Below are 144,179 nucleotides of genomic sequence, written 5' to 3'. Positions count from 1 at the left end.
CCCGAAATACTCCCCCCGTTGGAAGATGGGCTTTCAACAGCATCATGAAGGGACAGCAGGTACAAGTTGCCCGTCTTGTAGCTCCGGACGCCGTCATCAACAGCGCCACCCGACACAATCCGTCATCTCCGACGACCATTTCCGTCACCATCGCCAGGGGCCACTTCATTGAAGTCAAGTTTTCGTCCTTCACCAGCACGATGTCATTTACTGCTATGTCTTGACCAGGGATACGCCTTTTTGATCGTTGCTGCAAACGGGTTTAAATACTCGTCCTTCCATCTGGACCAGAAACACTGCTGAAGAAAGACGACGCGTTGCCAAGCATCTAGCCGATTTATGTTGAGTTTCGTCAGGTCTGGCTCACTGAAACTAGAAGGAGGCCCTCCGTGCAGAAAATGATTAGGAGTCAGGACATCCAGATTAGCAGGATTTTCAGAGAGAGGGACTAATGGCCTCGAATTAATTACTGCAGCAATATTAGACACCGGCGTCTACAAATCGTCGGCCTTTAGTACAGCCGAGCCCACGACCATGTAAAAATTATACATGGCGGTCTTAACAGCGGTCAGGCGGTCTTTTTGGCTCCAACGAAATTGGTGGCGTTGTCGGACCAGATCTGTCGAGGCTTCTTCCTAATAGAAATAAACCTCCTCAGTGCATGCAGAAAGGCGGCGGTGGACAGATCCCTCACCAGTTCTAATTGGACGGCCTTTGTCGTGAAACAAATGAAGACGTTGATGTAACATTTTATGGGAGCCTTGTTGGGAACCTCTGACTTATAGAAGGAAGGACCGGTTACATCGAAGACTTGATAACCCTAACCTCTCTCCTTCTGAAGATCGCCCATTACATGCTCCAACAAACGAAGTTTCGTCCGAAAGCATCTCAAACATTTATTTGTCGCCTTGAGCTCAGTTTTTCTCCCCCCAATGGGCCAATGCTGAGAACGTATCATAGCCAATCGAGTCGAGCCGATCGAGCTCCATAGTGCAGGTTGTTCTCATGAAAGCTAAGGATATTGCTTCGCGTTACCGAATGGTTCCTGGGCATAATTACTGGGTGACGTAATCCAAGGATAAATTCTTGAGACGCCCGTCTACTCGAACCAATCCAAACTGATTAAAAAAGGGGGATAACGAAGCCAGCGAACTGGAGGAGCAACCATTCCCTTTGTCTGCAGCGCCCTTATTTTATCACTCAAATGAGCCCGCTGAACTGCCCACAAAAGCATGTGAGTCCCTGCCTTGAGATCATGAACGGTAATTCCTTTATGACGAACCCGTCTGCCAAACTTATAGACGTACGCAAACACTCGCTGAAGAGCTGGAAAGGAGTTAACGTATTTGCATGTCACCACGAGGTCTGTATTTGGCGACTTCACCAATAAAATTGAAGGGCGAAGCTCTAAAGCTGGATTCTCTACAACTATCATCGCAGGGCAGTGCTCCTGTGTCTTTAACAGATAGGGCAACCCCTGACACCATAACCTGGATCTGATCAACTCAGCCCCTAGCGACCTGGAAACTATGTAGACACATTCTCCGTAGGCTTCAATGCTGGCGTCACAAAATCCATGAATCTCCACGAGTGCTCCAGACGTAAGCTCCAGCCGAGGAAATTCTGCACGTTGGGTGTGACTGAAGCTCCGGCAGATCTCCTGCCACTCGGTGTAAAAACCCTGAGGTAAGCTTTCATCCCAAGAAAGATGCTCTCGGAACAGCTTCTGCAAAAATATTTTTGCTTTAGTAACAACTGGACCAACAAGGCCCAGAGGATCGTATAACCGCGCTATTGACGATAGAATTGAACGTCGCGACGGCTTCGAAGTAGACTGAAAAGAAATCGAAAGCAGCAGCTGATTAGTGGAAGGATCAAAAGCCAATCCTAACGTTTTCGTAAAGTTGCTGCCGTCATCAAAAGATAGATAAGACTCCCGATCCAATTTAGGCACGCCGTCCAACTGGGATATTGGAGCACCATTTCCGCAGCTAAAATTCGCCCTTAGATAAAAGCGCTGAAATCTGCCCTAAAATGTAAACCAGCTCCTCTTTGGAGCTGCCACCAGAAATAAGATCATCGACGTAAAAATCTCGAAGCAAGATTTCGGATTCCACTGGAGAGTCTTCAACCTCGTCCTTAGCCAATAGCCAGCGATTGGTACATCGCTCGCACAGATATAAAGGTCGCCGGCTTTGTTCCATATGTAACAGAGTCCAATTTATATGTTTGTAGCTCCTCCAGAGGGGAATCTCGCCACAGAATGCACTGCAAGTAGCATCTTACAAATGTCGCCAGTCAGTGCTACCAGATGCGAACGAAACCTCAGCAGGATGTGAATAAGCTTAGGTTGGATCACCAGCCCAGCCATTAATATGTCATTCAGAGAATAACCGGAGGTGGTAACAGCAGAAACGTCGTGGTGCTGTCCTTCTTTAGCACGCAGTGATGTGGCAGAAAATATTTGCAATCTCGATGCAACTCCGGCGGAACCAGGGCTATTTGACCTAGGTATTTCGGGCTGATGAGACAGTTTCCTCTCCAACGACTGGAAACGACGTAGAGCCTGTGAGTACGAATCACCCAATAAACCGGAGTTATGTTTAATTGGCAACCTGACTGTATAGGAACCACCATCTTATATGCACGAATGGAGAGTTAGCTGGATGAAAGGGTTTACGTCGTCCTACCGCAAAGTTTGGTGCATGTGATGTCGTCGGCAAATCCATGCTCTCCAAAGTCCGGCATCTTTGCTCAAAAAAACTGGCGATGGAATGAAATCCAAGGAATTCGAGTCAGCTTGCATTTCCCTCCACTTAGACTGCGTGGAATCATTAACCTTCTGCAACAGCACTTAGATTATGATGCAGTTAGCAATCTGCCCATGCTTGACAGGGCTTGCATATGCGAATTACAATATTGTTGTATTGTATATAGTAAATACGTATTGTAAATATTGTAATACTAGCTGTACCCTGCCACGCTTCTCTGTGGCGTATTATGGTTGGACGATCAAGAAATGAAGAACACGACAGACACGCTTTTTTGTGTGCCTTGGTACATTCATCCCAAACAATGAGTTTACATGCTCGCAGTTCTTTTCCCATACCTGATGTTGAAGTATATTTGAAGAAAATGTTCACTGTCTGGGAACGGAAGCCGGGCGCCAGCTTTGTGATATATTTGCCCTTTGATTTTGAAAGTTGCCATGAATTCGTCAGTTACAATTTACGAACCAAATGACGTCATTTGGAAGAAAGAATTATATTTCCTAATATTTAATAGGAAATGCTTCGATTCAGCAGTGGTTCCAGCAAGCAAATTTCGCAGTGGCTCTGGTGGTGTTTCAAGTTGACGTAATTTGATTTTCCCGCCAGAACAACACATTTCTTTCGTTTCATTATTGAACTTCAGAGCCTGGCAGCAAGTGCAGACATGGCTCATCTGGCCAATGACGACATGGCGTCTGGAGCTATAATCAACGGCTGGATCATATCGAAATGCAAGAAATTGCTGATTTCGATCTACTGTTATCTGTGCACGGAATTCAACAGACCTTGCCCTATCGTGTTCATGTCTTTGCGAGCGAATTAAATCTATTGCAGTTGATCTTCAAGCCTGACTCCACGCCTCTCTGCTGCTTCCATGATAACGTCAATTACATAGCTGTCATTTGCGTTTTGTTATTCCAAGTCTGATTCTTTTTTGTTATACCACGTTTTATAATGACTGACGTTTCATGTCAAGTCACACGGGAACGCTGTCGAACGGGATAAAAAGTATCCTATGTCCGTCTCCTGGCTCTAAGCTACCTCCCTACCAATTTTCAGCCAAATCTGTTCTGCCGTTCTTGAGTTATAAGTGGTGTAACTAACACGACTTTCTTTTATATATATGTATAGATTGTAAAAATAAACAATTTTCATTGTTTATCACACTATTGGAAAACGAATTCAGTAGTTTTTTTTGAAATTTTTTTTACCTGTCCAAAAAATGACCAAAACTATACACTTAAACATTTTAAAAACTAAAAGTTTTTTCAAAATTCTAACCGATGACCATTGGTGGTCAAACGCGTTTATTTCAAATTGAAAAAGAAAATTAAAAAGTCAAATTTTAAAACGCTTGAAAATTTTTTAAAAATTGTCATGTTTGAATATTTTCCAAACGGGAGGTGGTCATTTCAAAATATTGATGGTCATTCGTGGTTATTTGATGGACAATCGGATGGACAATATTATTTTACCCGACCCAACTTCTCGTAGCTACGAGGTAGTTGGGTCAACATAACTAAAACTGGTCAACATAACAAAAGGACCATACGAAAATATTGCTGTTGAGATACCAAAATCAAAAATAGTTGGATCAACACTCACACAAAGTTCAGAGTGAAGATACAATAAATGGAATAATCTACAAATTACAACAAACATTGACGCAATAAAAAGGTCAAATGGCAAGCACATCCCAGAAAGGAAAAAAAGACCGCAAAAAGATTTACTGCGGAAATCGACAATTTGCGATAGCTCCTAGAAACGGCATATATTGACGAAGGCTTACCATTCGAACATGCTGTTAAGTTTAGTACTAAGGAAGCTATAAACACAATGATTAACAAACAAGAAAGAAAAGCTAACTTCGGGCGGAGCCGAAGTTGATATCCCCTTGCAGTTAAGGTTGTCTCATTTCCGATCGTTCAGTCATATAGCGGCTATAGGATATAGTCGCCCGACCCTTATGAAATTTGGCAAAACAAATAAGATTGCCCAAAATGGAATCCGTAGACAGTCCCATCATTCTAGCTTAAAAGACACCAAAGTTATGCCAATTCCGATCGTTCTATGACAGCTACAGGATATAGTCGACCGATCCTTATGACATTTTGTAGATAAGATATCGCGCGGTTCCTACTGCATACATACAGCCCACCTCCCGTCGAACCGACCGAGGGACGCTGCCGCGTGACGTACGGCTCGAATCCGAGATAGTTAAGCGAAAAGTAGGAGAAAGATATCACGAGGAAGAGTGTTGCACAGATAAGGCGGTTAATATAAGCGATTTAAGATAAATAGAGCAAAGTGACAAGATGTGGTAGAGACCATTGTAGTCCGAACATAATACCCTCAACGGATCGTGTTGGGCATATGTCGAACTAAAATGGCTGAGGAGTAGAGGACGAAAGTTTCTAGTCCTTCTGCTAGGAACGTTAAAATTTAAGCGTGTTAGTAAATGCTGGCTGTCAATATTTCCATAAATAAGATTGTATAGAAACATGACACCCAGCATCGTTCTACGGTTTGTTAATGATGGTAAGTTGATTAGTAAAAGTCTACTACGATAAGAGGGGAGGTATGTTGGCCAAATTTAACTTGTATGGAAAGTCCCAACCATCTAACTAAAAAAAAACAAAGTTATAGCATTTCCGATCAATCAGTTATATGGCAGCTATAAGATATAGTCGACCGATCCCGGCCGTTCTGACTTATGTACTACCTGCAAGAAAAAAAAAGGATGTGTGCAAAGTTTGAACTCGATAGCTCTTAAACTGAGAGACTAGTTTGCGTAGAAACAGTCAGACGGACATGATTATATCGACTCAGGAGGTGATCCTGATTAAGAATATATATACTTTATAGGAACGGAGATGTCTCCTTCACTGCGTTGCACACTTTTGACCAAAATTATAATGCCCTCTGCAAGGGTATAAAAAAATCCAGATCAGTTCCAGATCAATGTCCAATACAATAATATAGTAAATAATATAATATTGCAGCACCGTTGTTTTCCGACATTGTAATAGCACAAAGAGTTTCGGTTTCGCACACACGACGACCTATATACAATTGCCTGCGTCGTCCCTTCTTCTTTCTATGCTTACCACCGAACCACACTCGGCGACAGCGACACTACGCCGGGAATTTCCATAATGCATAATTAAACATCTGGTGAATTTCCCACAACAGCATACCCATACACTCATACCAACTTCCACGCACTCTTAGTGTGCGCCGACACGGCCATCCTGACCATTAAACGACCTCGTGCAATTTTTCCAAAAATGCTTTGTTACCATTTAATCAACCTATAACAGTTTATTCAAACAAAACTTCTCATTTATCATCTAACGTTAGAATTTTCATTACAAATTACAGCTTCATATTTCTGTGTTTTTTTCTTAACTATAAAAATTCTTTTCTTTGATATAGCTCATTTTTACATTATCGTTAACCATTCAGTTTTTACATTATATTGTCTAATGCGACACACCTCATGATCGAACATTTTTTTGCACTTGTGGTTACATTATTATTACAAATTTCATTATTAACCCTTAAAGCACCTGTACTGTCTCTTGCAACAGTTTCTCTTTACATGATTTCATTACTGCTCCTTTCAACTTCTTTTTCATTACTGTCTCTTTCAACAGTGTCTTTTTCATTTCTGTCTCTTTCAACAGTTTCTGTTTTAATTTTTTCATTACTGTCTCTTTCAACAGTTTCTGTTTCAATTTTTTCTTACTTAAATCCTTATTACAACTTTCAAATTCAACTGGTATTTGTCCATCTGGCATTTTTTTATGTCATCATGAGCATATTTATATTTTCTATTATTTGTCAAAGACCTGAGCATATACCTATCCCCCTCTAACAATTCAGTTATTTGAAAAGGCCCCCTAAACTTTGGACTTAACTTTGTTTGATACCTCTCTTCATTTTTTAACAATACGAAATCTCCAACCTTGCATCCAACAACTTCAGCCTTGTTTTTATCAAATTGCTCCTTGTTATATGCTGCTGCACTTTATCGATAAACAATTCTAAAGGATCATTCGACTAACCGCAAAGTTCAAAGCTAATTAAACATCTCCTAAGGCATCTTTCCAAAATCGATTGCTAGTTTCAACTTCAGTTAAAAAGTCACTAAGTCTTGTGCTGGCAAAACATCTGACCTGATCCGCTATCATGCGGTTTGGTACTCCAAACAGAATAGCCAAATAGCCGACGTGACAGCATTTATGCAATTTTCAGCATCAATTTTAAGCTTGTGGGTTAAATAAACAAATTTAGTAAAGGCATCCACCGAGGAACAATTGATAAAGATCAAGCATAACATAATATTTCTGCTCTCAACTCGTAAGTTTTAGCAATGTCCTCAGCAAGAGAATTTTCTTTCAATTTATTTACAATATGAACAATTTCAGAATCTTGACGTTTTTTAGCCAAAAGCCAATTGTCCGATATTTCTGCCAAATTAACTCGTTTTTCTGGAATTTTGCAAGTCAACTCTGATGAAGGCAGATTTCTTGAATTCATGAATTCATCATTTCATGAGACATTCGTTTACCTTTTTTATATTGTATGTCAAATGTAAAAGACTGTAAATACACCCACCATCTTTGCACATAGATCCTGACATAGATCCTGTTTAGTTCTTGATACTTTAAGTGAGTTACAATCAGTGTAGACAACAAAATTTCTACCCCATAAATAATGGCAAAATAGTTTTATAGACTGTATAGAATGTAAAAGACTGTAAATACACCCACCATCTTTGCACATAGATCCTGACATAGATCCTGTTTAGTTCTTGATACTTTAAGTGAGTTACAATCAGTGTAGACAACAAAATTTCTACCCCATAAATAATGGCAAAATAGTTTTATAGACAAAACAACTGCAAGAGTTTCTTATTCATAGGAATGATACCGTGATTCAGCAGGAGAAGCAGCCTTACTAAAATATTCAATGACATGAGACTTGTTGTTGATTTTGTGCAACAAAATTTTGTGTAACAAGGCACCGTATCCCTTAGAGCTTGCATCGGTATTCAACTGAATAGGATGGTGCGGATCAAAAATTACAAAGACTGGCTTTTGTGTAAGAAAAGAAATAACTTTCTGTCTAATTTCTTCATGTTCCGATTTCCAAACAAAATCACTCTTCTCCGAAGTAAAAAGGTACAACGGTTTCATAAAACAGGAAAATCCTTGCATAAATTGCCTGAAATAAGAGGCAAGGTAATTAACCCTGTAACTTTAAACGAATTCGGACGGATTTCACCTGCACTCACTTTATATCCTACATATTGAAATGTTGACTTAAGGAGAGAACATTTTTTTATATTGAAAGAGAATCCAGAGTTTGTAAGACAGTCAAGAGTAATTTTAAACCTTTCCAAAGCCTCAGTTTTTGTTGCAGCAGCCACCATTACGTCATCCATATAAACGACAACAAACGTTTTTGCAAGCATGTAAACCAGAATTTCAGTAACTGGAAGTACGTCCAGTAACGTATGTGCTAAACATGTAAAATATTTCGCTCCATAAAGTATGGCTATCTGGTCCGATATGGGGGGCAAGGGATATCTATCTGCAACTATATTAAATTTAATTCACGGTAATGAACACACAAACGATGAGTGCCGTCTTTTTTGTTAACTAACATTATGGGACTTGCGTATAGTGAGCAACTTGGCTGTATAATATTACATTGTAATAATTCATCAATCTTGTCTCGTACCAATTCTCTCTCATTTGGGCTAAGCCGATATGGTCTTCTTTGGACAATTTTTCTTGGGTCTCCATTAATAAAAGATTCTGAATATTTTTCCAATAAATCTTGTAATTTATCTTTATCTTCCCCCACAAGATCAGTATTTAATTTACAAAATTTCTCATCATTTGAACAATTGTTTACAGTTTTTATTCTAACAATTTTGAATTTTCCTGGTGATATTATAACATTAAATCCAGGGGACAGTACTTCTCGACCAATAATAATGTCATTCTTCAAATACTCATTATCCAAAACATGAAACAAAACCTCAATAAAATGTTGGTTAATTTTTACGTTGCTAAGTATTTGCAATGTGCTACATATGCCGCCACTACCAATACCCTTTAACATCACTACATTGTTAATTCTTTTACCAGCTTTTTTGTATTTTTAATCTTTTGTTTTATTAATGAACATTCCGCTCCAGAGTCGAACGTTGTTATAAAAGCCCCTCCTCGATGAACCATCCACTCTTTTCATCTAGTGTGTATCCTTGACCTTATCCACTTTAGGCTTACTGCAATGCGTTGAAATATGACCAAGTTCTCCACACTTAAAGCAGGTTACATTCGCTTTTTGATGGTGGCCATATACACTCCTGCCATTACTGGTTGATGATTTTGCTGTATTTGGCCTAATTTTTCACAGAAATGACACTTTATTGTTGAAAGTTTCGAACGCTTTATGTCAGGTGACGATATTTCCGCTTGTAAATTTTTCTATCTCTTGTTGAACGTGAATGCTTTAAGCTCGGTTTTCAATTCACTCCTGGTGCGCATATTTGAAGTAAAGGTTAAACGTTATCAACATGAGCCATCTTCGCAAGCGTCACCGAAACTGCAATTTCCTCTACGTTCATGTCACGTTATTTCGTGATAAGTGACGTCACCATACGACTAGCATAATTGGAGATCCATTCGCCATCGGTCGGACAATTAGCTAAGATTGACAGAAACATGGCCGCTGGCAGTTCTACAATATTAAAACGGAATGGAATTTATGTCGCAAATACCATTGCAACCTCTAAAAACACCTTCGTCCGATTTTTAAATACTACTGACAGTTAGTCCAAATAAATAAACTCAAACATGAAGCACTTTCGAACTATAATGTTGTTCAAACAAATCTATAGCCCAGAATGAAAATAGTCTTATCTAAACTATCCAAAAACATTTCACCACAATGCCAAACTCAATCAAAAAGTCTATGTGTGAAAATATCTACAAATAATTTCTACAAACAAAAACTGAGATTAAATGATGAAACACCAGTCTATATAAACCCTCATATACAAGTAGAAGAAATTCAAGACCAAGTGCAAAAATTAATAAATTACGGAATAGTTGAGCCGTCCGTCTCAAAATATATAATAGCCCCTTCTTTTAGTACCAAAAAAAGAACTTCCAAACAGCGAAAAGAAAAAAGGACTAGATTAGTTATTGACTATCGCCAAATTAATTAAAAGTTATTATCCGACAAATTTCCACTTCCAAGAATTGATGACATATTGGATCAACTAGGCAGAGCTAAATATTTATAATATTTTACGTCCTTTTCAACAAACAATGGCGCCTACCGCTTCACGCGGTTACCATTTGGTCTAAAAATTGCTCTCAACTCTTGAGCAATTGAGATTATGGTAGTAGCAATCCACACGATTGGCGAGTGCACTTGTGGAGCCCTCGCCACCCTTAAAGTAGATTTGTAAAAATTTATGAGATTGGTTGGGCATTGGCAGCAATGAGCCCACTTTGTGATATACTTGGCCTTTGATTTTGAACGTGGAATTGAAATGTTGAAATGTTTCAGGAGCTTTATTTTTTGTGTTCTAAATATTGGCTTTAATAAAAACAAGCACAGTTCGATATATAGATATTAATACAATTTATTTAAATGCTTTGGGGTTTGTGCAAATGATATATGTACATATGTTACTGAGTAGGGTTGACGAAAGAATTAGAATAATGACGCGGGAGCGCGGCTCAACGCTTGATGCTGCGGAGCGACCGAGACATCCCACGAGAGAGCAAGGCAATTGCTAGCGCATGACGGCAGATGCAGGTGGCCGATCGAATGAACGAGAGCGGGCGACGCGAACATAAATATAAAGGAAAGTGACGTCACGAATTCAATAAATTATTGTTGGCCAAACGTCTTTCCGGCAGCTGCTTGACCCGAAATACTCCCCCCGTTGGAAGATGGGCTTTCAACAGCATCATGAAGGGACAGCAGGTACAAGTTGCCCGTCTTGTAGCTCCGGACGCCGTCATCAACAGCGCCACCCGACACAATCCGTCATCTCCGACGACCATTTCCGTCACCATCGCCAGGGGCAACTTCATTGAAGTCAAGTTTTCGTCCTTCACCAGCACGATGTCATTTACTGCTATGTCTTGACCAGGGATACGCCTTTTTGATCGTTGCTGCAAACGGGTTTAAATACTCGTCCTTCCATCTGGACCAGAAACACTGCTGAAGAAAGACGACGCGTTGCCAAGCATCTAGCCGATTTATGTTGAGTTTCGTCAGGTCTGGCTCACTGAAACTAGAAGGAGGCCCTCCGTGCAGAAAATGATTAGGAGTCAGGGCATCCAGATTAGCAGGATTTTCAGAGAGAGGGACTAATGGCCTCGAATTAATTACTGCAGCAATATTAGACACCGGCGTCTACAAATCGTCGGCCTTTAGTACAGCCGAGCCCACGACCATGTAAAAATTATACATGGCGGTCTTAACAGCGGTCAGGCGGTCTTTTTGGCTCCAACGAAATTGGTGGCGTTGTCGGACCAGATCTGTCGAGGCTTCTTCCTAATAGAAATAAACCTTCTCAGTGCATGCAGAAAGGCGGCGGTGGACAGATCCCTCACCAGTTCTAATTGGACGGCCTTTGTCGTGAAACAAATGAAGACGTTGATGTAACATTTTATGGGAGCCTTGTTGGGAACCTCTGACTTATAGAAGGAAGGACCGGTTACATCGAAGACTTGATAACCCTAACCTCTCTCCTTCTGAAGATCGCCCATTACATGCTCCAACAAACGAAGTTTCGTCCGAAAGCATCTCAAACATTTATTTGTCGCCTTGAGCTCAGTTTTTCTCCCCCCAATGGGCCAATGCTGAGAACGTATCATAGCCAATCGAGTCGAGCCGATCGAGCTCCATAGTGCAGGTTGTTCTCATGAAAGCTAAGGATATTGCTTCGCGTTACCGAATGGTTCCTGGGCATAATTACTGGGTGACGACCATCGTAATCCAAGGATAAATTCTTGAGACGCCCGTCTACTCGAACCAATCCAAACTGATTGAAAAAGGGGGAGAACGAAGCCAGCGAACTGGAGGAGCAACCATTCCCTTTGTCTGCAGCGCCCTTATTTTATCACTCAAATGAGCCCGCTGAACTGCCCACAAAAGCATGTGAGTCCCTGCCTTGAGATCATGAACGGTAATTCCTTTATGACGAACCCGTCTGCCAAACTTATAGACGTACGCAAACACTCGCTGAAGAGCTGGAAAGGAGTTAACGTATTTGCATGTCACCACGAGGTCTGTATTTGGCGACTTCACCAATAAAATTGAAGGGCGAAGCTCTAAAGCTGGATTCTCCACAACTATCGTCGCAGGGCAGTGCTCCTGTGTCTTTAACAGATAGGGCAACCCCTGACACCATAACCTGGATCTGATCAACTCAGCCCCTAGCGACCTGGAAACTATGTAGACACATTCCAGGTCGCTAGGGGCTTTGTTCCATATGTAACAGAGTCCAATTTATATGTTTGTAGCTCCTCCAGAGGGGAATCTCGCCACAGAATGCACTGCAAGTAGCATCTTACAAATGTCGCCAGTCAGTGCTACCAGATGCGAACGAAACCTCAGCAGGATGTGAATAAGCTTAGGTTGGATCACCAGCCCAGCCATTAATATGTCATTCAGAGAATAACCGGAGGTGGTAACAGCAGAAACGTAGTGGTGCTGTCCTTCTTTAGCACGCAGTGATGTGGCAGAAAATATTTGCAATCTCGATGCAACTCCGGCAGAAGACAGTTTCCTCTCCAACGACTGGAAACGACGTAGAGCCTGTGAGTACGAATCACCCAATAAACCGGAGTTATGGAGAGGGGTGTTCGCCTTGCGCTGGCGAATTGCCACCAATATGCAGCAAACTATGATGCCTGCGTCCACACGCACGGCAGCTTGACGAATTTGAATGCCGAGATAGGTGCCCAGATTCAAGGCACTTACGGCATAAATCCAATCGCCTAACTTAGCCTAAACGATCCTCAGGCGACAAGCTTAAAAACCTTGGGCAAGCCATCACAGATCATGCATGCGAAAGAGTTTGTAATCACAAATGGAGAGTTAGCTGGATGAAAGGGTTTACGTCGTCCTACCGCAAAATTTGGTGCATGTGATGTCGTCGGCAAATCCATGCTCTCCAAAGTCCGGCATCTTTGCTCAAAAAAACTGGCGATGGAATGAAATCCAAGGAATTCGAGTCAGCTTGCATTTCCCTCCACTTAGACTGCGTGGAATCATTAACCTTCTGCAACAGCACTTAGATTATGATGCAGTTAGCAATCTGCCCATGCTTGACAGGGCTTGCATATGCGAATTACAATATTGTTGTATTGTATATAGTAAATACGTATTGTAAATATTGTAATACTAGCTGTACCCTGCCACGCTTCTCTGTGGCATATTATGGTTGGACGATCAAGAAATGAAGAACACGACAGACACGCTTTTTTGTGTGCCTTGGTACATTCATCCCAAACAATGAGTTTACATGCTCGCAGTTCTTTTCCCATACCTGATGTTGAAGTATATTTGATGAAAATGTTCACTGTCTGAGAACGGAAGCCGTGCGCCAGCTTTGTGATATATTTGCCCTTTGATTTTGAAAGTTGCCATGAATTCGTCAGTTACAATTTACGAACCAAATGACGTCATTTGGAAGAAAGAATTATATTTCCTAATATTTAATAGGAAATGCTTCGATTCAGCAGTGGTTCCAGCAAGCAAATTTCGCAGTGGCTCTGGTGGTGTTTCAAGTTGACGTAATTTGATTTTCCCGCCAGAACAACACATTTCTTTCGTTTCATTATTGAACTTCAGAGCCTGGCAGCAAGTGCAGACATGGCTCATCTGGCCAATGACGACATGGCGACTGGAGCTATAATCAACAGCTGGATCATATCGAAATGCAAGAAATTGCTGATTTCGATCTACTGTTATCTGTGCACGGAATTCAACAGACCTTGTCCTATCGTGTTCATGTCTTTGCGAGCGAATTAAATCTATTGCAGTTGATCTTCAAGCCAGACTCCACGCCTCTCTGCTGCTTCCATGATAATGTCAATTACATAGCTGTCATTTGCGTTTTGTTATTCCAAGTCTGATTCTTTTTTGTTATACCACGTTTTATAGTGACTGACGTTTCATGCCAAGTCACACGGGAACGCTGTCGAACGGGATAAAAAGTATCCTATGTCCGTCTCCTGGCTCTAAGCTACCTCCCTACCAATTTTCAGCCAAATCTGTTCTGCCGTTCTTGAGTTATAAGTGGTGTAACTAACACGACTTTCTTTTATATATATGTATAGATTGTAAAAATAAACAATTTTCATTGTTTATCACACTATTGGAAAACGAATTCAGTAGTTTTTTTTGAAATTTTTTTTACCTGTCCAAAAAATGACCAAAACTATACACTTAAACATTTTAAAAACTAAAAGTTTTTTCAAAATTCTAACCGATGACCATTGGTGGTCAAACGCGTTTATTTCAAATTGAAAAAGAAAATTAAAAAGTCAAATTTTAAAACGCTTGAAAATTTTTTAAAAATTGTCATGTTTGAATATTTTCCAAACGGGAGGTGGTCATTTCAAAATCTTGATGGTCATTCGTGGTTATTTGATGGACAATCGGATGGACAATATTATTTTACCCGACCCAACTTCTCGTAGCTACGAGGTAGTTGGGTCAACATAACTAAAACTGGTCAACATAACAAAAGGACCATACGAAAATATTGCTGTTGAGATACCAAAATCAAAAATAGTTGGATCAACACTCACACAAAGTTCAGAGTGAAGATACAATAAATGGAATAATCTACAAATTACAACAAACATTGACGCAATAAAAAGGTCAAATGGCAAGCACATCCCAGAAAGGAAAAAAAGACCGCAAAAAGATTTACTGCGGAAATCGACAATTTGCGATAGCTCCTAGAAACGGCATATATTGACGAAGGCTTACCATTCGAACATGCTGTTAAGTTTAGTACTAAGGAAGCTATAAACACAATGATTAACAAACAAGAAAGAAAAGCTAACTTCGGGCGGAGCCGAAGTTGATATCCCCTTGCAGTTAAGGTTGTCTCATTTCCGATCGTTCAGTCATATAGCGGCTATAGGATATAGTCGCCCGACCCTTATGAAATTTCGCAAAACAAATAAGATTGCCCAAAATGGAATCCGTAGACAGTCCCATCATTCTAGCTTAAAAGACACCAAAGTTATGCCAATTCCGATCGTTCTATGACAGCTACAGGATATAGTCGACCGATCCTTATGACATTTTGTAGATAAGATATCGCGCGGTTCCTACTGCATACATACAGCCCACCTCCCGTCGATCCGACCGAGGGACGCTGCCGCGTGACGTACGGCTCGAATCCGAGATAGTTAAGCGAAAAGTAGGAGAAAGATATCACGAGGAAGAGTGTTGCACAGATAAGGCGGTTAATATAAGCGATTTAAGATAAATAGAGCAAAGTGACAAGATGTGGTAGAGACCATTGTAGTCCGAACATAATACCCTCAACGGATCGTGTTGGGCATATGTCGAACTAAAATGGCTGAGGAGTAGAGGACGAAAGTTTCTAGTCCTTCTACTAGGAACGTTAAAATTTAAGCGTGTTAGTAAATGCTGGCTGTCAATATTTCCATAAATAAGATTGTATAGAAACATGACACCCAGCATCGTTCTACGGTTTGTTAATGATGGTAAGTTGATTAGTAAAAGTCTACTACGATAAGAGGGGAGGTATGTTGGCCAAATTTAACTTGTATGGAAAGTCCCAACCATCTAACTAAAAAAAACAAAGTTATAGCATTTCCGATCAATCAGTTATATGGCAGCTATAAGATATAGTCGACCGATCCCGGCCGTTCTGACTTATGTACTACCTGCAAGAAAAAAAAAGGATGTGTGCAAAGTTTGAACTCGATAGCTCTTAAACTGAGAGACTAGTTTGCGTAGAAACAGTCAGACGGACATGATTATATCGACTCAGGAGGTGATCCTAATTAAGAATATATATACTTTATAGGAACGGAGATGTCTCCTTCACTGCGTTGCACACTTTTGACCAAAATTATAATGCCCTCTGCAAGGGTATAAAAAAATCCAGATCAGTTCCAGATCAATGTCCAATACAATAATATAGTAAATAATATAATATTGCAGCACCGTTGTTTTCCGACATTGTAATAGCACAAAGAGTTTCGGTTTCGCACACACGACGACCTATATACAATTGCCTGCGTCGTCCCTTCTTCTTTCTATGCTTACCACCGAACCACACTCGGCGACAGCGACACTACGCCGGGAATTTCCATAATGCATAATTAAACATCTGGTGAATTTCCCACAACAGCATACCCATACACTCATACCAACTTCCACGCACTCTTAGTGTGCGCCGACACGGCCATCCTGACCATTAAACGACCTCGTGCAATTTTTCCAAAAATGCTTTGTTACCATTTAATCAACCTATAACAGTTTATTCAAACAAAACTTCTCATTTATCATCTAACGTTAGAATTTTCATTACAAATTACAGCTTCATATTTCTGTGTTTTTTTCTTAACTATAAAAATTCTTTTCTTTGATATAGCTCATTTTTACATTATCGTTAACCATTCAGTTTTTACATTATATTGTCTAATGCGACACACCTCATGATCGAACATTTTTTTGCACTTGTGGTTACATTATTATTACAAATTTCATTATTAACCCTTAAAGCACCTGTACTGTCTCTTGCAACAGTTTCTCTTTACATGATTTCATTACTGCTCCTTTCAACTTCTTTTTCATTACTGTCTCTTTCAACAGTGTCTTTTTCATTTCTGTCTCTTTCAACAGTTTCTGTTTTAATTTTTTCATTACTGTCTCTTTCAACAGTTTCTGTTTCAATTTTTTCTTACTTAAATCCTTATTACAACTTTCAAATTCAACTGGTATTTGTCCATCTGGCATTTTTTTATGTCATCATGAGCATATTTATATTTTCTATTATTTGTCAAAGACCTGAGCATATACCTATCCCCCTCTAACAATTCAGTTATTTGAAAAGGCCCCCTAAACTTTGGACTTAACTTTGTTTGATACCTCTCTTCATTTTTTAACAATACGAAATCTCCAACCTTGCATCCAACAACTTCAGCCTTGTTTTTATCAAATTGCTCCTTGTTATATGCTGCTGCACTTTATCGATAAACAATTCTAAAGGATCATTCGACTAACCGCAAAGTTCAAAGCTAATTAAACATCTCCTAAGGCATCTTTCCAAAATCGATTGCTAGTTTCAACTTCAGTTAAAAAGTCACTAAGTCTTGTGCTGGCAAAACATCTGACCTGATCCGCTATCATGCGGTTTGGTACTCCAAACAGAATAGCCAAATAGCCGACGTGACAGCATTTATGCAATTTTCAGCATCAATTTTAAGCTTGTGGGTTAAATAAACAAATTTAGTAAAGGCATCCACCGAGGAACAATTGATAAAGATCAAGCATAACATAATATTTCTGCTCTCAACTCGTAAGTTTTAGCAATGTCCTCAGCAAGAGAATTTTCTTTCAATTTATTTACAATATGAACAATTTCAGAATCTTGACGTTTTTTAGCCAAAAGCCAATTGTCCGATATTTCTGCCAAATTAACTCGTTTTTCTGGAATTTTGCAAGTCAACTCTGATGAAGGCAGATTTCTTGAATTCATGAATTCATCATTTCATGAGACATTCGTTTACCTTTTTTATATTGTATGTCAAATGTAAAAGACTGTAAATACACCCACCATCTTTGCACATAGATCCTGACATAGATCCTGTTTAGTTCTTGATACTTTAAGTGAGTTACAATCAGTGTAGACAACAAAATTTCTACCCCATAAATAATGGCAAAATAGTTTTATAGACTGTATAGAATGTAAAAGACTGTAAATACACCCACCATCTTTGCACATAGATCCTGACATAGATCCTGTTTAGTTCTTGATACTTTAAGTGAGTTACAATCAGTGTAGACAACAAAATTTCTACCCCATAAATAATGGCAAAATAGTTTTATAGACAAAACAACTGCAAGAGTTTCTTATTCATAGGAATGATACCGTGATTCAGCAGGAGAAGCAGCCTTACTAAAATATTCAATGACATGAGACTTGTTGTTGATTTTGTGCAACAAAATTTTGTGTAACAAGGCACCGTATCCCTTAGAGCTTGCATCGGTATTCAACTGAATAGGATGGTGCGGATCAAAAATTACAAAGACTGGCTTTTGTGTAAGAAAAGAAATAACTTTCTGTCTAATTTCTTCATGTTCCGATTTCCAAACAAAATCACTCTTCTCCGAAGTAAAAAGGTACAACGGTTTCATAAAACAGGAAAATCCTTGCATAAATTGCCTGAAATAAGAGGCAAGGTAATTAACCCTGTAACTTTAAACGAATTCGGACGGATTTCACCTGCACTCACTTTATATCCTACATATTGAAATGTTGACTTAAGGAGAGAACATTTTTTTATATTGAAAGAGAATCCAGAGTTTGTAAGACAGTCAAGAGTAATTTGAAACCTTTCCAAAGCCTCAGTTTTTGTTGCAGCAGCCACCATTACGTCATCCATATAAACGACAACAAACGTTTTTGCAAGCATGTAAACCAGAATTTCAGTAACTGGAAGTACGTCCAGTAACGTATGTGCTAAACATGTAAAATATTTCGCTCCATAAAGTATGGCTATCTGGTCCGATATGGGGGGCAAGGGATATCTATCTGCAACTATATTAAATTTAATTCACGGTAATGAACACACAAACGATGAGTGCCGTCTTTTTTGTTAACTAACATTATGGGACTTGCGTATAGTGAGCAACTTGGCTGTATAATATTACATTGTAATAATTCATCAATCTTGTCTCGTACCAATTCTCTCTCATTTGGGCTAAGCCGATATGGTCTTCTTTGGACAATTTTTTTTGGGTCTCCATTAATAAAAGATTCTGAATATTTTTCCAATAAATCTTGTAATTTATCTTTATCTTCCCCACAAGATCAGTATTTAATTTACAAAATTTCTCATCATTTGAACAATTGTTTACAGTTTTTATTCTAACAATTTTGAATTTTCCTGGTGATATTATAACATTAAATCCAGGGGACAGTACTTCTCGACCAATAATAATGTCATTCTTCAAATACTCATTATCCAAAACATGAAACAAAACCTCAATAAAATGTTGGTTAATTTTTACGTTGCTAAGTATTTGCAATGGGCTACATATGCCGCCACTACCAATATCCTTTAACATCACTACATTGTTAATTCTTCTACCAGCTTTTTTGTATTTTTAATCTTTTGTTTTATTAATGAACATTCCGCTCCAGAGTCGAACGTTGTTATAAAAGCCCCTCCTCGATGAACCATCCACTCTTTTCATCTAGTGTGTATCCTTGACCTTATCCACTTTAGGCTTACTGCAATGCGTTGAAATATGGCCAAGTTCTCCACACTTAAAGCAGGTTACATTCGCTTTTTGATGGTGGCCATATACACTCCTGCCATTACTGGTTGATGATTTTGCTGTATTTGGCCTAATTTTTCACAGAAATGACACTTTATTGTTGAAAGTTTCGAACGCTTAATGTCAGGTGACGATATTTCCGCTTGTAAATTTTTCTATCTCTTGTTGAACGTGAATGCTTTAAGCTCGGTTTTCAATTCACTCCTGGTGCGCATATTTGAAGTAAAGGTTAAACGTTATCAACATGAGCCATCTTCGCAAGCGTCACCGAAACTGCAATTTCCTCTACGTTCATGTCACGTTATTTCGTGATAAGTGACGTCACCATACGACTAGCATAATTGGAGATCCATTCGCCATCGGTCGGACAATTAGCTAAGATTGACAGAAACATGGCCGTTGGCAGTTCTACAATATCAAAACGGAATGGAATTTATGTCGCAAATACCATTGCAACCTCTAAAAACACCTTCGTCCGATTTTTAAATACTACTGACAGTTAGTCCAAATAAATAAACTCAAACATGAAGCACTTTCGAACTATAATGTTGTTCAAACAAATCTATAGCCCAGAATGAAAATAGTCTTATCTAAACTATCCAAAAACATTTCACCACAATGCCAAACTCAATCAAAAAGTCTATGTGTGAAAATATCTACAAATAATTTCTACAAACAAAAACTGAGATTAAATGATGAAACACCAGTCTATATAAACCCTCATATACAAGTAGAAGAAATTCAAGACCAAGTGCAAAAATTAATAAATTACGGAATAGTTGAGCCGTCCGTCTCAAAATATATAATAGCCCCTTCTTTTAGTACCAAAAAAAGAACTTCCAAACAGCGAAAAGAAAAAAGGACTAGATTAGTTATTGACTATCGCCAAATTAATTAAAAGTTATTATCCGACAAATTTCCACTTCCAAGAATTGATGACATATTGGATCAACTAGGCAGAGCTAAATATTTATAATATTTTACGTCCTTTTCAACAAACAATGGCGCCTACCGCTTCACGCGGTTACCATTTGGTCTAAAAATTGCTCTCAACTCTTGAGCAATTGAGATTATGGTAGTAGCAATCCACACGATTGGCGAGTGCACTTGTGGAGCCCTCGCCACCCTTAAAGTAGATTTGTAAAAATTTATGAGATTGGTTGGGCATTGGCAGCAATGAGCCCACTATGTGATATACTTGGCCTTTGATTTTGAACGTGGAATTGAAATGTTGATCGTTTCCAGCAATGTTTCTGTTGCTCCAAACGACGTTACTGGAAGCATGAATTAAATGTACGAATTGACAGGGTAGAATCTGGATCTGTACCGAGAAGAAAACCGCGCAATGGTTCAGGTGGTGTTTCAATTTCGGGTAGTTCTACTTTTTCTGATGAGCAACACATCCCAATTGGCTCATATTTAAATTTAGGTGCATGACAATACAGGCATTCCTTATCCAAAGTACCAATAATCACTTTGAAATGAGCAGAATATTCAACATCAGGTTCATACTGGAATGCTAGTTGAAGAAATGCCCCTGATGTAAATACTCGATGAACTTGGCGTTGCTATATTAACTATAAATCTGCGTGCTTCTCTTCGATTCAGTTGTCTTTCTTGATTACGTTCATCTCGTGCCTCTTGCGATTCTGATTGACGCAACTGCCCCATGCTCACACGCGCATTTGTATTATCTTCTTCGTTTTGTTCGCCTGATCTTTGTGCTCTTATATCTCTCGCGGTTGTGGATTTGACCGTTCGACGACTCAAATTGGCCCCTTTGCCTTTTCTTGGCATTGTGACAGTAATACGTATAACCGTCACTGCTACGATTGTACACAATAAAAAAATGCTAAAAAATTAATAGTGAGTAAGATAGGGGACCGGAAAGACAACTGGAGCGGGGATAACTGATCGATTGATACTCATAGTTGATAAATTATCAACCGGCGAAGGCGGGAGATCAAACAATAGATAAAAAAAAAATTAAATAAAATAAAAATGAACAATAGATGTTGTCCGATCTTCAGCCCTAACGAATATGCCCACAAAATTTCACGAGAATCGGTGGAGCCATTTCGGAGGAGTAGAACTACTAACACCGTGACATGAAAATTTTATATATTAGATGAAGAATTTAAATCATATGAATCGGACGAATTGGTTGATTGAAAAAATGAAGCAAATAGATTAGCAATACCTTGTTCTGAAGAATCAGAAATATTTTTATAAGTTAGGGAAGAAAGAAAAAGACTGGATTTTCATTTCATAGTGACAATCGAATAGAAAGAGCTTGGATTATTTCGGAAATTTACCCTACAATTTGCGATGTAAAGCTTATACAGTTGATTATTAAGAATAATAAACTGGTTGCGAATTTAAAGAAAGACTGTCTGATGAAACAAAGACCCAGACTTAAGAAACATTTTGTAAGCTGTAGATTTCCTGCTTTGAGAAGGGAAAGGTGTTTATTAAACCAAGGCGGCTTCGTTGATGAAGACGATGAAACTACAGGAACAAATTTGTCCAACGCGTTGTGTATTACATCATAAAAATAATCAGTAACAGAAACGATAGAGTTAAAAGATGAAAGATATTCCCAGTCAATTTCATCTAAATGATTGCGAAGAGCATTGTAATCCGTTTCTCGGAAAACTTTTAGTACGATACTGAGCCTTATAGTTAGCATGAATATTAAGGACATCAATTAACACCGAAACCAGTACACCATAGTGTAGCATGGTGTACGTCCTCAGAAAGCGATAGTGGCGAAGACCGATTTACAGTCAGAGAGGATATCATATTAGAGGTCTAGAGATCTTCTAAGTGTGTTAAGGATGGGGTTAATTTGGAAAAGTGCAATTTCAGTTATTTCATCAATAAAATCGTTATGACAACTGGCATGCAAGGAATTGTCATCTTCACACGGGTTCCAGGAGATTTGAGGGAGGTTGAAATCACCCATAATTAGGACAAAATCAAAGTCATTGACTAATGATAAAACGAACTTAATAGCCTCAAGGTGGTGAAAATATACAGTATCCTCAACCGATGGAGGTATATAGGAACAGGTCATGAAAATATGAGACGGGCCAACAGCTATTTTTACAGCGATAAACTCGATTCCAAACTGATTCGGGAAAGAGATTCGTTCAGCTGAGTATTTATTATTAACAGCAATGATAACACTGCCTGCAAAAGATGGCCTATCCATTCGAAACAAAGTGTACTTTGGAAAAAAAATTTCATAATCAGAGACAGAGGAATTAAGCCAGGTTTCAGTGAGTGCAATAGCATCAAAATCAAAAGCAGCACTTAGAAAGAAAATGGCTCAATTTACCCCGACTTATTTGAACGTTGTGGTAGCAGCAAGAAAATGCGTTATTACTCAGTTTTTTGGAGCTGAATCGGCATAGTTGGGATTTTGAGGGTCTTTGGCTAAAAATTCATGAATAATACTGTGCTGGCCAGGCTGATGGAACAAGTGCTTTTTCAAGGTAGGATTCAGGAATTACAATTTTGAAAGAAGATATGCTACGCTTATGTTTAAAATTAATCTTAAAGACTGCTAATTCATTAGGAGCTACCTTACGATGGTTTAAGAGATGACTCCTGACATCATCCTAGGAGAGGCCTAGGAGACGGTACCTCAGGAACTTGCAGGTTTTCCAACGATGGAGGATCCAAGACAATAGGTGGACCAAGACTCCTTGACGATTCCATTGGCTTGGTGAACTGGTGAACGGTGAACGGATCACTTTCACAGGAACAACAGTAGGCAATGATGAATTAGGCGTAAAAAATGTGTCCGAATGAATCACATGAGAAGAAGGAGTACCCAATAAATTGACCGCCATCGGGTTGTTGTTCGGAATTATTCTCCTTGGGGATTCACTCAATAACTTGAGACCAAAAAATTAAGTCTCAAGTCTAAGGAATTGCGCATTAAGTGCATAAAATTGCGTACGGACATCTAGAAAGCCATTTCGCGTCTGCTTCATGAAGGGCCGCAACTCAGACTCAATCTCTCTACAGGCAAAACAAGACCATGTCAGACCAATATTCTTTGTGATAAGATCACTGTTTAGTTACCGAGCGTTTTCGGGAGCTTTATTTTTGTGTTCTAAATATTAGCTTTAATAAAAACAAGCACAGTTTGATTAATAGATTTTAATACAAATTTATTTAATTGTTTTGGGGTTTCTAAAAATTATATATGTATGTACATATGTGACTGAGTAGGGTTGACGACCGAATTAGAAAAATTACCGCCTTGTAGCTCCGGACTGCCAAAGTACAAGAGCGGCTTCACATCCACACAGGGTCACATATGACCTATCACACTAGCCACCACTGTGCAGATCCCTGCCAGACGCTTCTCCATGCGCTGCTCGAAGTGATGACGGTGTCTGTAATATTTCTCTTTCTCGCTGAGCACTGTTCGGAGGCGCTTCTTCTTTGGCTTGGAAACAAAACTGCAATAATACTCCACGTTCACTGGCTCCGTCTGAGGCTGGACGAGCAACTCTGACTGCTCAGCTGCCATGAGGACCTTACCATCGCCAGGGCCTCCGCCTCCATAAACAATCCAACCGAGCCGAGTTTTTTTGGTGGAGTGCAAGCCAGGAGACAAATGAATTTGCCCCACACAAAGCAGATCGTAAAATAATCCAGCTCCAATTAGAAAATCAACTGGCTGAGGCTGGTGAAAATGAGGATCTGCTAGCTCTACATTGGCGGAAATTTTCCAAGAGCTGACGTCCCATGCAAAATTGGGCTGAAGGTCAGTCATGTTGGAGGCTACGATCGCAGTTAATTGCGCAGAGTAGTCAGAGCATTGGGATTTCAAGGTGACTTGCACAGAAAACCCATCGGTAGAGAACCCTGCTTCACTTATACCGGATACAGACACTGGAGAGGTTATCTTCCGCAGCTGCAGCTGGTTCGCCAGCCTTGAGGTGACTAGATGCAGCTGCAAACCAGAATCGAGCAGCGCTCGGCAGAGCAGTAGAACTCCTGACCAGAATATTGGCAGTGGCTAGCAGCACCACATCACCAAAACGATCCTTGGCGACAAGAGAATTGACGGGAGCGGACGCTGACCAAGAAACAGCGTCGCTAGACGCAGAAACCTCGGGAGAGGGGTGTTGGCCTTGAGCTGGCGAATTGCCACCAAAATGCAGCAGACTATGATGTCTGCGTCCTTCCTTCCACTTAGACTGCGTGGCATCATCAACCTTCTGCATCAGCACTTGGATTATGATGCAGGTGGCAATCTGCTTCGTTGTGCCCATGCTTGCAAGGGCTCGCATATGCGAATTAAATTTGTACGAAAGCTCGTCGCCGATGCGGATTCTACAGTCCTCAGATGCATTATCTCATTAACAGGAGCTTGAAAAATGATCCTGCGATTACTAAACCTATTGTTTAGCAGCTTCAATGCGACGTCATAATTTTTGTCCATGAGCTCCAACGATCGAACAGTCTCCAAGGCAGATTCACGAAGGAAGGACCACAACCGTCGAAGCTTCTCGACCCGACTGATGAATGTGTTTGTGTCCACCATGGTCGAGAACAGTGACCGTATAACCTCCACTAAAAGTGGGAAGTGGCAGCAAAGCCTGAAAAGTTCTGCCAAACGACGCATCGAAATTGGTGGCAGAAGATGCGTTGATCAGCGTCGAACTCGCCGGCAACAAACTGGGGCGCCGCATGATCTCCTGATCCAGGATGAATCGAGCCTCCCTCGCTGCATCGTTGAAGTTGACGGGCAGATCGCTCCTGAGTTCTGCAACATCCATCTCGGACAAAAAATTTATTTTAGTTCGTTTATTTATTGTCAGCTCACGACCCACTGTGCAACTTCTATATAACGGAGTAAAATATGTATGAGTAAATAAAAACAAGCACAGTTCGATATATAGATATTAATACAATTTATTTAATTTTTTTGGGGTTTCTAAAAATGATAAATGTACATATGTGACTGAGTGGGGTTGACGACCGAATTAGAATAATGACGCGGGAGCGCGGCTCAACTCTTGATGCTGTGGAGCAACCGAGAGATCCCACGAGAGAGCGACACAAACGCTAGCGCATTACGGCAGATGCAGGTGGCCGATCGAATGCACGAGAGCGGGCGACGCGAACATAAATATAAAGGAAAGTGACGTCACGAATTCAATAAATTATGGCCGGCGAACTTCTTTCCGATGTTTGCAACGAAAACATCCACAGTGACCTGGGCATCCTCGCATTAAAAAACAAAATCTAGTGGCAAAAATTCAATAGAGTACTCCGACAGGAATAAATTGATTTTATTAACATTAATTGAATTCGGTGCAAAGAGACCCCTAGGATGCCTAGCTTAGGACTACCGAACGGGTTGCTGTGAATAAAGCGAAGGATCCCATGCAGGACTCTCCTTGGGTGCCTTGGGGGCCAAATAAACAGCCCCGATATATAAATTCTGCCACGGCCCAAACGCAGGGCTCAGGGTACCTGGCGACCCCCTGTTCTAAGAAGCCTTACCCGGGCGTCGTCGATCTTCGCCCGGGTAGACCGCCCCTTCTCTAATGGAGTCCCGTCTCCACTAATAGAACGAACAAATATTAATAAAAACAAGGAGTTGGGATCACCCAAAAAACCCGAGGGCATTGACGAGTAAGTCCAAGTGCCATGATGCCCATTCCGGTGCGAGAAAAGATAGCGAACCTGAAGCGACTAGCAAATTTGGCCAAAATAGATTTTCCTATGCCGAAAAACGAACTTCAGGGCAGATTCTGCGCTGCCATGGAAGAGTTAAATCAGAAGCCAAAATCACATCCCAAAAGGAAGCGATCCCAAGATGTGCCGGGAGGACATTTCAAAGCGGTTGCGCACACAGCCAAAGCGGTCCTTCGTAGAGATGGCAAAAAGCAGGGGCAATCCGACGGCAAAGTCCCAAGGTATAAGTGGAGATGGGTAGAAGGCTTCTACTAGAAGCAGCCCTAGCAGCTAAATGCCTCCTGGTTGCAAAGACGGGATGGTTCCAAGGCAGTGCGAAGGTGATAGTCTGCTATGATTAGCGGTCCGCAGAGCTATGCAAGGTCTCTGTATAGCTCTTCCTCCTTCAAGGCTAACTCAAAAAAATAGATGACATTTGGATAGACAAAAATTAGAAATCTTTTGCTACACTGCTATAAACCCATTTTCCAGGTTAAACCGCGGAAGTGGACGCGCCGCCCCTCCTCTTATGCCCCTCGTCCCCCCACACTACACAACTAAAGACTCTTCTTCAGCAATAGCGCCAAATACCTAGGGCTAATTCTAATAATTATTGAAGAAAGATGAAAAAAGCCATAGGAAACATGTGGGTTATGTCTCCCTGTATTGTAAGTTGGATCCGTACAGCCATAGTCAGACCCATACTACTGTATGGAGTGCTGGTATGGTCAAAAAGATGGCTCTCCAAAGTACACATAAACACCCTTCCAGACCCTCATTCCAAATAGAGAGGAATGGAAGGATCAGATTCCAGGCCCTGAGAATGCACTAAGCTTCTATACTGATAGCTGCAAACTAAACAATGAGCGCATCAGAGCTTCTTTTAGACTACCCAATCACTGCAGCATATTTCAAGGCGAAGTGATAGCTATAAGAGAAGCACTAAAATACCTAAACATACACAACGCCACACAAAGAGGAGTCAATATACGCAGTAGGGCGGTTCGATTATTTGGGGGTCAATAAAATGCCTGGGCACAAGAAAACATACCTCTAAAATGAATACTGATGTCCCTCGTTTTAACTTGTAGCAGGAATCATGTTTTGGCCCATTTAGAGTGCCCCAATCGAGTCCAAATGTAAACGACCCCCACTAACTTTGGAGGGTCGACACACCATTGCTTGTGGTACCCCCAGGAACCCCCCAGGAGGGATTCTCCCATCCAAAAATATCAACGAATCACAGCAGCTTAAAAGTTTTTTTTTTTTTTTATTAAACTTTGCTTTTATTTATTGGATCTTCTCTTAATTTTGAGACTAACAATAAGTTTTCAAATCTTAACATTAACATTTAACTAACAGTAAACTAAGACTGCATTCTGGTTGCACGTTCCTCAAGACGGTCGCTGGGTGGGTAGGTCATTCCGACGAAGTCGTGATTGGTTACTCAACCTTGTTAGACCTCTCGCCAGGTGGTTAGGGTGCGACAATAGCTTGCTAAAGTACTTTTCCTTCTGTTCTGCGATCACATCTTTGACTGGAAGAATGTTTAAGTCGCGATGTATGTTTTCGTTGCGAACGTACCAAGGTGCCCCGGTGATTGTTCTCAAGATCTTCGACTGAGCTCGCTGGACTATGTCAATATTGCTATTGCTGGCATTCCCCCATAACTGGGAGCCGTACATCCATATAGGTTTAAGTACCGAGTTATACAGCAGGACTTTATATTCAAGGCAAAGGGGAGACCGAGCGTTGATAAGCCAATGAAGGCTGCTGGCTTTTAGCTTTAGGTGGGTTCTTTTAGCTTCTATGTGCCGACGCCATGTGAGTCTTCTATCGAGGTGTACTCCTAGATATGTTACCTCGTTTGCTTGCGGGAGTAGGGTGTTGTTTAGCGTAAGGGGCGGGCAGTTTTGCCTATTCAAGGTGAACGTAACGTGCTTGCATTTTTGTTCGTTTACTTTAATTCGCCAGTCTGATAGCCATTTTTCAACATCCACCAGATGAAGAGCTAGCTGCGCAGTTGCTTGCATCGGGCATTTTGAGCGGCTAAGAATAGCTGTATCATCAGCAAACGTAGATGTTGTTAATCGTGTGCTTGTCGGGATGTCTGCTGTGTAGAGAACATATAATGTTGGTCCGAGTACGCTTCCTTGAGGAACTCCAGCTCCAACAGTGAATTCGTCAGATATATCAGTGTTGCACCTCACAGCAAATTTTCTGTCGTAGAGGTAAGACTCTAAAAGCTTGTGGGTATTACAAGGGAGCATTGTCTTGATTTTGTACATTAGACCTTCTAGCCAGACTCTATCAAATGCTTGAGAGACATCTAGAAATATTGCGGTACAGTACTCGCGTTTTTCGAATGCATTCCGAATTTCTGCTGTTATCCGGTTGACCTGCTCAATTGTACCGTGCTTTTCACGAAACCCAAACTGATGTGACGGGATTCCTTCCTGGATCCTTAGGTATGTGTTTATTCGAGTCAGAATGCATTTCTCAAAGAGTTTAGATAAGCATGAAAGTAGGCTTATAGGTCTATACGACGTGGGAATTGTGTGGTCTTTTCCCGGCTTTGCTATCATTATTATAATTGACTTTTTCCATCTCGCTGGAAAGTGGCCAAGTTTTGCGATGGCATTGAAGAGCTGGGTGATAGTGCAGACGGCGCAATATGGAAGCTCAATGATCATTTTGGGAGTTATGAGGTCGCAGCCTGGTGATTTTTTCGGATTTAGTTGGTTTTTGATGATATTGGCGATTTCGTTTGGGCGAAACTCGATTGGTTCATGTTGAAGCTGAGGCTCATATGGTAAAGTCGGCAGAGTAAAGGCACTAGTGGCCGGATTTGGTTGGAAGATATTTTTGAGGTGATTGGCAAACGTGCTGGCTCTGTCTGCATCGCTGCGCGCCCAGCCGCCTGTGGGATTTCTAATAGGCATCACTGTTTCTTTCGGTGAGCTTACAGTTGGGTGAGCTCTCCATAGTGAGTGTTTTGTACTAGAAGTTGACAATTGCTCTATATAGCGGCGGTGGACATAAGCTTCTTCTTGCTGTAGGGCTTTAGTAAGTTGACGTGAGGCATGTCTAAAGCTTTGCTTAGTAGATGGCGATCTGTGGAATTGCCACTCGCGACGTGAACGCCGCTTTTCGAGGACGAGCTGTTCGATTTGTAGATTTGTCTTTTTATTGCTTTGTGTATTTATAGTTTGCGATGTTGAGGCTCGAGCTGCAGAGACGAGTACAGACTCAAGTGAATTAACAAAGCTGTCTACGTTGGCTTCATCGTGGAGATGAGGACTTAGCTCAATGTGTGAGCTGATATATTTTCTGTACTTAACCCAATTGGTTTTCTGTGAGGTCAATTTTAATGGTTGTTCCAATGTTCCTGGATGTCGCAGTAGAATAAACAGGACAGGCGAGTGATCAGATGAAAGATCCGATAGGCAATTGGCGCTTATCAGATTTTTAGGGATGTTTTTGGTAATCGCAAAGTCTATTAAATCTGGTAGTTTCCTTGGGTCTGCCGGCCAGTATGTTGGTGTGCCAGAAGAAACATAGTCGAGCTTGTTCTTGGCTTTGATAATTGCATTATAGAGCTGCTTCCCTTTTGGAGTCACGAGACGGGATCCCCAGTGTGTGTGCTTGGCATTGTAGTCTCCTGCTGCTATGAAGTGGTCTCCAAGTGTGTTGAAAAACTGCATAAACTCATCTTCAGCTATATTGAAGCGAGGGGGGCAGTATACGGCGGCTAGTGTAAGTTGGTTGCCAGTATTTAGTTGTATATTTATAGATGTTGCCTGTAGGTAGTTTTTAGCAAATTTGTTTTGATAATGGTGCTTTATGCGGCTTCTGATTAGAATTCCAGTCCCACCATGTGCTTTACCATCTGGATGATTTGTTCCGTAGAATGAATATCCTCGTAGTTGAAAATTGTATTTGTTTGTGAGGTGTGTTTCCGAAAGCAGCATTACATCGATGTGATTGTCGAGTAGGAATTGAGCTAACTCAAGTTTATGTTGCGAAACGCCGTTAGCGTTCCACGTAGATATCCGTAGGAAAGCCATTATTTGGATTGTTGTGAAACCAGCATTTGAATCAATAGATTTTGGTTTCGCATTAAATCTTGCATAGTTGTGCGCATAAACGACATAAATTCCGTCAGGCTTTGTTGTAGGCTGCATATCATAGCTTCAAAGTTGCTTTTTGGCTGCTCTGTTGGTTGATGTTGCTGAGCCGTGTACGGTTCTTGATATGCTGATTGCAGAAATGAGCTTCTTGAGGCAGGTGTCGCCGGTCCTGATTTTAAGGCGCTTGCGTATGTCACATTTTTGTCAACGTTAATGGGTCCTAGTGAGGATCTGGCTGCAGTCGAGAAGAAGACTTCAGGGTTTGATCTGGACGCCGTGAACTGTCCATTTTGGGTGCGGGCAGCTATTCCTTTCTGGTGGATGCGACTTTTCAGCTCCTTATAGACTGGGCATCCTCTATAATTAGCAGTGTGATTGCCACCGCAGTTGCCGCACTTTTTCGAGTTGCTGTCATCTTTGCTCGCTGGGCAGTGTGCGGAGTCATGAAGCTCTCCGCAAACTACACACACCGGGCGCAGTTTACAGTATGACCTTGTATGGCCATATTCCTGGCAGTTCGCACATTGTACCGGGCCATTGCGTTTGTGCGGTTCCTCAACTGTAATTCTGCGGTGCAGCAGGTACTGAAGATTGTATATTGGGTGCACTTCGTATTTCTTCAGGAGCTTGGTTTCTGGTTCAAGCTCAACCTTAAAGAGTGGCTGCGGCTTTCTATCCCTGTTAAGGATATTAAAGACTGTCTTGGCGCTAAAACCCTTCTTCTGTAGCGCCTTTTTTATCTCTGCAGGCGTTACTTCGGGCTCTATGCCCTTAAGTACGACTTGCAGGCCCTTGCGGCTTTTTAGCTGGTACGTGTAAAAGTTCTTTTTATTCTCGGTAAGATATTTTGATAATACTCTATAGTTATCTTCAGACTTCATTTGAACTTTTGTTTCTTGAATGTTGCCCTTTACAAGGGGTATTATGTGGAAGTTATCCTTACCAATAAGCTCAATAATTTTGTTGACAAGAACATTGGAACTTTTTTCGCGTATATAGATAGGCGGAGGTTTTGGCTTCCTTTTCCCAACTTCAGTGGATTCGACCGCCTCAACCTCATCGGCGTCTGCCAAGATTTTAAATCGGTTTGAGTTAATGGGCGTTTCTTTTGCTACTAGGCTAGCATTGCCACGGGTTATTTTGCGTTTGGAATTCAGGGGGCTCAGCTTCCTTTTGATTTGGATGTAGCGATCCATGCCAGTCTGCACAGCCGGCTTAATATAGTCATTGTTTTTGTTTTTGTTTTGGTTTTCGGGCAGCGCGGACGTATTACTATTTGCGCTGCTAGCTGATGACGTCGTTAAACGCGCTTTACTCAGTCTAGCTTTCCTTGCGTTCGGACGTTTATTTTTTGCTATGTCGCCGCTCGTTTGTTCGGAGTGCAGTGGGGAAGTTACTGCTACGCAGCTTCGTGGGTGTTAGGCCGTTCGGTGCTCATCGATCTGCCGCCGTGCCTATCATACCGATTGTGTGGATTTACCATCCGAGGCTATTAAACTTCTAATAAACATTCCAAACTTACTGTGGCAATGTGATAGTTGCGTCATTGGAAACGACTCTCATTCAAAAATTGATGAGCTGAATATGAAGGTCTTGGACCTGGAATCCCTTTACATGAGCATTAATGCGAAATTGGATCGTGCTCTTAAAAGTTCGTCTGGGCCCATGGCTGCTTCAGAGGGGTCTCAGAGAGTGACACCCCCTACTACTTCTACTAATGCTGAAAATAAAAAGTCATCATTGGCCCAGATCCCCACTGGGTCAAAAGTGGCCGTCCCAAGAAATAAGAGGAATAACCCTAGCAGACGCATTGTCGGACATGCACCCAGTTGTGCGCAGCTCCAAGTTCTTCCCTCTCTAAAATACCTGCACATTGGTAAATTTGCAACGGCTACCCAACCGGAGGCGCTATGCAAATACGTCGCTGATAAGTTGCAACTGGACCCCAGTGATGTAGCCTGTGCTAGATTGGTTAAAAAAGATACTGATATCAACGCACTAAAATTCGTCAACTTTAAATTGGGAGTTCCCGAGCAACATTTCCCCGCTGTCTTCAAGGTTGATTTCTGGCCCATGTCGGTAAAAGTCACTCGTTTTCTTCATAGAGAGCCGGCTAAGGTTATTAACCTCCCTGCGAGACTCCCTCGATCAAACCCTGGAGAGTCAAAAAACCCCCAGTAAGCGGCGCTACTGGAGCCGCTACTTTTCCCTCTTCATACTCTTCGACCGGTCATCATATTCTCCCTCTCCTGAGCCGCCAACAACATTCGGCGCTGGCAGTTATGGATACTGTTGATGTCACTTCCTACGTTATTCTGCTCCCAATGCACTATTTGCTCCAACAACAACAGCTGATCCCAAGGTGGGCTGTTTGCATATTATCTTCGCTTGTGGACCTCCAGCAACAACAAATGGTTCGTTATCGTCTTATTGTGAGCCCCTCTCTGTTTATCTTATCTTTCTTGGATGGGTGGTCCACTGTGAGACTGACCACTCGTGCTCACTTTTCGGCGTCTGGAGGAAATGTTTGTTTACATCATGGTCTGGAGCGTAGAGCATCGCTACGCGTGGATGCTCAAAACTCTATGAGCTCTATATCGTTAGCTGTACCTGCCACTGGATTCGTTGGGCGACTGGACATTCATATGTCCAATCTGGAGATTAATGAAAATTTATGTGTGTCCACGTTGGCTATCTTGGAAGCTATGCGTTTGGGATATGTGGCCTCTAGCATCAGGACCCTGCCAGTGCCTTCACATATACCACACTCCCGCCCAATTCCGTCAGTGGATTGCATGGATCGTGCTGCCTTGGGCTCTAATAAGAGCTTAAGAGTTTTCTTCCAAAATATATCTGGAATGCGGACCAAATCCCGCATGGTGCTTTTAAACTCTTCAGTCTGTGACTTTGATGTAATCGTCCTCGTTGAAACATGGCTCAATAGCAACTTTAGTTCCTCCGAGTTCTTTAAACCCAAAATGTTTCAAGTATTTAGAAAAGACCGTGATTCATCCAGCACCCATTGTGAGCGAGGAGGTGGTGTGATTATTGCTATCCGCCGATCCATGTTGGCCGCGGTGGTTAGCCTTAAGGTTGGCGACCCTATACTGGACCAGCTAGCCGTCTCAATCCAGGGCATTCAGGGCCCTTTCATCATCATTGCATCGTATATCCCGCCAAACAGCGCATTCAGTACTTATCAAGCTCATATGGAAAATATCGCCAGTGTCTATGGTAGCATGGAGGACCCTATGGCTCTGATGGTTGCTGGCGACTTCAACTTGAGCTCTATTGTTTGGACTTGGGACCCGGAGTCCGTTGGCATGTTACCCAGCAATGTTCACCAATCGCATGAAATTGTTGTGTTGGATGATATTTTTAGCATGGGCCTCTCCCAAGTAAATAATATTTATAACGATTTATCGAAAATTCTGGATCTGATATTTTTAAATAATGTAGTTCATAGTAAAGTAGAAATTTGTAATGTACCATTAAGTCCGTGTGATATGCACCATAAGCCATTGTTGATACACATCGAATTTTATAGTTTTTTGCCTTCCCCCTCACCTATTTCTTATTATCACTTTAATGAGTCTAACCTTTCACTTATTAATAACGCTATTGTAAGTTTTGATTGGGTTTCCCTTTTTTCGGATGGCACGATTGATGATTGTTATACTAAGTTTCTGATTGCTCTTTTCAATATTATCGACATTAATGCCTCCGTTAGGGTTCGAAGGTCGTTCAAGCTGCCTTGGTATACTGAGGGTCTAAAAAACTTAAAGAATAGAAGGGATAAATTTTATAAGCGATTTCTAAAGACAGGGGAACTAATGGCTGGTGGGTTGTACCGGCAATATAAGCGGGAGTTTGAATTCCTTAATAAATTTCTATACAACCAATATATTACTGATGTTGAAGCGAGCCTCATATCCAACCCTAAAGCGTTTTGGCGGTTTGTGAATGGGAAAAAATCATCCTCTGATATACCTTCTGCCATGTCTTATGGTGGTCTGGCAGCTAACTCCGATAAGGGCATTTCTGAGCTTTTTGCGAAATATTTTGCCTCAAACCTTGAGCCGAAGGTCTCTTGGGATGAGCGGGAGGTACTTCAAAAAATTTTGCCTTTTCTTGAGGTTGGATGCTTGGACATTCTAGATTGTGACATTGTTGAGGCCTCTAGTCATTTTAATGAGTCGCATACACCTGATTTAGATGGTATCTCCCCATTCTTCATTAGGAAGTGTATTGCATCCTTAACCACACCTCTGCAACTTCTGTTCACTTTATCATTATCTTCGGGTAAGTTTGCTTCTCGATGGAAAATAACCTCGATCTCGCCCATTCATAAAGGTGGCAGCAGGGCAGACGTCACTAACTATAGGCCTATCGCCAAGATATGTAATATTGCCAAGTTACTTGAGCGTATTGTCACCAAAAAGCTAACTTTTTTGATTCGTAACTTTATTTCTTACAATCAACATGGATTCCTGCCTGGGCGATCCACCACAACCAACTTAGTGGTTTTCTCTAAGCATTGCCTGGAAGCCTTTGAACGCCGATGTCAGGTTGATGCCGTTTATACGGACTTCTCTAAAGCCTTTGATAAAGTTTGCCATGCAGCCCTACTTGCTAAATTGTTCAGATTAGGTGTTCACTCCTCCATGTTAAGTTGGTTGGAGTCTTATTTGGCAGACCGACCATGCCACGTTCCCATTGGTGATGCCACCTCGAGTCCCTTTATTGCCTCATCTGGCCTCCCGCAAGGTAGTTCTTTGGGGCCGCTCCTATTCATCATTTTCATCAACGACATCTCCTCTTGCTTTCTTTATTCGGACTTTTTGTTATACGCGGATGACCTTAAAGTGTTTAAGGCCATTAGCTGCATTAGGGATAGCTATCTACTGCAGGATGATTTGCGCCGAGTCTCTTCTTGGTGCGCCCTCAATCTCCTTCCTCTAAATTTAGCTAAATGTCATTTCATTCGTTACAGTAAGAGGGCGCTAGACTTATGTACCTCCTATGCAATTGGCAACCATGACCTGCAGCTCAAGGAGGAGGTGGTTGATCTTGGCGTCCTTTTCGACTCAAATTTTAAATTTTCCAGCCATTTAGACTTTATAATGCCTAAGGCGTATGCCATGTTGGGTTTTGTGAAGCGGCACACAGACCAATTCAAGAGCCCGTACGTGAAGCTTAGTGTTTACGCCGCATTCGTCCGGTCGAGGCTGGAATATGCCTCTATTATTTGGAGCCCCGCAAATAAAATAAGTTCAAATAGAGTTGAGCGGTTGCAGAAAAAATTTTTAAAATTTGCACTTCTCCCTTTAAGGTTTGTGGATCCTCTACCCTCATATCACAGCCGGTGCCTTCTCCTCCACATATGTACACTTGAGGATCGGCGCACTGTGGCAGCTTTAACTTTCATTAATAACTTAGTGATACAATTGCGGTTGTTGTTGTTGTTACTGTTGACGTTGTCAAAGAAATTGAGGTGCTAGTTACTGCACTCTTTGGCTGCAGAGACATCGATGGTATCGAGGGGGAGCAGGAACGCGCTCTCTCGCTCTCTACGTTTAAGAATTCGGTCAAGTTGGGGGTAATTGACCGAGCTTGATCGGAGCTTGCATGGTTTTCGGTTGCTTTAAAAGAGAAGTACGCGTTGTTTCTTTGTACTGAGAGCCGTCTCTCGTCTAGCTCACGTTGACGTTGTGTGCGAACGTCGTTTGAACTCATTGCAGTCGAGGTTGATTTAGTTTGAGTTTTAAGTGTTGTGTTTTATATTAATTAATTAATTAATTAATCAGTATAAACATTAGCGATTTCATCGCAAAAAGCGTCTTTTCGCGTTATTGTAGATTTCTTAGAGCAGTCACTGCACTTTTATGATTTTATTGAATATTTTTTCCCGGAGCACAATAAAAAACACGTCTGCATGCGACGACTGCAATCGATTGCCGCAATGCTTAAAAGTATGCTATGAAAATGTAACTCAAAACCTGTTGCCCGCCCATCGCCTCTCCTCCTTTTCGTCCCTCGTTGGGTCCCAGGGGGGCTTAGGATGTTCCCCAATAACATCTCAATGATGTCAGAAATAGATACAAACAGGATAGAAAGATTCACCCAAGCCTTAGGGCTTGGGTAGCTGCTAGACCTTAAGTTCTTTCTCTGCGAATAAAAAAAATGTTGATCCGACCAAAGGGATTACCGAATACGGTCTAAGTTTGGCGGTTGCCACAAGAGGTGACCCCCAGCCGTTTAACCTAACCTAAATACTGGCTGAATACATTTCCATTAATAAGATTACATAGAAACACGACACCCAGCAGCCTTCAACGGTTTGTTAGTGATGGTAAGTCGATTAATAAAAGTCTACTATGGTAAAAGGGCGAAAATGAGGATATTTTTTTGTACAAATTCTATGTAATCTCGATGTAGTCCGTATTAAAACTCCAGGAACGAGATCCATACATATCCATACATACCATAAGAATACCATAAGAAATTCTTTTGACCATCTTTTAATAAAACCAATCACACCCATTAATTATTAACCATGGTGCATATGTGGTCGCAAAATTTAGGTTTCAATTCTAATAGGACACCCAGATCGTTAACCTGAGTTAATCGTTCCAAGGCGTACCCATAGATAAAGACGTAACCTGGTGATGGCTAGAGCGATAAAATGACATGAGTTTACATTTCGATCCGTTAAGCCTTAGGTTATTTGCTAAACACCAATTATCCAAATCAGATTGAACTCTAGATTGGGCACTAGTGAATTTATACTGAAGACAAAGCTTAACGTTATCAGAGTACATAAGTTCAAGTGAATCAGTTAAGACAAGGGGCAAATCGTTCATGAATAATGTAAAAAGTAAGGGTCCAAGATGGCTTCCTTGAGGTGCATTAGGTGAGACGTTGACTAAACGCGAGGCAATATTTTAAAAGAAAACACGTTGGATTCTTCCTACTTATCTGAAGGTACCCAACTTAGCTCGATGCCCAGCTAAGGAGATCAGTTGGGAATCCCAAAAAAACGAAGGGAATGGTTAACAGAGTCGAATGCTTTACTGCAGTCAGTGTAAATGACGGCTTTGTAACCCATTCCGGAACCCATCCGTGACGAAAGATGTTAACTCCAATAAGTTGGTAGTGGTATAGCGGTCATTTTGAAGCCATGCATGGTGATATTAATGAACTACATAGGTGTTGCAAATGTGGGGTGATTAATTTTTTAAAAAGCTTTGGAATCGCTATCAATTTAGAAAAGCCCCTATAATGGGCAATATTATAGGTGTGAGGCTGAGCTGGAATGCTGCTAGGTGAATACGTTGTTTGAAAAAGTTGTGCAAGGAGATCGGATATTGCTTGATCAGCTACAAAACTGCTTCGGAACCTGAATAAACTGAATCTGGAAGCGGCCACTATAACTCCTATAACATTCTGCGTTATGCACGGTAAAATTGGACCGAGCTACTATCTCGAAAAACTAACTGTACAGCCAAGTGGTATATTTTTTTATATAAGTATATTCATGACATTATTTAAATTTAATAGGTGAATTTTATACCAAGGCGGATTATTTGAAGTGGACGAATATTTCCATGTCACTTAAGCGTCGAAAAATATATTCAAAGTGTAATGCCAGTAGATCGGTACAGTCCAGTCCAGTATTACAAGACTTAATCTTGTCGAAGACTTAAAAACTGTAAAGAATACAGATAAGAATCCCTATTGATCGACAATACACGCAACACAGAAAAATAAAGAAGCAGAGCAAAGCTATGCCTGGAAGAAAATTAATAAATTTATTATTTTACCTCCAAATATACCACTGCACACGCGTAGCGATATGGATATTTTAAATGTAAAAAATGTATTAAAAAATATAAATAAGCACCGGATTGTTTAAAGTTATCAAATAAGAGATTTAATAAAAAAGCAGTGCGCACAAAAAAAAACAGTACTAAAACAGGAATTACTACGGCCCTCTTCGATGTTTCTAGTATGATTACATTTTAGTTTAGCTTTCCATCTAGTCATATCTCTAAAGTTCTTCGAAAGGCATAAATTGTGCTAAGATCCATTGGTAGCACATTTAAGTTAATACGTCCCAGTAACATATCCCAATCAATGTTGTTGGAATTATTACAATAAAATACAATATAATTGACAAAAATCAGTGCTGCCACAGTACGTTGATCCTCCAATGTAATGCACAGGCAAGGGAAGAGGATTCACAAACCTTAAAGGGCAAGTGAAAATTTTACACACGTCTTTTCCGTCTTTATTGATTTGACATGTCACTCGGTCAAATTAACCACGTTAGAAATTCGTTAGGTCGGCTCCTGGACTTATGCTTCGTTTCAGATCCTGATGGAATTACTCTTTCCAGAACTTTTGCCTTTTTCAATCCGAAGGATCTATGTTATATCATCCCACTCTTGGGGTTTTAATCGAAAATAAAACTTTAATAAACTAATACTTTAAGTGTCCACTTAAATCTCATAAAGTTAGTTTCATTCGTAAGTCTGACTTTACGAAACTGAATAAATTCATTTTGGAATTTGACTGGACCAATCTACTGACATTACACTTTGAATATATTTTTCGACGCTTAAGTGCCATGGAAATAATCGTCCCCTTCAAATAATCCGCCTTGGTATAAAATTCCCCTACTAAATTTAAAGAATGTCATGAATATACTTTTATATAAACATATTAGAGGTGGAGAAATATATATAGTCGGTGCCATCGATAGCCGGTGATTGTTTTTCGCAAACCCTCGATAGTGTCGATAGTGCCATCGATAGTCACCGATACTAGTCGTCCGACATTAAAATATTTTTTTAAGTTTTCAAGAAAATTGTTTTAATTTAATGAAAAGTTTTGATTTAATAATAAGAGTGTGTTAATAATCCCTTCTTACTCCTCTTAATCCTTTTTGAGTTACTCTGCTTATTGGGTACAAAATCCTTTTCAAAGTCTGTGCTGGTGCAATCGCAGTCTTGCTTTTCTGGACTTGGCGCAGTAGTCGTTGCGGACCTCCGACGCGTACCTTAAATTCGCCACATCCATCAAAATACTTTTGTAGAATACATCAAACATACCTTTTTTTAAAAAGCGATTCATATTTATTAGTTCCTTTTTAATTGCCGTCAATTTGACACAAAATTTTTCAATTTTTACACAAGCGAATGTTGAAATTATTTTAGCGATGTGAGACGCCATCGAAGGCACCATCGATAGTGGTTGGATCACTATCGAACGTGTCTGAGACTATCGATTGCGACTCGATAGCGGCCAACCATCTATAGTGTCGATAGCGCCATCGATTGTTCTCCACCTCTAAAACATGCATAATCTGGCTGTAAAGTTTTTCAAGATAGTAGATTGGTCAAATTTCACCGTGCATAACGCAGAATCTTATAGGAGTTATATTGGCCGTTGCCAGATTCAGTTTATTCAGGTTCCGAAGCAGTTTTATAACTTTGTAAACACTAGGCGTAAACATGTATCTAATCCCATTTTGCTTACGATTGAAAACACATCAGCGAACACTGATCAAGCAATGTCTGATCTCCTTGCACAATTTTTTCAAACAATGTATTCACCTAGTACCATTCCAGCTCAGCCTCACATCTATAATATTGCCCATTATAAGGGCTTTTATAAATTGTTAGCAATTCTAAAGCTTTTTAAAATATTTATCACCCCACATTTGCAACACCTATGTAGTTCATTAATATCACCGTGCATGGCTTCAATATGACCGATATATTTGTAAAATATAGCATCAGCCTTAAATCGCCGCTTAAATGCTTAAGTGTTCAAAAGAGTTTAGACAAAATCGACATATTAGTTGTGGTGGTTGCCCTGGCAAAAATCTATGCTGGTTAAGTGATATACGGAAGTTACGGATCAAAAATGTAAATTTTTTGTTAACCTCAAGTAACTAGGTAATATTGCAAAACTTGGCGATATGACAATAGTTTATGGCCTCTGACCTACTGTCACTTTTATGCATGGGCGGTCTTCGTACCCTAACAGAGGCAGAGCAATCTAAAACTTAGTGTAACAAACGGCATTCGAGCCATCCAAAAAAACGGACATCCAAAAAAAATATGCAATAAAGGCATCGAAGGCTGAAGAACACAAGGCGGCACTTGGTCCTCATTTCCAATATATTTTGGAATAAAACTTTTAAGCTCTTATCAGAGCCTATTACAGCAAAATCAATACGGTCCACAGTAGGAATTAGGCGTCTGGGTCATAATTGCGAACGTACAGGCAGGATCCTGGTGAATGTGGCCGAATATTCCAAACGGCGGACGCTAAATGGGGGTTTTTTTTAATTTTTCAAAGTTTGATAGAGGAAGTCTTGCCGGAAGGCCAATACAATACCATGGAAGGCTCTGAACAAAACAACTGCCTTTTATCGATATGAGCCAAAATTCATCTTTGTAGACGGCGGGAAAATGTTTCTATGGAACTTTCAACTTAAAATTTACGATTTTGAGGGCCTTAATGTCGGCATGTATTTTAACGAAGCACAGGCTAAATTACTGGGGACAAGAATCAGATTATCCGCGAAAAATTTTTGAAGGCGACGCAAATTTACCAATGTGCAGGTGCACAGCTGTGTGCTTGTCCCACAAAGCACCGGTTAAGGGTGTCCAGCTTGTTCTTCGGGAGAGACTCAACTGATGCAGTGGGGGCCTGGCCAGATATAGCCTTTTCCCAGCACTGGTAATAGGGAGTGCCACAACTTAAGACCCTTCTGAAGTTGCCATGAGTCCAGACGAACTTTCTAGGACAAGAATTAATTTGGATTAAGGGTCTGGTAAAGGGATTCCAGATCCTGAACCTTCTGATTAGACTCATCAATTTTCGTGAGCGAGTAGTTTACAATAACGCATTGCCAAAATAAATTTTGAATGTTTCTAAGTAGCTTAATAAACTCAGAGGTCAATTCGACACATGCGGTATGGTAGGTATGGCGCCAAATCGACGAGCACCACGGCCTCACCACTGCACTCAGTAACAACGAGAGGTGACATGAGCAGAATAAAAAAAAGTCCGAACGCAAAAGAAGCTTAATGCAGACTAATTCAATGGAAGGCAATACAGCCATTTAAAAGCTGATCAAACATTTTAAAAAAGATTCATCGGAACGACAACTCCAATAAGTCCAACTCCAACTCCAAATGCCGCCAGTCGAAATTCCAAATTTTGAAGGAGACTACCGGCAATGGCTCCGATTCTACGAAATTTGTCTACAATAAAGACTAGCGATACAGTAATAGGTGAATCCAACAACCTAATCTCAACATAAATTGGCGGACAGGTCAGTTACCAGGATGTCCGGCGACGGCTAAAGAAACGATACAAATGAACGGCAGTTGATCAAGTCCACGACCCAAAATCTTTTGGTAAACTCTAGAATTAATAGATCAGTGGGCCAACTGCGCAGCTTGCCTTAAACCGTGTTCCGAGCTGTCGCCAACTCTCAACGCACTCAATGTGTTAATAGTTAAGTGGGATCCAATATTGATTTACATCATTGAGGGAAGATTGGACCCACACACGCTGTCATATCTAAAATTAGCCATCACCGATCCAACCGCTCCACAATCTCTGAAGCAGATGTTAAAACACCTTGCGCGTCAGGCAACCAGTCAAATAACAATGCAGAAAAATACGTTTACCGATCCAATTCAGCCCTTCTTAAAAATTAACTCGCGGTTCTGTTACCAACCGCACAAGGGGCACTACATGGACCAGCCGGACCCCCTCAGCAATGACGCACACTCCTAGATTCTAGATTACAGGTTAACATAATCTCCAGAAGAATGACTGAATTACTGGGATTCCAATTGGAGCCATTAACCCTGAACATTGCTGGCCTGGAAGGAATAACTAAAAGATTAGTAAAAAAGGCTGTATTGACCCTATCATCATTATCTGATTTCCCAGTTCCTGCCAGAGACAGAATAACAGCGGTAAGAATGACCGACTGGCCAGAGCGAGCAAAACCAGTAAGCTCAGCCGAAACCCAATACCAAACGAACTGAGTTAGCAGACCCAGACCTACCCAGACCCAGTACTTTCTTTAATTAACTTTAGTATAATTTGTACTTTCTTTAACATTGACCTTATTAATAGTACTTTTATTAACATTGACTAGCTAATCATAATTAGGCCACAACATATTTAATGAGGCCAGTTAACCTGAGGCCAGTCAACACGGACCTCAAATCCCTCGTTCCCGCACATCAACCTCAGCCTGAAAACAGCAAGCGACTGTTCAATCCGAGCAGACCCTTAAATAAGACAGGTTAGGTTAGGTTAGACGGCTGGTGGTCTTATCCTGAGGAGGTTCTAGCAGTTCCCCCCGTTTTGTTGGCTTCCCTAAGTTGGAGCTTGTTAGAGGCTATAGTTACACCAGTACCCTCTAGTTCTCCTTAGAGCGGTGTGGTAATGCCTTTGCCCGCCAATTCGTCTGCTATGCAGTTGCCTGTGATCTCCTCGTGACCAGGGATTTAGATGAGGCTTATCTCATACTGGTTTGCCATCTCGTAGAGAGATGACCTGCAGTATGAGACTGTTTTGGAGTTATTTTGTCGAGAAAAGACAAAATAATATTCGTCTTGTGCTGGAATATTGCACCCTCCTATCAATTCTTGGCGCATACGTACTTCAAAATAGTAGAGCTAAAGTGAGTAATAAAGTTATATATACATTTAATTAAAATATTGCCATTGTAAATGAATAATTGCCTGTGGACAAAATAAGTACGCATAAATTATTCCAAAATCACTGCCGCCCCCTCGTTCTCGATATTGCAAATATTTGCCAAATAAAATAGATAAAGTGCAGCCAAAAATTATTTTATATATTTTGTGCATAAATAATTTGGTGTACATACAAATAGATGCACATATGTATATGCATTTTTGGCGCCTTTTGTTCAATGGAACGCCAAGTGATGCGATACCCTACAATTTGGTGGGGTATATTGCTTTTGGTATCAGTGGCGAACAAATATTTAAATACTCATCGCCTCAACTATAGATTTATTCGGCTATCAATTAATTAATTAATTATTTTTGTTGGTTGAAAATTAATAAATTTTTTTTATTTTAAAAAATAAAAAAATATAATTCGCAGTATTACTTTAAAATAAAAATTTAAAATAAAAGAAATATTTATTAAATTAATTAATTTTTACCGTTTTCGCGTTTTGTACTGAAATTAATGAAAAAAAATATTTAAATAAATAATTTATAAATATTAAAATTTGCATCGAATTCACTTCTTTTTAGAAAAGAAATAATTTTTATAGAATAGAGAGTAATAAACCCAAACATAATTCCTCAACCCTTAATGATTTAAAAAGAAGATTAAATGTTAAAGTAAAAAGCATTCGCCGGTTAGGGGAACGTTTGGAAAATGGATCACTTCCTCTACAAAACACCGAGCTAGAATGCAGGCTTCAGGTTTAAGATGACACAATTTCCATAGCAAATGAGTTGCAAGACCAGATCGAGCAATTAGACGAAATGGATGAATTTGGAGCAGAGTTGGCAGAATCAGCAATAACAACCAAGGCAAGGGTTATGTCCTTATGTAATACCTTCAATACAGCTGAAGACTCCCGCCCAGCTACTGCAATTTCTGCAGCCCCAACTCGAGCTAGTCGTTCCAGTTTGGCATTACCAAAATTCAGTGAAAATTATTCGGAGTTCAAAAATTTTATTAGTCTTTTCGAGACCTTGGTACACAAAGATGTGAAAATTGCTGTTATTGAGAAATTTAATCATTTAATTTCTTGCCTCTCTGGTGAAGCCTTAGAAACTATCAAGGCATTCCAAGTCACCGAGAGTAATTAAGACAAAGCTATCTCTAGTCTAAAAAGAGTCTTCGCTAACGATTGTTGTAACGATAATTGTTCAGCCTCCCGAAAATTTCCCAACCGTCTGCGTCGTCGTTGAGCGATCTGATCGACACTGTGTCATCGATTTATGGATCATTATTATCCATAGGAGATGACACTCTCGCCCTCTTGAACATCGCTCCAGCGCTTGTCCTCACGACTTCACAACTTTTAATTTCATCTTGATACTCGTGCTCTTAAACTATCTAGACAATTTTATTGAAAGCTTCTTGATATTCGACAGGTGAAGGTACACTATCAAAAGGAATTACTAATGTTTTGCGCTTCTTTATAAAGCGGAACATGTAAACGAACACTCGCACCAGTTTTAAGTGAGAGGAAAATTCTTCTATCACTTCCAATAAATATGAAGTGAAGACTATTGCGATTAATCCGACCGCATTCTTTTTTACTTCCATCTGCAACACCTCTGGTGACGGATCAAACCGGGGATTTGTTGACCACTTATCTTCTGGCTCTGTTAAAAACGATGGACCTGTAAAACAGATCGATTCCACCGTCTCCTTATTTTGCGGCAGAGGTCTGCGAGAAGATGAGCGGCACATTACTCAAGACGGGGGAGCGTCTTTGCCTTGAGCGGCGCTACTTTAGACTTTGCAGTCAACAACTAGACTTTAATATCTTCTGCAGATTCGCTCTGGCTCCTTAGGCTCTCATAGATCCGTCAGAAAAGGCATGAATTTGAATTGGTGACATCAGCTCACTCATCACAAACCTCGGTATTCCCAATCCCAATCATCCCAATCTAGCTTATTAAGCCACAGCTTAGGATCTGTCCTTTAATAAGGATTGGGCTTAATAAGCCAAGGGAGTCGAATAGCTTTAGTCGCCCTTTGACCCATGACCGAAGTGTCAATTTCAAATTTAAACACGTCATCTTCGGGAACCCAAGCGATTCTTAAGTTAGTCAGCTCTGAGTCTGAAAGTGTTATTGGCTCAACAGTGCTCTCGAATGCGGTAACTTCAGGCGAGTTTGAAAATCACTTACTTAATTCAAACCCAGCGTTTTGAAGAACCTAAGTTACTTCAGACTTAATTGTATTTAGCTCCTCCACGCAACCAGCATCCGTTAACATGTCGTCGACGTAAAAGTCAGACCCAATAACTTTAGCAGCTCGAGGGAATGTATTTTTCGCGGATTCATTCAACCTCTTCCTCAGACGACTCCAATCGAGGTACTGTAGTCTACGAGAGGCCGGAAACCCCAGACGAGCTAGTGTTAAAACTAGCACAAGACAGCGAAAGTGCAACACAAACGATCGCGGTGAGTCTCTTTTTAATTTAATCTTAGGTCAAACCTTTTTCTTTGCAATAAGGGAGATGACCCCACCTTTATTATTGCAACTCGCAGGGAATCCATTGACCTGACGCTAGTATCGAAACAGGTAATCAGTCATGTAACACTCTGGAAGGTCCCAGAGAAACACTCCTTATCCGGTCACAGGAACATCGAAATATCCCTTAACTTTAACAGCAAAGAACCAGAAGTCTTTGAAACGTGCCCTCAAAAGGATATTCTTAAGGTGGACCACCCTCATGGTGGTCTTCAGAGCAAGCAACCCTCCAGACGGCAAGCAGACGGCAAGAACCGAAACGGCAATTAGTAGATTCCAGTAGATTCCCAATAATACTGAATACTTTGCCCTGTTACTAAACAACCCCTTATGTACATATCCAAACCAGTACAGATTATTGCATATTCAGGGAACAAACCCCATTCAGCACCATCATTTCAAAGTGAAAGACAAGGACACCGCAGGCAACTGAATAACAGTCGAATTGGAAGGATGGATATGCTGCTGCAGGAGCAGGGACGAAGTATCTAAGTGTGTCGGGTTTTTATACCTCTGCAGAAGGAAATTTAGTCAAAAATATGCAACGCTGTGAAAGTGACATCTCCGCTATATATTATTCATTAGGATCACCTCCTGAGTCAATATAAGCATATCGGTCTGTCCGTTCGTCCGTTTGTTCATCTGTCTGTTTCTACGCAAACTAGTCTCTAAGTTTTAGAGCGATCGACTTGAAACTTTACACACATCTTATTTTTTCCGGCAGTATCCGGGATCGGTCGACTATATCTTATAGCTGCCTTTATAACTGATTCATCGGAAATGCCATAACTTTGATGTTTTTTAAGTTAGAGGGTTGGAATTTCCACAGATGATATTTTTGGCATATCTAACATATCTATGAAATTTCATAAGAATCGGCCGACTATATCCTATAGCTGTCATATAACTGAATGATCGGAATTGGCGTCACCTTTCTATTTTCTATATTTCTTTCTTTTATATACGATCCGATATATATACAAATATGATTACACGATTTAGAATTGAATAAGTGAAAAAAAATCTTTGTTTTATTTTAAACTTTATTCTATTTCAAATGCTTTTTATTTTTGTTTTGAGTATACACTTACTTTATCGTTAATGAAAGTCTCAAACTGCACCTGCAACTGGATTAGGGAGCAGGGTTTATATAGGGATCTGATAGGTTCCACATTGAGAAAGCCGAGAGAGCTGCTTAGTGATCTGGCTGATCAATAATCCTTTTTGTTTAATTATTCTTAAAAGACAAGTGTATTCTTTCTCTTGAATGTACTTGTTTTTATGACTTCTGAAATTTGATTTTATGTCTGGCTTCCTAAATTTGTTATGGATTTTGGACGTGAGAACGTGTCTGAATTTAAGGTTGAAATTTACTTGTTTAGTCTAGTAGTCTGGAGTTTCATGTTTCATTTATTATAGTCTCTGACTCCTGATTCTAATTGCTAAGCCTGCTTGTTTCTGAGAGTGTCTCAGATTACAATGAATGAATTGTTGTGGGAAACTAGCTGGTCGAATTGTTTTAGGAAACATGTGGATGTGTATGAACTAGCTAATCGAATTGTTATGGGAAACATGTGGATGTGTATTTAAATTTTGCCTGTCCTCAAGAAGAAATGTTTGGGTATAAAGTCAGTTCTTCTTCTGGGTTAATCTGAGTCGGTATATCATCAATTACATTTTTATACACTTGCAGAGGGATTTATAATTTTGGTCAAAAGTATGCAACGCAGTGAAGGAGACATCTCTGACCCTATAAAGTATATATATTCTTGATCAGGATCACCTCCTGAATCGATATGGGCATGTCCGTCTGTCTGTCGGTTTCTATGCAAACTAGTCTCACAGTTTTAAAGCACACATCCTTCTTTTCCTTGCAGGTAGTATATAAGTCGGAACGGCCGGGATCGGTCGACTATATCCTATAGCTGCCATACAACTGATTGATCGGAAATGCCATAATATAACACATGTTATATTTGATCAAAATATCTTGTGGGCAAAATTTCATAAGGATCGGCCGACTTTATCCTAAAGCTGTCATAGAACGATCGGAATTGGCATTACTTTGGTGTCTTTTAAGTTAAAAAGATGGGACTTGGTACAGATTCTATTTTGGACAAAATAATCTGATTTGCCAAATTTCATAGGGATCGACCAACTATATCCAATAGCCGCCATATAACTGAACGATCGAAAATGGCACAACTGCAAGGGTATATCAACTTCTGCTCCGCCCAAAGTTAGCTTTCCTTTCTTGTTAGATGTGTTTTCATTTTGCTTAGAATATTTTACAATGAATAGCTTAGGTATATTTTTGAACTTATAGATAAGATACAATATTATGCTTAGGATTGTAAGTACAAATGATGTCATGCAAATTATTTGGAATACACTTTAATATTTAATATGTGAATTTATTATTTCTTTGGTTTGAATGTAAGCAAGTGGTTCCAATTTGGCTACATTATAGCTAAAATAAATGTTTTGAGTATAATTCGACATAGTATTGGATAGTATAAACTCATCTACTTGAACAGTACAATTCATAATTTTGATGATATTATTCGTTCAATAGATTTTTCCTTATTTATACAATTTTGGTTTATAACTGTTTTAGGAATATTCCAAGTAAGTAATATGTTAGTTTCAATTTAATTTAAATGCAAATTCATATGTTTTTTTACATATTTGCATTCTGTTGGTTCTTGTTTAATTATTCCTATGATACAAATAACAAATATTATTTTTCCAGTATTTTTATTATATAAGTTAAAAAGATTTTATTAATATTCTTTAAAAAAAAGAAATTAATTCTTTTCACATTTTGTTTATTTGAGTATCCGATTAGAACTGACAATTGTGATTCTTATAATTAATAATTACACCTATGCGTTGCTCCATCGCTGTCGCGATCTCGGTCGCGGTTGCTGCTGCTGCTGGCGTCCCTCGATGTCATTGGTAGCTGATGTTGTTGCTGTAGCTTAAGTCCATATCTTCATTGCTGATTGGTCAATGCAAGTGCATTGTGTTGTTGGTGGATGCACTTGCCATTAAGTTCAGTGAGCTTTGCCAAATATTTGGGTGTTTTCTTTCTTTTGGCTTTCCCACGATCGCAAGCATAATCAATGCTTACTCAGCGCACGTGTCTTTCGATCCGTGTGACCCTTATTGGTGCCACGGCATCATATTGCATCCGGTGCACGGTGCACTCAATGCGTTTATGTAAGCTCTTTTGCAGTTGTTATTGAGACTTACCGTTTTATTAATATTATCTAGTGTCTGACATTTTGGGTGTTAACTCTTCCCCCCTTAAACGCGGGCGTCCTCGTTCGCAACGTAGAAGAGAACAGGGTTAGGTGGGGTTGGATCCGCCGGTGTTTCTGTCGTTTTCGGGGCGGCTTCTTTTGGTCTGCACCTTCTAACTAGCATTATGATCAGACTTACGATCATTATGAGCAGGATAGTGGCTGACGTATAATTCACGGAAGCCTCGATTGTCTTCTCTTCTTTAATTTTTTCCAGAATCTTAGTGTTATTTATGTTTAATTCTTTGATTAATTGAAGGGAGAGGACTTCGTTAATTTTAGGGTTTACCGCTGACAGTTGGAATAGCGGAGGTTCGGGGTCTACCACAGTGACCTCTTCCGTTCTGTAGATGTTTTCGCCTATCTGTACCGTAGAGTTCCTGTGTTGGATGATAAAGGATCCTTGAAGATTAAGGTTCTTTCCGTCCAAAGATACCATTCCGTTAAAGTCGTTCAGCATCAGTGTTCCTGGTAGTAATTCCTCAAAATTAGGCACATGTTGGCTGTTGATTGCCTTGCATTCAGGTGGTCTTAGGTTTAATAGAGCGCTTACGCAAGTGTCGTTGCTTAAGTCTAACAGTTTATCCTTAACACAAATGGTTCTATCATTATGCGATTCACATGGTTTTGATATCGCGAATAGTTCCTTCCTACATTCTAACAAGTTTTCATATTTTATGTCATATATTATATGGGTTTTTTTTACTGCTTTGACTAATAGGGTTCTACAGATTTCATTACTTATTATTGGGATACTTATGATATACAGAAGAGCTTTATTATTCGATGCGAGTTTGACTTTTGAAAATTCTAGTAATTCTTCCATATTAATAAACAGGTTATTTCCTTTATTAAAAATTTGTTCTAAAATATTGGTTTCTATTGTTGAGAATATAAAAGAGTTTATAATATTTGTTTTGGCCCAAGTTATTGCATGTCGTATATTAGATATTTCTTCTTTTACTATTTGAATTCTATATCTGAGGATATTTGCCTCTTCATTAATTATTTCGTTTGAATTTTTAGTTATTTTTAAAATGACATTCGTTACGTTACTTATTTGATTAATTTTCTCACTTAATTTTTTATTTATTATGACCTGCTTATTATTATTTTCTAATTTTCCGTTTATTTTGTTCTTTAGTATTTCATGATCATGGTGGTCCGGTGTTCCTGCCAACCATTTCCATGCCGTTCCTAGGATTTCTATTGCTCTTTTTTGTCTATTGCTTGTTTATAGTTTGAGAAGGTTTTGTTTTATCTGATTTAATTCGTAAGACAGGTAGGGGTATAGATGGTGTGATGGTGTGAGGCTGTTTAGTCCTTTGTTAAGTTCGTCAAATGTAATGTCGTATTCTTTTAGGTCGAATGTATGGATGATTTTGAATGTTCCCTCTTGTTTGGCCGCAAGTCCAGTCTCAAGTGAAATCACTTGTGAATTTGAATAATCAAGGACCGTGGACAGGCTGAGGCAAGTTGGTATGAATAGTCTGAAAGTGAGTTTCTGATGTTATTCTTGTGTATTATTTTACCGGATTGAGTTTTTATTGTAGTGTTATTATTTTCTTTGACTGTTTCTTTTTTATAGCGTGGGGTAAGTTTGGTACCTAGTCTTTTGTCGATTTTTACATGAATTGTATCTCCTGTCTCGCATTGTTTTGGCTGTATTTTATCCTGATTATGGTATTCTAAGTCGGCTACCTGTTTTTTTTTTATTTTTTCCCTGATTTCGGTCCGCTGTTTCTCTATGTCTTCTGTGGTGTTCGGAGTGGACCTCCTGAAAAACACCTCAACTGGTTTTTCCTCTATTACTGAATGGATAGAACCATTATATTCTTCGACTGATTTGAAAATTAGGTCTTCGAATGTCATACTCCCGTTGTCTTTTTTAATGCATCTCATGATTTCTGAAAGTGTTGAATGAAATCGTTCTACCTGACCATTACTGGTTGAAGCGTATGGGGCTGTTGTATTTGGGCGTATTTTGAGAACTTGTCGAGACCAGTTAGAATATTATTTTTTTCTGTAATATAAATGTCTATGTGGATGATTTCTCCTGCGTACTTAGGGATGGGAGTTGGTTGGATTGCCCCCTTCGGTGGGTGTCTATCCTATTTGGATTCTCTACATGTTTGACAGGATTGGACTATTGCCTGAATTTTCTTTTGAGCTTGTGGGAAGAAGTATTTTTTAAGAATTTGTATTTTGTTTTCTTTTGCGTCTCTGTGTGCCCTTTTGTGCTCTAATGTAATGGTCTGATTCTGGGTTGTTTCTGATGGTACATCTTCAACTTGATTACTAGTAAACCTAACTTTGTAAGACTTGAAGTGCGTAGGATAAATAGCTTGAATTTTTCCCATTATTTCTTCTGAAGTGTAGATACCATTGATAATTCTGGGGTCTAATCGGGCTCGGAGTATATTAATGATTTCCTGTTCTGTGTAAGAAATCTTTTTTATTATATGGCGATGAAAAGTTGGAAATGGAATTTCGAAGTTATACGCATCAGTGTTTTCTTTTAATAAAAAAATTTGGTTTTTAAATGCGTTGATCGGGGCTTCTACTGAGAATATTAGATTATGTGAGGAACTTTCGTCGCTGTGGATTGTAGAGTCTGAATGGATTGAATTAACTTCTGGTCGGGCTCTGGATAGGGCGTCTGCTACTACGTTAGCTACACCGGGCTTGTATTTAATTTCTGGGCTGTATTCGCCGATAATGTCCCTCCAGCGTTTTAGCTTGGCATTGTGGTTATTTGCACTATTTGAAAAGGTCAGAGGTTGGTGGTCTGTATAAATTGTCACTTACGAATATCCGTACAGATAATGTCTTAAGCTTTGGAGAGCCCATACGATGGCTAACATTTCCCTTTCGTTCGTTGCGTAATTTTCCTCGGTTTTCGAGAGGACACGGGATATGAATGTTATTGGTCTATGGTTCTGTTCTAAAACGGCTCCTATGGCAAAATTTGATGCGTCTGTGGTCAATTGGAATTCCTTCGTGAAGTCTGGGTACGCTAATGTTACATCCCTAGATATAAGTGTGTTTTTAAGTTTTTCGAATGCACCCGTTGCCTCTTTGTCTAGGTTAATAGCTATTCTGCTTGACTTGTATTTGGATACGCGTCCTTCTTCTCCCCTTAAAAGGGCAGTTAAAGGTTTGGCAATCTTCGCATAATCTTTAATAAATCTCCTATAATAGCCTGTCATACCTAGAAATGATCGAAGTTCCTTTAGTGTTTTAGGTATTGGGAAGTTTTTAATTGTCTTGATTTTTTCGATGTTGGTTTTAACTCCCTCTTCTGAAATCGTGTATCCCAGAAAATCGACTTCTTTTTTGAAAAAGTGGCATTTGTCGATTTGTATCCTCATATTGGCTTTTTGTTATGTTAGAAACACTTTGTTCAAGTTTTCAGCATGAGCGTTTTCTGTTTTGCTGAAAGCGATGATGTCGTCAACGTACACATAACAGATTTTCCCTAAGTGTTCTCGCAAAATGTCATCTAAAGCTCTTTGAAATATGGCTGGTGAATTTTTTAATCCAAATGGTAATCTGGTAAATTCGTTTGCAGTATGCAGTTTTTTCCATGTCTGACTCTTTAAGTGGTATTTGATGAAATCCACTTTTTAATTCTAGTACTGAGAAGAATCTGTTGTTTCCTAATTGTGCGATTATTTGGCCTATTTCAGGAATGGGTTACCGATAGGATATTGTTACCTCATTGAGCTTTCTATAATCAATAACTAGCCTGTATTTTTGTTTTTCATTAGTATGGGTTTTTTTCGGGACTACCCAAACTGGTGCATTATAGGGTGACCGTGAGGGTCTAATGATGCCATCCTGCAGCATTTCTTGAATTTGTTGTTCTACTTCTTGTCTTAGTGATGCCAGATATGGGTAGTGCTTTCCGTAGACAGGGGTATCGGAGGAAGTTTTAATTTCACCTACAACTCTGGTAGTGTAAGTTAGTTTAGTTTCAGGATCGGCGAAAAGGTTTTTAAGGGTGTCGGTAAGTTTTTTAATTACACAGTGTTACAAAAATGACAAAAGTGAAGGAACTTTTGAAGTGACATAGTAGGAATTGTTCATTGGGTCGAGTATATCACAAAACCATTTTTGAAATATTTCTAACACCCTCAAAATCTTGATTTATGGTTAAAAAACCGTTTTTCGGGACTTGTTTGCGCTTAAAAATTCCAGAACGCGTTTTTTTCAACCGATTTCAAAAGTTTTGGTGTTTTTTAATAGTGAAATGTTGTAGCTTTTAAAAAAAAAATATATATCTTTGATTTTGTTAAACAAAAAGAACAAAATTTTTACATCTGAAACTGAAGTTTTCGACTTTTGTTCGTGTTTTTCGGATTTTGATGCCAGTTTTTCGGTACAACTTACAAAAATTCTGTCATTTTTGCCACATATCAATGTTGTCTCATTAATTCTGAATAAAACGAGACAAATTTCATTAAAAAATAATAAAAATTGTTGAAGTTATAACGCTTTTCCCAAAAAAAGTCAATAAAACCATGGGAGCACTATAAGAAGAAGAGCATATTCCTGTCTTCTACACACAGGTACTCCGGAGTGCACGCAAGGTTGAATTGACTTTTTTTGGGAAAAGCGTTATAACTTCACCAATTTTCATGACTTTTTGATGAAATTTGTCTCGTTTTATTCAGAATTAATAAGACAACATTGCTATGTGTCAAAAATGACAGAATTTTTGTAAGTTGTACCGAAAAACTGGCATCAAAATCCGAAAAACACGAACAAAAGTCGAAAACTTCAGTTTCAGGTGTAAAAATTTTGTTCTTTTGGTTTAACAAAATCGAAGATGTATATTTTTTTCAAAAGCTACAACATTTCACTATTAAAAAACACCAAAACTTTTCAAATCGGTTGAAAAAACCGCGTTCTGGAATTTTTAAGCGCAAACAAGTCCCGAAAAACGGTTTTTTAACCATAAATCAAGATTTTGAGGGTGTTAGAAATATTTCAAAAATGGTTTTGTGATATACTCGACCCAGTGAACAATTCCTACTATGTCACTTCAAAAGTTCAGAATCACTGTTACACTGTGTTATTTCTCTTTGACTTTCTGTCATATGTTCGTCTGTTGGTCTGATCTTGTCCTATTATTTTCCAACAGCAGAATCTGATATCTGATATCTGAATCTGGGGTATCTGATATGTTGGGAAGTTTAACTATTGTATGTTGTTTTATTTCATTATTTCCTCCTACTGAATTTACTGTAAAGTTGTTACTATTGGGTTTAGGGCTTGGTCCTAGTTTCGCTTGAATGAAATTGTGATTTGAGCCGGTGTCAATTAAGAATTTCAGAGTTTTGTCGTTCCCGATAGTTACATTAAAATAGGGGTAGGGGATTTTCGGGGCGGCTTCTTTTGGTCTGCACCTTCTAACTAGCATTATGATCAGACTTACGATCATTATGAGCAGGATAGTGGCTGACGTATAATTCACGGAAGCCTCGATTGTCTTCTCTTCTTTAATTTTTTCCAGAATCTTAGTGTTATTTATGTTTAATTCTTTGATTAATTGAAGGGAGAGGACTTCGTTAATTTTAGGGTTTACCGCTGACAGTTGGAATAGCGGAGGTTCGGGGTCTACCACAGTGACCTCTTCCCTTCTGTAGATGTTTTCGCCTATCTGTACCGTAGAGTTCCTGTGTTGGATGATGAAGGATCCTTGAAGATTAAGGTTCTTTCCGTCCAAAGATACCATTCCGTTAAAGTCGTTCAGCATCAGTGTTCCTGGTAGTAATTCCTCAAAATTAGGCACATGTTGGCTGTTGATTGCCTTGCATTCCGGTGGTCTTAGGTTTAATAGAGCGCTTACGCAAGTGTCGTTGCTTAAGTCTAACAGTTTATCCTTAACACAAATGGTTCTATCATTATGCGATTCACTTGGTTTTGATATCGCGAATAGTTCCTTCTTACATTCTAACAAGTTTTCATATTTTATGTCATATATTATATGGGTTTTTTTTACTGCTTTGACTAATAGGGTTCTACAGATTTCATTACTTATTATTGGGATACTTATGATATACAGAAGAGCTTTATTATTCGATGCAAGTTTGACTTTTGAAAATTCTAGTAATTCTTCCATATTAATAAACAGGTTATTTCCTTTATTAAAAATTTGTTCTAAAATATTGGTTTCTATTGTTGAGAATATAAAAGAGTTTATAATATTTGTTTTGGCCCAAGTTATTGCATGTCGTATATTAGATATTTCTTCTTTTACTATTTGAATTCTATATCTGAGGATATTTGCCTCTTCATTAATTATTTCGTTTGAATTTTTAGTTATTTTTAAAATGGCATTCGTTACGTTACTTATTTGATTAATTTTCTCACTTAATTTTTTATTTATTATGACCTGCTTATTATTATTTTCTAATTTTCCGTTTATTTTGTTCTTTAGTATTTCATGATCATGGTGGTCCGGTGTTCCTGCCAACCATTTCCATGCCGTTCCTAGGATTTCTATTGCTCTTTTTTGTCTATTGCTTGTTTATAGTTTGAGAAGGTTTTGTTTTATCTGATTTAATTCGTAAGACAGGTAGGGGTATAGATGGTGTGATGGTGTGAGGCTGTTTAGTCCTTTGTTAAGTTCGTCAAATGTAATGTCGTATTCTTTTAGGTCGAATGTATGGATGATTTTGAATGTTCCCTCTTGTTTGGCCGCAAGTCCAGTCTCAAGTGAAATCACTTGTGAATTTGAATAATCAAGGACCGTGGACAGGCTGAGGCAAGTTGGTATGAATAGTCTGAAAGTGAGTTTCTGATGTTATTCTTGTGTATTATTTTACCGGATTGAGTTTTTATTGTAGTGTTATTATTTTCTTTGACTGTTTCTTTTTTATAGCGTGGGGTAAGTTTGGTACCTAGTCTTTTGTCGATTTTTACATGAATTGTATCTCCTGTCTCGCATTGTTTTGGCTGTATTTTATCCTGATTATGGTATTCTAAGTCGGCTACCTGTTTTTTTTTTATTTTTTCCCTGATTTCGGTCCGCTGTTTCTCTATGTCTTCTGTGGTGTTCGGAGTGGACCTCCTGAAAAACACCTCAACTGGTTTTTCCTCTATTACTGAATGGATAGACCCATTATATTCTTCGACTGATTTGAAAATTAGGTCTTCGAATGTCATACTCCCGTTGTCTTTTTTAATGCATCTCATGATTTCTGAAAGTGTTGAATGAAATCGTTCTACCTGACCATTACTGGTTGAAGCGTATGGGGCTGTTGTATGGACTGATATTTTAAGTTGATCTTCTAAAAGTAATCGAATCGCTGCAGAGTTTAAAGCGCGTTCGTTGTCCATTACTACCCACTTGGGCATGCCGAATGCTATCAGCATTTCTCTCAAAGGCGCTTTAATGTCCTCGGAGGGCCTTGATTTTAATATTTTGATTTGGGCGTATTTTGAGAACTTGTCGAGACCAGTTAGATTATTTTTTTCTGTAATATAAATGTCTATGTGGATGATTTCTCCTGGGTATTTAGGGATGGGAGTTGGTTGGATTGCCCCCTTCGGTGGGTGTCTATCCTATTTGGATTCTCTACATGTTTGACAGGATTGGACTATTGCCTGAATTTTCTTTTGAGCTTGTGGGAAGAAGTATTTTTTAAGAATTTGTATTTTGTTTTCTTTTGCGTCTCTGTGTGCCCTTTTGTGCTCTAATGTAATGATCTGATTCTGGGTTGTTTCTGATGGTACATCTTCAACTTGATTACTAGTAAACCTAACTTTGTAAGACTTGAAGTGCGTAGGATAAATAGCTTGAATTTTTCCCATTATTTCTTCTGAAGTGTAGATACCATTGATAATTCTGGGGTCTAATCGGGCTCGGAGTATATTAATGATTTCCTGTTCTGTGTAAGAAATCTTTTTTATTATATGGCGATGAAAAGTTGGAAATGGAATTTCGAAGTTATACGCATCAGTGTTTTCTTTTAATAAAAAAATTTGGTTTTTAAATGCGTTGATCGGGGCTTCTACTGAGAATATTAGATTATGTGAGGAACTTTCGTCGCTGTGGATTGTAGAGTCTGAATGGATTGAATTAACTTCTGGTCGGGCTCTGGATAGGGCGTCTGCTACTACGTTAGCTACACGTTAGCTACACCGGGCTTGTATTTAATTTCTGGGCTGTATTCGCCGATAATGTCCCTCCAGCGTTTTAGCTTGGCATTGTGGTTATTTGCACTATTTGAAAAGGTCAGAGGTTGGTGGTCTGTATAAATTGTCACTTTCGAATATCCGTACAGATAATGTCTTAAGCTTTGGAGAGCCCATACGATGGCTAACATTTCCCTTTCGTTCGTTGCGTAATTTTCCTCGGTTTTCGAGAGGACACGGGATATGAATGTTATTGGTCTATGGTTCTGTTCTAAAACGGCTCCTATGGCAAAATTTGATGCGTCTGTGGTCAATTGAAATTCCTTCGTGAAGTCTGGGTACACTAATGTTACATCCCTAGATATAAGTGTGTTTTTAAGTTTTTCGAATGCACCCGTTGCCTCTTTGTCTAGGTTAATAGCTATTCTGCTTGACTTGTATTTGGATACGCGTTCTTCTTCTCCCCTTAAAAGGGCAGTTAAAGGTTTGGCAATCTTCGCATAATCTTTAATAAATCTCCTATAATAGCCTGTCATACCTAGAAATGATCGAAGTTCCTTTAGTGTTTTAGGTATTGGGAAGTTTTTAATTGTCTTGATTTTTTCGATGTTGGTTTTAACTCCCTCTTCTGAAATCGTGTATCCCAGAAAATCGACTTCTTTTTTGAAAAAGTGGCATTTGTCGATTTGTATCCTCATATTGGCTTTTTGTTATGTTAGAAACACTTTGTTCAAGTTTTCAGCATGAGCGTTTTCTGTTTTGCTGAAAACGATGATGTCGTCAACGTACACATAACAGATTTTCCCTATGTGTTCTCGCAAAATGTCATCTAAAGCTCTTTGAAATATGGCTGGTGAATTTTTTAATCCAAATGGTAATCTGGTAAATTCGTATTTGCCTCCATTCACTGCGAATGCAGTTTTTTCCATGTCTGACTCTTTAAGTGGTATTTGATGAAATCCACTTTTTAAGTCTAGTACTGAGAAGAATCTGTTGTTTCCTAATTGTGCGATTATTTGGCCTATTTCAGGAATGGGTTACCGATCGGATATTGTTACCTCATTGAGCTTTCTATAATCAATAACTAGCCTGTATTTTTGTTTTTCATTAGTATAGGTTTTTTTCGGGACTACCCAAACTGGTGCATTATAGGGTGACCGTGAGGGTCTAATGATGCCATCCTGCAGCATTTCTTGAATTTGTTGTTCTCTTCTTGTCTTAGTGATGCCAGATATGGGTAGTGCTTTCCGTAGACAGGGGTATCGGAGGAAGTTTTAATTTCACCTACAACTCTGGTAGTGTAAGTTAGTTTAGTTTCAGGATCGGCGAAAAGGTTTTTAAGGGTGTCGGTAAGTTTTTTAATTATTTCTCTTTGACTTTCTGTCATATGTTCGTCTGTTGGTCTGATCTTGTTTACGGCTTGTGCCTCTAATTGATGGATTTTAATTTTCCTATTATTTTCCAACAGCAGAATCTGATATCTGATATCTGAATCTGGGGTATCTGATATGTTGGGAAGTTTAACTATTGTTTGTTGTTTTATTTCATTATTTCCTCCTACTGAATTTACTGTAAAGTTGTTACTATTGGGTTTAGGGCTTGGTCCTAGTTTCGCTTGAATAAAATTGTGATTTGAGCCGGTGTCAATTAAGAATTTCAGAGTTTTGTCGTTCCCGATAGTTACATTAAAATAGGGTAAGGAGTAGCGTTTTATTCTAAAAAATATAATTCTGACATATCAATGGATTCCTGTTGTTCGGATTCCGCTTGCCATGAAGCTTCTTCATCCAGCTCGTTTATTCCATTCTCTTACGATGACTGAAAATATTCTTGTTCCTCATCCACTTCTGGTTGTATATTGAACTGGCGTTGCATTTTATTAGTATTTTGAACATTTGTGCTGCTCAGGGGTCGTTTCCCTACAAAATTGTTGTCCTGAGGTCTATTCATATAGTTAACGTGGCGTGAACGAATAGACTGGTCTACGTCCATGGGTGTTGGCGTTGATTGGGGTCTGGGAGGTGGGTTGGGGTTAAAGAAAGCTTGCGCTCCTGGTTGATTTGTCTGAGTTTGGTTGAGTGGGTTAGGTCGGTTTGGTGTTGTTTCAAATATCCTTGGTGGGATTGCGGGTTTTTTTACTTGGCTTGGGTAATAGTACAGATTTGGTTGAAAATTTGGTTTGGTCATTCGAGGTAGGGCTTGTGGCGCATACCCTCTAGTGGGTACTAAGTTATCTCTTCTGGGGTAAATGTTTTTTGGTGTTTGGCCATTCCTAGTGTTCTGATTCTCTATTAGATTGCAAAGATGTAATGCATGTCCTAAGTCGTGGGGTTCTTTAATAGCCAGAAAGATTGCCGTTCAGGCCTCTTACAAATGTATCCAGTGCTTTCTCTCTATACAGTGCTGTTAGTGCTTGTATAGTTTCCTGAGATGCTTCAAGATTCCCAATTTGGTTCAAAATCAAAGAAAGTTGTTGGTATACGGCTTGATAGAATTCGACTATCGAGTTGCTGCCTTGGTTAAGTGCATACAACTGATATTCTAGTGTCTTTAAGTCTCTCCTATCAGCAAAGTGTGCAGTCAGACACTTTGATATTGCCTCCCAGTCTAAAGGTGTGTTATAGGACTCGAGGACAGCATCTGCTTGACCGACGATTTTGTTCCTAATCGCTAAAATTATGCCATAATATTTTGGGGACCCCTTTTTACTGTCATAAATTTTTAAACCTTTCTACACTTTTCTTCCAAGACGAATATTCGGTCTTGTTTCCGGAAAAGTCTCTAAGTGTCCGCACTATGTCCGGTAGTTTATCTAACTCGCCAATATTGTGGGCTAGTTCCCTTTTAATTATTTGGTCTGAAAAGTTTGAAAAGTCCTTGTTTGGGTTAATGATTTCCTTTACTAACCCAGCTAGGTTCTCTTGAAGTATGTCCCTAATTTTCTCTTCAATGTCTTTTTCCGTCAGTAGTTTCGAACTCGTCCTTACAGAGGACGAAGGTCCTGCAAGATTTCCCATCCTATCTACTAAGTCCTGTTCAGTCATTTTAATGAGGTTTTTGATGGATGATCGTTAGTGGTCTTATGAGGGTTAGTTGTTTGGATGTCAGACGAATTATATTTAATTTTTTCTAAAAATTCTAGTTTAGATCTTCGTAAGGTTTCAATTGGAGCATATGTTATTAATTTGTATGATTTGATTGGGATTTCCTTAAACTTAATTTTTATATCCTTTTTAATATTATTCTTAAAAAAATTTTTTTGTTTAATTTCTTAATGAGGTTCTCCTCTTATTTTTGATTTGAACTATTAATTTTTTGTTCGTGTTTTACTCAAGGTTTCTTAGGGTTTTTTATGTTTTCAAATATTTCTTAACTAGCTTACATTAAAATCATTTCGGCGTGCTAACGTGACGATAGGTTCGGCTGATTCCTTTTTGTCCCACGCAGCAACGATTCCTCCTGTGTGTGGGCTTACTACGGTGCCTTCTCTATACCTGGATCACGTTCCCTCTGAACGGGTACTGAAGGGATCACGGCGATAAAAGTTGGAGCCTGGTTTTTCCGCTAGGTACAATTCCTTTAGGAGTGCGTTGTAGCGTTTCTTTTCTAACGGCACTTTTGCACTTCCGAATCGCGGTGTTTGGCGTTTTCTTAATTAGTTGAAGATATAGCCGAACGTCGGGATTTTTTTACCGATCTGAACGAGATTCGGAACTTGTATCCTTTCGTGGTTTTTCACCAGGTCCCTGCTCGGGCGCCAGTTAAAAAGATTTTATTAATATTCTTTAAAAAAAAGAAATTAATTCTTTTCACATTTTGTTTATTTGAGTATCCGATTAGAACTGACAATTGTGATTCTTATAATTAATAATTACACCTATGCGTTGCTCCATCGCTGTCGCGATCTCGGTCGCGGTTGCTGTTGCTGCTGGCGTCCCTCGATGTCATTGGTAGCTGATGTTGTTGCTGTAGCTTAAGTCCATATCTTCATTGCTGATTGGTCAATGCAAGTGCATTGTGTTGTTGGTGGATGCACTTGCCATTAAGTTCAGTGAGCTTTGCCAAATATTTGGGTGTTTTCTTTCTTTTGGCTTTCCCACGATCGCAAGCATAATCAATGCTTACTCAGCGCACGTGTCTTTCGATCCGTGTGACCCTTATTGGTGCCACGGCATCATATTGCATCCGGTGCACGGTGCACTCAATGCGTTTATGTAAGCTCTTTTGCAGTTGTTATTGAGACTTAGCGTTTTATTAATATTATCTAGTGTTTGACATTTTGGGTGTTAACTTATATGTTTGGTCATTGAGTCTTTTCAATGACTTTTTTCCTTTTTCCAAAATAACAAAAAGGGGAATTATTTGTTTCACAACGTTAAAAATTGTTTATTTGTTTGCATAAGAAATGGAGTGCCAGAAAGCTCCGATTTAGAATGCGTATGCACTGAGATAGAGAGTACAAACGAGCCCTCCTTTTAGCTTTGGACGGGCAAAAGCTCGTTAACTTAATAACAAAGATAAAATAAAGCCGAGCGGCCGAGAGGAGTCGGCTTGCGACTAACAACAGCGATGAGAAAATGATTATATGCTAAACTATAACTATTACATTTATATATATGTTACATTTATATTGATTCAATTTACGCCGTGGCTGCTGCCTGACCCGACATACCCAGTTGAGGGGGGAGAACTTCATCCTTAAGGGGCAATAGGCAAAGCTTGATCACTGCGCGCTTGGTAGTTCCAGAAGTGGTTCTAACCACCGCCACTCGAGGCACTCCATCCCGACCAGGGACTAGATCCAGAATTCTAGCCAACGGCCACTTCATGGGGGGTCGTCCTTGACTAGCACCACATCGTTAATCGCCAAGGCAGGGCCGGACGCACGCCATTTGGAGCGCTGCTGAAGAAGGCTTAAATACTCCTCCTTCCATCGGGCCCAGAAAGACTGCTGCAGAAAAGACACACGCTGCCAGCTGTCCATACGGTTGAAATTCAGCTTTGTGACATCAGGCTCGATAAAACTGACTGACGGGCCACCAGTTAAAAAATGGGATGGCGTTAGAACATCAAGGTCTGCAGGATCCTCTGAAAGAGACAATAAATGCCGTGAGTTTATGACAGCACCAATGTGACAAAGCAGAGTTCGCAGCTCGTCAAATCCAAGAACTGAGGATTCAACAGCCCGGTAAAAATGATGATTTGCGGCAGCCGCTTCCCAGAGTCCACCAAAATGCGGAGATCGAGGAGGAATAAAATGCCACTCAATGGACTCAATCGCGCAAAACTCCAAAACACCGTTTTCCTCCCCCGATCGGCCACTATTGGGATCGAATAATAGCCAGCAGATCACGGACCCCGTGTGTAGATTACGCTTATGGAAATCAAAAATTATAGCCCGAGTGACTGGATGGCTTCTAGACAATATAATTGGATGACGGCTATCAAAATCCGATGTAGAATTTCTTAAACGACCGTCCAAACGCAACAGGCCAAACTTGTCTAAAAAAGAAGAGGATGTGGCAAGTATGCTGGCTGACAAAATTTCCTTTCCATTCTGAAGCGCCTTTATGTCATCCCAAAAATACACACGCTGCACCAGACGCAATAGTAGGTGGGTTCCAGCCTTGATGAACAGTGACACCTTTGTGACGGACTCGCTGTGAGAACTTGTGCACATAAGCGAACACACGCTGCAGTGCTGGAAAAGAGTTGGCGTACTTGGAACCAGCTGTCACGTCAACGTACGGGGATTAGCAGAACCCTTGCCCTTAGCTCCAGAGTGAGTTTTTCAGATAGAACCGCTGCTGGCCACTGGTCTTGAAGTCCAAGAAGAAACGCAGGACCATGGAACCACAGGTTGTCAGTAACTAACTCCTTGGGAAGAGCACCACGCGAGAGGATGTCTGCCGGGTTCAAAGACGTAGGAACATAACGCCATTCTATCGTTCTGGTCAATTCCTGGATTGTTGAAACTCTATTGGCGACGAAAACAATAAAACGAGCGTGCTCCTCCCGAATCCAGGACAGCGCCACAGCTGAATCGCAACAGTAGAAATACCTACCATCGTAGACCTTCAACTGAGCTACTTCCGACATAAGCCGAGCCAGCAACTCTGCTCCAGATAACTCCAGTTTCGGTACCGTAACTGTTTTTAGAGGAGCGACTCGGGACTTTGAGCAGAGTAAATGACTTTCCGACCTTGTACCCTTCGATACGACATAAATTCAAGCACCATAAGCCTCGATGCTGGCGTCACAAAATCCATGAATCTCCACTTCAGACTGTGATGATAGTGACCATCTAGGGAATTCAGCACGCTGCACCATGGCGAAGCTGGAACAAATCATGTCCCAATCGGAGTGAAGAGCTTGAGGTAGACTTTCATCCCAGGACAACATCTCACGGCATAGCTTCTGAAGAAAAATCTTCGCCTTCGTAATGACAGGTCCAACAAGCCCTATCGGATCATAAAGCCGGGCGATTGAGGAGAGGATGATGCGCCTAGTCGGCTTCGAGGGTGACTGAAGCCTTTCAAACTAAAATAGCAAGAGATCAGTAGAATGATCCCAAGCTAGGCCAAGAGCCTTCGTAAAGTTGGCCCTCTTCCGGTAAGTCAGAGAGCAATTCAGAAAAATTGAAGCACCAAAACGTCATTCAATGAATACCCAGACGTAGTGGCAGCCAAACCATCAAAACAACCCTGAGCTTGGTTGTTGAGCTGTCCTCCTTCGAAACGCAGTGATGTGGCAGGAAATACTGTCTGGCAGGTCATGGACTAGGCGGTATTGGAGACATATGCCCCAAATCTAAATACTCCTTTATGAACGCAGCATACTGATCCTTTAATTGAGGCTGACGGCAAAGCTTCCTTTCGAGGGAGAGAAATCGCCGCACGGCTCGTGAGTACGATTCACCTAGCAACTCAGAGCTGACCTTCAACGGCAGCTTCACCGAGTAGGCGCCTGACTCCAGCCGAGCAGAATTCTGCACGAAATGCGTCTCGCAATCCAAATCCTCTTGGGCTCTTCACAACGTCCTTGCGGGCTGTGGCTACGAACGACTTTCTCTCCAGATGTGAACCACCGCCACACACAACCCATCCAAGCCGGGTTTTCTGCAGCACCGGAGGGCCGGCTGAGAGCTGAATTTGACCAACACACAGCATATCATAGAAAAGACTGGCTCCGATAAGTAAATCGATCCGCTGCGGTCGAAAGAACTGGGGATCAGCCAAAGTGAGGTTTGACGGAATATTCCAGCTGGAGACATCCAAGCTAAAACTAGGAGGTCCGTGATGGCCGTGATGGTTGGTGGCGATTACAGCGTTGACGAGGGCCGAATATTCAGAGCAATAGGATCGTAGGAGCACATCAACAGAGAATCCGTCTGCCGCGAAACCAGTGTCGCCAATGCCCGACACTGCCACGTACGATTTGCGTCTACGAAGCTGCAGCTGACTAGCCAGTTGGGACGTGCACCTGCGATCCAGAATCCAAAAGAGCCCGGCATGGAACAAAAACCCCAGAACGACTCCGAATGGGAATGTTCGCTGTGGCCAGTGAGGCTATCTCACCGCTGCGACCCTGGGCAACTAACGCATTAGCCGTGTATGGTGAAACGCCTATTGGCTCGGCGCACTCGGCTGCGGCTGATGTAGACGGCACAGCAGAAGGCTGGCTGCTGGAAGACTGTAACTCCAAAAAATGTAACAGACTGTGATGCCTCCTCCCACAACTGGGACAATTATCAGCAAGGCACTCACGCAGGTGATGGCCAGTTTGGAGACATTTCCGACATAGACCTAATCGCCTAGCCTCGCCAAGGCAGCTCTCAGGGGTCAATGACAAACATCTTGGGCATGCAGAAGCTACATGGGACCACCCACCGTATAATATACAAGCAGATGCAGGTGAATTAGTAACAATAAAGGACGCTCTACTGTTGTTTGCGAGTCTACGTCTTCCCACCTGAGTGCCCGGCGTGTAAGCGGCCAAGGCCACATCCATAGCCTCCAAAGTCCTGCAACGCTGTTCCAAAAACTCTGCCATCGACTCCCAAGCAAGGATGAGATCCGAGTTCGAGGCATTTTGACCTTCCTCCCACTTGGCCTGAGTAGCTGGATCCAACAATGAAGAAGTACCTGGACAATGATGCAGCAGGCGATCTGAACTGTCACCCCAAATTTTTTAAGGCTCGCATATGGGCATTGAACAGCTTTCGAAGCGCTGCCACTGAGTCACCATCCAATAGATTGAGGTCCAGAATCTCGTTCACATGAGCCTGAAATATCAACCGACGGTTATTAAATCGATTCTCCAAAAGCTGCACTGCGACATCATAATTCTCCTCGAAGATTTCCAAGGAACGGACTGCCTCTAAAGCGGAGTCCCGAAGACAAGATCGCAACCTCTGAAACTTTTCCACCTTACTTATATAAGGATTGCAGCCTACGATCGTCGAAAAGACCGAATGGAACTCAGCCCACTCTGAATATCCTCCGCTGAAAGTAGGAAGAGTAAGAGGAGGCAAGTCTTGAAAACTCCGACTGAGCGCTGGTTCCACCTGGACACTGGAAACTTCGCTGGCAAGGGTGGAATGGGCAGCAATTCGAGCAGAGCACAACGACGTCTCGTGCTCGATTTCGGCATGCATCGTAGCTACAAGCTCAAACACTGTCAGACACTTATCTCAGCAATGTCTAACTCTTCAAGCTCCCCGTGGATGGCCTTAAAATCCTCGTACATGGCGACCAACTGGCCGTGACGCACATGGAGCATAGAATCCGCCACCATTGACATTGGCTGCAGGGCGCCTTGGATCCTCTTCAAATCCTGGAGGATACCCTTTGCCTTGCATTTTAAAATCGCACTGCGAGATGGAGTGGATTCTCCTGTGACGGCGCCGCTGCAGTTCATCGCCACTATAATTGAAATACGCTCAATTTAGGTAAAAACACGCACAAATTAATTTTGGCGCCAAAATTATAGGTCTTGTTTATTTTATTATATTTAATTATATTTGAGCGCAGCGAACACGATTTATCCCACTGTGCGCTCAAAACCGGACACTGAGTTGTGAAATGTATATATATATGAACGTGTGAATCGAATGCACTTGCAAGTGGAACGTATGTATGTATGTATGTTGGCGGACCGGATAACGCAAAAACTGAAACGGGTATGTTCGCACTGTTTTATGCTCGTGGAATTATTAATTTTATTAATTAAATCAAGTCGGGGTCACCAATGTTTGGTCATTGAGCCTTTTCAATGACTTTTTCCTTTTTTCCAATATAACAAAAAAGGGAATTATCTGTTTCACAACTTTATAAAATGTTTATTTATTCGCATATGAAATGGAGTGCCAGATAGATCCGATTTAGAATGCGTATGCACTGAGATAGAAGTACAAGTGGGCCCGCCTTTTAGCATAGGACGGGCGAAAGCTCGTTAAGGGGGCAGGATGGTTTGAGGCTTCAAAAAAAATTTTTTTTCAGAAATTTTTTATATAATAGAACATTATCTTAGGAATATCCTGTGAAAGTTTCATGTCGATCGGACTAAAACTTGCTGAGATACCGATTTTCTAGTTTCTTTCTCTCCATATACTTTCCATTGCTTTTAAAACTTTAGACGCGTTTTGCTCAAAACAACTTTTTCAAGTCGGTGCGTAACGTAACTCAAAAAGTAATGCTCGGATCTTAATAAAATTTTGTACACATCTTTAATACAATAAATACTTGCGGATGAACGAACGCTTTTTTTTAAAAAAAAAATTTTTTACTTTTTTTAGGGGCAAAAATGGGCGGATTTTTATGTAAAAATGGCACTTTTGACTTTGAAACCGCGCCAAAAATTCAAAATTGCATATTTTTCAAAATGGTTTCGTTCATCCGCACAAGAAACAAATATTTTAAGTAAATCAATTCAATTTTTTGATTTTAGATAACACTGTAAGGCCAGACTTTACGCACCGCAAGAGACCAATTTTTTGAAGCGACTCCGGCCGACTGCCGTCACGGAATAAATAATAATTATTTCTTAATAAAAAATATTCTTAAATACTCTACAAATATAGCCATTTATCGTGTAAAAAAATTGGATCATTTCGTTCACTCAGAAATGAGAAAAAAAATCGCAAAAATGTGCTTTTTTTCAGCCCCTGAAACCATCCTGCCCCCTTAACTTAATGACAAAGATAAAATAAAGCCGAGCGGCCGAGAAGAGTCGGCTTGCGACTAACAACAGCGATGAGAAAAATGATTATATGCTAAACTATAATTATTACATTTATATATATATATTACATTTATATTGATTCAATTTATGCCGTGGCTGCTGATTGTTTTAATTTTTAACAATCTCTCAGAATTCACATGTTTTAAATAATCATGTTTTAAAAGTTTTGGATTAAAAATTCCTAATCTAGTTAACTGCATTCCTAGTTCAATTTCTTCGATTTATTCCTTTATATTAACTTTATTTTCCATCTCTGTAATTTCATATTCGGATTTTTTATATTATTTAGCCATATGAGGGGCTAATGATCGTTGAATAATTTATTTCATGTTTATTTAGGGTTCTTCTGGCGTTACACACTGGTTTATGATTCTGTGAAAGTACTGCACCAATAGCGATATTACTAGCGTCAGTTGTCAATGAGAAAGGCTTATTGAAATCATGGTAGATTAATATCGAATCTGAAGTAATAAGTATCTTTAACTTTTCAAATGACTCTACGTAATCTTCACATTTAGTATCCATAACTGCTCCTTCCTTTAATCGGCTGGTCATGAGTTTTACTACATTTGCGAAATTCGGTATACATTTTCGGTAAAATCCATATAATCCAAGATATAATTTAATTTGTTTCGGAGTTTTTGGTAATGGGAATTTAATATTGGCATCCGTTTTATTTGGATTAGGTTTATACCATCTACTGTAATTATATGCCCTAAGAATTCAGTTTCCGTCTTTAATAATTCATATTTATCAAGTTGGAGTTTCAAATTTGCGCCTAGTAATTTTTCAAAAACTTTCTTTAGAGACAAGATGTGTTCTTCCAATGAAATGGAAAAAATTATTATGTCGTCTAAATAAACTAAACAGTCTTTATAGATAAGATCTTATAAAAGATTGTTCATTCATCTCTGAAATGTGGCGGGTACATTTTTGAGATTTTGAGTAACCATATTTCTCTGCATCAAAATCACTTTTGATTTTGGGCAAAATAAATTGATTTGCCAAATTTCGTAGGGATCAGCCAACTATATCCAATATCTGCCATATAACTGAACGATCGGAAATGGCACAGCTGCAAGGGTATATAAACTTCGGCTCCGCCCGAAGTTAGCTTTCCTTCTTGTTTTAAGTTTATATATGTTATGTTATTAATTATAGTGGTGCTATTGAACGTTATAAGATATGATCCCTGTATGTAGGAATCATTTACTATATGGTTTCCATTTACTAAAATGTCACCTTCTTGATTATATCAATTTGTTTATTTTTTTTTCTTATATTCTACATACTTAATTTTCATCGTTTAACAGGCGAGTGAAACAAGATTTTTCCTTGCTTAAAGCGCAATAGTTGTTAAAGAGTTCCTTTTTAAAATTATTTATTTCGTTATAAGTGTTTTTGCATTTAGCGTTATGATTGTTTAAGAGTAATTTTCCATCGTTATAAGAAATAGCTCTTTAATATGTGTCGCACCTATTTTTTTTAATTTGGGTACTATATGTAAATTACAAATAATTCTTTGTGTAAAGCAATCTTGTATTCTGAAATGTCCATTAAATCCGTAATTACTACAGGATTCAATTAATGTTTGTATATTTCTTGAATATCATCATTGTTTACAATTTTGGTGTTAAAAACATCAATTTTCGCCAAATTTATAGTGTCAAATAGGTTTTGTAAATCATAAGAAATTAAATGTAAGCGGTGCTTTTTTAAATGTAACTCTTGGCTCGTTTTTAAATTTTATGATAGTAGTTTTATTTCATCAATCGACTGTTAATAACAATGATGTAATACATCATAATGGTCCAGGGTGCCAGCTAACAATTTCAAGACAGTTCCCAACTTATTAACTTGTTCTCCTCTTTGTTCTCCTTGGTAATTATTGGGATAAAATTATAATTAAAATTTTTTAAGTTGTAAGAAATTTCCCAGTATATTTGGTCATTATTCTTTGTTAATAATTCTTTATAGAAACAAATGTTGGTTATTTAAAATATGTGTGCTCAAAGTGTGCAACGCAGTGAAGGAGACATCTCCGACCCTATAAAGTATATATATTCTTGAGAGGGATCACATCCTGAGTCGATATAAGCATGTCCGTCTGTCCGTCTGTCCGTCTGTCCGTCTGACCGTCTGTCCGTCTGTCTGTTTCTACGCAAACTAGTCTCTCAGTTTTAAAGCTATCGAGTTGAAACTTTGCACACATCCTTCTTTCCTTTGCAGGCAGTATATAAGTCGGAACGGCCGGGATCGGTCGACTATATTCTATAGCTGCCATATAACTGATTGATCGGAAATTCCATAACATCGTTGTTTTTCAAGTTAGAAGGATGGGACTTTCTATGCATTCTAATTTGGATCGGCCGTCTATATCTTATAGCTACCATAAAACTGATTGATCGGAAATGCTAAACCTTCGTTGTTTTCCAAGTTAGAAGGATAGGAGTTTCAATGGATTCCTTTTCGGGCAAAATAATTCGATATGCCATATTTCATAGGGATCGGCCAACTATATACGATCGGCTATATATCTAATAATATAAGATGCGTGGCGCCACCTAGCGGACTGCGACTCAACTGCAAGGGTATATAAACTTCGGCTTAATAATGAAAATGTCAATATTTATGTTTAAAAATGGTTTTATTGGTTTTTAAAGTATTCTCCAGCAAGTCTTATACACTTGCTCAAACCAATTGTCGAAGCTTTTTGTCCACTCCGATTGAGACACCTCCAAAACATTTTTTTTTAAAAGCTTTAACAGCATCTTCTGGCGACGAAAATCGTTGACCACGCATTTTTCTCTTGATGTGCGGGAATAAAAAGAAGTCATTGGGTGCCAAGTTAGGGCTGTATGGCGGATTACCCATCAATTCGACATTATGGCCGGTCAAAAAGGCGCTGGTTTGAGCTGATGAGTGAGAATGGAAAGACATTTTCTTGTTCGTTTTTCGAATTTCTCTGAAGATTTCAGGCAAACAAATTGTGGTGTACCACTCAGAATTGACCGTCTTACGTTGCTCAAACGGAACAGTTGCCACATGACCTGTTTTACCAAAGAAATGAATGGCCACCATTTTCTTCGAAGTGCTTCTTCCACGAAGAACTTTCGTTGGATTTGGCTCGTCTTCGAAGACCCACAGGGTCGATTGCTGTTTTGTTTCGGGCTCAAAGGCATAGATCCATGATTCGTCACCTGTAAAGATCTTATAAACGTTTTTTGAAACACCGCGATTGTATTTTTTACAATTTTTTTTGCACCAATCCACACGAGCCTTTTTTTGTGCGATTGTCAAATTGTGCGGGATCCAATGAGATCAAATTTTTTTTGCGGCCAAGTGTTCATGCAATATCGAATGTATGCTGGGGGAAAAAATGCCCAAGGATGCCTCTATCTCACGGTATCACACATGGCGATCTTGCATTATCAGCTCATGCACGGCGTCAATGTTCTCTGCAACAACGACTGTTTTTGGACGACCTTCACAACCTTCGCCTTCGAGCGAGCGTCGGCCACGATTGAATTTATTATACCAGTTTTTCACAGTGCTATAAGATGGTGCTTCATCGCCATACAAAGATTTAAGTTCATCGATGCACTCTCGTCGTGTGAATTCACGTCGAAATTCGTGAAAAATTATTGCGCGAAAATGTTCACGATTAAATTCCATTTTCTTCCAAATTGATTTTTTCAAGTCACTGTAAACAACACAAATTACACAGTGTAACAGTGATTCTGAACTTTTGAAGTGACATAGTAGGAATTGTTTATTGGGTCGAGTACATCACAAAACCATGTTTGAATTATTTGTAACACCCTCAAAATCTTGATTTATGGTTAAAAAACCGTTTTTCGGGACTTCTTTGCGCTTAAAAATTCCTGAACGCGTTTTTTTCAACCGATTTAAAAATTTTCGGTGTTTTTCAATAGTTAAATGTTGTAGCTTTTGAAAAAAAAATATATCTTCGATTTTGTTAAACAAAATAGACAAAAATTTTACACCTGAATTAACCCAAAAGATCCGAAAATAGGGGCCAACAACAAGATGTCTTTTTTTCATACGTGACTGTTAATAATACTTATGTATTATTGTATTGTACTTATTGTATGTATTATATTATGAAGATCTTGTGATCCTCAGACGGATCATTTCTACAAACTATAAGTTGATGGCACTGATTATCTGGATTGACCCACACTTGACGGTACTCGTTGGCTGACGGTCCTAAACTTAATAATTTTATGCAAATTTTTTTAGTAAAAGTAACTAAAACAATTCCTTACGATTGGTGTATCATTTATGATATAGGGCGCACAGGGAAAATTTTTAATTCATCGGCTATATGTATAATATTGAATGCCAATAATTTGGCTTCACAAAATATGATGCATTTTTAATTAGCATCTTTTCTCGTTAAAAAAGAATTATTGAATATGGCATTTTAATTTTAATCATCTTCCACTCTTTATCTTAAAGCGGACGGTCGTGTTTTTTTTTTGTGCGCACTGCGTTTTTATAAAATTTGTTATAAGCTTAACATAAACAATCGGTGTTTATTTCTATACATATAAACAAAAAAAATAAACAAATTGCAATTTTTAGAACCGTATCGCTTCGAGGTAAAATAATAATTTGATTAATTTTCCTTCCAAACATAGCCCAGCTCTGCTTCTTCATCTCTTACGGTGTTGCTTCTATTCTACTGCTTCTATTCTCGCTCAAGAGAAATTCTTATCTCTTTTCTTTTCATTTTACTAACTCGCACTAACTGCTCTCTTTAATCTCTCCCTTTCGTTTCCCTTGTACTGTGGTTTAAGGTTCATAAATAAGAAAAACAAATAATATTAATAAATTAATTATCGAATTTTTAATAATCTTTTATAATGAGTCTTGTAATATAAAAAATAACCAAACCTGTGGGTGTAAAACTCCAACATGTTACGGCCACTGACCAACCTTCCACCTCATCTTCCTCAGTTTCAAAAAACAAACAAAAAAAAATGTCTTCACTAACTCTTACCTATCAGAATACTAGAGGGTTACGTAGTAAACTTCCCAAACTGTATTCTGATAGTTCTTTCTTTGCATCTCACATTATTGTATTTACAGAAACTTGGTTAAAGCCGGACATCTTAAGCTCGGAAGTTTTTCCTAGTAGGTACACCACTTTTAGATGTGATAGAACTCTGCAAAGCGGAGGAGGAGTGTTAATCTTTCTAAACTGCTAACTCGCTTCTGAAGAGGTAAAATCACAAGAGTTTGGTGACAATGATTTCTTTTGCTTCAAAATCACTTTGTCCGATCAATCTTTGTATGTAACCTGTTCTTACATACCACCTTCGTCCGAACCGCCAATACACTGGCAACATTTGTCCGCTATTCGTTTGGTTTTCGATCGTCTGTCTGATGGTGACCAGCTGATAGCTCTGGGTGACTTTAATATCCCTGAACTTATGTGGTTAAATGTTGAAAATTCACCGTCTTTACAGCTTAACTCCCATTACGACTTCCCTGCGGGCATGTTTGACATGTCACTCGGGCAAATCAACCACGTTAGAAATTGTTTAGGTCGGCTGTTGGACTTATGTTTCGTTTCTGATCCTGATGGAATTACTCTTTCCAGAACTTTGCCCCTTTCTAACCCTGAGGATTCATATCAACCCACTCCCACAACCCATTGACCTTAAGTCTACACTTAAATCTTAGAAAGTTCGTTTCTTTCGTAAGGCTGACTTTATGAAATTAAATAAGTTAATTTCCGAATTTTATTGGTCTGATTTACTGGCATGAGAAGATATAAACATCGTATTATAACAATTTTTTTGCACTTTGAACATATTTTTCGACGTTTGCGTGCCGTGGAAATATCCGTAAGCTTCAACGAATCCGCCTTGGTATACAAGGTACCTTATAAATTTAAAGAATAGTTTGAGTAGACTTTTAAACAAACATAGATTATCTGGCTGTACAGTTAGTTATTCAAGATACTTAGTAGCTCGGTCCAATTTCACCGTGCATAACGCAGAATGTTATAGGAGTTATATTCGCCGCTGCAGGGTTCAGTTTACTCAGGATCCGAAGCAGTTTTATAACTTTGTAAACACTAAGCGTAAACATGTATCTTTTCCCCCTCTGCTTTGCACAGTTTTTTCAAACTACCTATTCACCTAGCAGCAGTTTAGCTCAGCCTTACACTTATAATATCCAATCAGCCAACCTTATATTTTGCCCATCTTTCGATCAAAGTGGTGTGTTATCGGATCTTCTTAAGGTTAAGCCCGTGTATTCGCCAGGCCCTGATGGAGTACCAGGATGTGTTCTGAAGTACTGCGCCGAGGCACTGTGCAAACCGCTTGTTAAACTCTTTAATCTATCGCTGGAAACTTCGATCTTTCCCCTTATGTGGAAGGAATCTTTCATTATTCCGCTGCATAAAAAAGGGAAAAATCCGACGCTGCAAATTATAGAGGCATCTCTAAATTGTCAGACATTCCAAAGCTGTTTGAAAAATGTATCACTCCACATTTGCAACACCTATGTAGTTCAATAATAACTCCGTGCCAGCATGGCTTCATGAAGCGCCGCTCCACCACTACCAACTTATTGGAGCTAACATCTTTTATCACGGATGGGTTCCGGAATGGCTTACAAACAGACTTCATTTACACTGACTTCAGTAAAGCATGATAACCATTCGCTTCTTATAAGTAAACTCAGCTTGGTTTTATTAAAAGATGGTCAAAAGAGTTTAATCCACTAAAACGTTATATAGATCATTGGTCCGTCCGATTCATGAGTATGGATCGTGTGTCTGGAGTCCTCAATATGGAGTACACCAACATCAAATTGAATCTGTAAAAAAAAAACTTCCTTACTTTCGCTCTTAGGGGACTTAATTGGGATGCAAATCTTTACCTCCCCTCTTATCGTAGTAGATTTTTACTAATCAACTTACCATCATTAACAAACCGTAGAACGATGCTGGGTGTCATGTTTCTATATAATCTTATTTATGGAAATGTAGACAGCCAGCATTTACTAACATGCGTAAATAAATTTTAAAGTTCCAAGTAGAAGGACTAGAAACTTTCGTCCTCTACTCCTCAGCCATTTTAGTTTGACATATGCCCAACACGATCCGTTCAAGGTATTATGTTCGGACTACAATTGTCTCTACCACATCTTGTCACTTTGCTCCACTAACAATCTTAAATCGCTTATATTAACCCCCTTATCTGTGCAACACTCTTCCTCATGATATCTTTCTCCTACTCTTCGCTTAAACTATCTCGGATCAGCGTCCCTCGGCCGGTTGGACGGGAGGTACAAAAAAATATACTTAAAACAAAAAAGAACGGCTATATTTTCCTGCTATATGATACCCGGTACTCTTCTTTTCCTTCCTATATCTCAAATAGTCCCAACGATCTGAGCGTTCCAAAATAATGCAAATCAATATGGAAATCAGAATATAAATGTGAAAAACTTCTCTAAAAATTCATAGGAATCTTCGTGATAAATCTTATAGCTCTATATTCTGGTTTCTAGCAAGCCGGAGGTTAAGTCCTAGTTTTCTTTGTTACATTCAACCCTGAATTTTATTTATTTAAATGAACTAAAAGCTGAAAGGAAGTACTGGAAATTTTTCAGTTTATTCCACCTATTATCTGCAGGAAAAATTATTTTCAGTGTATGTAATTTTTTTTACTATTTAGACATTTGGTATTGAAGAAAGAGAAAAATAATTTAATAAACCTATTGAAGGAAGTAAACTACGTATCGATAGTTTGGAAGTTATTTAACTAACGTTTGATTAATTTTATAACGTTGTTATAAGGTATTTTTACACCAACTTTAAATGTAGAACAAAAGTTGCTCATATATTAGTAACAAAAATCTCTTTCAGAAACTTTTATGAGAATTGCTCAGAAACACATAGTACAAACAGACTCACAAACTTAATTTGGGAAGTCCTCTAAAAATCGAATTGATTGAATAACTTCTGAACAAAATCGGATCTGGATCGTCGAGGTACCAATCGACGCGTAATTAGGAGTAGAATGTGATTAAAGTACATGGTTTCAGTCGAGATTCCCCACTATATGATACGCGGTACTTATCAAAAAAAGTTTATTAACCTTTCTATGTATAGATTCGCCAACAACATTTTTAATTGCATACTTTTATATAGTTTGGAAAAAAATCTAGTATTGGTTCATTCTTTTCCCCTTTAAAAAAGATTCCTTTTAAAAAAAGATCGTTTTGTCAGTTCTACCCTAAAAGGGTCATGTTGGGCATATATCGAACTACAATGGTCAAAGAACGGCGACTAAAATTCCTAGTCATTCTATTAGGAACGTTAAAGTGTAAGCGTGTTGGATGATGACTATCCTCAACACAATTCACAAGGTTATGTTAAGAAACTACATAGATTTTTAGGGTGGGTAAGTGTTAAGGTACCGAGCGTTTTCGGACAGCTGCAATTAATGTTTAGAATTACAGTTTTTATAAAATACAAATTCTGTTTGACTTAAATATAAGCGCAATTTATTTGATCAGATTTGATAATGGACGATGTACATATTTGGATTTGTCTGTAGGGTTGAACACCGAACGAAGAAGTAAGAACGCGGGGCCACGCCTCAACGCTTGATGCGGAGAGACCTTGGAAGATATTTCCCCCGTTGGAAGGGGCAACAAGCACAATTTATTGACTGCCCGCCTTGTAGCAGTGGGGTTCTCAGTGAGAGGGACTCTCTCTCGGACCAAGATGTGTCGAGGCTTCTTCCTGATAGAAATGAATCTGGTGGTGGCGGTGGACAGATCCATTAGCACCCTCGTGAAACAGATGAAAACGCTGATGTAACACTATATGGGGGTCATGTTGCGAGCCTCCGATTTATAGAAGAAAGGACCGCTAAAATCAATGCCGGTTACATCAAAGACCTGATAACCTGCCACTCTCGATCGAGATCTAGCGTGCAGGTTCTGCTCATAAAAGCTAACGATAGGTCCTTGGCAAAATTACTGGGTGACGGCCATCGTAATCCAAGGATGAGTTTTTGAGCCGCCCGTCTACTCGATATTCAATCTGATCTAAAAAGGGGGATATCGAAACCAGCGAGCTGGAGAAGATTTTTTAATAGTGGATTTAATTCAATTTAAATCAAAGATCAAGGGTTTTATTCAAAGGTTCAATCTAACCAAACTCGCAGCCGCTCAAGTTAGTGCCAAAAATACACGTTGAACGTTGAAACGTTGAAGGCGGCCCGCCATTTAGAAAATGAGCCGGAGTTAGAACATCTAGGTCCGCAGGATTTTCTGAAATCGACACAAAGGGTCTAGAATTAATGATTGAGACTATGCGGCACAACAAAGTCCTCGAAGTCCTCAATTCCTCGAAGCTAAGAACTGCGGGACCAACTACCCGATAAAAGTGTGTTCTTCTCGTGAAAGTGAGTCACTATAGCCGAAGTGACGGGATGGCCTCTGGGAAGAATGATCGGATGACGTCCATCAAAATCCAGTGCAGAGTTCCGCAATTACCCTTGACGGGCGAAGCAGACCAGCATCATTCACAAAGGGAGCAAGCGAGGTCAGCGGGCTTGAGGGCGTAACCAATCTGCGTGATTTTAGTAAGCCTATCTCTTCCTTAAACTCGGTAATAAAGGAATAACTCCAGGGAATAACTAAACGAGGAAACTTAATTCGCTGAGTTTGGTCAAAACTGGAACAGAATGGCAACCACTCGGAAAGAACGGATTGAGGAAGGCTTTCATCCCATCTCAAATTTTCTGGGCACAGCTTCTGCAATAGGATCTTTGCCCTGGTGACGACAGGACCTACCAAGCCCATCGGGTCAGGAAGCGACGGAAGATAGTAGAGATCTCCTGGTTGGTTTGGCGGTAGGCTGAAGGGCTTCAAAGGAAATCATCAGAAGGAATCCATGCTAATCCAAGAGACTTTGTGAACGAACTGCCATCGTCAAATTTTAAGTATGACTCTCTATCACCTTCGGTACGCCTTCCAAAACCTCTGGGAGGTTGGAGCACCATTTTCTTAATTGAAACTGACCTTTGTTCAACAATCTCGATGTTCTGAGCTATTATCTCAATCGCTTCAGTCTTCGTTGGGGCACCAGATATGAGGTCGTCCACATAAAAATCCTGGAGGACAACACGAGAGCCAACAGAAAAACCGGTGCTGGTGCATTGATCGTACAGATAGAAAAGACGCTGACTTTATGCCATACGTCACGGTGTCGAGCTTAAAAACCTTCACGTCATCATGAATAGAATCTCTCCAGAGGATGCACTGCAGCAAACTATCATCCGGAAAGACCCTTAAGCAGCGGTAAATCTTGCAAATGTCTCCAGTCAAAGCTACAAGGTGAGACCGAAACCGAAGAGACGTATGAAAAAGCTTTGGTAACCAGAGGATGTAGCAGCCGAACCATCGAACACAACTCTCACCTTAGTAGTGGAACTGTCTTCCTTTAGGACGCAGTGATGGGTAAGGAAATACTGGCACTTACCTCGCAATTCCTGCGGCACCAGAGACATGTGACCCAGATCCAAGTATTCCTTCCTTTTAAAAAAAGGAGGGAATCATTCCTTGATGAAAGGCGTATATTAGGTCCTTAAATTCGGATGACGATCCAGCTTGCGCTCAAGTGAATGGAACCGCCGCGTAGGATTCCCCTAACAGCTCCCATAACAAAACGTGTCTTCTGCACCAGAGGCAGATCGTCTCAAAAAATAGGCTTGCTCAAATCAGTAGATCCACACGCTGAGCTCTGTGGAAGTTCGGATCAGCTAGAACCACATTGGCGGGAATCTTCCAGTTGGACACATCTATTTTCAGGCCAGGTTGACGCTCTATGATGTGAGACGCCACAACTGCCTCAATGTACACAGAATACGTGGATAAGCGTGACTTCAGGCAAATGTTAACCGATTCTCCATCCGTAGTAAATGCAGCGTCTCCAAGGCCAGTCACTGCTACAGAATATTTGGACCAATGAACCTGAAGTTGGCTGGCCAGACGTGATGTGATATGATGAACTTGTGAGCCGGAGTCAAGTAGCGCTCGACAAGGAAGAAAGGCTCCTGATCTGCCACGGACGAGAATGTTGGCGGTGGGCAAGAACACTACTTCAGCGCAGCGACCCTGGGCAACAAGAGTATTAGCAGGAGGAGCCTGAGAGGTCGCAACCACAGCTACATTGGCCGGATCTAAACCGGAAGCGGGAACGGAAGTGGCGCATGATATCGGCGAGGATGAGCATCCGCGGGCTAAGTGCTCAGACTTAAGGCACACAATGCAGAGGGTAAGACGTCGGACCTCATCGTATCGTTCCTCAACTGACAAGGCGAGGAACCTTAGGAACGAAGGCACAGCGTGTGCCAAGATACCGCACAGGGCACACGAAGCAGGTGGAGCATTCAGGAGCATGCAGGATCGTTGTTAAATGGTCTACGTCGGCTCGCTTGATTCGCTGACAAATGTCCCGGAGCTAAGGCCAAATCCACCGTCTCCAGGGTACGGCACCTTTGGTCCAGGAACCGAGCCATAGATTCCCAAGTTGGCAGGCTGTCATCCGTGCTTCCTGCCAGAGAGTCTTCCTATTTGGCCTTTGTGGCAGCGTCCAGCTTTTGGAAGATGATCTGGATGAGGAGGCACCCTTGAATTTCGGCTGACGTCCCGGAACTCATGAGGGCCCGCAAATGTCCATTGAATCGGTCGGATAACTCCCGAAGAGTAGCAACGGATCCCGGCTCAACCACCCTTAGCTGCAGGATCTCGTTGATGTGAGCCTGGAAGATTAACCGTCGGTTGCGCAAAAGGTTATGGGCAACATCGTAGTTAGCGTCGGTAATCTCAAGCGCCCTCACAGTCTCCAGGGCTGAGTCCCGCAGACAGAAAATGAGCCACCTGAGCCATCTTGGTCAAGTGCCGGTGACTGTCAATGGTTGTCCTAAATAGGGCGCACAAATCCGGCCACTCGGCATAGCCGCGGCTAAATGTTGGCATTGGCAACGGGGGCAATGAGGGAGCAGGCCTGTATGGAGCAGCAACTCTCATGGAACGCTTGGCCACCTCCACCTGGATGTCAACGTGCACGTCCGTAGCCAGCTGAGAGAACCACCAATATAAATTGCTTCCGATCTCGCTGTAGTTTGGCTCCTCCAATTCCTCCTGCAGCGTGGTGAAGCGATCGCGCAGACGCTTCTTTATAGACTCGAGGGTCAGAATAGTCGAATCGTCGGTCTGCATCGCATCTTTGACCTTCCGATGTAGTACCTCCATCGTAGGTACTAGATCGTAGTAGTCTTTTCATTGCCGATTCTCCAGGGTGGCCTTTATAGGCTAGAACCAACACCGTCTGCCTTAGTGTCGTGCAGTCGACTATGCGCACTACACTTATAACGAATCCAACGACAATTCATGTGGAAATGGGTACAGTTTATTAGAAGTTTTCAGCTCCCAGGAACTCGGTTGAAGTTGTGTGTCAACGATTTCTTCATCCTTAGCGCTCTTTTCGGATATTTTGAATATACGTATTAGTGTTGGAGTGGCATTCTTAATAACTCGCAGTATGCTGTGTTCACCCTAAAGATCATAACAAGTGGAAGGTACTCTCTCACACAAACGTGATAAACAACGAGCTATATTTTCTTGCCTGCTTTATAGATTATCCTTTTAAATAGTACGTCAATATGCGTTGGAGGTTTGGATATAGGCTTAAAAATCGCCTCTAGTGGCTTATGGTCAGTCACAAGTTCGAACTTCAAGCCCATTAGATAAAAGTGGAATCTCTCTAGGTCAAAGCCAAACCTTTAACCTATAAGATCGAGAGTAACGTTTCTTCCCTTAAGCTATGACTGGCAAAAGGGATAATATTAGGGTAGATGTCATTTTTAATTTTTAGCAATACAGAAATTTTACATTAAAAATACAAATCTCGAACCTTTCTAACCGCGTCGTCGAACTCTTCCTCATTATTTTTATAAAATTTGACAGATCGGGTTAAGTTGGACGGAATGGAATCCGTTGAAAGTCCCATCATTCTAGCTTCAAAAACAAGAAAGTATCGTTCACTTATATGGCAGCTATAGGATATACTGGACCGATCCCAGCCGTTCCGGGTGGTAATCAATGATTTGATACTTAAAGGATGAATATGCAAACTTATGTCTTAATATCGTTCTAGACCTCAAATGAGATTGTGATTAAAAAATTAACGCAGATTACCATACTATATGTCCTCAATGGTTAATTAAGCTGATGGTGTTCAATTATTGGGTGGGTGCTAATTATTCATATCTTTGGTCCGTCCGATACTTACGCATCACGTGTCTGAAGTCCCCAATATGGGATTAAAGGAAATAAAGACCGCATATAACGTGTACAAAAGAATTTCTTTCTATTTGATCTTAGGGGCTTTAACTAGGATACAAATATTCACCTTCCTTCTTATTATAGCAGTATCTTACTTGTAAACTTTACCCCCATAACAAACCGTAGAATGATGCTGCTTGTCGTTTTTCTACACAATCAATGTTGATGTACTTGCTCTATGTATGCAGCTGGAGCAGCGCGAAAAAAAATTCATATACTGCATATTGCATTATTCGATAATTTCTTTATTGATAATATTTTCCAACAAAAAACCACATTTGGTGCTGCTGTTTCCCATTTAAATGATGTTAATCGTTAATAATTAATATAAAATTAAGCCGAAACCGAACTTATATACAACATCTGATGAGTGAAAGTAATTAATAAAGTTTTAACTTCAGTATCAATATCAGAAATAATGTGACTTCGATTGTCGAACATACTTCAACTTACATATATGATCAAAAGTAAATGACTTGCTAATTTTTTCTTTGATTATTGCTAATATACGGTTGCTACTATGACACCAGTTTTTTAAACAGTGAAAAAAATACTAATTATGTACTAGGTAACTGATAACTAGGTTAAAAACGTTATATCAACTTTTTTCCAAGAAAAATTTTAATGAATATTTAATTAAAGAAAGGTATTTTTATTGTTGGGGCAATGCAATAAATTGCGTCTCATTAAAAAAAGATGCGGTTGGTATAAACAGAATATTTTCTTATCTATGTGACTAAAATATGCGTTTTCCCGTAAACCGATTACATTATTTGGCGTATTTTATTTGTAAATTTTGTAGTGTTGGTAAAAGACCGAGCCTATGTATACATATTTGTCAATCTCACTTTAAATCGGTTTTATTTTATTCTCATAAAGATTACTACCTATGAATGTAATTCAAAAGTGAAGACATAGCAAATACAAACATTCCACCTTTTGGGAAAATGACGAACGATGCAATCAGATGAGAGTGCGGCTGCTAAAATGCAATAAACAACCAACTATACAAACTAGTACTAAAGTTTCTTTTAAATTAAAAATATGTTGCGAAAATATTTGTTTGATTCAGGCGTTATATCATTTATTTTCGCGATCTTCGCAAACTTAGCCATTTTGCGAAATAATTTTACTGTACACTGTGCTAAAGAAATGCTACTCCAGACGCAGTTTTCTTCAATTGATATAGTTGCTCAATTTAACTTGCCGAATACCGCTGGATTAGATGCGAAGATTACCAATATGTCAAGAGTAACGAATCATAGAAATCGGTCCAGTGATGAAGTTGCAAGAGACGCACAATCAAAAAATTATTTCACGCACCTCAGTTTTGATTTTAAGCATAATGTCTTGTTTGCTGGGGCAACAAACAAAATATTAAAACTTAACGAAAACTTACGTGTGCTATCTGAAGCTATAACTGGACCTGTGAACGATTCGCCTCAATGTCATGCAGGCGGCTGTCCCGAAGACATCGAAACTTCGCTAGTTAATAACTACAACAAAATCCTTGTAGTAAGCTACTCTCACGATGGGATTCTTATATCATGTGGTAGCATTCGTCAAGGTAATTTTAAAATACTCCATGTGGAAGAATTATTTTAGATGGTATTGGAAGGGAAAGTCAAAATAACCAAAAGGTTTTGTATTTATGTATTTGTATAGCTATAGTGGCCATATGTATGTCAAATATTAGTATATCAGCCAAAAAAATGTCCTAATTTGGCAAATCCGTTTGCAAAAAATTTACAAACCTACATTTGAACTAAAGATTTTGGTAGATTTTTCTTCTCATTAGCATAATTATATGCCCAGGCCGACAAAATCGAATTTGCTTTTTTTTTGTAAACGAAATACAATTTTTTATACCCTGTGCTCGTAGAGTACAATACCTTCTGTATTCATGTGAATGTGTCTTCGACCCCTTAACATGTATATATCAGCATCAACAACCGAGACTCGGTCAGTGATCTCAGTGACTATAAAAAATAGAGCTATAAGATTGGGCAGGAATACACCTGTTGTCATTTTAGTGGACATTTTTTGGGGCTTTTTATGAGGAAAAGTCTCAAAACAAAACTGTCGACCTGACCCTATGATCTACAGGTTTGAAAGGTGTAGCCAACCTGACCCGTTTCTCTATTAAACGCATTTGGTTGTTCAGTCTCAGAGAGCTGCATAACTTAGAATGCTGCTGCGCGGGTAAATTAATGCGTGTATATGTGTGCGTATATACCCAGCAATACCAGTTACTCATTATACACCTATAAATCACCCGTACGTCCCCCTGATCACCCAGAATCAGCCCTGACATCTAAAACACGCTGCAATGAATTTTGTACTGAAATTTTTGAAAATGTCTTCTCGTCCCTGAATTCGATTTCAGACATGAGTGATAATGGTAATTAGCCCTGATTCCAAATCCGGATTCAGGAGTGAAAATTTTCTCGAAATCAGCCCAGATACAGACCTGAATTTCAGAGCTGAATCAGCCCCGAAAAGATTCCGCGCTGAAAATCGTGGCTAAATGAGGCCGCATTCATGACCCACAATCAATGACAAAAATTTCCCCTTATAATCTCCTAATTTGATATTCATTATTTTTAATGTATTCCGCGTTTTTCTGAAAACTACGTTTTCAAAGTCGGTTGACAAGATTTCTTTATGTTAATGTTAAACAAATGTCACCGAAATTCGCATTTTTTGCAAAAAGGTCCCAAATTCAATTTTCCCAATTCAATTATATTGACAGATTTTCTAGGAACGCCAAATTGCACGTCCCAAATATGTAGGACCATTTTATTTTACATGGTGGTGATGTTTGTTGGTGCATAACTACATTCAACCCTACATAGCCCCAAAAACGGGTCTCTTTTCATATGGGGGACCATTAGGACTAGCTGAGACACAAACTTCAAAATCAATTTTTGCATTTTTTCTCATTTAAACATCAATACTGTTCTCCAAATCTCTTATCGATGTTATATTTTCATTCGAAAATTAATTTTTTTTCCGCAAGGTTCCCGAAACCCTCCGGGCCTTGGGACAATTGCTCAGGCTGACCCCCCTCTCGACGGCCCTGTATACATGGCACAAAACTCATCATGTATAAGCATAAAAATCTTGAAGACATCGTGATACATTTTGCAGAGTGTAATTGTAGATAAACAGGACAATGATACAAAGGGTATCACGCTAAGAATTCAGAGAAAAGTCTGGGAACGTGATGGAGCGACTTGAGCAGTCTGACTTGAACACTACAGAAAATATTCCGTCGTCGTGGAGGTATTTTCTAGGTCTATCCCATCAAAATCATTTTGAGAACTAAATTTTGAATAAAAATATCTATGAATTAAAAAAGATTAAATATTAATTGAAGCAGATGGACTTAGTTTTTGTGATTCCGTGACAGAAAAATTAAAAGAAAATTTTTTTGAATATTTGCAGGTGCTTGCGAAATATATAGTCTTCCCCGATTTCCAACAACGCCCCAGTTTATTGCTGTTCCATTGGCCGCAAACGATGAAAATGCTTCAACATTTGCATTTGTGGGACCAGCAAGATATTCCTGGAAAGAAGACGATATATTGTACGTTGGAACCACTTTTACCAACGTTGGAGATTATCGCCATGATGTCCCTGCCATTTCATCTCGTCGCCTTGATGATTTAAATTACGCCGAGTTCTCTATTCAACAGTCAATTATAAATATCGATGTTAAATACCGAGACCATTTTTTGGTAAACTACATTTATGGATTTAATTCTTCAGACTATGCATACTTTATAATAGTTCAAAAAAAATCCCATTTAGCAGACGAGGCAGGCTATGTAACACGGTTGGCTCGTATTTGCGTCACAGATCCTAATTATGACAGTTACACTGAAATAACAATTCAGTGTACCGCAACTGAAAGAAATACAGACTATAATATTCTACGGGATGCAAAAGTAACCCCAGCTAGTTATAAGCTAGCTCAGCAAATGGGCATAAAAAAGGATGACCATGTATTAGTTACAGTTTTTTCTCCGTCAAAGGAAATTAGCGATCAACCGGAACGAAAATCTGCAATGTGTATATACAGTATTAAAGATATAGAGGACATGTTTATTGAAAACATACATATGTGTTTCAATGGAACCACAAAGGATCGTAACTTAGGATATATATCTGGCACTATCAACGATGGAAGATGTCCCATTGTTGGCTCCCTTGGAAACATTTATAACTTTTGTTCTGTAGGACTTAAAATAAGCGGAGTATCTCCAATAACAACGCAAGCACTTTTTCATTTTGATAATGTATCAGTTACTTCAGTAACCGCGACGTCAACTACAGATCAACAACACTCGCTGGCTTTTCTTGGAACAGATGAAGGTGCTGTGAAAAAAGTCCTCTTGTCTGGGCAAAATCCGGGAGAGTATGAAGAAATAATCGTAGATGCTGGTAACCGGATATTACCAAATACTATGATGTCGCCGAAAAAAGATTTTTTATATGTGTTATCCCTACGAAAAATTACAAAGCTAAGAATTGAACATTGTTCGGTTTATACAAATTGTTCAGCTTGCTTAGAATCTCGTGACCCTTTTTGTGGATGGTGTTCTTTAGAAAAGAGGTGCACCATACGATCTACGTGCCAACGAGATACTTCTGCTTCGCGGTGGCTTTCGTTGGGTAGTGGACAACAATGTATTGACTTTGAGTCAATTATACCAGACAAAGTTCCAATTACTGAACTTACGCTTTTACATTTAATTATTCGGACATTACCAGAGCCATTTAATGCTAAATATCGATGTGTTTTCGGAAACTCCACTCCAATTGATGCTGAAATTCTAGAAAATGGGCTTGGATGCGCCACGCCCGCACTGGACCAGAGGCCTATTATTCCAACTAACACTGATCATGTGTTAGTTCCTTTATCCGTGCGAAGTTCGGAAACTAATAAAGACTTTGTGTCAAGATCATTCGCATTTTTTGACTGCTCACATCATGCAAAATGTCGGGAATGTGTAGTCAGTTCATGGGGATGTAACTGGTGCATTTATGACAATAAATGTATGCACAAATCTCAACAATGCCGAAACATGGAAATAGCTATTAGTACGGCAATGCAGTGCCCCCATTTAAAAAAAAATAGTCATCCAATTCTTTTGCCTGTACGCGTTCCGAAAGAAATTCGCCTTGAGATAGAAAACTTGCCAAAACCAAAAAATGCCCATGCCGGCTTTTTATGCACGATTCATATTGAAGCTGCTCAAATGCTTTTGCCTGCACATATTGAATCTAATAAAATCGTAGTTTGTGAAAAAACTCCTTACTTCTATGAGACCAATACGCATGAGTATCAGGCTAAAGTAGTTGTTACATGGAATTTTCAACATTATGTGGACACGGCTATGGTTACATTGTATAAATGCGATGTATTAGGTTCTCACAGGGATCACGCAGATTGTAGCTTGTGTGTCACTCGGGAACCAAAATACCAATGTGCATGGTGCGGGAATTCTTGTGTTTACAATGAGACCTGTAGTTCTGACAGTAGTTTTCTCAATGCAAGGCCACCAACACTTATAAAAATTGATTGTCCTTTACCTAGGATTGATATTATAAAACCTCTATCTGGACCTATTGAAGGAGGAACTCTTGTGACAATTGAAGGAAGTAACTTGGGTATTCGCGAAGAAGATGTACGCGGAAAAATATTTATTGGTTCTATTCCATGTCATCTTATAAGCTATCAAATATCTGTAAAAATTGAATGTCAAACTGGAGCAGCATTGTATGAAATGTCAGCCCCAATTAAGGTTGCAAACGATGCCGGATACACTGAATCTAGCGTACAATTTCATTTTAAGAATGTACAACTTACTGGCTTGTATCCGACTATTGGGCCGAGGTCGGGAGGTACGCAGTTGTCTTTAATAGGAAACTTTTTAAATATTGGTTCAAGTATACGAGCCTATTTAGATGAGTATGAGTGTTACGTAAACGTTTCTCAATCTTCATCTTCTCAAGTTAGCTGTACTACTTCTGAGGCAACACAACCAGAACCTATTCAATCTCTCCGTTTGTTTATTGATGGAGCAAATCGTACATTAACTTGCCAGAGTTCAGTTCAAAACATTACCATTCAAAATCGACTTGTAAATCCATTACGAAGTGATTTAAATGCATATCAGTTCCGGACATTCCCTCGCCACATCTGTTCTGTTTTTAATTACACACAGGATCCTAGGATAATGCAAATCAAACCATTAAGGAGTTTTGTTAGTGGAGGCCGTGTACTTACTGTTCATGGAATGTACCTTGACTCCATTCAAAAACCAGAATTGGAAGTATTTTTTGATAATGAGAGAATTAATAAAACTTCTTGCGTTGTTATCAACTCGAATCAAATGGAGTGCCCTTCTCCTCCAGTAAACTTAAAATTTTATAGTTTTAAAAATTTGAATGGAATTTTGGATTCGGATTTTGACATAAGGAACTTTTCTGCAATGGAAAATAATTTTCAAAATAAAAGACGAAAAAGAAAAACTCGTTTATTGGACGATTTTCATACATACACAACAGGAAAAACGACATCAAGATATTTAAGTGGCAATAATATGGATGTTACAACATTTGTAAAAGTTCATGAAACGCAATTAAATTTGCAACTTAGTTTTGTAATGGACAATGTGCAGCTAGTTCGGGATTTAAACAAATATTTTCATGATATAAGAAGTACGATTGTTTATTTGACTGACCCGAAATATTTCCAATTTCCAAACGATGGAATAAAACTTTACAAGGGTGATAGCTTAGTTATTGAAGGCGAACTTTTAAATTTAGCAGCAGATGAATACGATGTAAATGTTACAATAGGTACCATCCAATGTAATATTACAAGTCTGGCATTAACACAACTTTTGTGCATTCCACCGGAGCAACAGCCTCCCCCAACTGACGAAAATGGCGTAGATCAGACAATCGATTTACCGTTAGTTGTTGTAAAAGTGGGTCGTAATCTTCGTTTTGTCATTGGACATCTCAAATATGATATAAATAAGCCGTTCGCCTTCTCACATGCATTGTTTGGTGTTATGTTTACAATCGCCGTTCTTGTTGTTGTTTTACTTATTGTTTTAATAATTTTCCGAAGAAAGTCTACCCAGGCAGAACGTGAGTATAAACGCATCCAGATACAGATGATTACATTAGAAAGCAATGTTCGTTCTGAGTGTAAACAAGCTTTTGCAGAGCTTCAAACTGATATGACTGACCTGACGGCAGATCTTGAGAGCAGTGGAATTCCAACGCTTGACCATGTGAACTACATAATGAAAGTTTTCTTTCCTGGTGTGTCAGATCATCCCATTTTAAACTCAGCTAAATTTCATGACAGTTGCCCACATAACAACTATGATGCTGCTATGGTACAATTTGAACAACTTCTTTGCAACAAATACTTTTTACTAATATTCATAGAAACTTTGGAAGCTCAACGCTCGTCTTTTTCGATTCGTGACCGTGTAAATGTTGCTTCCTTACTAATGGTTGTATTAATGAATAAAATGGAGTACGCAACAGAGATTTTGAAGTCACTCTTACTACGGCTAATTGACAAGTCGCTGGAAAGCAAACATCCTCATCTAATGTTGCGACGTACTGAGAGTGTTGTTGAAAAAATGTTAACCAATTATTTGGCCATATGTATGTACGACTATTTAAAAGAATATGCTGGATCAAGTTTATTTCTTCTGTTTAAGGCCATAAAACATCAAATTGAAAAAGGGTTAGTAGATGCCATAACTAATGATGCGCGCTACTCTCTTTCGGAAGAGCGTCTTTTACATGAGCAAGTTACTCATTCTGTTGTAATTTTGCATATCTTGCAAGATGATCTTGATGAAAAAGTTCAGTGCCGCGTTAACGATTGGGATACGATTTCGCAAGTGAAGCTAAAAATACTAGATGCTATTTTTAAAAACACTCCGTTTTCAATGAGACCATCTATATACGAGGTTGACTTAGAATGGAGACATGGGCGTGGGGGTCACCTAACATTGCAAGATGAAGACTTAACCACAAAAACAATAAACGGTTGGAAACGTCTTAACACATTAGCTCACTATGGAGTCAAAGAATCGGCTGTAATGTCTCTTATTGCTAGACAAAATGAAAGTTATCATATACCCTACGGTAAGGGCCACCATGCGGCACCATATCATAATTGTAAGTATATTATAAAAATATCATTGCCGAAAATTGTTTTTATATATAGGTTTATTTATACATATATAGGTAAAACTTATAAATTCAAATTCACTATAATCTGAGACGGCCGATCATTTACCTATGTTGTGTTTTTTTGTTGTTATGTGTTGTGTATGTGTTTTTTTTTGTTACCTATGGGTTTTTTTTGTTGTTTTTAAGATAAAATATCACTTTATTTACCTTCCTATTATTTTTATTTTTGCATAAAATGAAATATACTTATATGTTCAATATACTTCCCATATGATATTTCGATGCAACAAACATTTCTCAATTTAGAGCATTTGGAACGTATCCACGTTACGTGCGCTGCGGTACGTTCGAATAAACTTTAATCGCGTTTTTCTCGAAACCACTTTTGTTAATTCTGGTCAGTAATATCTCTATGAATCCGATTTCCTTGATTCAAAAAATAGTTTAGACTTGAACCAAAAAAAAGACAGAAGTTATTTTTTAAAGCGTCCTAATGTGAAAAGCGCAACAAATTTAACTTTTGAACTTTGATATTTATAAAATTGATGTTGTCCATAAAAATGTATTGTATTTATATTCAAGGCATAAATAATTTTATCTGTTAAAGAGGATTTACAAAGCAGGACATATTCCAATTAATATTTAAAATAGAAGAGAAAATCATCACTATTATCATCAGAGAAATCATCACTATGTATAAATATAGGTTGTTGAATGCAAGGACTCTGTGCTAATGAATAATATTTAATGAAGACTCTAATAATAAGCTCGCAGTGCAATTAGGTTTAAAATTTTTACGCCTCTCCGAAATAAATTTTTAATGGAGTTGGCACCATTAAAATAGGAGGAAAGCAAAAGGCTCTTGTGGTTCTGAAAAATATAACGAAGGTGAATTTTTAATCAGTTGTTATTGCCTAAACCAGCAATCCCAAAATACTTTTAAAAATAATTAAAAAATTTGTGTAAATATTTGGAGTTAATAATTTGGAATTGAGCTGGTTTGAGCGAGGGTTGTTCAATAAGTCTTTAGAAAAAGATATAAAAAAACTTTTTTTTGCAGAAATTTTTTTTATTTTTCAACATAGTCATAGTTTTCAACATATTTTTCAACAACCCTTTTAGGGCCAATCGTTTTTCCAATATTTTGATCCCGTCCAAAAAATAGGATTTCGGAAGCTCTTCAAAGCACTCATTTGTTTGAGCAATGGCGTCTTCGTTGGAAGCGAACCGTCGTCCTCCAAGCCATTTCTTCAGATTGGGGAAAAGAAAATAGTCACTAGAGGCCAAATCTGGTGAATAAGGGGGATGCTGCAACAATTCCATTTTCAATTTCTCGATTTTGGCCATGCAGCGCAGGTGTCAACACGCGCATTGGGTCGTTTCTCTTTGATTTCCTCGCTCAACCGATGCAATAACGACGCGTAATACGCTCCTGTTATTGTTTTCCCTTTTTCCAAGTAGTCAGTAAAAATGATGCCCTGCGAATCCCAAAAGACCGTGGCCATCACCTTGCCGGCCGATGGCACAGTTTTTGCCTTTTTCGGAGCCCGTTCACCAGGATGGATCCAGGATACATTACTACACTCCAGAAACAAAGAGACAGTCATCACAGTGGATTTTCAAGGGTGAACGGGCTCCGACAAAGAAATTCGGCCTGATTGCGATGAAAGAGCGCCAACATAACCTTAGAGTCCACTAAACGATTGCGCTTATTCTCATCTGTGAGCAAAAGCGGCATTCAATTTTTCATTCAATTACTTAAGCCTTTCAAATGGAGATGTTTGATGACAGCCCTGAACTCGCTTTTGACCATTGTTACAAACACGTGTATTTTATAAACTTTGATCGACGATAAAGTTAAGTAAGTTATCGATCAAGCTGAAATTTGGACAGCTATTGGTTCTTACAAAATAAAATTTACCGACACTACACTCGGATTTTCTAAGGACTTATTGAACGACCCTCGTATTTTAATAACCGTAAGCAAAAAACAAACAAAAACCTGTTTAGGTCTCCTGTCCTCTGCTCAACAGGTGCACTTTTCTCAATACTAAGGTTTAGCTTTCACAACTTTAATTTCTAGATTAGAAGACCTTCCCTCTATCTTGTGTAGTGACCCTTTTTTAGCAATTATTTTTAGAATTTTTTTTATATCCAGAAAATACGTAGAGCTTTCATAAACTATATATACATTAACTATATAAATATATGTTTTGAACTGAAAATATTGTGTAATACCTGAATTACACCGTTGTAAACACCTCAAAAAAATGTGATCAAATTTTCTCCACGATTCTTGGATTATTTTAAACAATAAAATTTTCCGGCTTTTTAATCTAGATACCTAAATCACGGAATAAACTAGAATCAAATAAATATACTAATCATGCGGGAAATGGTCGACATTTGAAAAAAAATGTGCCATTTTGTTTTTTTTTTTTGCTTAGATTTATGCAGAGGGTATTATAATTTTGGTCAAAATTGTGCAACGCAGTGAAGGAGACATCTCCGGCCCTATAAAGTATATATATTTTTGATCAGGATCACCTCCTGAGTCTATACAAGCATGTCCGTCTGTCTATTTCTACGCAAACTAGTCTCTTAGTTTTAAAGCTATCGAGTTGAAATTTTGCACACATACTTCTTTTGTTTGCAGACAGTACATTAGTCAGAACAGCCGGAATCGATCGACTTTATCCTGTAGCTGTTATAGAATGATCGGAATTGACTATTGTTTTTTAAGCCAGATAGATGCAACTTTTGACTGACTACATTTTGGGCAATCTTAAAACCTATATGAGATAACACTTTCACTGCGTTCATCACTTTTGACCAAATTATCATTAGAAATTATGATCATTATAAATTATTAAATCATTATAATACCTTCTGCAAGGGTTAAGATTTAAGATTTAAGTAGATCCCTTTTTAGTTTTTTTTTAATTTCTACATGAAAATATATATTTTACAAAGCATGAACTTTTTGAAGGTTGACCCCATAGATTGGCCATTTATCCTGCATTAATATTAAATAAAAGTCTATTTTACCCCAAGTTAGCCCGCACCTATTGTTATTTCATTGAATATACAACTATACATTCATAAAAATATTTTCCTTTCATTTTTCAGTTTATTTCATAAACAATTCCCAAAGCCATATCATTATAAATAACGACATTGAGTCTGGATTGCAGCAGCCTCGGATTTACCATCTGATTAAACCTTTAATACCTGATCATTATATGAATATAAAAAATTCGACTTTATCGGGACCGTCGGCAGCATTGCAAACTTCGCATTCTACAAGTTATTGTAATGACAGAATAAACAAAACTATACCTGAAGTATACTTAACTCGTCTATTAGCCACTAAAGGAACTATTCAAAAATTTGTCGACGATTTCTTTTCAATTGTCCTAACAGTTAATGAGGAACTACCACCGGCGGTAAAATGGCTTTTTGATTTGTTGGACGAAGAAGCTTCGAGACATGGAATTAGCGATTCTGATATTGTCCATGCGTGGAAATCTAACTGTTTGCCTTTAAGATTTTGGGTTAATTTTATAAAAAATCCCGACTTTATATTTGATATAAATAAAACGTTTTCTGTGGACTCATGTTTAAGTGTAATTGCACAAACCTTTATGGATGCCTGCTCAACATCTGAACATAGACTTGGAAAGGATTCGCCTTCAAACAAGTTGCTCTTTGCAAAGGTAAATATAAAATAAAATGAGTTGAAAATATTTTGATTTTTGGGAGCACTTTAAAATTATATTTTCGAGATACGATTACCATTAAAAAAAAAATTTGATACAAAAATGTATATATTGACAAAGGAAAAAAAACTCTCCAGCGTTACCACAAAAAAAACAGCGTGAGGAATGAATTTTCTTTCGCATGTTTACGTTTAGCAGGCATGACGAGAGTGAGGTCAATGAAGGAAAAACAGGAGTGAATGAAGTGAAAAAAGTTTTTTACTTCTACTTATCTATTCTAGGTATATAAAGCTAATCAGTACGTCAAAATATCACACGACAAAAATATCACAAAATGCGAAAAAACTGAGAAATGATGCGAAAACAGATGAAATGCAATTGAAAATTAAAATTGAAAATGGAAATTGAATTTGTAAATTGAAAATAATTTTTTTTAATTTTTTTTTTTTACGCGAAAATTTATTGAAAACTGAAAATTGAAACAGAAAATTGAATATTGAAAAAATTGAGATTGACAATGAAAACTGAAGATATGAATTACAATTTCAAAATCATATGTCGCATTTCTTTTAATAAGAGCTAATTTGACGTGTGATATTTTAGTTTTCTGATATTTTTGAAAAAAATAATTTTGTGTGATATATTAACCGAGTGCAACAAGGGTTAAATTATCAGCGGCCAGAAAATTTCAGCTTCTCCATTGTTGTTAATCTGATAATATTTCGTTTTTTTTTAAATTTAAATTGAAAATTAAAATTGAATTTAAAAATTGAAACTGACAATTCAATATTGAAAAAATTGACAATTGAGTATTGAAAAAATTGAGATGGACAAAGAAAACTGAAGATATGAATTATAATTTCAAAATCATCTGTCGCATTTCTTCAAATAAGAGACAGAGAGATAGTGAGGAGAAAAGGTTCATCCTCTCACTCCACGAAGGAGAAGAAGACGGAGAGCCGTTTAACGTTACGTTACGGTTTTTCTCGGCTAGCCCCTCCTCCGCCAAACTCACCGCGCCAAAAGAAACTTCGTTCCAAAAAAAAGAGGGAACAGTAGTTTTTCAGAAATGATGGCTACTTTGAAAACATGAGTTGTGGGAAAAACGCTTCAAAGTTTTGAACACGTATTTAAAATCCCTAAATAAGGGTATTTGAAATTTAGGCCTACCATTTTAAGACTGTTAATATTAGGCTTTCGTTTAAAATTACAAAACATACTAGATTTTTTTATTTAATAATAACATAACAGGCCGACAATTTCCAATTTTTTTCCTCCACGCATAATTTTAACCGTTCCAAAACCTTTAGGCTCTACTGAACCAAAGTTCAGAACAAGCATAGGTTTCATCACCCACAGTTTCTGTGAGACACCAAAGAGAAAAAATTCATAAAATTGTACCATATATTGAATTATGTAGGCCCTGTAATTGCCATGAAAGTCATTTTCACACTAACTAAAATTATAAATGGCATCTAGCAGTTACCATATCTTTGGAATACTCATCCAAAGTTGAAATCTCCCAATTTTTGTGCTTTCAAAATTTTTCTATTGAAGATTTGATTTTTCTTATTTAAATCAGTAGATCCTACTATGTTTTCATTTTGGATTTGATAAAAAGCTCGAACAAATTTTGTTGAATTTATTATAGTTAGTTTAAGAATATTTTCGCCTTTAAATTGGAGTTTTTAATCTAATATTTTTCAAAAGGTCATAGCTATCTAGAACTGTTTCCATATTCTCAACGAATCGTTTTGAAAGCTGATTAAGTAAAGATTCACAGATTTAGCTGTAAAAAGAAAAAAATCTTGAATTGAGCTTAAAGGTCACCTGAAGAAATATGTATGTATAAACCAAATTTAAAACCAAATAGTTACTTATGGTTTGCGCGATGCTATACTTATGCAGCTAAAGCCACACATAACCGCTCACCTATAATGTAATGAGAAATACAATTTTGGAAAGAAAAGTTTGGAAAAATTATTTTTGTCACGAAAAATTTAATTTAGATGCTGGTTTTCAAAATATTACCATAATGCTCCTTTTTTATGATACCATCGATTTTCAACCCCAGTAAAGCAATCCCACGCCATTAAACCTCCTCCTCCATGCTTCATAGTTTCTGTAACTTGATGTTTTTTAATTTCTTATGTGGCCGGTGCTTCTAATATTTTGTACAATCGAACTGAAAGCGGTTTATTTTAGTCTCGTCTGACCATATTACGTTTTTCTAGACCTCTTTCGCCCAAGACTTATTTAAAACGTGCTGCTACATTTTCCTCGGAGGGTGGTGGTTTCTTCTGTTTAATTGACGATGTCAGGCCGATCCTGTGTAGAACTCTGCGTGCTGTCCACTCACTTACAGGCTTGTTTATGGTGAAAATCGATGGTATCATGACCAATCTCCCAGACTTCGGGTACAAATGTGCTTACCGCATTCAACAAATAATTTTTCAATAAAATGGAGATCCCAGTATATATAACTGATTGATCGGAAATGCCATAACTTTGGTGTTTTTTAAGTTAGAGGGATTGGGATTTTCCACAGATGTTATATTTGGCCCAAATATTTTTTGAACAAAATATCATTAGGATCGGCCGACTATATCCTATAGCTGTCATAGAACGATCGGAAATGGTACTTTGGTGTTTTTTAAGTTAGAAAGTGGGACTTGGAACTGATTCTATTTTGGGCAAAATAAATTGATTTGCCAAATTTCATAAGGATCGGCTGACTATATTCTATAGCTGCAATATAACTGAACGATCGGAAATGGCCCAGCCTTGCTATTTTTCAAGATGCTTGGGGCTTGTTTCCAACATTTTTATTAAAAATGGAATTGATGGTGAAATTCTCATAAGGATCGGCCGACTATATACGATTCGATATATATATGTAATAATATAAACTGTTACCTAACTGCAAGGGTATATCAACTTCGGCTCCGCCCGAAGTTAACCTTCCTTTCTTGTTTTTATGTATTGTAGAAATGAATATAGATTATTGACAAAAAGGAATTTTGGCGATTAAAAAATTTTTAACACTTTAAACTCAGAAGGGACAAACATGTATCCAAATGAGCTCGCCACTGTAAATATATACATATTTACTTATGGGGAATAATTTCATTTATGGGAATTTTTCATTGATTTATTTATCTAAAAATGTCAAGTTACTCGATCCCTCCGTTTTTGAGATACGATGAAGAACGTTTTTTAAAACCATGTTTTGAGAAAAACTCGTTTACAGTTTAACAACAGAATACATAACGTACGAACAGCTCCACCTTTTAACTGCTGTATCTTTAAAACTACTTCGAATTTTCAAGCGCCAGCTATCCAAGCTACGCAGCTGAAAATAATACCCTAAAAGCTAAAATAGCTTTAGAGTGGTAGCTAAAATGATCACTTTCAATCTCATTGTGGTTGGTCAACCGATAATTCTCTGAAAATTTAATTTCCAAACGAGCTTTAAAGAGATTATAGTTCATTTTTATAACTTTCAAATATTTTTGCTGGGTCCGCTTAACATAAAAGTGGTTTTAGAAAACAAAATCTCTGCTTCCATATCCTTTTATGTATTTCCTATTATAGTATTTAATAAGCCTAAGGGTATTAAATTTTTCACCATTGCTGCTAGTTTACTGCCTCTTCCATATTACGCCAATATGCAAGGGGAATCAACTAATTCTTGAAGACTAATTAATTTTCATTTTGAATACCGCACCAAAAAGCCTTAAAAAATGTTTACAATGGGAATAGATTTGAAAATTTGTGAATAAATTTGCAACATATACCCAAAGTTTGCATGATACATGCAAACACACATTTTATGCGGCATTTTGTTGGCCAACTGGAAATGGAGAGATCGCAGTTTAAAAAAAAGGATGACAATCCAAAATATTTTTTCATATTAGAATAAATTCGTGGCCTCATTAATAACAAATATTCTTTTTCAATGGAACATTTGGAAAGTAACAGATAAGAAATTCGCAGTAATTTGCATGGCATCGTTTTCCGTACTTTTTTTTTTTACTTTTTGAATATTAAAGGATATTAAAAATAGTGAATATTAATGCATTGTAACTCTTTTTAAGAAAATGAATCAAAACAAATCAAAATGTTTGTATCAAAATCAATCAAAACAAATCAAAAAAAAAAAACTGAACTTTTACAGTTTTGTGTAAATGGTTAATGTTCTAAATCTAGTGAAATTTAATAAGTTCCCTATATGAAATGAATATATGAAAAGAACAAAAGAACTGTAATTTACTTCGAATTTTTTGTTTGCGGTTGACCTTTCTGGAGAATTACCCATATTTTCAATTTTTCTCATAACTATGTTTTCAAAATGGTTGATAAGATTTTTTGAGTACTACTTAATTTAAAATTTACTAATACTTTATAAAAATTGCAGAAAAAATTAATCTTTCTGAATAGATGTAATGTGTTGTAAATTGTTGTTAAATTAATGAAATTTAATAAATTCCCTATAAAAAATATGAGAAAAAAACATACTGTCATTCACTTCGAATTTTTTGGTTGCCGTTGACCTTTCTTGAAAATTACCCATATTTTCAATTTTTCTCAACAAGATGACAAGATTTTTTGAGAACTACTTAATTTACAATTTACTATTACTTTATAAAAATTTAAGTAAAAATAGGTCTTACTGTTACCCCTGAAACACCGTAATCAATTAAATAAACCTGAAAATCTATTACTTACGTGGACATACAAATATTAGAATATAAAAACATTGACTAGTACGAAATTTGTAGTAACGATTTTATAACACCTTTGTTGCTAACAGAAGAAAATAAATATAAATTTTTACAGGATATTCCAAACTATCGAATAATGGTAAAGAGTTTTTACCGCGATGTTTCTCGTCTTCCGCAAATAAGCGACCAGGAAATGAGTACAGCCATGCAACAACTGTCGGTAAGGCAGCTCGAAGAATTTGATACAATTTCAGCTTTGAAGGAGCTATATATTTATGTAACGAAATACAAAAATCAAGTAAGACATAAAACGTATGTTTTGCAATAATTCTAAAAATATTAAAATTTTTATGTTTAGATTATGGAAGCTCTTAAGTCTGATATGAATTGTCGAAAAATGAACCTGTCTCAAAAATTAGAAAACGTTGCGAGTACACTGGATGGCGAGGAAATTTCCAATTGCTGACATAAAACTTTCACTGTGGTAATATTTTCTCATTTTAATGAAGTAAATTTTACTTGTTTTTTTTTGCTTTCTTAGTTTTACTTTCTTTGTTATTTTATAAATTATTTTAAATTTTTTTAATTATTTTAAGCTTAAATAATATCATTAAGATAGATAATGACATTCAACTTTTTTTTATTATACCCTTGCAGAGGGTATTATAATTTTTGTCAAAAGTGTGCAACGCAGTGAAGGAGACATCTCCGACCCTATAAAGTATATATATTCTTGATCAGGATCACCTCCTTTGGTGTTTTTAAAGTTCGAAGGATGGGACTTGGTACAGATTCTATTTTGGACAAAATAATCTGATTTGCCAAATTTCATAAGGATCGGTCGACTATATCCTATAGCTGCCATATAACTAATTGATCGGAAATGCCATAACTTCGTTGTTTTTCAAGTAAGGATATTTGATATGAATAAAATAAAAAAATAATTCGATATGCCAGATTTCATAAGGATCGGCCAACTATGTGTTTACCCCACTGAAGAAATATTTTTTCAATAAGATGGAAACACCAAGCACACGGCTAAAATCGTTTCGACTTATATACTGCCTGCAAAGGAAAGAAGGATGTGTGCAAAGTTTCAACTCGATACCTTTAAAACTGAGAGACTAGTTTGGGTAGAAACAGACAGACGGAGCATGTCCATATTGACTCAGGAGGTGATCCTGATCAAGAATATATATACTTTATAGGGTCGGAGATGTCTCCTTGACTGCGTTGCACACTTTTGACCAAAATTATAATAACCTCTGCAAGGGTATAAAAACAACTGATATCATATAAAAAAACCTCTTGACGAGGTAAAATAGCGGTGACGAACCTGAATGCGAAATCCAATATTTCTTATATCTATTTTTGTAACAAAAATATGCTATATAGGTGTACAAAATTGCATATAAAAAATATTCTTGTTCGGTACGTGCAAGAAAAACAAACAAAAATTCAGGCACGTGCCGAATAAGAATACTTTTTATATGCAATTTTGTACACCTATATAGCATATTTTTGTCACAAATAAGTAGTAGCTATCAGATACAGTCCGATAAGTGCTAGCAGTGAACCTAAGGTACTTATTCATAGCATTACAATTTCTAAAAAACAAATTTTGTTTCCGATTTTCTTTTTGTAGTTCGCGCACATAAACAAATAAATAGAATAAATAAATAACATAAATGCATTTAATTTATTTTATTTAAATTTGAAGTAAATAGTAGTGTAAATAAAGTAAATAGTAAATAAAGTGTAAATGAGAGATATTTTTTTAAATTGTTAAGTTTAAGTTATATTTTTATAATTTTAAGAAATTTGTTAGTTTTTTTACATATTAATATGACATGTAATCTGAATCAGAATAATAATCAAAGTCATTATTTGTTTCTGGAAGTTGACAAGCAGTCTTAGAAGATGTCATTTTCTAAGTTTCTGTTCTTTAAACCTGTTCTCTAAAATTGAACCAAAACCAAATTCATTTAACACTTAAAAACTTTTTTGATTCGACATTTTTACCAAGTCAAATGGAAAAAAGTAAGCGCTTACGACTGACATTTCATCTAAGAAATTAAACATACTTAAGAGTTGGAAGTAGTTGGTTTTCATTTTGGACATTTTCACACAGCAACGACTGACACTTTTCATAAATACTTAAATTAGCTTGAATATGATTGAATAAGGTTAGTTATAGTCCAATAAAGTTAGTAAGCTGCTCAAAAGCAATTCTTTGCAAAAGAAACTTACAAATAACACAATTGTTAGCTGCACATGGAAATACAGGTCACGAACATACGATTAAATTAAGTATATATTATTTTAAAGGAAACAAAAGTTATTTTTATTAATAAATTAAAATATATTCCTTTATTTGATGCTTAAAGATGGATCACAAACAGCCTGAAATCTTTGAATGCACACGTGTTGAAAAGAGGTTAAGTTTCAAAGCTCGTAGCCGATCACCGATGCACTTAAAATCTCATTCAAAAGATTTTATTTGCTTTTCGAAGTTTTACCTTATTTTATACTTATTCAATAGTTAAAATCGACTTTTAAAACGCTCGATTTTTCATTGAATTCACTGTGCACTGGGCGCGACCGCACCCCGAAAAAAATATCCCAAACAATTTGCAGCTTCTTTTTTCACCGCTGTAGGCGCTTTGCCGTCGTCCACTAACCCAGACCGCACTCGGAACTATCCAAAGCAATTTGCAGCTAATTTTTTCAAAAGTGTTTTGCCGTCGGTAGAAATCGTCACGTAATATCAAAGACTTATATTATTATTTTTTAATTTCTTTTTTTTTTGTTTGGTGCAGTTAGCACCCACCTCCCTGCCAACCGACCGAGGGACGCTGACGCATAACGTATGGCTCGAATCGCGGGGATAAATCTTTGAAACTAAAAGTAGGAAATATGACGAGAAAGGGTGTTGCACAGATAAAACGTTAAGGATAAAAGGTTTCAAGTTATACATAGAACAAACTGATAAAATATGGTAGAGTCCATAGTAGTCAGAACATAATGCCCAAAAGGATCGCGTGGGGCATATGTCAAACTACAATGGCTAAGGAGTAGAGGACGAAAGTTTCTAGTCCTTCTACTAGGAACGTTTTAATTTAAGCGTTTTAGTTAATGCGTTTTAGTTAAAAACTCGACACCCATCATCGTTCTACGGTTTGTTAGTGATTGTAAGTTGATTAATATAAGTCTACTTTGGTAAGAGGGAAGGTGAATATTTGCATCCCAATTAAGTCCTCTAAGAGCGAAAATTAGAAAGTTTTTTTGTACAGATTCTATGTGATCTCGGTGTACTCCGTATTAAGGACTCCAAACACACGATCCATACTCAAGAATAGGACGGACCGATGAAGTATTTTTGCTTTAGGTTATTTTCTAAACACAAATTTTAAAATTGATCCAATTCGGACTGAAGACAAAGCTTAACGTCATCAGCTTACATAACTACAAGTGAATTGTTAAGGCAAGGGGAAAATCATTAATGAATAAAGTAAGAGTAAGGGTCCAAGATGGCTCCCTGATGTTAGTTCCAATAAGTTGGTAGTGGTGGAGCGGCGCGTCATGAAACCATGTTGGCACGGAAATATTATTAAACTACATAGGTTTTGCAAATGTGGAGTGATAAGTTTTACAAAAAGCTTTGGAATTGCTGACAATTTAGAAATGCCTCTATAATGTGCAGCGTCGGATTTTTCCGTTTTTTATGCAGCGGAATAACGTAAAATTCCTTCCACATAAGGGGAAAGATCGAAGTCTCGAGCGATAGATTAAAGAGTTTAAGGAGCGGTTTGCACAGAGCCTCGGCGCAGTTCTGCAGAACACAGCCTGGTACTCCATTAGGGCCTGGCGAATATACGAGCTTGACCTTGAGAAGATCGGATAAAACAATAAATTTGATCAAAAGATAGGGTTGGCTAAATATTATATTGGCTGATATTATAAGTATAAGGCTAAGCCGGAATTCGTTGTTTAAAAAACTGAGCAAAGAGATCGTCCATTGTCTGATCAGTGTTCGCTGATGAGTTTTCAAACTTAAGCAGAAGAGGAAAATATACATGTTTGCGCTTAGTGTTTACAAAATTATTAAACTGCTTCGGATCCTATGTGAACTGAAACCGACAGCGGTGAAAATAACTCCTATAACATTCTGCGTTATGCACGGAGAAATTAAACCGAGCTACTAAGTTTCTTGAAAAACTAACTGTACAGCCAGATGATTTATGTTTATTTAAAAGTCTATTCATGGCGTTCTTAAAATTTAAAAGGTGCTGTTGGGCCAAGTAGCCACCAAAAAATGCATGTAAAAAAATTATAATATGCTTAGCTGAAACTGTCTATTCATTGTGTCTAGACAAAATTCTATTCATTACGTTCTTTAAATTGTATAGGTGCTTTGTATACCAAGACGGATTATTTGAAGCAGACGGATATTTCCACGGAACGCTAGCGTCGAAAAATATATCTATATCTTCACATGCTAGTAGATCGGACCATTCAAATTCAAAAATTAATTTATTTAGTTTTTTAAAGTCAGCCTTACGGAAGAAACAAACTTTATGAGATTTAAGTGTAGGTTTAAGGTCAATTAAGCGATTGTTTTCGATTAAAACCTCAAGAGTGTGATGATATGGATCCTCAGAGTTAGAAAGAGTAATTCCATCAGGATCAGAAACGAAACACAAGTCCAGCAGCCGACCTAAAGAATTTCTAACGTGGTTAATTTGCCCGAGTGACATGTCGAACATGCCCGCAGGGAAGTCGTGGGGCAAGTTAAGCAACAAGGCGGTGAATTATCAACATTAGAGAGCATAGAATTACTAACAGCTGGTCACCATCAGACAGACGATTAGAAATGAAACGAATAGCGGACAAATGTTGCCAGTATGTTCGGACGAAGGTGTTATGTAAGAACAGGTAACTTATAATGATTGACCGGACAAAATGATTTTAATACAATGAAATTCTATTTCACCAAACTCTTGTGATTTTACCTCTTCAGAAGCGCATTTGGAGTCTACAGAAATTAAGACTCCTCCTCCCCTTCGCAGTGTTCTATGACGTCTAAAAGCTGTGTACCTACTTGGAAAAACTTCGGAGCTTAAGATCTCCGGCTTTAACCAAGTTTCTGTTAAGACTATAATGTGAGATGCAAAGGAATACAGTTTGGGAAGTAACCCTCTAGAGTGGGTTCTTCGTTCAGAGAACGAAGATGAGATGGAAAGTTGAGGTGGAAGCTCTTACATTGGAAAGGTTTGGACATTTTTTTCCACATCGAATTTGACTGATGTTTTTGTACAAAAATGTTCTCTGGCCAAAAGGTGGCGGAACAAATCGTCTTTGAATATCTGCACGGGCACACGTATTTTGAAATATGACGTGTGCCTGATGTATGACTATTTAAATGTTGTCCACCACCTTTATGTCGGCTTTTGTTTTGGCTCTGATGTAAGCCGAGATATCAATCTCAGGGGCAAGCCGGGAAACAAAAATGTTTTTCGAAGGTGGGATCACCTGAAAGGGTTTTGGTGCCGCCGTAACAAATATTGCGGCATCAGATAATTTACGCTTGAATCGATGCTACAGGGGACATATCAGACAATTGCTCATTTATACTAAGATATTCGGAAGCTGCATTTTTCCTAGGACCGGCCATTGGGGTGGCTAGAGATATAGTGGCTGCAAAATTGTCGGCTGATTAGGCTGAAAATTATTCGCACAAGCACTAAAAGCTGATTTCTTACGCTTTGGAGATTCATTAGTTGTTGAAGTAGTTGAAGACTACTAAACTGTAAATCGTGCGCACAGCAGAGTTGGTCACTGATTTTACGAAAACCGATAATCAACTCTTTGAATCCACTTTTAGTCTGTCTCATGAATAATCTTAATTCGTCCTAAACAGCACGACAACCGTCACAGCAAAAGTGAAGACCAGACCTACGTGAAATGGCATCCGAAACTGATGACGTGAACCCGGCACATATAGCATGTAAAACGTGTTGACAGAGCCAGCAGTGAATGGTAGGCTGGGATGAGGAGATTGTCTTATTACAAGACTTCAACCCACAGACAAGTTTAAATTCCATGATTATTAATTAATCAACTCTTTAATATTTTTTTGTTGTTGTTATTTACGTACCTTGAACCACTGTACCTGGGAAACGAAAAAGGGAGATTAAAGAGAGCGATTAGTATGGGTTAGTAAACTGCAAAGAATAGAGATAAGAATCTCTACTGAGCGACAATAGAAGCAACACCGTAAAAGATGAGGAAGCAGAGCAGAGCTGTGTTTGGAAGAAAATAATAAAATCATTATTCTACCTCAAAATATACCAGTGCACACGCGAAGCGATACGGATGTTTGAAATGTAAAAATTTTTTTTTATAAATATAAATAAATAAAAATAAAAACCGGTTTGTTTAAAGTTAATAAATAAAAGATTTTATAATAACACAGTGTGCAGAAAAATACTCGTCCGTTCGCTTTAAGATAAAGAGAGGAATGAATTGTAAGAACCTAATAAATACAAATGTATATTTTGTGTTTGTATATATATTATGTATTTTGATTTTTATGGGATCAAACATACATGGACGAATTTTTATCATGAAGTGACAAACGTTCGTGCAATGCCCAAAATATCTAATAAATAAAACAAGAAAGGAAAGCTAACTTCAGGCGGAGCCATTTTATATACTCTTGCAGTTATGTAGCAGCTTATATAAGATTGTCAAAAAAGTCTTGCTGTATAATTATTTAATATTCAATTGTTCATAAAATTGGTTATAATAATGCGATTTAAGTCTCAGTTTTGTTCGTTGACGAGTTCCTGACGAGATGCTAACATAATGCCCAGCGTTGGATTTACACTATGTGCGGTCGGTGCTCGCGCACAGGGCGGCGAATTTCGGGGGGCGGCAAAATTTGAGGCATAAATAGAAAATTTATACTTGGATAATTTTTGGACAATTTTTGCGTATAGCCGTCGGTAATTCAGAGCGGCTACTGACCGATTTTAAGAGGTTGGGTTGTCTTTCGAGCAGAAATGTTTTCAAAACAATTTGATTCGATGTTTATCTATTCATTTGAGTCGATTATGTAAATTCTGTGAGTCATGAGTGACAGGCGAAAAAAATTAAGCGGCGCTGCTTTTAGAAAGCGCGCTTTAGATAAAGCCAACAAGGAGGAGGAAATTTTGTGCAAAACTCCAAAATTGCACAATTTTTTCATCAAAAAGAAAGACGAAAAACATATTGATGAGAGTTGCCTCGTCTCAGAGCAAAGTGGTATGTCATAACAATTATTGAAAAATCGGAGCATTGTTGAAAATAAAGTATCAACAATAAATGAATTCAACCAACGATATACATTTATTTAATCTGTTAATAATTATGTATATAGTTCACGGTTTCCCCGACATTTGATTTAGGAAGTTTTCAATTTCAATTAATAATAAGGGCGGCACTTTACATAAATCCGGCCCTGATAATGCCTCTTTTATAGAAGCTCGCTTCCCTATTGGCGGAGAGCCAATTTTTACAGGACTCTCTTGTGGCCAACTTCCGACTACCAAGCTCGTTGGCCATGGACAGAAATAGGTGGAAATCACATGGTGCGAGATCCGGACTATACGGTGGATGCAAAAGAACCTCCCATCCGAGCTCCCGGAGCTTCTGGCGCGTCACCAAAGATGTGTTTGGCCTGGCGTTGTTCTGATTGCAGAAAATTCGACCTCTGTTGATCAAAGATGGCCTCTTCTGCATGAGTGCTGCATTCAAGCGGTCCAGCTGTTGGCAGTACAGGTCCGAATTGAGCGTTTGGTCATAGGGGAGCAGGTCATAGTGGATGATTCCCTGCCAATCCCACCAAACACACAGAAGAACCTTCCTGGCCGTTAATCCAGGCTTGGCCACCGTCTGGGCCGCTTCACCGCTTTTCTACCACGACCGTTTGCGCTTCACGTTATCGTAAGTGATCCACTTTTCATCGCCAGTCACCATCCGCTTCAAAAACGGGTCGATTTCGTGTGGCACCCATACATCGAGTCAACGACTCAAAACAAACAATAAATCAAACACGAATAGAAATATCGGATCGTATATATTTGGCCGATCCTTATTAAAATATCACTAATGCCTCAAGCATCTTTAAAAATAGCCAGGTTGACCCTTTTCCGGCTATAGCCATAGTCGGCCGACTTTAAAACACCAGTTATGGTACTTAACACCACTTATATGGCAGCTATTGGATATAGTCGACCGATCCCGGCCATTCCGACTTATATACTGCCTCAACTCTATAGCTTTAAAACTGAGTGTCTAGTTTGCATAAAAACAGACAGACAGACGAATATGCTTATATTGACTCTTATGTATGTACTTTATAGGGTCGGAGAGATTTCCTTCACTGCGTTGCACACCCTGCATGGGTATAATAAAGGTACAGTACTGAAGGCTTGGGCGCAAAAGCTCTACCAAAGCTTCCAAAAACGCATGTGCTACAAAGAACAACTAATCGCATACGAGACTGGGAGACAGACAGACAAAAATAAATGCTGATTGGGTTTCTTGGTGGCGGTTTGGCCCTACAAAATCTAATATAATACCATCATATGACTAAAAAGTTTATATAGTATTTAATATAATAAATTTTAATTGTATTGCATTGTAAGATTATTGTAGGGCACAGCACTTCTTTTTTGAAAAAATATTAGCGGTAAAGCAGAATATTGTTGATACGATAATCTAGTGTATTATAAAAACGAATTTAATTATACTTTCATATATGGAAAATTGCAATCATGTCCAATATGTAGAGCAACACCATAGATATTCTACAGACCATTATAGGTTCTAAAGACAAGATCATCCAACCGGAGTTTTAAGGGATCATACCGTGAACATTTTTTGGTTCATTTTTTAACTTGAGAGCCTGTCAGAGTGAACAAACCCGAGTCATATCGCCAATGATTGTAATTGCACCTATATCAACAACTGGATTATTTTTTAATGCACAGCGATTGTATTGAAAAATTTTTAAATAACTTAGCTCTATACATGCTTCGTCTAATCCTGCCCAATAGGGCGTTCATTCCGCTGAGAGCCAATCATATTTGTTGCTGCCGATCGTGCCTGTCTGCTCGTCATTTTGCTAATTTGGTACTGCGCATCCCTAATCTTCGCCGCCGCTGAGTCTCATGTATCAAGTTTAACTCTTTCTCAGTCATCCTTAAAACTCCAGTCTTTGTTCTAACGCGCGGTGTGTACAATGACCTAAAGGAGTGACTTTTTGAATGGCATTTGATATAGTGCGTTTGTTACTGAAACTAATTTATCATCCTATATAATTCCGAAATCAATTTTTGCCATTAATAGCAGTTTGAGACCTTATAAATGGAAACAATGCATACACATATAGACTTAAAACATTATTAAAATTTTTATCGTAAGTTATTTTATTCAATCAATGAATTTCTTAATTAAAAATGAATCATTTTTTTTAATTTATAAAAGTTAGTATATAGTAAATTTGAAAAAATATATTTATTTTATATTGAAACTAAACAAAAAATTTTTTTCAGACGTCATCTCGTGGAAAGTATTAATAGAAGTTGAAGATATGCAGGTTATAATCGTAATACAAAACATATAGACTTAAATAAAAAATATTTGTGTCTTCAATTGTAAGATAATATTATAATTAAAATAAAACAATTTGTCTCATGTAAATTCATATTATTAAGAATATTTAAATATATTTTAATGATTATTTTGTATATAAACATATAAGAAGAATAAATGATTCAAGGAATAAATTGTCCACTATGCGCTGTCCCTTTGGTGGTACGAACTACGTTTAAAGATAGCATATATAGTTTTGCATTTTTCTAAATACTAAAAACATACTAAACTTACTACTAAAACTTAACATAATAACTAAACACCGTTATCAAACTGAATAAATCTACGTTTATAATCTAAAGCCGACTCATATTCTCGGTCGCTTGCCTTTATCGAATCTATCTTCTTTCCGAATCTTTAGCTTGCGGGCTTTCGATTCGCTAATTATCTACTTCCGGCTTTATCTCGTCTCACATTCTATTACACATTACTATAGTTACCTTTATTTCACCCATTTTATGAGAAAAAATTGAATATTATTGTAACGTTTTAATTATACGTTTAATTTCACTGGCTGACAGCAAAAAATCTCCACGCATAATTTCACCTGCTTCATAACCTTCAGGCTCCCCTGAAGCAAATTCCAGATAGGTTCCATCACCCAAAGTTTCTTCGGTACACCTAAGAGACGAAATTGATCGAATTTATATTGAATTATGTATGCCGTGTAATTGCGTTGACCATCATTGTTGAAATGTATGTGTACCTAGTCAAATTAAAAAATGGCAACTAGCAGTTGCTTATATTCATCCAAAGTTGAAATTTCTGATTTTCAACATTTATTTTTGAGTTCCTATGATTTCCCCTCAAACATTTCAAGTTGAGAACTAAAATGCATTCTCCGCCTGGTTCAGTGTTTCTTCTTGGATCTCAAGATCAGTTCCATCTGAAAGACCCACTCTGGAGCTGCGGACAATGGTTCTGCTCATTCAATCACCGTACGTTGACAGGACAGCTGGTCCCAAGTACGCTAATTTATTTCCAGCACTACAGCGGGTATTCGCTTATGTACACAATTCTTTCAACGAGTTCGTCACAAGGGTGACACTGCAAGCGGCATAGAGTGTTGCACAGATAAAACGTTAAGGATAAAAGGTTTCAAGTTATACATAAAACAAACAGTAGAGACCATTGTAGTCCGAAAATAATGCCCTAAAGGGATCTCGTAGGGCATATGTCAAACTACAATGGCTAAGGAGTAGGGGACGAACATTTCTAGTCCTTCTACTAGGAACGTTTAAATTTAAGCTTTTTAGTGAATGCTGGCTGTCTACATTAATGAGTTTTTATAGAAACGACACCCATCATCGTTCTACGGTTTGTTAGTGATGGTAAGTTGATTAATATAAGTCTACTTTGGTAACAGGGAAGATTTGCATCCCAATTAAGTCCTCTAAGAGCTAAAATTAGAAAGTTTTTTTGTACAGATTCTATGAGATCTCGGTGTACTCCGTATTGAGGACTCCAGGAACGCGGTATTTTTTCTTTAGGTTATTTGTTTAAACGCAAATTTTAAAAGTGATCCAACTCGGATTGAAGTCTAGATTGGGCACTGAGCATTCTGAAGACTAAGCTTAACGTCATCAGCTTACCTAAGTTCAAGGGAATCAGTGAAGGCAAGGGGCAAATAATTCATGAATAACGTAAAAAGTAAGGGTCCGAGATGGCTCCCTTTGGGAACACCAGATGTGACGCGGACTGAACGCGAGGTAACATCTTTAAAGAAGAGACGTTGGGTTCTTTCAGATAAGTTAGGTTAGGTTATGGCGGTGATGCCAGGGGGACATAGAAGACCCCCCCGCTTCCACTTGAGCCACTAGGGCTCCTTGTGCTACCGCACCGGGCGCCCCATTCCTCCCTCGAGGGGATGATGATTCTGTAATTATTGGTGGGTTGGACGATGGGCACGCAGTAGTCCGTGCCCCCCTCAGGCATGAAGTGATGTAGGTTCAGTCTGGTATGACCAAAACTATTCTTACTCCATAGATTCGCCTCTCGCAGTCTTATTGCCGCCAGAGTGGCTATCTTTACCCCCATCATTTCCACCGGTAGTAGGTCAAGGATGATATCTAGGGCGTAGTGCATAGACTGCCTGTTATACAGACTTCCGCCATGCGCTGCGTATTCCTGAACTTTTCCCTGAAGGAGTTGTCCAGGGCAGGCCACCAGACCACAACTCCATAGAATAAGATTGGTCTGATGATCGCTGTGTACAGCCATCTGACTATCTTGGGGGACATTCCCCATTTCAGGCCTACCGCCTTGCGGCAGGTATAGAGTGCTATTGCCGCTTTCTTAGTCCTATCTGCGGTGTTCAGCTTCCAGTCCAGTTTCCCGTCTAGTGTGATGCCTAGGTACTTCGCACTATCACTAAGAACTAGTGTTTCCCCTAGGAGCTTCGGAAGCCTTAGATTTGGTATTTTGTACTTCCTGGTAAACAGCACGAGCTCTGTCTTGGACGGATTGACTCCCAGCCCGTTCCTTTGCGCCCGGGGCGACAGAACTTCGAGCTTCCCTGTCATTAGGTCGCATAGTGTTTGTGGGAATTTCCCTTCGAAGGCAATAGCAACATCATCCGCGTACGCAATGATCTCACAGCCGCCACCCTCTAAGGATCGCAGTAGGCTGTTACCGCCACGTTCCAGAGTAGTGGTGAGAGTACACCTCCTTGCGGGGTGCCCCTCTTGACGTGTCTTCGAATAGTCGAACCTCCAAGAGTAGCCTCAACACTCCTGTTGACCAGGATCTGCCGTATTAGGTGAATTGATCGGTCGTCTATTCCAAGTCCCGTCAGTGCATCAATTATTGAGCACGGCAAGATGTTGTTGAAGGCCCCTTCTATGTCTAGAAAAGCAACAAGTGCGTATTCCTTAAGGTTGATCGCTCGCTCGCCGATCATAGTGATTTCGTGCAGGGCTGTTTCTGTTGATCGGCCCCTTTTGTAAGCATGCTGAGAGCATGAGATGTCACTTGGGTTAATGTTTAGTTGGAGATGGAGACTTAAGAGTCTTTCCATAGTCTTAAGGAGGAAGGATGAAATACTTATAGGTCTGTAGTCCTTAGGGGTGCAGTGGGATGGTTTGCCCGCCTTGGATATGAATACAACCTTCGTGCACATCCACGCCTTTGGTACCATACCAGTAGTGAAGACGGTACTGAAGATTTTCTTCATCCATTTCTTTGGGTTAAAACCGGCCCTGGATAACTGAGCCGGTATAATACCGTCTGGGCCCGAAAACTATCTATTGCCCATTTAAGATTTCTGTCACTAAGTAGGTAATTGAGTGAGCCCTGGTGGCCCTGGCTACGCATCACCTGGGTTACTCCTTCCGATGAGCAACCCGGGAAGTGTGCATTGATAAGGGTCTCCAGGGATTCCTGGCTTGAGGTTGTCCACCGCCCATTCGTGTTCTTAATATAACCTACGATGGGGGCTGTAGTAGAGAGAATCTTTCTTAGGCGGGCGGCCTCTGATGTCTCCTGGATATTGGTGCAGAAATTGGCCCAGGCAACCCTCTTTGCCTTTCGCAATTCTTTGTTGTACCGCCTGAGTTCAGCTATATCAGGCCCGGCAGGAGTAATGAGTTGAGTGGGTAGCTAGACCCACTCGAGAAACCCCGAGTAGTAAAATTACCCACTCGAAATAGTCGAATACCATATATCGTCAACTTGGATGATTTACACATTTTAAATTTCACGCGGGAAACATGCGCGCTCGTTTTCACAGCTGTTTCTAACCTGGCAGCAAGCGCCATTCAAGGCACCCGGTGGGAAGGGGGCACCAAAAAGTACTGCCTGGTAACAACACTCGACATCAAGAACGCCTTTAACTCAGCGAACTGGTCGCGGACGTTAGAGGCGCTTACGAGGATGAACATACCTGGATACCTCCTAAGGATGGTGGATAGCTAGATGGATAGATCTCTTTTATTTGTCACGAACGAGGGACGCAAAGAACGCGAGGTCACCGCTGGAGTGCCCCAAGGCTCAGTGATCGGGCCACTGCTCTGGAACGCGATGTACGATGGTGTTCTTCGGATTCCAATGGCCGAGGGAACATCTGTCGTGGCGAAGACAGTCGGGGAGGTGGAAGCTACTACGAACTGTGCGATCGAAAAAGTGGAGGCTTGGCTGTCCACCGCCGGCCTACAATTGGCACCGCACAAGACGGAGGCAGTGCTAATCTAGTGGAAAAAAGTGGAAACAGCAACCTCAAAGAGATTGATACCTCGGAGTGATGCTGGACACGCGGCTCTCATTCCGGGAGCACTTGGAGTATGCTCACAAGAGGGCAAGTGAGACGATAAGGGCACTCTCACGCAAGCTGCTCAATATTAGAGGCCCGAGGCAAGAATGGCGTAAGCTCAACACCAGCGTGGTAAGCTCGCAGATTCTCTATGCCGCCCCGGTGTGGGCCGAGGCAATGACCGTGCGGTCTTATGTGTGGGGCATCGAGGCTGATTATCGGCTTTGTGCGTTACGCACGTCATGCGCCTTCAGAACGGTGTCGGACAACGCGGCACTCGTGATCGCCGGTCTCATTCCGCTAGGGGAACTGGTCCGGGAGAAGTCAGAGCTAGGCGAGACGGCGCAGGACGAAACCGCGTCGGCGTCGGCTAGGAAGGCAGCGGCGAGAGCCAGAAGCCTGGCCAACTGGCAGAGCTTATGGGAAAACTCTACAAAGGGACTTTGGACGCACAGGCTCATTCCGGATAAGGGCATATGGACCGGAAGAAAGCACGGCGAGGTGGATTTCTACCTGACTCAGGCCCTTAGTGGACACGGGTGTTTCAGAAGCTATTTGAAGCGATTCGGGCACGAAAGAGAGGATGGCTGCCCCTCATGTGGCAGGGGGGTCATGAAGGACGCCTACCATGTCCTCTTCGACTGTTGGCGCTTCGACGAGGAACGCACCAACCTTGAGGAGAGCCTGGAGGAGACCTTCTTACCGGTGAGCAGGTGCCACTAATGCTGGAGTCGGGGGCGCAAATGGGAAGCCACAGCCAAGTTTGTTTGAAGGAGCTGAGTGCCCTGGAGAGGGTGCGTAACGGGGGGGAGGACTAAGTTGCAGGAGTTGGGCGAAGCATTGCTTCACGGCCGTACCTTCCAAGACAGCAGCATCAAGCTCCTCTAGCCCCAATAAGAAATTAAATTAAAAGTAATGTAAATAATGTACTGGTAGGATATATTTAACATAAGAGCAAATAAATAAAATACGAATATAAAAAAAAAAAAAAGCTTTGTATAACCCTATGTTTATAATCGTGACCGTGACATGTTTTTGCCGCTTTTGTGCAGGCAAAATGAGCAAGCGAACAATTTGGGGGGAGTTGTGCTCATCCCAGATTTTGTTCGTTTTGTTCGTCTTTACATAACAATTCCAAGGGTCATCCTGTTCAAATGAGAGAAGTTTTTCGGTCCTTCGTCGTCTGAAAACATATTTAAGGTCGACAATGTCACAAAATCGGCTGAACGACGTCGCTCTTCTACATATTTATTCAAATATGACCGACGAGCTCGATCTGGAAAAACTCGTAAATGAGTTTATTTCGCGTAATTCAAAGCGTACTAGTGTTTTGAAAAAAAATGACACGATTTTCATGTTTTTGTTTACGTTTATGTAGATTTATTAATATAAACAACTATGAAAATTATCTCACAAAAATTTTTCTTGGTACTCATACGCTTTGCTCTTCCTCTAACCTGAGTTGAGCCCCTCATAGGTCTCGATAATTTCTCAAGGTGGTTCACCTAAGGATCTATCTAGTATCCTTTTATAGAGCTCCCAGTTTGCCTTCCTAGGATTTCGAACTGCTTGCTTGGTGAAGTTTTCAAAATTTCTATCTCAATGTAGCGGTGGTCTGAAAAGGAGTGTTTGTCTAGGACTCTCCAGGTGGTGATTGCATCAGCCAGGGAGTGCGAATAATGTAATGTCAAGAACCTCTCTCCTGTTCTTGACGACGAAGGTGGGTTCTGAACCTCTGTTAGCCACTAGAAGCTTAGAGCTGAGGATAAAATCGAAGATTGACTCACCCCTCTCATTTGTGTCAGTGCTTCCCCACTGACTGTGATGAGCGTTGGCAGCGCATCCTATTAGCATCCATATACGCCGAGCATATTCTTAGATGGCCGCCTGGGCCTTCTATCGATGCGGCTACATGATCTTCATTGCTGAAATTTTGGTAACAACCAAAATTCCGGTAACCTCAGCCTCGGTGTCGGAGCCTAGCAGTGAGTCCTCCTCCATACCGACGCCTCCAAGAGCCCTTGCCAAGTCACTCTCCTCTAAGGTGTACCCTTCCAGAATGTCCTCCTCCACATCTGACATTCCTTCTGGGCGGACCTCTTCGGTGGGTTCCCCCAAGTCTGGCTCTTGTGCGTCTATCTCCAAGTCGATGCCTCCTGGCTTACTCTTCGCATCCGACTTGTAGATCCTCACCGCAACGTGCTCGAACTCGTACTTAATACGGCTATCAGCACCCTCCAGGATCCTCGCAGTCTCCTCATTTAAAGTGACTGCCTTTTTAGTCCCACTGCCTCCTCCACCTTCGCGACTCTCCAGTCCGCCGTAGGGAGTGTGGGATTGCACATCTTGAACATGGCCAGTATGGTAGCAGGGTCCGCCGGCTTCTCGGTCAGCCATACGCGGGCCCTCGGTTTGCTGGGGATCTTGTCCCAGTCCACCACCTCCAGACAGGCTCCTGGGTAAACCTCTCCAAGCGACGCAATCATGCGCTTGTAGAGACTTACAGACCTCGCATCTTGGCATGCTATCACCTTGATGCTACCCTGGTAACACCCTGCGTCTTCGCAGTCCGGTGGAGGTCCTCCGCTCTTGAGCATCTCCTCCATGAAGCGCCCATGCAGCTCGTTCACCACCCTCAGCCAAAGCTCCTTGGGGATCAGGCCATCTTTGGAGCCGTTGTCAAATACCCCAATGATGGTCCTACCCTTAGTAACCTCGGCGAAGGATCTGTTACTCTATTGCGTCTGCCCCTTTTTCTTCTTAGCTCTGTCTGCCTTGGAGATTGACGGATCCATGATTCCATTTCCGGACATTCTTAGGGAGTTCCGTTCCCCACTATTTTTGTTTATATTTTTATTCAAGTTCATATTTGGACCCACGAGTAGGCGGGAAGGGGTTCGTCTATCATGACATAGCCCGCTTATCATGATAAGCCTGATTGAAACTGAGGGGTCTGCCGGTCCCCCAGAGTCCGCATATTAACGTCTGTGCACCCCCCGGACATGCATCCCTCGGCATATGCTGTTCCACCTTGGATTGGGGTGATTTGAGGAAGGGAGTGTTCTTCTCCCCGCCCGACTACGATTCGCCTGTTACCAGCCGCCCTCACGTGGAGAGTATAGTCGCACTACCAGCGGTGTACACAGTTACGGCACTTGAACTCATGCGTTTCTCCCCCTGTAGTACCCGTTGGCTAACGGCCAAGGAGATTGGTTAGGAGTCCCAAAATACTGAGATTACTTATAAGAAGCGAATGGGTTACCGAGTCAACTGCTTTACTGAAGTCAGTGTAAATGAGTCTGATTGTAAGCCATTCCGGATCCCATCACAAAAAGATCCAATCAAATAAGTTGCTCCAAAAGCTCCAATAAGTTGGTAGTGGTGGAGCGGCGCGTCATGAAACCATGTTGGCACGGAAATATTATTAAACTACATAGGTTTTGCAAATGTGGAGTGATAAGTTTTACAAAAAGCTTTTGAATTGCTGACAATTTAGAAATGCCTCTATAATGTGCTGCGTCGGATTTTTCCGTTTTTTATGCAGCGGAATAACGTAAAATTCCTTCCACATAAGGGGAAAGATCGAAGTCTCGAGCGATAGATTAAAGAGTTTAAGGAGCGGTTTGCACAGAGCCTCGGCGCAGTTCTGCAGAACACAGCCTGGTACTCCATTAGGGCCTGGCGAATATACGAGCTTGACCTTGAGAATATCGGATAAAACAATAAATTTGATCAAAAGATGGGCAAAATATAAGGTTGGCTGAATGGATATTGTTGGCACCTAGTGCCAAGACCTACTACCCAATCAAGATTCATCAGCAGGTCACGATATACAAGCATCAGACCTACTAGCCTATTAATAATGTATAATGTACGATATAATGTACGATAAGCATAAGCCAATATCCAACCTACTAAACCGGCACTAGTCGATGGCACCGGAAGCAGAATCAGCATTATCAGCGGGAAGAATGACCGACTGACCGAAGCAAGCAAAAACCAGCCAGCGAAGCCGAAATGCGTGTGGAAAGCAGTACATGAACAAACAATCTGAGTCAGCAGATTCAGAGGTTTGTGATCCTGGCATTAACCTTAGTTTTAGCACGTCCATAACATTGACCTTTCTTAGATTTAATGATGTATAATTTAGCATCTTATATAAGAGTTGTTCTTCTGAAATAAAGACAGTTCCGAAATCAGAGTCAATCGTCTCGTTACTCAGTGTCTGAACCACGGCAACCTACTTAAAATCAACCTACTTCGAGTGATCCTGTGTAAAACGGTTCACAAGTAGGACTCTCTGAAAGCTATCTACTTCGCGTGGCTCCAGTGTAAACGGACCACCAGTAGAACTTTTATCATCGAATCTACTTCGAGTGGCTCCTGTATAAGCGGCATACCAGTCTACTTCAAGTGTTGCTCCTGTGAAACGGACCACAAGTAGACCCCGCATTACCTAACCTACTTCGAGTGTTGCTGCCGTTAAATGAACCGCCAGTAGGACCGGCCGATAAGGAATAAGCCGAACCACCATACCACCGGTACTTGAGGAAAAGCACCCCAGGACTTCAAGCACATCAACTCCAAGCGTCCAACTCCAACTCCAAGCGTAATCACAGCAAGCGTCTGGCCAACCCGAGTAGTCCCTTGCAGAATTCAGGTAAATTTAGTCAGGACTATTTACGGTTTTTGACTGCGTTACTCCCGTGAGTTCAAGTTTGACGTAGTTGCTGCATAACGCTCTACGGACGAACAGATATTATAAGTACAAGGCTAAGCCGGACTGGTGCTAAGTGAATTCGTTGTTTAAAAAACTGAGCAACGAGATCGTCCATTGTCTGATCAGTGTTCGCTGATGAGTTTTCAAACGTAAGCAGAAGAGGAAAATTTACACGTTTGCGCTTAGTGTTTACAAAATTAATAAACTGCTTCGGATCCTAAGTGAACTGAAACCGACAGCGGTGAAAATAACTCCTATAACATTCTGCGTTATGCACGGAGAAATTGAACCGAGCTACTAAGTATCTTGAAAAACTAACTGTACAGCCAGATGATTTATGTTTATTTAAAAGTCTATTCATGGCGTTCTTAAAATTTAAAAGGTGCTGTTGGGCCAAGCAGCCACCAAAAAATGCATGTAAAATAATTATAATATGCTTAGCTGAAACTGTCTATTCATTGTGTCTAGACAAAATTCTATTCATTACGTTCTTTAAATTGTATAGGTGCTTTGTATACCAAGACGGATTATTTGAAGCAGACGGATATTTCCACGGAACGCTAGCGTCGAAAAATATATCTATATCTTCACATGCTAGTAGATCGGACCATTCAAATTCAAAAATTAATTTATTTAGTTTTTTAAAGTCAGCCTTACGGAAGAAACAAACTTTATGAGATTTAAGTGTAGGTTTAAGGTCAATGAAGCGATTGTTTTCGATTAAAACCTCAAGAGTGTGATGATATGGATCCTCAGAGTTAGAAAAAGTAATTCCATCAGGATCAGAAACGAAACACAAGTCCAGCAGCCGACCTAAAGAATTTCTAACGTGGTTAATTTGCCCGAGTGACATGTCGAACATGCCCGCAGGGAAGTCGTGGGGCAAGTTAGGCCTCAAGGTGAATTATCAACATTAGAGAGCATAGAATTACTAACAGCTGGTCACCATCACACAGACGATCAGAAATGAAACGAATAGCGGACAAATGTTGCCAGTATGTTCGGACGAAGGTGTTATGTAAGAACAGGTAACTTATAATGATTGACCGGACAAAATGATTTTAATACAATGAAATTCTATGTCACCAAACTCTTGTGATTTTACCTCTTCAGAAGCGCATTTGGAGTCTACAGAAATTAAGACTCCTCCTCCCCTTCGCAGTGTTCTATGACGTCTAAAAGCTGTGTACCTACTTGGAAAAACTTCGGAGCTTAAGATCTCCGGCTTTAACCAAGTTTCTGTTCCACTATAATGTGAGACGCAAAGGATTACAGTTCGGGAAGTTTACTACGTAACCCTCTAGAGTGGGCTCTCTGATAGGTAAGTGTTAGTGAAAACATTAGTTCTTTGAAGCTGAGAAAGATGAGGTGGAAGGTTGAGGTGAAAGCTCTAACATTGGAAAGGTTTGGATATTTTTTTTCTACATCGTACTTGACTTATGTTCTTGAACAAAAATGTTCTCCGTCCAAAAGATGGCAGAACAAATCGTATTGAACGTCAGCTCCACTCTCTGCTAGATGGAGCAGGAGGGCGGCGGATGCCACCTTACTGTGATGGAGGTTTATTTGCAGGAATGTCAAGGACATCCTTTAGATTTTCCACCACAGTAACCTCAGCCTCGGTGTCGGAGCCTAGCAGTGAGTCCTCCCCCATACCGACGCCTCCAAGAGCCCTTGCCAAGTCACTCTCCTCTAAGGTGTACCCTTCCAGAATGTCCTCCTCCACATCTGACATTCCTTCTGGGCGGACCTCTTCGGTCGGTTCCCCCAAGTCTGGCTCTTGTGCGTCTATCTCCAAGTCGATGCCTCCTGGCTTAGTCTTTGCATCCGACTTGTAGATCCTCACCGCAACGTGCTCGAACTCGTACTTAATACGGCTATCAGCACCCTCCAGGATCCTCGCAGTCTCCTCATTTAAAGTGACTGCCTTTTTAGTCCCACTGCCTCCTCCACCTTCGCGACTCTCCAGTCCGCCGTAGGGAGTGTGGGATTGCACATCTTGAACATGGCCAGTATGGTAGCAGGGTCCGCCGGCTTCTCGGTCAGCCATACGCGGGCCCTCGGTTTGCTGGGGATCTTGTCCCAGTCCACCACCTCCAGACAGGCTCCTGGGTAAACCTCTCCAAGCGACGCAATCATGCGCTTGTAGAGACTTACAGACCTCGCATCTTGGCATGCTATCACCTTGATGCTACCCTGGTACCACCCTGCGTCTTCGCAGTCCGGTGGAGGTCCTCCGCTCTTGAGCATCTCCTCCATGAAGCGCCCATGCAGCTCGTTCACCACCCTCCGCCAAAGCTCCTTGGGGATCAGGCCATCTTTGGAGCCGTTGTCAAATACCCCAATGATGGTCCTACCCTTAGTAACCTCGGCGAAGGATCTGTTACTCTATTGCGTCTGCCCCTTTTTCTTCTTAGCTCTGTCTGCCTTGGAGATTGACGGATCCATGATCCCATTTCCGGACATTCTTAGGGAGTTCCGTTCCCCACTATTTTTGTTTATATTTTTATTCAAGTTCATATTTGGACCCACGAGTAGGCGGGAAGGGGTTCGTCTATCATGACATAGCCCGCTTATCATGATAAGCCTGATTGAAACTGAGGGGTCTGCCGGTCCCCCAGAGTCCGCATATTAACGTCTGTGCACCCCCCGGACATGCATCCCTCGGCATATGCTGTTCCACCTTGGATTGGGGTGATTTGAGGAAGGGAGTGTTCTTCTCCCCGCCCGACTACGATTCGCCTGTTACCAGCCGCCCTCACGTGGAGAGTATAGTCGCACTACCAGCGGTGTACACAGTTACGGCACTTGAACTCATGCGTTTCTCCCCCTGTAGTACCCGTTGGCTAACGGCCAAGGAGATTGGTTAGGAGTCCCAAAATACTGAGATTACTTATAAGAAGCGAATGGGTTACCGAGTCAACTGCTTTACTGAAGTCAGTGTAAATGAGTCTGATTGTAAGCCATTTCGGATACCATCACAAAAAGATCCAATCAAATAAGTTGCTCCAAAAGCTCCAATAAGTTGGTAGTGGTGGAGCGGCGCGTCATGAAACCATGTTGGCACGGAAATATTATTAAACTACATAGGTTTTGCAAATGTGGAGTGATAAGTTTTACAAAAAGCTTTGGAATTGCTGACAATTTAGAAATGCCTCTATAATGTGCAGCGTCGGATTTTTCCGTTTTTTATGCAGCGGAATAACGTAAAATTCCTTCCACATAAGGGGAAAGATCAAAGTCTCGAGCGATGGATTAAAGAGTTTAAGGAGCGGTTTAACAAAACAATAAATTTGATCAAAAGATGGGCAAAATATAAGGTTGGCTGAATGGATATTGTTGGCACCTAGTGCCAAGACCTACTACCCAATCAAGATGCATCAGCAGGTCACGATATACAAGCATCAGACCTACTAGCCTATTAATAATGTATAATGTACGATAAGCATAAGCCAATATCCAACCTACTAAACCGGCACTAGTCGATGGCACCGGAAGCAGAATCAGCATTATCAGCGGGAAGAATGACCGACTGACCGAAGCAAGCAAAAACCAGCCAGCGAAGCCGAAATGCGTGTGGAAAGCAGTACATGAACAAACAATCTGAGTCAGCAGATTCAGAGGTGGGTGATCCTGGCATTAACCTTAGTTTTAGCACGTCCATAACATTGACCTTTCTTAGATTTAATGATGTATAATTTAGCATCTTATATAAGAGTTGTTCTTCTGAAATAAAGACAGTTCCGAAATCAGAGTCAATCGTCTCGTTACTCAGTGTCTGAACCACGGCAACCTACTTAAAATCAACCTACTTCGAGTGATCCTGTGTAAAACGGTTCACAAGTAGGACTCTCTGAAAGCTATCTACTTCGCGCGGCTCCAGTGTAAACGGACCACCAGTAGAACTTTTATCATCGAATCTACTTCGAGTGGCTCCTGTATAAGCGGCATACCAGTCTACTTCAAGTGTTGCTCCTGTGAAACGGACCACAAGTAGACCCCGCATTACCTAACCTACTTCGAGTGTTGCTGCCGTTAAATGAACCGCCAGTAGGACCGGCCGATAAGGAATAAGCCGAACCACCATACCACCGGTACTTGAGGAAAAGCACCCCAGGACTTCAAGCACATCAACTCCTGCCTAATCACAGCAAGCGTCTGGCCAACCCGAGTAGTCCCTTGCAGAATTCAGGTAAATTTAGTCAGGACTATTTACGGTTTTTGACTGCGTTACTCCCGTGAGTTCAAGTTTGACGTAGTTGCCGCATAACGCTCTACGGACGAACAGATATTATAAGTACAAGGCTAAGCCGGACTGGTGCTAAGTGAATTCGTTGTTTAAAAAACTGAGCAACGAGATCGTCCATTGTCTAATCAGTGTTCGCTGATGAGTTTTCAAACGTAAGCAGAAGAGGAAAATTTACACGTTTGCGCTTAGTGTTTACAAAATTATTAAACTGCTTCGGATCCTAAGTGAACTGAAACCGACAGCGGTGAAAATAACTCCTATAACATTCTGCGTTATGCACGGAGAAATTGAACCGAGCTACTAAGTATCTTGAAAAACTAACTGTACAGCCAGATGATTTATGTTTATTTAAAAGTCTATTCATGGCGTTCTTAAAATTTAAAAGGTGCTGTTGGGCCAAGCAGCCACCAAAAAATGCATGTAAAATAATTATAATATGCTTAGCTGAAACTGTCTATTCATTGTGTCTAGACAAAATTCTATTCATTACGTTCTTTAAATTGTATAGGTGCTTTGTATACCAAGACGGATTATTTGAAGCAGACGGATATTTCCACGGAACGCTAGCGTCGAAAAATATATCTATATCTTCACATGCTAGTAGATCGGACCATTCAAATTCAAAAATTAATTTATTTAGTTTTTTAAAGTCAGCCTTACGGAAGAAACAAACTTTATGAGATTTAAGTGTAGGTTTAAGGTCAATGAAGCGATTGTTTTCGATTAAAACCTCAAGAGTGTGATGATATGGATCCTCAGAGTTAGAAAAAGTAATTCCATCAGGATCAGAAACGAAACACAAGTCCAGCAGCCGACCTAAAGAATTTCTAACGTGGTTAATTTGCCCGAGTGACATGTCGAACATGCCCGCAGGGAAGTCGTGGGGCAAGTTAGGCCTCAAGGTGAATTATCAACATTAGAGAGCATAGAATTACTAACAGCTGGTCACCATCACACAGACGATCAGAAATGAAACGAATAGCGGACAAATGTTGCCAGTATGTTCGGACGAAGGTGTTATGTAAGAACAGGTAACTTATAATGATTGACCGGACAAAATGATTTTAATACAATGAAATTCTATGTCACCAAACTCTTGTGATTTTACCTCTTCAGAAGCGCATTTGGAGTCTACAGAAATTAAGACTCCTCCTCCCCTTCGCAGTGTTCTATGACGTCTAAAAGCTGTGTACCTACTTGGAAAAACTTCGGAGCTTAAGATCTCCGGCTTTAACCAAGTTTCTGTTCCACTATAATGTGAGACGCAAAGGATTACAGTTCGGGAAGTTTACTACGTAACCCTCTAGAGTGGGCTCTCTGATAGGTAAGTGTTAGTGAAAACATTAGTTCTTTGAAGCTGAGAAAGATGAGGTGGAAGGTTAAGGTGAAAGCTCTAACATTGGAAAGGTTTGGATATTTTTTTTCTACATCGTACTTGACTTATGTTCTTGAACAAAAATGTTCTCCGTCCAAAAGATGGCAGAACAAATCGTATTGAACGTCAGCTCCACTCTCTGCTAGATGGAGCAGGAGGGCGGCGGATGCCACCTTACTGTGATGGAGGTTTATTTGCAGGAATGTCAAGGACATCCTTTAGATTTTCCACCACAGTAACCTCAGCCTCGGTGTCGGAGCCTAGCAGTGAGTCCTCCCCCATACCGACGCCTCCAAGAGCCCTTGCCAAGTCACTCTCCTCTAAGGTGTACCCTTCCAGAATGTCCTCCTCCACATCTGACATTCCTTCTGGGCGGACCTCTTCGGTCGGTTCCCCCAAGTCTGGCTCTTGTGCGTCTATCTCCAAGTCGATGCCTCCTGGCTTAGTCTTTGCATCCGACTTGTAGATCCTCACCGCAACGTCCTCGAACTCGTACTTAATACGGCTATCAGCACCCTCCAGGATCCTCGCAGTCTCCTCATTTAAAGTGACTGCCTTTTTAGTCCCACTGCCTCCTCCACCTTCGCGACTCTCCAGTCCGCCGTAGGGAGTGTGGGATTGCACATCTTGAACATGGCCAGTATGGTAGCAGGGTCCGCCGGCTTCTCGGTCAGCCATACGCGGGCCCTCGGTTTGCTGGGGATCTTGTCCCAGTCCACCACCTCCAGACAGGCTCCTGGGTAAACCTCTCCAAGCGACGCAATCATGCGCTTGTAGAGACTTACAGACCTCGCATCTTGGCATGCTATCACCTTGATGCTACCCTGGTACCACCCTGCGTCTTCGCAGTCCGGTGGAGGTCCTCCGCTCTTGAGCATCTCCTCCATGAAGCGCCCATGCAGCTCGTTCACCACCCTCCGCCAAAGCTCCTTGGGGATCAGGCCATCTTTGGAGCCGTTGTCAAATACCCCAATGATGGTCCTACCCTTAGTAACCTCGGCGAAGGATCTGTTACTCTATTGCGTCTGCCCCTTTTTCTTCTTAGCTCTGTCTGCCTTGGAGATTGACGGATCCATGATCCCATTTCCGGACATTCTTAGGGAGTTCCGTTCCCCACTATTTTTGTTTATATTTTTATTCAAGTTCATATTTGGACCCACGAGTAGGCGGGAAGGGGTTCGTCTATCATGACATAGCCCGCTTATCATGATAAGCCTGATTGAAACTGAGGGGTCTGCCGGTCCCCCAGAGTCCGCATATTAACGTCTGTGCACCCCCCGGACATGCATCCCTCGGCATATGCTGTTCCACCTTGGATTGGGGTGATTTGAGGAAGGGAGTGTTCTTCTCCCCGCCCGACTACGATTCGCCTGTTACCAGCCGCCCTCACGTGGAGAGTATAGTCGCACTACCAGCGGTGTACACAGTTACGGCACTTGAACTCATGCGTTTCTCCCCCTGTAGTACCCGTTGGCTAACGGCCAAGGAGATTGGTTAGGAGTCCCAAAATACTGAGATTACTTATAAGAAGCGAATGGGTTACCGAGTCAACTGCTTTACTGAAGTCAGTGTAAATGAGTCTGATTGTAAGCCATTTCGGATACCATCACAAAAAGATCCAATCAAATAAGTTGCTCCAAAAGCTCCAATAAGTTGGTAGTGGTGGAGCGGCGCGTCATGAAACCATGTTGGCACGGAAATATTATTAAACTACATAGGTTTTGCAAATGTGGAGTGATAAGTTTTACAAAAAGCTTTGGAATTGCTGACAATTTAGAAATGCCTCTATAATGTGCAGCGTCGGATTTTTCCGTTTTTTATGCAGCGGAATAACGTAAAATTCCTTCCACATAAGGGGAAAGATCAAAGTCTCGAGCGATGGATTAAAGAGTTTAAGGAGCGGTTTGCACAGAGCCTCGGCGCAGTTCTGCAGAACACAGCCTGGTACTCCATTAGGGCCTGGCGAATATACGAGCTTGACCTTGAGAAGATCGGATAAAACAATAAATTTGATCAAAAGATGGGCAAAATATAAGGTTGGCTGAATGGATATTGTTGGCACCTAGTGCCAAGACCTACTACCCAATCAAGATGCATCAGCAGGTCACGATATACAAGCATCAGACCTACTAGCCTATTAATAATGTATAATGTACGATAAGCATAAGCCAATATCCAACCTACTAAACCGGCACTAGTCGATGGCACCGGAAGCAGAATCAGCATTATCAGCGGGAAGAATGACCGACTGACCGAAGCAAGCAAAAACCAGCCAGCGAAGCCGAAATGCGTGTGGAAAGCAGTACATGAACAAACAATCTGAGTCAGCAGATTCAGAGGTGGGTGATCCTGGCATTAACCTTAGTTTTAGCACGTCCATAACATTGACCTTTCTTAGATTTAATGATGTATAATTTAGCATCTTATATAAGAGTTGTTCTTCTGAAATAAAGACAGTTCCGAAATCAGAGTCAATCGTCTCGTTACTCAGTGTCTGAACCACGGCAACCTACTTAAAATCAACCTACTTCGAGTGATCCTGTGTAAAACGGTTCACAAGTAGGACTCTCTGAAAGCTATCTACTTCGCGCGGCTCCAGTGTAAACGGACCACCAGTAGAACTTTTATCATCGAATCTACTTCGAGTGGCTCCTGTATAAGCGGCATACCAGTCTACTTCAAGTGTTGCTCCTGTGAAACGGACCACAAGTAGACCCCGCATTACCTAACCTACTTCGAGTGTTGCTGCCGTTAAATGAACCGCCAGTAGGACCGGCCGATAAGGAATAAGCCGAACCACCATACCACCGGTACTTGAGGAAAAGCACCCCAGGACTTCAAGCACATCAACTCCTGCCTAATCACAGCAAGCGTCTGGCCAACCCGAGTAGTCCCTTGCAGAATTCAGGTAAATTTAGTCAGGACTATTTACGGTTTTTGACTGCGTTACTCCCGTGAGTTCAAGTTTGACGTAGTTGCCGCATAACGCTCTACGGACGAACAGATATTATAAGTACAAGGCTAAGCCGGACTGGTGCTAAGTGAATTCGTTGTTTAAAAAACTGAGCAACGAGATCGTCCATTGTCTGATCAGTGTTCGCTGATGAGTTTTCAAACGTAAGCAGAAGAGGAAAATTTACACGTTTGCGCTTAGTGTTTACAAAATTATTAAACTGCTTCGGATCCTAAGTGAACTGAAACCGACAGCGGTGAAAATAACTCCTATAACATTCTGCGTTATGCACGGAGAAATTGAACCGAGCTACTAAGTATCTTGAAAAACTAACTGTACAGCCAGATGATTTATGTTTATTTAAAAGTCTATTCATGGCGTTCTTAAAATTTAAAAGGTGCTGTTGGGCCAAGCAGCCACCAAAAAATGCATGTAAAATAATTATAATATGCTTAGCTGAAACTGTCTATTCATTGTGTCTAGACAAAATTCTATTCATTACGTTCTTTAAATTGTATAGGTGCTTTGTATACCAAGACGGATTATTTGAAGCAGACGGATATTTCCACGGAACGCTAGCGTCGAAAAATATATCTATATCTTCACATGCTAGTAGATCGGACCATTCAAATTCAAAAATTAATTTATTTAGTTTTTTAAAGTCAGCCTTACGGAAGAAACAAACTTTATGAGATTTAAGTGTAGGTTTAAGGTCAATGAAGCGATTGTTTTCGATTAAAACCTCAAGAGTGTGATGATATGGATCCTCAGAGTTAGAAAAAGTAATTCCATCAGGATCAGAAACGAAACACAAGTCCAGCAGCCGACCTAAAGAATTTCTAACGTGGTTAATTTGCCCGAGTGACATGTCGAACATGCCCGCAGGGAAGTCGTGGGGCAAGTTAGGCCTCAAGGTGAATTATCAACATTAGAGAGCATAGAATTACTAACAGCTGGTCACCATCACACAGACGATCAGAAATGAAACGAATAGCGGACAAATGTTGCCAGTATGTTCGGACGAAGGTGTTATGTAAGAACAGGTAACTTATAATGATTGACCGGACAAAATGATTTTAATACAATGAAATTCTATGTCACCAAACTCTTGTGATTTTACCTCTTCAGAAGCGCATTTGGAGTCTACAGAAATTAAGACTCCTCCTCCCCTTCGCAGTGTTCTATGACGTCTAAAAGCTGTGTACCTACTTGGAAAAACTTCGGAGCTTAAGATCTCCGGCTTTAACCAAGTTTCTGTTCCACTATAATGTGAGACGCAAAGGATTACAGTTCGGGAAGTTTACTACGTAACCCTCTAGAGTGGGCTCTCTGATAGGTAAGTGTTAGTGAAAACATTAGTTCTTTGAAGCTGAGAAAGATGAGGTGGAAGGTTGAGGTGAAAGCTCTAACATTGGAAAGGTTTGGATATTTTTTTTCTACATCGTACTTGACTTATGTTCTTGAACAAAAATGTTCTCCGTCCAAAAGATGGCAGAACAAATCGTATTGAACGTCAGCTCCACTCTCTGCTAGATGGAGCAGGAGGGCGGCGGATGCCACCTTACTGTGATGGAGGTTTATTTGCAGGAATGTCAAGGACATCCTTTAGATTTTCCACCACAGTAACCTCAGCCTCGGTGTCGGAGCCTAGCAGTGAGTCCTCCCCCATACCGACGCCTCCAAGAGCCCTTGCCAAGTCACTCTCCTCTAAGGTGTACCCTTCCAGAATGTCCTCCTCCACATCTGACATTCCTTCTGGGCGGACCTCTTCGGTCGGTTCCCCCAAGTCTGGCTCTTGTGCGTCTATCTCCAAGTCGATGCCTCCTGGCTTAGTCTTTGCATCCGACTTGTAGATCCTCACCGCAACGTGCTCGAACTCGTACTTAATACGGCTATCAGCACCCTCCAGGATCCTCGCAGTCTCCTCATTTAAAGTGACTGCCTTTTTAGTCCCACTGCCTCCTCCACCTTCGCGACTCTCCAGTCCGCCGTAGGGAGTGTGGGATTGCACATCTTGAACATGGCCAGTATGGTAGCAGGGTCCGCCGGCTTCTCGGTCAGCCATACGCGGGCCCTCGGTTTGCTGGGGATCTTGTCCCAGTCCACCACCTCCAGACAGGCTCCTGGGTAAACCTCTCCAAGCGACGCAATCATGCGCTTGTAGAGACTTACAGACCTCGCATCTTGGCATGCTATCACCTTGATGCTACCCTGGTACCACCCTGCGTCTTCGCAGTCCGGTGGAGGTCCTCCGCTCTTGAGCATCTCCTCCATGAAGCGCCCATGCAGCTCGTTCACCACCCTCCGCCAAAGCTCCTTGGGAATCAGGCCATCTTTGGAGCCGTTGTCAAATACCCCAATGATGGTCCTACCCTTAGTAGCCTCGGCGAAGGATCTGTTACTCTATTGCGTCTGCCCCTTTTTCTTCTTAGCTCTGTCTGCCTTGGAGATTGACGGATCCATGATCCCATTTCCGGACATTCTTAGGGAGTTCCGTTCCCCACTATTTTTGTTTATATTTTTATTCAAGTTCATATTTGGACCCACGAGTAGGCGGGAAGGGGTTCGTCTATCATGACATAGCCCGCTTATCATGATAAGCCTGATTGAAACTGAGGGGTCTGTCGGTCCCCCAGAGTCCGCATATTAACGTCTGTGCACCCCCCGGACATGCATCCCTCGGCATATGCTGTTCCACCTTGGATTGGGGTGATTTGAGGAAGGGAGTGTTCTTCTCCCCGCCCGACTACGATTCGCCTGTTACCAGCCGCCCTCACGTGGAGAGTATAGTCGCACTACCAGCAGTGTACACTGTTACGGCACTTGAACTCATGCGTTTCTCCCCCTGTAGTACCCGTTGGCTAACGGCCAAGGAGATTGGTTAGGAGTCCCAAAATACTGAGATTACTTATAAGAAGCGAATGGGTTACCGAGTCAACTGCTTTACTGAAGTCAGTGTAAATGAGTCTGATTGTAAGCCATTTCGGATACCATCACAAAAAGATCCAATCAAATAAGTTGCTCCAAAAGCTCCAATAAGTTGGTAGTGGTGGAGCGGCGCGTCATGAAACCATGTTGGCACGGAAATATTATTAAACTACATAGGTTTTGCAAATGTGGAGTGATAAGTTTTACAAAAAGCTTTGGAATTGCTGACAATTTAGAAATGCCTCTATAATGTGCAGCGTCGGATTTTTCCGTTTTTTATGCAGCGGAATAACGTAAAATTCCTTCCACATAAGGGGAAAGATCAAAGTCTCGAGCGATGGATTAAAGAGTTTAAGGAGCGGTTTGCACAGAGCCTCGGCGCAGTTCTGCAGAACACAGCCTGGTACTCCATTAGGGCCTGGCGAATATACGAGCTTGACCTTGAGAAGATCGGATAAAACAATAAATTTGATCAAAAGATGGGCAAAATATAAGGTTGGCTGAATGGATATTGTTGGCCAAGACCTACTACCCAATCAAGATGCATCAGCAGGTCACGATATACAAGCATCAGACCTACTAGCCTATTAATAATGTATAATGTACGATAAGCATAAGCCAATATCCAACCTACTAAACCGGCACTAGTCGATGGCACCGGAAGCAGAATCAGCATTATCAGCGGGAAGAATGACCGACTGACCGAAGCAAGCAAAAACCAGCCAGCGAAGCCGAAATGCGTGTGGAAAGCAGTACATGAACAAACAATCTGAGTCAGCAGATTCAGAGGTGGGTGATCCTGGCATTAACCTTAGTTTTAGCACGTCCATAACATTGACCTTTCTTAGATTTAATGATGTATAATTTAGCATCTTATATAAGAGTTGTTCTTCTGAAATAAAGACAGTTCCGAAATCAGAGTCAATCGTCTCGTTACTCAGTGTCTGAACCACGGCAACCTACTTAAAATCAACCTACTTCGAGTGATCCTGTGTAAAACGGTTCACAAGTAGGACTCTCTGAAAGCTATCTACTTCGCGCGGCTCCAGTGTAAACGGACCACCAGTAGAACTTTTATCATCGAATCTACTTCGAGTGGCTCCTGTATAAGCGGCATACCAGTCTACTTCAAGTGTTGCTCCTGTGAAACGGACCACAAGTAGACCCCGCATTACCTAACCTACTTCGAGTGTTGCTGCCGTTAAATGAACCGCCAGTAGGACCGGCCGATAAGGAATAAGCCGAACCACCATACCACCGGTACTTGAGGAAAAGCACCCCAGGACTTCAAGCACATCAACTCCTGCCTAATCACAGCAAGCGTCTGGCCAACCCGAGTAGTCCCTTGCAGAATTCAGGTAAATTTAGTCAGGACTATTTACGGTTTTTGACTGCGTTACTCCCGTGAGTTCAAGTTTGACGTAGTTGCCGCATAACGCTCTACGGACGAACAGATATTATAAGTACAAGGCTAAGCCGGACTGGTGCTAAGTGAATTCGTTGTTTAAAAAACTGAGCAACGAGATCGTCCATTGTCTGATCAGTGTTCGCTGATGAGTTTTCAAACGTAAGCAGAAGAGGAAAATTTACACGTTTGCGCTTAGTGTTTACAAAATTATTAAACTGCTTCGGATCCTAAGTGAACTGAAACCGACAGCGGGGAAAATAACTCCTATAACATTCTGCGTTATGCACGTAGAAATTGAACCGAGCTACTAAGTATCTTGAAAAACTAACTGTACAGCCAGATGATTTATGTTTATTTAAAAGTCTATTCATGGCGTTCTTAAAATTTAAAAGGTGCTGTTGGGCCAAGCAGCCACCAAAAAATGCATGTAAAATAATTATAATATGCTTAGCTGAAACTGTCTATTGTGTCTAGACAAAATTCTATTCATTACGTTCTTTAAATTGTATAGGTGCTTTGTATACCAAGACGGATTATTTGAAGCAGACGGATATTTCCACGGAACGCTAGCGTCGAAAAATATATCTATATCTTCACATGCTAGTAGATCGGACCATTCAAATTCAAAAATTAATTTATTTAGTTTTTTAAAGTCAGCCTTACGGAAGAAACAAACTTTATGAGATTTAAGTGTAGGTTTAAGGTCAATGAAGCGATTGTTTTCGATTAAAACCTCAAGAGTGTGATGATATGGATCCTCAGAGTTAGAAAAAGTAATTCCATCAGGATCAGAAACGAAACACAAGTCCAGCAGCCGACCTAAAGAATTTCTAACGTGGTTAATTTGCCCGAGTGACATGTCGAACATGCCCGCAGGGAAGTCGTGGGGCAAGTTAGGCCTCTAGGTGAATTATCAACATTAGAGAGCATAGAATTACTAACAGCTGGTCACCATCACACAGACGATCAGAAATGAAACGAATAGCGGACAAATGTTGCCAGTATGTTCGGACGAAGGTGTTATGTAAGAACAGGTAACTTATAATGATTGACCGGACAAAATGATTTTACTACAATGAAATTCTATGTCACCAAACTCTTGTGATTTTACCTCTTCAGAAGCGCATTTGGAGTCTACAGAAATTAAGACTCCTCCTCCCCTTCGCAGTGTTCTATGACGTCTAAAAGCTGTGTACCTACTTGGAAAAACTTCGGAGCTTAAGATCTCCGGCTTTAACCAAGTTTCTGTTCCACTATAATGTGAGATGCAAAGGATTACAGTTCGGGAAGTTTACTACGTAACCCTCTAGAGTGGGCTCTCTGATAGGTAAGTGTTAGTGAAAACATTAGTTCCTTGAAGCTGAGAAAGATGAGGTGGAAGGTTGAGGTGAAAGCTCTAACATTGGAAAGGTTTGGATATTTTTTTTCTACATCGTACTTGACTTATGTTCTTGAACAAAAATGTACTCCGTCCAAAAGATAGCAGAACAAATCGTATTGAACATCTGCACGGCCACGGGTATTTTGAAAGAGGACGTGCACTAGACGGTGTAGGTGTATTTAAATTTTGTAATATCCGCCACCTAATAGTCAGGTTTTGTTTTGGCTTTGATGTAAGCCGAGATATCAATCTCAGAAGTGTCATGGGCAAGCCTTAAAACAAATAGAGTTACTAAAAGTGCAGCTTCGATTTATACCGGGGGTCCGGACGGCTAATAACCCTGTTGGGTGACTTTTAAGAAGGTTTGAACTAATGGGATTGGTGGTATTCGGAAGCCGAATTTTTGCCAGGTTCAACCCCTGGGGGTGGTCAAAGATATGAACGGCTGCATAATCGTCGGCGAAGTAGGCTGAAGATTATTCACCACAAGATCGTCACTAACAGCGTATTTCTTACGCTTTGAGACTCATTTAGCAGCTGAAGGCTACTTAACTAAATCGGGCGCACAGAGTGGGTCAACGATTTTGCGAAAACCTTTAACCAACTCTTTAAATTCGCTTTTAGTGTGTCTCATGAAAGATCTCATTTCGTTCTGAAATTACATGATTATTGATTATTAATGTTGGGACTTGTGCCAGCATCAAATAACATAATTATTTCTATTTAAGTCTCTCAGTGTAACTAGCCGCAGCGGTCCACTAATTGCCCGTTTTCAGCTTTTCCATATTCTTTGTTTCTCCCAGATTCGCATGCGCTTTGTTGTTCTTTTGTAGTGCATGCATTTTGGGAGCATTGATGGAGCTTCTGCGCAAGCTCTTAGGTTTATGGACTTGTAATTCGGCATTGTTTTGGACCGGCCGCGGAATTTGTTTTGGGGTTAAATTGAAATCGAATTGTGGATTGTGTCTTAATTCGGTCGCTATCAAAATTCTGATAGCTCAACAATTAATTTATTAATCATATTTTATTGACCAACACTTTTAATATTGAAAAACACTTTCGGACCAATCCTCAGTTGCTGGAGTACATTATGGCTGATCTCCCAGAGCAAAGACTCAACGATTGCCAGGTTTTTGGAGTCACTGGACTGGATTTTTACTGCCCATTTTATTACAAGAATATACAATATTATTGTAAGAAGTTCGCACTAAGGCTCCCGCAATATGTTACGTGAGTCTTCATTTGATTTGCTACCTAAGCCGTCCACTAAGAGCATGTAAAAGATCTATCCACATCTGCCTGTTTGAAAGCTTTAAAACGGTTTATATGCACCCACTGAAATTTCAGAAGATATTGCCTCTTTCAGAAGATTCTGCAGACCTTGACGCATCAATTTACTTATCGAAGCCAGTCTTTTCTATAAGCTGCTGTGTGTTTCGCAAATCCAGCTCTCAGCTGGCCTACCGTTGTTGCAGAAAACCCTACTTGGATGGGTTGTGTGCGGGGGCGGCTTACATATAAAGAGATGGTGCTCCGAACCCAGTGCGAAGTGGACTAAGAAGGATTTAGATTGCGAGGTGCATTTCGTGCCCGGTTCGAGTTAGGGGCCTTCTCTGTCAGGATTCCGTTGACATGCAGTTCTGAGTTTCTAGGCGAACGCAAGCCGTGAGAGGAAACTTTGCCGTATTGAAGGATCATTATGCTCTCATGTTTTGGCAGTTGTCTCCAGTCTCGGGCACCCTTCTCTATGGGTACGCCTTAGAACGATTAAGTCAGATTAACAATCTGGGTGTCCCATTAGATTTGGAACACTATTTTACCGACTATATATCTATATGGTCGATTTATAAAAAAATGGTCAAAAGAATTTAATGACCAGTACATAACAAAAACTTTATATACATATGTACATTCCGTCCGTCCGATTCTAGAGTATGGATCGTGTGTCTGGAGTCATCAATACGGAGTACACAGAGATCACATAGAATCTGAATGCGATGCTGGTTGGTCGCCTTTTGATCGGCTGGGCGGGAGGTAGGCTCTACGTATGCAGCGGGATCCGCCCGAAAAAAAAAAATTAAATAAATAAATATAACCATTCTGTATGACGGAATCAAATGGAAACTCAACCGTGCGGCAGCACCTCACAGGGAAGAAGCATGAGAAAGGCTTGTTCAATCTGTTAAAATAGATTTAAAATCGATGTGCCCAACAAATTTTTTTTACAACGAAACCTTCGGAACTGCTCTAATTGAATTCGAAAGCATCTTAAATTTTAGACCAATAACCTTTGGGTTTCTAGATTCTGAAGAAGAAGAGACTTTAACCCTAAATCACCTTTTACCCTTGAAGTATGTTGCCGCCGAAATTTAAATACTGCTTCGACACTTTTTATGTATGGTTCTGCAACGCAAATTCTATTGCCATTCGATCGGCTACCTGCATCTGCCGTCATGGGCTAGAGTTGTGTCGCTCTCTCCAGGTATCTCTCGGTCGCTCCGCAGCATCAAGCGTTAAGTCGCGCTCCCGCGTCACTCACTTCTTAGATCGGTCTATCTATATATCGATCGGTTGTATATAAAAAAAATCATCAAGTTCGAAAAATAAATTGTGTTTATATATTTAAATCTAACAGAGCTTTTTGTTCATTAAAGGCTGCATTTGGAACATTAATTAAAGCTTCCGAAAACGCTCGGTAACTTAACACACTTCTAAACAGATTGCTCAAAATAAGAAAATAAAGTAGGACTACTCCAAACAATTAGGCATCAGGACCTCTTTCAGACTTGCAGACCATTACAGCGTCTTTCAGGTGAAGGCGATGGCCTTTCAGGAAGCACTAAAAAACATAAAAAAAATCTAGCATCACAAACGGTTAAGTAAAAATCTTTAGTGATAGCCAAGCGGACATTGGTCGGCTCTATCTCGTGAAATCTAAAACAGTCTTTTTCTACACGAGATGGCCCAACAGGACATCCCAGCCAACTGCATTGAATACGAACTGGGTACTGGGAACTGGGAGGGTACTGGTATACCAATAGCCTCCTATAAAATTAAACTCAAGCATTCAATAGAAAGAACCCGCAGGGCTGGCCCAATATGTTATTTTCTCACATAAAGTTGAGATCCCAGCGTTTTCATGGATTGGACCCACATCAGCACAGCTATCAGAGTAATCACGGAGCTAGGCTAGTCAAAAAGGCACATAAATTCACCCCCCGGGATGAGGACGAAGTACTAATATGTAGTAGGAAATCTAGGAAATATATTAATTATCGACATCTTGGAAGTTTCAAATACGGTAACACAATGGAACGAAAACAGTCTAAGTGTGACGGGTTTTTCGGGAGACAAATCCGACAGTCAATAAATGATAATGTATACACACAGAAAATTCATCTTATATCAAATAAAAAAACGTCTTGACGAGGTAAAATAGCGGTGACGTACCCGCATGTAACGCCCAAAATATCTGAAATCAATTTTTTCAATTGTATTTACAATCAATTACACATTTAAAATATTCTTATTTGGCACTTCAACTATAAGGCAAACAAAACGGAAAAACATACGTTTAAAAAAAAACGTGGAGAATTTTTTTCACAAAAAACTATAAAAGATATTGAAATTTTGTAAAAGATGATTATTATATAATACAACTCTCAAATAATGTTACAGAATTTTTTCAGGACCTTTCAAAACAAGATTACGACTTGGCTTTAGATTTCCATAGACGTTTTTTTCTGATAGCGCGTAAGGTTTCTTCTGCAACTTTTTGTAAAGTTTTTGTCATGAAATAACAAACATTCGATTTAGTATCAGCTACGAAAGTACGTAGCTGATACTAAATGTCATAATTTTCTCCAAAAATGTCATCATTTAAAAAAATTAAATTATAAAGGCGAAAAAACGCTTGAAAATTCTTTATAACAATTTTAATTTCCAATATAAAAAAACTTTCCGTACTTCCATAGAGAAAGTATTGTTTGAAAGTATACAGAAAAAATCTGAGACCGATCGGATAAAGATTCTTTGAAAAATCTTACCGGCCAACTTGAAAAATTTTCTTGAAAAAAAATTTTGAATATACATTTAATCTGCTATGCCAGCCCCATAGCGCTGTTCTTTCTTGGTTGATTTAATGTTCGTTCTCGCATTTTTTGCAGCCTCAGACTTGGATTTCTCTGCCGCCGCGAAACGCCTACTTTTCCGATATACAAGCCGATTTTCATGCGTGATATACAAGATACGCTAGTAGTTTGACAGGTTATTTGTATATTTGAAAACCTTAACGTGGTGTAACCCCTTAACACACTTTAGTTCTAACGATAATATAAGTGACAATATACAGGCGTAGGCGTATGTTAATACCAAATATTAAAAAAAAATTTTTAAGATTGATAACACTGTGCGACAAAAATATTTTAAAGTTGATTTTTTCTTGTTTTTCACTTCTACTAATCAAAATAAGAATATAAGTTTATGGATTTGTTAATATCAGCCAATCATCTTTTACGGACATTTAAAAATTTCCGTAAAATGCCCGTTTTTGCATATTTCACATCAAAAATTTCATTAAAAATGTTCTGTAGGCATCCGGTCTGAATGAATTATACACCAATCGTAAGGTGTTGTTTTAATTAGATAATTTTTGTCCTAACATTTTCCAAAAGTCGTTTAGTTTGGGAGAAATAGAGTGAAAGTAAAGAAAATTTGAATTACTAATTTGGGGTTGGTGGAGACAATCTAGCCCTAGATAAAATATTTTTATATATTCACATTCTACTCCTAAATATGCGTCGTACCGACACGATCCGACATTTCTTTCAGAAATTGTTCAAGAAATTCGATTTATACAGCTTTTTCCAAATAAAGGCAGTTCGTCTGTTTGTCTGGTTATAAAAAAAATTTAAAAAAACTTTGGTAATTAAAAAATTCAATGGATTCCTCTTTTGGCAAAATAATTCGATATGCCAAATTTCATAAGGATCAGTGAACTATATACGATCCGCTATATATCTAATAATATAAGATGCGTGGCGCCACATAGCGGACTGCGACTCAACTGCAAAAGTAAATATACTTTGGCTCCGCCCGAAGTTAGCTTTCCTTTCTTGTTTAAGGGTTAGAGGGTTGGGATTTTCCACACATGTTATACTTGGTCAAAATATCTTATGTACAAAATTCATAAAGATCGGCCGACTATATCCTAGAGCTATCGTAGAACGATCGGAATTGGCAAACCTTTGGTTTTTTTAGATAGAATGATGGGACTTAGTACAGATTGCATTTTGGGCAATCTTATCCGATTTAAAAATTTTTTTTAGAAAATTTATTTGATGGTGAAATTCTCATAAGGATCGGACAATTATATTCGATCTGATATATATAATAATAATATAAGCTTAACTGCAAGGGTATATCAACTCTCATAAGGATTGGCCTCCCATCTGTTTATTTGTTTAAACAATTTGGTTTCACACAACTACGAAACAATTTTGGATTTTTAATAAAATTTTGGGGGGGGCCTCGTAGCCTAGCGGTTAGCACGCTAGCTCGCTAAGCATGAGGTTGTGGGTTCGATTCCCACTCATGACAAGTGCATGACCCTACACTTTCGGCTTGTAATATTTATACTGTGTAATTGTAAGCAATTCATAATGGCCTCTTGCCAGCTCAGCGGTAGCGTATTTGCCTACCAAACAAGAGGTCGTGGGTTCGATCCCGACCCCCGATAAATAAAAAAAAAAAATTATGAATTATTATAATTTCGCATGATATTTATGAAAAAAGTCAAAAGCGGAACTCCCAGATGTCGACAAGTGGCAGCCCCACTACATGGGATAAGTCGCGTCCGGCCAATCACCGGGCCGAACGAAAATAACAATGATTACAAGAACAAATACAAGTACAATCGAACCAAATGACACTCCAAAACCGATGACGACCCTTCGCATCTCGAAACGGACACGAATTGGACAATGCAACGTTAGGACTCTGATGGAGCCATCCAGATTGGCGCAGTTGGAGAACGAGATGGACCGACTGCAGATCGCAATTGCTGGCATCAGCGAGATGAGATGGAGTGGGAAGGGAGCAACAACAACATCACAAAGTAATTTAGTGTTGCATAGCGGAAGCAGTGATGGTGGACGAAATGGAGTAGGGATTTATGTGTCGAGGAAATTTAAACAGACACTTATCTCCTGGAACCCCGTCTCTGACAGAATCTCATCACCGCCAGATTCCGATGCAACGCCAGGCACATCACCATCGTGCAATGCTATGCCCCAACAGAAGACGCCAGCGATGACATCAAAGACGACTTCTACAACGCACTCATCTCATCCCTCAACAAGGTCATAAGAGGTGACATCAAGATTCTCATGGGTGACTTCAATGCGAAAGTCGGCCCCAACAACACCGGATTGGAATCAACCGGGCGGCATGGTATCGGCACGCGAAGTGACAATGGAGACAGGCTGATCGACTTATGCCAGACCTTCCAGTTGGTCATTGGAGGAACAGTATTTCCCCACAGGGAAGTTCATAAATATACATGGACATCTCCAGATGGAAATACCCGCAACCAAATCGACCACCTGTGCATAAGTAAGAGATGGAGGCGTTCGCTGAGAGATGTACGCAATAGGAGAGGCGCGTCAATAGACAGTGACCACGAGCTTGTAGTTGGAGAGATCTCAATCAAACTCCAACGAAAGCACACTGCCACCAGGGCCACAAGAAGACCGACCCCCCTGAATATACATCGACTCAGAGATACTACCCTATCCTCCAGAATGGCAACAGCACTACGCGAACAGTTGACACCACAGCGGAACTGCCCTTGGCAACAAACTTGCAGACTACTGAGAAGTACCGCAGAGGAGATGCTTGGCACGAGACAACGCAGCTGCTCTGAATGGATCTCGGCGGACACATGGGAACTCATCAGCAGACGGAATAGACTCAAGTCGATAGCGGATCACGACGGCAGAGCCAGAGAAGAACACAGGAATCTCTGCAAATTGGTGAAAAAATCAGCTAGACGCGACAAGAGAGCCGTACTGGACAGCATTGCAGAAAACGCAGAAAGAGCAGCAAATACAAACAACATGCGCTCACTGTACCAGTTGATAGGCAAACTATCTGGAAGCTACCAGAGGCAAACCCATCCCATTCGAGACTCAGACGGTAGTCTCCTAGTAGACGACGATGCTCAACTTGAGAGATGGAGGCAACACTTCATGGAGATCAGCTGTACAGAGCAACCAGGCAACACACAGCCCGACTTCAGAAGTATCGTACCCAACAGCAGCGTTAGGATACCCCCAACCCCTCCCTCAATCAGAGAAATACGAGATGCAATCAGGAAGTTAAAGAGCAACAAAGCGGCTGGAGAGGACGGCATATCTGCCGAACTCCTCCAGATTGACCCGCAACTAATGGCCGAAACATTGCAATAAAATAAAATATTAATAAAATATTAGCGACCCTGCTGAACGAACGACTTATGGAGAAACTAGAGCCAACAATTCGAGATGAACAAGGAGGTTTTAGACCACTTAGGAGCTGCGTAGACCAGGCAAACACGCTACGCACAATAACCGAACAAGCCGTGGAATGGCGTTCGCCACTATACCTTCTATTCATCGACTTCCAAAAAGCGTTTGACTCAATAGACAGGGCGGCGATATGGCGTGCACTTGCAAGGAAAGGAGTGCCAGTGAAGATCATCAGCATAATAAAAGCTATGTACGATGATGCGGATCTGGCCGTACTGCACAACGGAAAAATAAGTGCACTCTTTCAGACAAACACTGGCGTCAAGCAAGGCTGCCCTCTATCACCCCTATTGTTCAACCTGGTGATTGATGAGATCATGAGAGAAGTAAGCATGCATCTTGGCAACTTGGAGCTTCACACAACACCTTGAAGACCTAGACTACGCCGACGATATATGCCTCCTATCACACAGACTCGATATACAAGCCAAGGCGTCCGACCTCGAGAAGAGAGCCAACGCAGTAGGCCTCTCCATCAACGCATCAAAAACCAAGGCGATGCGGTTTAATAACTCCAACCAAGGTAGCATCACCATCAGCGGTAAAACAGTCGATTTCGTCGACCACTTTACCTACCTTGGCACCATAATATCATCCAGTGGTGGAGTGGAAAAAGATGTAGAGAGCAGACTGTGCAAGGCAAGATCTGCATTCGGAAGATTGCACCGCATTTGGAGAAATCAGCAAATAAGTAGAAGAACAAAGCTGCGGATCTTCAATGCGTGTGTAAAATCCATTCTTCTGTACGGAGCTGAGACGTGGCTAACCTCCCAAAGGATGATGACAAAGCTGCAGTCATTCATTAACAAGTGCCTCAGGATCATATGTGGGATATTCTGGCCCAACAGAATTTCCAACAGTGACCTGTGGCGCAACACGGGGGAGGCTCCCATCCATCACCAAATCAAGAAGAAAAAATGGAGATGGATAGGTCACGCACTCAGGAAGAAAACAGACAGCATAGTCAGGAAGGCACTGGATTGGAACCCACAGGGAAGCAGAAGAGTGGGCCGCCCCAAGCTTACCTGGCGCCGTACTATAATACAAGAATTATCCCGCAGCAACATCACGTGGGATTACGCTAAGCAAACTGCACCAAACAGAGTCAGGTTCAAAGTCCTTGTAAATGCCCTAAGCTCCCAAGCGGAGTAATAGGAGAAAAAAATAAATAAAATTTTGGGCAAATTTTTAATTAAAATTTTAAAACTAACCAAATTCAAAAAAAATTTTAAATTAATAATACGTATATTTTCAGAACCACTCAAGCTATCGAAAGCATCGAGCATCAAGCGTTGAGTCGCGCTCCCGCGTCACTCACTTCTTAGATCGGTCTTCAACCCTACGCACAGATCCCATATATGTATATTGTATTTGCTTGTTGTTTATTAAAGGCTGGATTTTGAACAGTAATTAAAGCTCCCGAAAACGCTGGGTTTTCGCTCGGAAAACACTTCCAAATAGATTGCTCAAAATAAGAAAATAAAGTAGAACTACTCCGATCAAGGTCTCTTTCAGACTTGCTAACCATTACAGCGTCTTTCAGGTGAAGGTAACCTTTCAGGAAGCATAAAAAACCTAAAAAAATCTAGCATCACAAACGGTTAAGTAAAAATCTTTAGTTATAGCCAAGCGGCCATTGGTCTAAAACAGCCTTTTTCTACACGAGATGGCCCAACAGGACATATCAGCCAACTGCATTGATTACGAACTGGCCCTTTCAGAAGTTATTCAATAAATTCGATTTTTACAGTTTTTTCCAAATGAAGGCAGTTTGTCTGTTTGTTAAAAAATTTAAAAATGTTTGTAAATTAAAAAATGTATAACTTTATAATCCAAAAAGATATTAAAACGTGCTTTTAAATATTTACTTTCTTTAAGACCAAACGTTTTATAAGTACCCAAAAAAAATACAATGAAAATAAATTCTTTTTTTTAAATACAATGAAAATAAGTTAAAAAAAATTGTCATGAAACATGACGATGAAAGAGCCTCGCTACTAACGTATTCATTTCAGAGCTAAAAAAAATACCTCAGGGACGTTGTGTTTCCACCACAGCCCAAAGACCTGCCAGCACTGGCATTATCTAGAAAGGCACATGCCAGTATTGAGCGAAGTGTGTTCGTTGCCACATATGCCAAGGCAGAAGAGCAAAGGAATCAAAATACCAATCTGATTACCAATGATGATTTACGGCGTAAACAAGACAACTGGGTAGATCGGTGGATTGCCACAGAACCAATAGACATAGATCCATCATCCTCCAAGTTTAGACATCCCCCATATTTCAGGCTGGGCAATAATAATCAAGTCCAAAAAGCACAGACCCAGAAAAGACCTAACTCTTCGGAGAGAATGACTGGCCAAAGGCGCCAGCGAGTTCATAATATTGGGCAAGCTGCCAATGGAGAAGAAACTCAAAATTATGAGAGTGCGGCTGAAGCGGCACTGAGTGCAATCGACGACGACAATGACCCATTCGACTCTAATGACCTTATCAATTTTTTAAAGAAAGGTCCCGCTTGCCTTTCATTGAGCGAAGGCTGGCGGAGAGAACTATGAAAATTCTCATAGACACAGGAGCGGCAAACAATTATATATGGCCCCTAAAGGAGCTAAAGAACGTAATGCTTGTCCACTCCCCATTTACTGTGAGTTCCATTCATGGCTCCAGAAAGGGGAAAAAAAAGTAATTTATGCACATATTAGTATTGTTTGAAAGTATACAGAAAAAATCTGAGACCGATCGGATAAAGATTCTTTGAAAAACCTTACCGGCCAACTTGAAAAATTTTCTTGAAAAAAAATCTTGAATATACATTTAATCTGCTATGCCAGCCCCATAGCGCTGTTCTTTCTTGGTTGATTTAATGTTCGTTCTCGCATTTTTTGCAGCCTCAGACTTGGATTTCTCTGCCGCCGCGAAACGCCTACTTTTCCGATATACAAGCCGATTTTCATGCGTGATATACAAGATACGCTAGTAGTTTGACAGGTTATTTGTATATTTGAAAACCTTAACGTGGTGTAACCCCTTAACACACTTTAGTTCTAACGATAATATAAGTGACAATATACAGGCGTAGGCGTATGTTAATACCAAATATTAAAAAAAAATGTTTAAGATTGATAACATTGTGCGATAAAAATATGTTAAAGTTGATTTTTTCTTGTTTTTCACTGCTACTAATCAAAAGAAGAATATAAGTTTATGGATTTGTTAATATCAGCCATTTGTAAATTCAGCCGTAAAACGCCCGTTTTTACATATTTCACATCAAAAATTTCATTAAAAATGTTCTGTAGGAATCCGGTCTGAATGAATTATACACCAATCGAAAGGTGTTGTTTTAATTAGATAATTTTTGTCCTAACATTTTCCAAAAGTCGTTTAGTTTGGGAGAAATAGAGTGAAAGTAAAGAAAATTTGAATTACTAATTGGGGGTTGGTGGAGACATTCTAGCCCTAGATAAAATATGTTTATATATTCACATTCTACTCCTAAATATGCGTCGTACCGACACGATCCGACATTTCTTTCAGAAGTTGTTCAAGAAATTCGATTTATACAGCTTTTTCCAAATGAAGGCAGTTCGTCTGTTTGTCTGGTTATAAAAAAAATTTAAAAAAACTTTGGTAATTAAAAAATTCATAACTTTATAATCAAGAAAGATATTAAAGCGTGCTTTACACCGTTAAAAAGGTTTTTTATATTTATCTATCTATTATTAAAAAAAAAATTATTTTTCAAAATTGGCTCATTTGATCTTATGAATATTGCACGTGGATGTGTATATTTAATGGAGAATAATTTTTTTGAGCTTGTGCATGTTGTGTGCACAAGTACAAAATTTCGTAAGGATCGGTCGTCTATATCCTATAGCTGTCATATAACTGATTGATCGGAAATGCTATAACTTCGTTGTTTTTCAAGTTAGAAGGATGGGAGTTTCAATGGATTCCTCTTTTGGCAAAATAATTCGATATGCCAAATTTCATAAGGATCAGTGAACTATATACGATCCGCTATATATCTAATAATATAAGATGCGTGGCGCCACCTAGCGGACTGCGACTCAACTGCAAGGGTATATAAACTTCGGCTCCGCCCGAAGTTAGCTTTCCTTTCTTGTTTAAGGGTTAGAGGGTTGGGATTTTCCACACATGTTATACTTGGTCAAAATATCTTATGTACAAAATTAATAAAGATCGGCCGGCTATATCCTAGAGCTATCGTAGAACGATCGGAATTGGCAAACCTTTGGTTTTTTTTTAGTAAAGATTGCATTTTGGGCAATCTTATCCGATTTGAAAAATTTTTTTAGAAAATTTATTTGATGGTGAAATTCTCATAAGGATCGGACAATTATATTCGATCTGATATATATAATGATAATATAAGCTTAACTGCAAGGGTGTATCAACTCTCATAAGGATTGGCCTCCCATCTGTTTATTTGTTTAAACAATTTGGTTTCACCCAACTACGAAACAATTTTGGATTTTTAATAAAATTTTAGTCAAATTTTTAATTAAAATTTTAAAACTAACCAAATTCAAAAAAAATTTTAAATTAAAAATACGTATATTTTCAGAACCACTCAACCACGCTATCGAAAGCATCGAGCATCAAGCGTTGAGTCGCGCTCCCGCGTCACTCACTTCTTAGATCGGTCTTCAACCCTACGCACAGATCCCATATATGTATATTGTATTTGCTTGTTGTTTATTAAAGGCTGGATTTTGAACAGTAATTAAAGCTCCCGAAAACGCTGGGTTTTCGCTTGGAGAACACTTCCAAATAGATTGCTCAAAATAAGAAAATAAAGTAGAACTACTCCGAACAAGTAGGCATCAAGGTCTCTTTCAGACTTGCTGACCATTACAGCGTCTTTCAGGTGAAGGTAACCTTTCAGGAAGCATAAAAAACCTAAAAAAATCTAGTATCACAAACGGTTAAGTAAAAATATTTAGTTATAGCCAAGCGGCCATTGGTCTAAAACAGTCTTTTTCTACACGAGATGGCCCAACAGGACATATCAGCCAACTGCATTGATTACGAACTGGCCCTTTCAGAAGTTATTCAATAAATTCGATTTTTACAGTTTTTTCCAAATGAAGGCAGTTTGTCTGTTTGTTAAAAAATTTAAAAATGTTTGTAAATTAAAAAATGTATAACTTTATAATCCAAAAAGATATTAAAACGTGCTTTTAAATATTTACTTTCTTTAAGACCAAACGTTTTATAAGTACCCAAAAAAAATACAATGAAAATAAATTCTTTTTTTTAAATACAATGAAAATAAGTTAAAAAAAATTGTCATGAAACATGACGATGAAAGAGCCTCGCTACTAAATACAGAGGATAGGGCCGACGCCCTACACGTATTCATTTCAGAGCAAAAAAAAAATACCTCAGGGCCGTTGTGTTTCCACCACAGCCCAAAGACCTGCCAGCACTGGCATTATCTAGAAAGGCACATGCCAGTATTGAACGAAGTGTGTTTGCGGCCACATATGCCAAGGCAGAAGAGCAAAGGAATCAAAATACCAATCTGATTACCAATGATGATTTACGGCGTAAACAAGACAACTGGGTAGATCGGTGGATTGCCACAGAACCAATAGACATAGATCCATCATCCTCCAAGTTTAGACATCCCCCATATTTCAGGCTGGGAAATAATAATCAAGTCCAAAAAGCACAGACCCAGAAAAGACCTAACTCTTCGGAGAGAATGACTGGCCAAAGGCGCCAGCGAGTTCATAATATTGGGCAAGCTGCCAATGGAGAAGAAACTCAAAATTATGAGAGTGCGGCTGAAGCGGCACTGAGTGCAATCGACGACGACAATGACCCATTCGACTCTAATGACCTTATCAATTTTTTAAAGAAAGGTCCCGCTTGCCTTTCATTGAGCGAAGGCTGGCGGAGAGAACTATGAAAATTCTCATAGACACAGGAGCGGCAAACAATTATATATGGCCCCTAAAGGAGCTAAAGAACGTAATGCTTGTCCACTCCCCATTTACTGTGAGTTCCATTCATGGCTCCAGAAAGGGAATAAAAAAGTAATTTATGCACATATTAGTATTGTTTGAAAGTATACAGAAAAAATCTAAGACCGATCGGATAAAGATTCTTTGAAAAATCTTACCGGCCAACTTGAAAAATTTTCTTGAAAAAAAATCTTGAATATACATTTAATCTGCTATGCCAGCCCCATAGCGCTGTTCTTTCTTAGTTGATTTATTGTTCGTTCTCGCATTTTTTGCAGCCTCAGACTTGGATTTCTCTGCCGCCGCGAAACGCCTACTTTTCCGATATACAAGCCGATTTTCATGCGTGATATACAAGATACGCTAGTAGTTTGACAGGT

At 39.7% G+C, this 144,179-nt stretch overlaps 3 protein-coding genes across 4 annotated transcripts; all 3 read left to right on the top strand.

The window, feature by feature from the left end:
• The first annotated feature begins 81,359 nt into the window (after positions 1 to 81,359).
• Positions 81,360 to 142,553, top strand: LOC6502091 (plexin-B). Of its 2 annotated transcripts, none has more exons than XM_014904437.3 (6): positions 81,360 to 82,165; positions 84,046 to 88,818; positions 91,963 to 92,549; positions 97,392 to 97,574; positions 97,635 to 97,760; positions 142,395 to 142,553. In XM_014904437.3, the coding sequence occupies exons 1-5, from the start codon at positions 81,643 to 81,645 to the stop codon at positions 97,740 to 97,742; spliced, it is 6,174 nt and encodes a 2,057-aa protein (XP_014759923.1). In that variant the 5' UTR covers positions 81,360 to 81,642; the 3' UTR covers positions 97,743 to 97,760; positions 142,395 to 142,553. The 2 variants fall into 2 exon arrangements, with proteins under 2 accessions (XP_014759923.1, XP_001966234.1); XM_001966198.4 differs by lacking the exon at positions 142,395 to 142,553 and adding an exon at positions 106,876 to 107,105 and having other exon boundaries at positions 81,361 to 82,165.
• LOC123257770 (craniofacial development protein 2-like) lies at positions 136,176 to 137,157 on the top strand. The gene is made up of 3 exons (XM_044717749.1): positions 136,176 to 136,397; positions 136,463 to 136,762; positions 137,035 to 137,157. The coding sequence occupies exons 1-3, from the start codon at positions 136,176 to 136,178 to the stop codon at positions 137,155 to 137,157; spliced, it is 645 nt and encodes a 214-aa protein (XP_044573684.1).
• Positions 137,989 to 138,952, top strand: LOC123257769. The gene is made up of 2 exons (XM_044717748.1): positions 137,989 to 138,126; positions 138,233 to 138,952. Exons 1-2 carry the CDS (start codon positions 137,989 to 137,991, stop codon positions 138,950 to 138,952), a joined length of 858 nt encoding a protein of 285 aa, XP_044573683.1.
• Positions 142,554 to 144,179: the final 1,626 nt, after the last annotated feature.

This window comes from Drosophila ananassae (genome assembly GCF_017639315.1).
Source record: "Drosophila ananassae strain 14024-0371.13 chromosome 4 unlocalized genomic scaffold, ASM1763931v2 tig00000061, whole genome shotgun sequence".
Classification (NCBI taxonomy): domain Eukaryota; kingdom Metazoa; phylum Arthropoda; class Insecta; order Diptera; family Drosophilidae; genus Drosophila; species Drosophila ananassae.
Note: the sequence above shows the minus strand (reverse complement) of the source record. Positions and strands in the feature narration are given on the sequence as shown.

Excerpts from the sequence above, each read along its gene's own strand:
- LOC6502091 (XM_014904437.3), top strand. The coding sequence starts at position 81,643 with ATGTTGCGAAAATATTTGTTTGATTCAGGCGTTATATCATTTATTTTC. Across the intron at positions 82,166-84,045 it reads ATGTGGTAGCATTCGTCAAG|GTGCTTGCGAAATATATAGT; the intron begins GTAATTTTAAAA and ends GAATATTTGCAG. Across the intron at positions 97,575-97,634 it reads TAACGAAATACAAAAATCAA|ATTATGGAAGCTCTTAAGTC; the intron begins GTAAGACATAAA and ends TTTTATGTTTAG.
- LOC123257770 (XM_044717749.1), top strand. The coding sequence starts at position 136,176 with ATGACGACCCTTCGCATCTCGAAACGGACACGAATTGGACAATGCAAC. Across the intron at positions 136,398-136,462 it reads GTGATGGTGGACGAAATGGA|AATCTCATCACCGCCAGATT; the intron begins GTAGGGATTTAT and ends CGTCTCTGACAG. Across the intron at positions 136,763-137,034 it reads AGTTGGTCATTGGAGGAACA|AATGGCAACAGCACTACGCG; the intron begins GTATTTCCCCAC and ends CCTATCCTCCAG.
- LOC123257769 (XM_044717748.1), top strand. The coding sequence starts at position 137,989 with ATGTACGATGATGCGGATCTGGCCGTACTGCACAACGGAAAAATAAGT. Across the intron at positions 138,127-138,232 it reads TTGATGAGATCATGAGAGAA|GCGTCCGACCTCGAGAAGAG; the intron begins GTAAGCATGCAT and ends ATACAAGCCAAG.